This window comes from Manis javanica, chromosome 3 (genome assembly GCF_040802235.1).
Source record: "Manis javanica isolate MJ-LG chromosome 3, MJ_LKY, whole genome shotgun sequence".
In the NCBI taxonomy this organism is placed as follows: Eukaryota; Metazoa; Chordata; class Mammalia; order Pholidota; family Manidae; genus Manis; species Manis javanica.
The window spans coordinates 86,310,860-86,455,038 of record NC_133158.1 but is presented as its reverse complement, the minus strand read 5'-3'; the positions used below and the strand labels follow the sequence as shown (position 1 = coordinate 86,455,038).

The window sequence follows — 144,179 nt, the reverse complement described above, 5'->3', positions numbered from 1 at the left end:
GGTAAGATAATGTTTCTCATTAACAGAAACACAACCTCCTGACATTTCATGAAAAAAAGAAAAATCATATCCTTTCCATTTTTTTTTCTTCAAAATATCTATTGATTTATTTTACTAGTTATGGAATCTGTACATCCTCATACACTTACAGAAAATTTTCAGAATTTCTCTGACTCTAATAATAAAGAGTAGCTATTGAACTTAGAGAACTTAGAATATGCATTATTTTTCTTTAATTAAAAACATTTCAGATCTCAAAACTCAATTTGATATTTTAAGAGGTAGGAAAGCAAAGTAAGGGGAAGCTGACAAATTTCAGATGTGCTATGCTCCATAAATTTATTCTCTTTCCTAGGTTTGTAGTATATACAAATGTACATTAAATACTTTAATTCTGTAATAATACAATACTTTATAAATACTTATCTATAAAACAAATAATGGAGTTTGAAAAATTAAGTGGGTCAGATATTTTGGTATTTAAAAAGGTACTTGGTATTTGAAAAATTAAAGGGACAGAAATTTTAATGTGACTATTAAGTAAATAAACCATTTTTAAAAAGTACTTTTATATACAACTTTTAGTTTTGGAGCTCAATTTTGCATAGACATAATTCACAGAAGCAAGATTATGTCAACATTCTCTGCTTTTTCGAGTTAGACCACCAGGCTATATTTGCTCCATAGTAACCTAGCACTGAATCATCACATTGACATATCCCTAAAATTCAACTAAAAAATAATTACTGTGGGAAATGAGAAATTAAAATAAAACCAGGATGGGCTTTTGAAATGTGGTTAATTTGGGAAATACTATAATAAAATGAATAGACTAGTGGTTTATTTTTCCATATTATTACAAATTTTAGTTTTAAGTGCTTCTGAGTATCAGCTAGCCTCTAGATTTCCATATCATATTTTCTTGATTAACCATCAGATTTTCTTTCCCTACCATTTATAAAAGGCAGTATTAATCAGTGTGATTATTTAGAAATTTTTGACCAAATAACTGATTTATAAAGATAATGATGTGGACTACAGGAATATCTGATTGTCCTAAAGTATTTTCTTTTTTAAAAATTTTATTTAAAAAATATCCATGATCCTAAGACTTAAAACTAATTAAAGTGATAAGTATGGGTAAAATTGCATTATTTCCAGAATCTCTTGCCTGGCCTTAGTGTATCTCCATATCAATGGGTGGTTCCAAGGGGTGGAGAGTGGTAGGTAATCCATCAATTACAAGGGTGAGTGAGGGTTTATCTGGACCAGAGGGGTTGGGTGGGGCCTCTTCTTCTGCAGCCGGGTAGCAAGACACTGAAGAGCAGAAGTGGACTGCTTGTAAGAAATAAATGAGTTTCTCCCACTTTATTTCTTCCTCTGACGGATTTTGGTTTCAAAGGTATTTTGCCCTGGGATTTTCACCCTGGAGTTACACAAGAGACTAGCCTCATCTGCTCACTCTTGTTTCGAAAATCCTAATCCCCAGAGGTAACTACAGTTAATATTTTAGTGCCTACCTTTAAATTATTTTCTTAATTTTATTTAAAAAATATGTAAGTATACATACATTTTTCAAAAATGGAGTCATGTTAATAAATATAGTTAAACCATACTATACTCAACTCTTTCCTTATTGATATATAATTGGGGTTTTTTGATTTTTCCCACTACAAGCAGTAATTCTAGTACATATGTTTATATATGCCAGTGGGTTTCCTTTTTTTCTGTTTGCTTGTTTGTTTATATCAATTCCAAATATGTTGTACTTCTTTCCATAAAGTTTGTGAGAGGGCCCATTTCATTGGCACCCACATCATCCCTGTTTATCATTCTTCTTAATTTCCATCAATTTATATATATATATATATATATATATATATATATATATATATATAATACATATATTATATAGCTATGGTAATTTACAAAGTCTGCTATTGCACAAAGATAAATATGCAAATGAGACAGAGAATAGTATCCCATAGATCTTCACCACATGGTCACTTGATTTTGATAAAAAAAAATTCCAGTGATATGAGGAAAGTATGTTCTTTTAAATAAATGATACTAGCTTAATTAGAAATCTGTGTGAAAAATTGAATCATGATTTTTAAATCATATCACACACATAAAATTAATTCTTGATGTTATAATTAAATGTGAAAGGTAAACCGATAAAGCTTCTAGAGAAACATCCTGAAGTAACCCTAATCCTAATCCTAATCCTAATCCTAATCCTAATCCTAATCCTAATAACATTGACCTCAATGTAGGCAAGTATTTCTTAAACTTAAGACATAAAAAATACGAATCATAAAACATATGACAAATTAGACTTCATTAAAATGAAGGAGTTCTGCTTACCAAAATACACAAATTAGAATTAAAAAGGCAAGCCTTGGGCCACAAAATGAGAGGCAAATTTGTGGGTGTGTGTGTTTAGAAAAACGTGCAAAAGCTTGAACAAAATATTTGCAGTAGAGACCATCCAAATGGCCAGTAAACATAATATTAGATGTTTTAACACAGAGATTGACACTTTTCTGCTGTAAACGGCCAGCTGGTGAGTACTGTGGGCTGTATTAGGTTGAAAAATATCTGCCCTCAGCAACCCCATCAAAAGATGTCCATGTCAAATTTCTGGAATCTATGAATATTACCTTATGTAGAAAAATGGTCTTTTCAGATACAATTAAGAATTTTAAGATGCGATCACTCTGGATTATCCAGGTGAGTCTAAATAGAGTAAGTGTCCTTATAAGAAACACACGGAAGAGAACTGACACACCAGGAGAAGGCCATGCAAGGTTGAGGCAGAGTTTGAGTGTTGTAGCCAAGGCAGTTAACAAGTGCCGACCACTAAAAGCTAGAATGGACAAGGAAAGATTCTCCCCTCCAGCCTCTAGAGGGAATTCTGCTGTGTCAACATTTTGATTTCAAATTTCTGGCTTCCAGAACTATGAGAGAATGGATTTGTTCATTTAAGCCATTCAGTTGTAGTTTTTCATGACAGCCATAACATGGGCCTTACGGGTGCTGTCATAACTATTCAACTCTGTGTTTGTAGCATGAAACCAGTCATAGATAATAGCAAACTAATGTTTGTGTGCCTGTGTTCCAATAAAGTTTTATTTATGAGGGTTTGGAGAGACTGGAGCAAGGGAATTCTCATAGATTACTGGTGGGAATATGAATTGAAATGAGAATTTTGAATTTTGACAAATATATGGCAAATTGTTTGGCATTCCCTATGAATAAAAAATTCCCCTAGTATTAAATATAAATGTATACATATGTGCACCACAACACACATTCAATAGTGTTCATGGTAGCACTACATGTGATAGTTCCAAACTGGAGCAAAAGTTCATTAACAGCAGAATTGATCAATCAATAAATTATGGTATGTGTATAGACATACAGGGGCACACACATACACAATACAGTACTGTAAGGCAATGAAAATGAATAAATGCTGCTGCCTGTAGCAGTATGGATTGGATGATTCAGGCAAAAATAATATTGAGAGAAAACAGTTACAAAATAGTAAAAATTAGTAATGCATGTAGAAGAAAATGAAAGTTCCTGTGGCCAGGATTCCCATCTGACCATGGTTGACTTGCTCACTGCACACTGTTATTGATTCCACATAAAAGAACTCTGCCCAGTGCTCTGGGCTGCATGGCTGCAGGAGAGCAGAGGCTGAAGTGGTGGCAGCACCCAGGACAGAGACTAAGACGACTGTGCGGGCAGAGAGGCCCAGAGGCAGCGACCAGCTTGCTGCATGCAGACTCTCTCTGAGTGGTTGGAATTCTAGTAACTAGTGACTGACCTGCCACTATGGGAATAAAGTTGGGTATGAACCCTTTCACCCCAAGAACGTTCCACTGTTATTTTTTGGTCTCACTGAATCAAGAGTGAACTTGCTCAGGGCTGAAACCCATTGGCAAGAAATGCTGCATAATTTATGTTAAAAAATTTCAAAAACAGGTGAAATATTGATGGTGAAAAGAGTTGTAGTAGAAATTACTTTGGGAAGGCAGTGACTAGGAGGGGGACATGGGAGATGTCAAGTTCTATTCCTTGACCTGTCTGGCAGTTACCCAGCTGTGCTTGCTTTGTAAACATTTTTTGAAATGTATGATTTGTATTTCTTTCTGTATCTGTATTATGCTTTAACCAAACCTTTATATACTTTTGGAGTCTTTATAGTATGAGTTTTAATGTAAACTGGGCTAATAGTACTCTATCATGTAACAAACAAAAATCTTTAGTAAAGTTGAAATAGTGACACTTTCCGAATAGCATTTCCTTAGAACCCTGTAAAACTTTTATTGATAGGTCCAGATTTAAAAAATCATTCTGACTTGAGAATAACTTAAACTATGTAGTTAATATTGTTGTTTTTTAAGAGCTGTTTTGAACATTTCCAGTAGTTAATTTTCTCTCTCAAACAGTACTAATGATGAAAAATTAAAAATGCTTGCATAATTTTCTTAATTCACAGAGTTTTTAATTATGAAAAATTTATATTTAAAAATGTAAAATACTAGACAGAATTAATTATATAATAACTCTTTGGGACTAGCAAAGGTTAGAAAGGAAATATGGATTGTTGGCAATGGCCATCTATCGTTCTTAGTGCTATAGTTGAAAAGTGACTAGGATTGTAATATGATATTAACTTGTACAGCTCCCTTTATATCATATACACATGGTCAATTCACTACTCTAGTCATTCAGTTGAAACTTTCCCGAGGTATTGATATTTAGACTTTCTGAAGTCTTTCATAGCCATAAGCCACTTTATTTAATTCCTTCATCTTAGAAATGGGAATTCTACCACCTTCCTGACATCACAGTGACATGATGATTAATTAGTTAATGTTTGTAAAGTGCTTTGAGAATATAAAGTGCTAAATAAGTGTTAAGCACAGTTAAGTATTACAATCAATCAACATAATGTTTTATTTTACAGAATCTCATGTATTACTTCAACTGCAATGTACTAATTTAGTTAATGTGAGAGTTTTTGTGAAATTAGAAATATATGACAAAATTGGAAGATATTTTATAAATTATAAAGATACAGTAGAGTTTAGATAATACTGATTTATTTTAATCTGTATCTATTATTAATTTTCACTTTTAATAAGAAGGTAAAATTCCTCATCTCAACTTCCCATTTTAATTTTATGTATTAAAAATACTCATAAAATGATCTCTGATGGAGTTGCCTTAGCCATCCTCTATTCTGAATGCAGTACTTCATTTTCAAAAGTATTATTGATCTCTTTTTAAGAATATCTGAGGGCTGAAGTAACAATTTATCCTTGTATTTTCACAAAATCTAATAAATGGCAGTTTTGTAATATGGCTTTTAGGTAATATAAGACAACTGTTCTATCTAATAAGGTAGTCTAAGGGTGACTGAAAGCGGCTATAGTCCAGATATATTGACTGTAAGCCTACATGTATAGAATAATAAAGAAGGTAAGAAACATAAATTCTTTCTCATTTATTTAAATCCCAGAGGACATTCATGGTCTTTGTGTAGGAGCAAATAGTTAAATTAAGTTGATTTATCCATAGAAATGAGCAAGTGATAACGAAAATAATTCCTTATTATAGTAAATAAACTATTCTTAAAAAGTACCTGAAACAGATTAAGTACATGAAAATATATGGCCGTCTTTGTTGCAGCATATAATTTCACTTTTTTTGGAGGAAGGTTTCATGCATGTAGTGCAAATGAAAGAGCAAACACGGAGTTTATGTGCTCTGGACAGCTTTCTCTTGCCTTTGTAGACCTAAGGAAATTCCTTCTCTGTGTTGACATCAATACTTGTGTGAGAATTGAATTAGGTAACTGTCTTTGCAAAATCAAAGCACACTTAAAAGAAAACATACAGATCACAGAATCTTCCCTCATTCTGGGAAATCATTTTGCTGGTTTCTAAAGATCATTCAGTATAATCTTATGAGGGAGAACACTGAGCTTAAACACATTGCCTGCACTTGCCTGGGGCACGGGGCTGCAGAGCCACAGGTCAGAGTCAGAAGCGCTTGCCCTGGTCTCCTCCCCATGCACTTCGTGGGTGAGGGACAGGGCACATCTTTCGGTATTAGGTGGATGAGTCCTGAGGCAGTGTCTGGCTTCTTTGTCACTTTCTGTGTGTGTGACTTTAAGTACATCACTTCTCTGAATACCAGTTTTAGTTCCTTATAAAATAGAGAAATCATGCTGCTTTTCAGAATTATGTAAAGATTACAGATTATGTTCCCTGAGTACCCAGTGAGGAGCTTGACATAATTGAGGGCCAAATAATGTAACTAGCATATGGTCCCTTTACATATGTTATCTCTATTAGAAAATTTTGATTATTATAATAATTATATTAATATAGTATCTTATGCTCAACTCCTATCTACAATTATTCATTTAATTTCTCAACAACTGATTGGTTGTGTTTTATTTCTATTTTGCAAATGTAAAAGCTGAGACTTAGAGAGGGTAATGCATATGTGTGACACAATCAAGACTCCTGGATATTAAGTCACCAACCCAAAAAAGGCCACACAGTTTGTGCCCAGGGAGCTGGACCTCTGTCAAGCTGGCCCATCTTCCCTTCTGCACCTTAAACTATAGCTCTCTACCTGGATGACTTGTTAATTTTATCCTGTAGCAGGGATCCTAAACATAAACTGGAGAAAGCCCCCTAGAGAGTAAAGTATGAAAAAATGAGGGCAGAAAAATCAGGAAGAAATAAATGAGAGTCTCTTAGTCTTACTGCACTATCAGATGAGGGCAGTTAAGCTGCTATTCCCCTTTGCCACCATTTTGCCGACTAAAATAAATGCAGTGCAGTATCTGTTACTGCTGCAGCACTCATTTGTCACAGGTGAATGCCATTATGTCCTTCACTGTGGCAGTGACATTATCCACGGTTCCTTGGGGAACAAGAGTATATCACTTACAGGGCTTGGTGAGCTCATAAAGCTATTTATAATGTGTAACACAACCATTAATAGTTTGAATATTTACAACCATATTTAATAGCTATATATCACTGGTACAACAAAAAATACATGTAGAAAGAAAATGACTTCTTTCTCAAATTCAGAACTGATATCTTTGCCTTTAAATGCACTTGGGAGGAAAACTAGATTAGCATGCGCACAAAACGGGAAATGGACCCTCAGGAGAAAGGCGTCCTGGGATTTCTGTGACATATCTTTAGAGCAGTGTTACTTACCTGAACCGTGAATTATTTTGTTTGTGTTTTTACTTTTCTTACCATCCCAGGTAGCTCAGGTTGGCTTAGTTTATCTAAGAGACATCTCAAGTTAACCCACACAAAACTGGGCTTTTGACATCCCCAATCCCTCCCCACCACCCTCCAGCTCCACTTGGAATCTTTCCTTCCTAGTCAATGGCATGTTCTGTTCTTTCTTTGCTCAGGCCACAAACCTTCAAGTCATCCTCACTTTTGTCTTTTTCTCTCTCCTCTCTCTTTAGATCCTCTAATTAGAAACATGTTCATCAGCATAAAATATCTTATAGTTTCAGAAGGTTTGCAGGTGCTCTGAAGCTCCGAAATCTTATGGACTTTAGGTTAAGAACCCCTATCTAATGCTCCTTCCAGATGTGTAATGACATTATACTTTACAGTGGAAGGTTTTATTGTAAAGTGATACAAAGTAAAATATGATTCATTTTCCAAAAAATAAATATTGCTTCAGTAGTTGGTTCTTTTAATCAATAGGAAATCATATCTTAATTGGGGCTTCTCATTTCCTCTTTAAATATTGGTAGTAAGAAAGTCTGATGTGGAAAATCTGTCATGAAGGAGTTTAAGGATCAGATAAAGGACCTCAGGTTACCCTTACCAGATTCTAGAGAGCTTAAATATTTCCAATATGCCCAAAACACAGGGCTCTGAGGCTCATTAGGCTTAACATTAATTTAAAATGGCAATGAAGAAGTGCCATCTACCATGTATGCAAACAAGAAACTTGAATCTTTTTTGGAAAATTCACTGGGAACCTTATTCTTTCATAAGTTAATCAACAGCAGTCAAGTAAATTTTCATTATAAAATTAGAAATTGCAATGTTTTCATATAAACTTGTTGAGAGTGAAAAATTCCCACCTGAGATTCTTAGAAATTCTTGACCTTAAAATTATGACAATATCTGTTTATTGCCTTAGAATTCTGCTTATGTTAAGTTTTAAGAACTAATAAAAGACCTGGTTTTTACTTGGTTATATCTCTTTCCTTTCCTTTCATAACATTCTGATTTCTAATGAAATTATGTCTTGTATTTTAAGCCTTTAATTTTTATTGATTTATCAGTGAGAAAGTCAACTTTTAAATTAATGCTCCCAAATTTAAAGCAATAACTGAGACATTTCAATTTAAAATATTGACAATCAATGCTCTGAAACAGCAGGGATAAAATTTACTTGCTATGAACAGAACAAATTGAATTTAGACTCTTTTAGGTATACTCACATGTTCTTATACCAAGATTGGAAGTTCTAAAGATATTTTAGAAATAGCTTAATTTTAGAATATAACCACCATATTTAAGATTCTAATTTTAAGAGTTTATGGTAGGAGAAGTAGATTTTTAAATGTCCTATTGAGTTAGAAATTTTTAAGAAGGTAAAAAACCTACATGTCTTTATAAAATCATTTTGAAATATGAGTAGTAAAATCAGAATTTAGTGGTTTATAAAATAAGTGAAATGTATCTTGTTGAAAATGAAAGAAATATTCTACTTAAAATAACGTTAGTGTAAGCAGAGTCTATCACAGAATCAAACTTTTGAAAGTAGAAGGGACTTGACAATTTATTTCATTTTAAATGAGGTACAATAAAGAACTGTTACCTTGAAGAAAAGAATTCAGTCAAGAGCTCAGAGAGCAAGAAAAAAAGGCAGAGAGGAATTTACTGGGTTAGAATCAAAGTACACTCTTGAGACAGGAGACTGGATTTTCTGGAAACCAGAAGTAGCCCTGCTATTAGGGTTCAGCTGACTTTTATTTTTTAATATGACAGGAAGTCCTGCCCTGCACCTTAGGTCATTTGATTAACAGGTTGAATTACAGCTCTAGGTTATATTACTTTTTTCTCAGTGTGCAGGCAACTTATCTATAAGTACCTAAGTGAAGCCCATAGGGGGGCCAAAACCACAATGCTAATTAAATTTATATTTTATTTTAATGAGGTGGGTTACTTTTGGAAAAGATGTGCATGCCCTGTAATCAAGTCTTGGGCCTCTTGACAATCTAGGGGTCCTTGACTGGGACTTTTGATAAGCTAGGCATCCTTGACTGTGGAACTGGGAACTAGGGCTTAGGTTTTGGCCAGGGAGGGGTCTTCCTTGGTGATGGGCTGGTCCCTTTCTCCTGCTTGTCTCTAACTAACTGCCTACTCTAACAGCACTGTTTAGAAACACTCACAATTGGGATACAAAAATGCAAAAGTGCTTTTCATTATTAAGGGTACTAGGCACTATGAAGTGTAAAAGAAACTCATGATGCCATTCTACTGTGCTCATTATCTCTCAACACCAGCATGATAAATCCATATTTGCTACTATTCTCTTCTTCCGCACCACTGACATGACTCCTAACTGAAAAAGGCATACATCTGCTGAAACCAGGGATACTTCATAATGCATTCCTTAAAATAGTCACTTTCTATTTATCTGAGGTGGCTAATAGAGGACACTTGTTTACCATTCTCTCCTCATAGTACAACAGCCTCTGGATCATTAATGATCTTGTTTGGCTATGAATTATATCTTTTTTTTGTCAGAAAGATTTGACAATGTATTGCAGAATTTTTTCTCTGGGACTGTCCAATGTACTGCTGCTGAATATTCCAGCTTACACTGTAAATTGGTCTATATCTTTTGAACAAATCCAGTAACTCATTTTTTTGCATTTGTAAGGAATAGATGGTACAATATAACTAACAATTTATAGGGAGCCTAATTAATTATAAACAGTCCTAGAATTCTAAGTATAAGTAACCTAGCTCAGGAGACAAGAGCAACTAAGATTATTTTAAAAATATTAAAGACTAGGGTGCATTTAGATATATCTTTGGCACCCAGTGTACCAGTTTTCTCATGCCTGATGATGATGTAGATTTTTCCTTATTAATACTGATGTATTTTAAAATTTTCTCTAGAATCAATATTCTGTTAAAGAATCCAAGAATAAATAGCATGCATATCTTCATTGTAATATGATTTCCTTAACTTGATGCATAAAAGCACTTCAGTAACCAATGTTAAAGTCTTAAAATAGACTACATTATCTTCAACCATATTATCTATTCCCATGTCATAAAGTGATGAAGTTTCCACCAGAATACCAGGAAATATATAAAAAGAGTCAGTAAGTGGGATTGTTTTCCTAATGTCTTCTGGGAGAGATGCTAACTTTGATTCTGATTTTTTAATTTAACATAGTAAAATAAGAGAGGAAAAAATATATTTTAGTTGTCAAAATCATCTTAAGTTAGGACATACTATGTTAAATTTTCTCAGATTTCAAACACCCTATAAACATATAAAAGCACAGATGTTGCATTCCCACAAAAATTCATTCACTCACTGAACAAATATTTTGAATGTCTTCTATATGCTAGTTGTTCTAGGCTACAGCAATGAAAACCAAATCAAAACATTTCTTGCTGTGATAAGCAGCCTCTACAATGGCCCCTAGTGATCTCAGCTGCATGGTATTCTCTGTCTTGTGTAACCCCTTCTCTGAGTGCAGGACTTAATGATCCACTTTTAACAAACAGAATATGGCAGAAGTATTGGAATGTCATTCCTGAGATTAGAGTACAAGAAGATTGTGATTTCTTCAGACTCTCCTGTTCTGTCTCTTTCTCTCTGGGAGCCCTCACTCTGGGAAAAACAAGCAGCAATATTGTGAGCTGCACTATGGAGAAGAAGCCCATGTGACAAGGAACTGATGATCAATGACCGGTACGGTGATCACAGACAGCTAGGGCATGCCAACAGCCACCTGAGTGAATGTGGAAGTGCATCTTCTGAGACTTCCCAAATAGACTGAGCTTTGGAAGCAGATCCTTCCCCAGTTAGCCTTGAGCTGACTACAGCTCCTGCCAATAATGTGAATGCAGCCTCCTAAGACACCCTGAGTCAAAGGCACCCAGCTAAGTGGTGCCCAGATTCCAGACCTACAAAAACTGTAAGTTAATAAAGGTTTATTGTTTTCGGGGTAATTAGATACAGAACAATAGATAACTAATACCCCTGCCCTCATTGTTTATATTCAAATGTTTATATCTGATCTAAGGAGAAAACATGTTATGATGGGTATAAAAACTAATGTGAACAGTTCTAAAAAATTAAAGATAATGGTTCTAAAAAAAATTAAAGATAGAATTACCATATGACCCAATAATTTCACTTCCGGATATACACCTAAAAGAGTGGAAAATAGGGACTCCAACACCTATTTGTACCCCTGTCTTCATAGAAACATTATTCATAATAGCCAAAAGGTAGAAACAACCTAAGTGTGCATTTATGGGTGAATGGATAAACAAATGTGGTATACACCCACAATGGAATATTACTCAGCCTTAAAAAGGAAGAAAAATCTGACATATGCTACAACATAGAAGATAAGCTAAGTGAAATCATCATAGAAATATTATATGATTCCACTTAAATGAAGTATCTAAAGTAGTCAAACTTATGAGATAGGAAGTAGAACCTTAGTTGCCAGGGTCTTGAGAGAGGGGGAATGGAAATTATTGTTTAATAGGTATGAAGTTTCAGTTTGGGAAAATGATAAGAATTCTGGAAATGGGTGATACTGACAATTGCACAACAATATGAATGGACTTAATGTCACTGAACTGTACAGTTAAAATGGTAAATTGGATGTTATGTATATTTTACCATGGTAAAAGCAAAACAATATAAGGACAAATAAATGGCAAAAGAAAAGAATTAATGTACAGGAAAACCCTTCCTTGACTCCTGCACTTCCCCTGAGCTCAGACAATTGAGGGGACTGTGTGAGTAAATTTCAAAGTTGGGTATGTTATGAGTCCTCAAGATGTGATGTGAATGTTCTTGATGGTGATGGGAGATGTTGTTCATGCTCCTCCATCCCCAGAGAATTGTGAAGGGTGAATTGCTTGAATGTACAAGGAAATGATAAAATCACACGCAGTAGAAAAAGACAATAAAAACAAAAAGCAAAGCTTCTAAGACATGTGGACATTACAGAGTTCAGATGAGACAAAGTAAAAGGGAGCTACAGGGTGTATTGCCTGGGAAACATATGGCTAAGTCTTGATTGGTCACTGATGTGTGAGAATGTGGAAGCCCAGAGATTATTCAAATTTAAAATTCCCTTGAACCACACTCCCAGGGGAGCTTATGTGCATGGGATTTTCCGGGGTAGACCTATAATGGCACCTTATGTGAAGCTGAATCTATTCTATAATATAGCCAGTAAACAGACAGAATAGAAGGTAAGAATTTAGGGCCAGGCTGAGAGAATATATTCGGTCAGATAACATGTGGAGATATACACATTTTAAGGCCTTTGCTTTTACACCTACAGGTAAGATTTAGAGGATAAAGGTAACCCAAAGGGTAACAGCCTATCAGATGGAGACTCCGTCCTTTCTTCTCCTGTGTAGATAATCAGATTAATCCTACGTTAGGCAAGCTCAGGATGGTATTTCCCTTTATAAATCTAGGGATGAACATCTCTAAACCCTAAACCATTTTCTCAGATGCTAGGTTTTCAGTTTCTTCAACATCTGAATAAAGTGTGCAGAGTACTTAGTACAATCAGAAGGTTGTATCATGACTTATTTCTCAGGGTCTTTGGTGGTGAGCATAGCCTCTGGTGAATTCAAAACAATGTGATGACAGTAGAGGAAGAGACTCCTAACAGAGTGCTCACTGACAGTGCAGTGAAGGCTCAGGGACATTTGAAAGCAGAATAAAATAGATCACACTGTTTGGAGAAAATACAGAAGAAAAAAGGCAGAGTGGGAGTTCACAGTAGAAATGGGACTAAAGGCCAGGAGAAGCATTTTGCCGTCCCTGCCAGTGACCAGCCTTCTTTTAGCATTTGCACTGTACACTTGGGTGTTTATATCATCAAATACTGGCATTTCAATTATTAATCAATGTTTGACTTATAACATATCAGTATAATTGTGAAGTGAGGTAGATCATAAATTTGCTATCTTCATCCATTTACATGATTAGGTGTGTATAGGACACTGAAATTGATCACAGGGATATACAGATGATTAAGAGTAAATTTATTCCTCTCCAGACTAAAATCAAATGGAAAGAAATACACATTTGCCTTGCCCCATGAGCAGTACAATAATAGAGGTGTGGAAAGGGTGCAGAGAAGGTATACTTATGGGGGACAGAGAAGTCTTCCTAGGAAAGGTAAATATTTATAAAGGACAGAATTCAACTGAGTACATTTTTAAGATCTTACTGGTTTTATTCAGTGGTTCATGACTCTGCCCCATCCAATCTAGCAAATTGAAAGGCGTTTGGAAGAGCTGTCCAAGGTGAGAGACCTTTACAGAACAAAGTGGGCCGGAGCAAGGAAGGTCTGGGCACTTGCTGGTTGGTTAGAGCAGGGCTGTTCCTTTATACGGACTAAAGGGAGTAAATTGTGCTGAGTAGGTACCGGCTGATTGGTTGACCTTTCTTTTGTAGGAAAGTATAGCACAGAAATTTAGTTAAGTTTTGATGACTGATGTGGGTCTTAGGATAAGTGACTCTATCTTGGGCCTAATCTGGTTACTTTTACTTGTTAAGCAGTCTTGAAGAGGTTCTAGCTCATGAAGAAGCACAGAAACTTAGAGAGCATGAAGCAAGCAGGAAAATGTTTTAATACTGTGTGAGCCCTGGATATGGATAGGAGGAGTCTGAGATATGTCAGGAGAGGCACGCAGCCGACAGACACTGCTGGGTCCTGTGCATGCAGCCTTGTGTCCTCATTGGCAATGGAGGTGCTAATGATACTGAGGAGGAAGGTGATCAAATTTGTACTTGATGAAAAAGAGTTTTTCAGCTATAATTATAAATAGTATTATTGCATAAGTTATGTGGACCTTCTCCCTCCACTTTCTGTTTCTACCTCCACATTTTTTAAGGTCAATGATGATTACTCAGATGTAGCTAATTTCCACTCCCACCACAAACCCTGCCCACCCAAGCCCCGACCTGCTGACCTGTGAGACAGTAGAGGATTGTCATAGAAAGCTTAAACAAAACAGTTGATTTATTTGTAAAAAGTCATTTAATACTACTGTGATAGTTTTTAAAAATTCATATTTGGAGGTCTTTTTATCTGGAAGACAAAATTGATCATTAGCTTGTCTGAGTCCCTATATTTCCAAACCAGAGGAAAGTAAAAACTGCATTCTTTCTTTAGTTCCTTCAGAATTTTAAATTCTCCCTCTTTTTTTCTTTTATCTTCTTCCTTCCTGCCTCTCAAATATTATGTGTGCTATTTTTTTTCTTTCCGATGATTTTTGAAATATTATCAAATTAATGGGGATATGGTAAAAGTTTTATTTATTGAAAGGATAACCATGAAAGAAATATATGAATAATAATACTGAGAAAAATTATTTTCTTATTTTATTATGTCTTTTTAGATAACTTTCTTAAGTGTACCTTTAGGCAAATTAGTTTGGTTTCATTAATTGCATGCCATCTATTGAGTTATTGCAAAAATAAGATACTTTTATATAAAATGGAATGCAAGATACAACACTTTCTCTACCATGAAAGTTCTGAACTGCAAATGTAAAAGTAATATTATCACCAAGGTAAAAAAATAGCTTGAAATCTTATAATATATGAGGATGTGCTTCATGTTGAGCCTGAGAAAGATCAATTACAACTAAATATTATGAAATATTTGATAGGGTTTTCCATTCTTCTTAATTTGGAATTGATTCCCAGTTGTGGCTGGAAAATCAGTTTGAAGATAATAGTCAAGAAAATATTCCCTAAGATGCAGTGAAGAAATATATTGCTTAGTCAAGTAGCAATAGCAGGAGCAAAGTAATAAAGTCAATACAGATAAACAAAACTAAAATCCAGGGCATATCTGAATTGGTTTCAGACTGAAGTCTAAGTCTTATTTTTCATGAGAAAATATTTTCCTAGCTGGAAATTGTGAGTTAAGTGCAACTGTTGCTTTCTATGCCTTGCTATTATTCATTTGTTAGACAGTGGGTTTTTGGGTTGGTACTATGTGCTAGTTGCTAGCATAGGTGCCTTATAAAGCTAAAAATTCAATGGAGGGTGTAGACCAGAAAACAATAAGCCAGAAATGAGATAAAGACTGAGAATTTCCCATTATATCAAGCAATGAGGAGATAGCTCTGGTTGGAGCTGCATCCAGAGAGTGGTAGTCATTGTGTGGTTTGAGGAAAAATGGACAGATATTGGACACAGACTATACACATTTTTAAATAAGTGGCTCTGCATGCTGGAGGGAGATGGGGTGGTAGTTCCCTGAGGGCTTGCAGGGGCGGGGAAGAGATTTGTATTTCAAGATCACAGAGAGTTAAGCTTTTCAAATGCTGACCAGAGGGAATCAGCAGAGAAAGACAAGTTGAGATACTGGACAGTCTCAATATGCAATGACATACTGAATGAAGTGTTCATCACCAGTAAAACCCACAGGCTAGTAAAGTAGAGATTACATGCCATTTTTGAACTAAGAATAGATTGAACATACTATTGTCAACATTCAGAACAATCTCAACAGCAGACTGAATGTCCTGTTCTCCAGCGGAACCTTTGTGATTCTACTTGCAGGCAAGACCGGTTGATGCAGACAGGCCTTTCCTACCATCCTCCTCCTACCCAGCTTTTTAGGATGTGAAAGGGGGGGAGATAAAAATAACTGAAAAAAGGACTGTTTTGCCACAGACTTTACCTCCCTCTGCTTCTGCTGAAAAGGGTTTCATGACTGTTCTAAAATAATTACTTAAAAGAACAAAATCAAGAAACTGGATCAGGGCAATAGAGTTTTCTTGAGAACCTTCATATACTTCAACTGATTTTGGCAAATAAAAAAAGCCAGGTGGTATCCTTCTGGACTGATAACATTGGAGATTAATCTACTTTCCCGCTTGCATCCTGTTTTCCTTTTCCTTTTGTCCATTTAAGGAAGTATTTCTCTACTGCTGTCATTAAACCAGGGATGGGTAGAATGGAAAGGAGGCCGCAAGTCTGTCTGGATTTTGTTTTCTGGAAGCCCAAGTCTTGAGAAGAACTTGGAGGGATGATAGAGGAGTCAAAGGAAGGGGTTCACGGGTACAGACAAAACGTTCTGAACACATTGTATTGGAGAGTGGTGTTTGCCCTCTAGACTGGGAAGGTATCTCCGTGCTTTAGAAGTGTGGAGAAGTTGCTGAAGAAACCTCCGAGTCCTGAGATTAGCGACAACGAACCCCGGATCCAGCAGTACTGCTGGTGGGGCTGTGGATTTGAGGATACAGTGACTTGCTGGTGCTTCGGCAGGGGGTTCACGGGCCGCTTCCATAAAGTGGTGGCTTTCCTGTGGCTCCTATGCACGGCTGAGAAGCAGCAGAGCCATTAGATCTGGCTGGGTGATAGGCAGGAGCAATGGGCAGCTCAGCAGAAATCTGTGATAACTCCAGCCCTGTTTAGGTGCCTACACTGCCTCAAACGCCTTGGTCCTGAGCTATTTCAGTCACCAGTAGAATTCTGCTAGCTGTGATCTTACTGCTACAGAAAGGATTTTTATTCACACTTTGGTGAATTTCGAAGGACAAGAGGAAATGTAGATAGAAAGAAGTAGTGAATCAAAACTGTACAAATGCTGTTCTCCTAAAACCTTTGTTTATATTTAACCAGTATTTCATAAAAAAGTTTTTCACTTTGGACTCACTTTAACATAGATGTACGATTCATTATCACATAAGTTAACTCACACTCTCGACCAAATTTCTGGGCTGCTGCTGAACAAATGAGTCATCTAGCTTTTTTATAAAGAAGTTAAAAACTGAGAATGCCTGTATGTACCAAACTTGAAGAAAAAAAGGGATTAGTATTAAATTACCTTTTATTTCAGTTTTAAGGAAAAAGAACCTGGTGTACACTAAATGTTTTACAGATGCTTTCTCATTATTCTCATAGCAATCACATGAGAAACTGAGGTTTGAAAGGTAAGTATTTTCGAAAGGCAAGGTAACTAGGAAGCTGTACAGTTGGTGTTTGAATGCAGTCTTCTCTCTACTTCCTCTTTCCTTGTCTCTTGCCCTTTGTTCTACTGATGTTTCTACCTTCTTTCCACCATCATGATATTTATTTTTGACAAATACATGTGGTTTATAGATTCAAGGTAGTATCTTTTGTGTCTAAAGGAATAACTTTGTGCAGATATTCCAGTACTGTTACTCTGTACGAAACAAATTCAGAACATCTTTTTGGCAGTTGCCTTCAAAACTGGTTTATGAACCATGAGTGAAAAAGTTTTATTTCATGTCTCGGCACATCACACATGTCTAAAATCAACATTGGACTGGTCACTGACAATTGTGAAGTTTGGTACTGGTTAAGTAGTAGATAATTTAAAAAATTCTTGATGGATAAAAGATATATGTGTACTGACTTTAGAAAGAATGTGTTATGAGCTCTTAAGGCAATTAGAAATATGGCTTATGGTGTGAGATCATAGCCTTTTAGAACTGAAACAGATCTTTGCTCAACTTCCTTACTCAGCTTGAAGTTACTTTTAAGTGGTTTAAGTCTGGTTTAAACATAACATACAGATTATCACATTAGAAACACAAAGTTATTCAAGAAACTGTTCACCAAAAAGATTCATTTTCCATCGTTACACATTCTTAAGACATTTAATTCCAAGAAGGAGATTTAATGCCTACCACTAGGGCTAATGGAACAGTGAAGACAGATTTCTGCCTAATCCTCCTGAACCAAGGAAAGCTAATTTTTAAGGCTTCATATAAGAATGAAGATTAAGAATTTCATGAAATCCAGGTGGATAAACAGTTTCTTATATTATGTCCTTAAAAATTTATACCTTTTCTTAAATGTCTTTTGATTTTACTTTAAAATATAATTGAGGATGTGAAAATTCTGGATTTTGGTCATTATTTATGACTTTTATTTTTATAATGCAGAAATATTGCATATATTTTCCTTCCCTATAGCTGACTTAAATATCTATTTGTATTGTCTAACAGTTTTATAATGGGCAATCATTTCTAAAATTTTGAGAGTTGTTCATAATGAATTTCAATTTTTTTTATGACTAAGGACTTTTTACTGAATTCACATTAGGAAAAAAATATCTCAATACTATAAGTTGTCCAGTTTGATTAATCAGAAAGCAAGTAGCATGTACTTTTATTTAGAGGCATCAACTAAGTAATAATACTGAAATGTCTGTTATAGTATTTTTTATATCTGTAATATTCTATGTAATATTAATAGTTGCTTAGGAGATTATATCTGGCCTATTTTTAAAAAGATGCTCTTTAAAAAGGTGCTTAAGAAGGGCTTTTACACATGTTCGATTTTGTTTTCTGGAATATGTGATCATTAAAACCAAAGGTTCTTTTTTGCTGCATGTAAAAATTCATATTGTTGTGGAAATAGTAGTATTGATTTGCTGGGTAAAACCCATGTTACAACCAAAATTTGCTTGTGTTCTCTAAATAACCAAAAATTTACAAAAATTTTAAATATACTTCTCATAATATAGATTAAATAAAATTTTTGAACCTTGAATATCCCCATTAACATTTGAAATGAGATAAAATATTATCTAATATCCTTATATTTATTGTTGCCTGGAATTCATTATATATTTTTAAAGTTAATTAAAAGTATATTGTTGCATGGCTTATCTAATTTACCTAATGAAGGAAATATTCTTTAATAAGCCCTTTATATAGCCCATGAAATGACACATGGATTTTTAGTTTTTAATACCTTTTTTATCAAAACTTGCAAACTTTCTAAGGCAATGTTATTTTAAAATATGTTGATTAGTTGTTCTTATTTGAGTAGATTGCAGCTTTCTGAAGTCAGAAAATGTTCTTATTCATCCTGCTTTTCCTAGCACTTAACACAATTCTTAGGACTTGGTCTGTTTATTCAGCCTTTTGGAGTCTTTCTTTATGAAATATCTTTAGGATATATACATCTTCTTTAATATATTGTATTTATATTTTTCAAGTGGAAGCATATCTTTTAAGTTCCTAGTGTGGCTCTAATCATTAAAACTATATTAACAAATAACAAATAAATCAAGTTATTTATTGACTACACATTTGAAAATGAAATACAAGTTACAATATCTAAGAATTTTATCTACTTGGGGAGATATTTAGTAATGGCATTGCTTAGTAAAGATAAATTAGGCTAAAAATAATGAAGCCCTTGAAACTGAGGCATGAAATTTAAGCTTAGTGAGGCAGGCAATAGAATCCATTTTAGGTCTTAATCAAGGGTTCAAATATGATAAACTCAGGATTTAGAATAAATGAACGTCATTACACTGTAAGAAACCCAAGAAGAATGATAAGGTTGAAGACAGTGAGATGAACTGAGAGGCTTTTGCTGTAATTCAGGTGTGAGCTTTGTAGTGGAAAGGTGAATACAGATGTAATAGAAGACACTTAATAGGAAATAGTGACTGAGTAACAAAAATACTTCGAACAATTAAGGCATGAGGGAGAGGGGACTGGGAAATTTGATGACTGGTTTTAGTCTCATTAAATTTGAAATGGTAGTAGAGACTCAATGCATCCACATGGACACACACACACACGCGCGCACACACACACACACACATGGCTGCAGGCCATTTAGAAATGTGAATGACGATACACAGCTAAATATGTATTTTTTAGCATAATCAGCAATGAAGGAGTGGTTGAGGGGATGCTGGGGGAACATGCTGTGGGATTATGTAGACACAGAAGAACAGAGTCACACTGAACCCTGTAAATTGGAAATGAGAGGAGGAGATGCTTCCTGAGAATAAATAAGAGAAAGTCAAAGAAGAAAGAAGAGAACCAGATTAAAATAGGAGATGCAGAGGGTAGAGTTTCCAGAAAGGAGACAAAGCTGTAATGTACAGAAGTCTATTCCTGTCAGCTCAAGAGAGCAGATTGTTAAGTTATTAGTAACTTTATGAGTCAAATTTTAAACACAGCCACTTAAAAACCTTAGATTATATTAATTCCAAGGATATAAGTATATATTCCAAGTATATAAAACACTAAAAAACATTTAATAAACTTATTTTCCAACTATTTTACTACATTTTATTATTATCCATACTCCTTTATTTATATACATTATATATGTATGGTAGAAATACTATATATTGTTGGTCTGTTCTACTGTTCATCTCCTCCCAGCATGCAGTGATGTCACACATCAGTGTGGCAGTACTTACACCATAAAATGACAAGTGCTAAAATCTAGGCCTGGTTTATAGTCTGTTAATTATCTAGGCAATGATTGGCAAACTGGGCCAAATCCAGTCCATCGCTTATTTTTGTACCTATTTGGACTCCTTGTACATAGTTGGACTATTGTATATAGTCTAAGTCTGGAATACAGACATACCCACTTGTTCACATACTGTCTATGTCTGCTTTTGTGTTATAGTGGCAAAGAGGAGTAATTATAACACAAAGTATAAATATAGTCTAAAATATTTAATATCTAACCCTTTACAGAGTGAGTTTTCCTAATCCAGGTTAAGATGTAAGAAAATGATGGAGAACATGAGTGATGCAGATTAAATTAAAAAATGTGTTATATATACAGGTGTTATATTGAGAAGACCACACAAATTTGAGACAATATTCTTCCAGTATTTGAAAACTATTGTCTGACTAAGCAAAAATGTTGCTAACACCACTGACAAATGTGTGAAGTTCTGACATATGTCTCTATCTTGCCATTTTCATTGTACTCAGTAACATAAATAAAATCTCAACTAATATTCACATTGGAATTACACTCATTTGTCAATTTCAAATATAGGTTGGCTAATGGATACAAGAGTTGGGCAAAAATCAGCAGAAGCCTTCTGTGAACATCATTTGGCTATATGAAATTTTATTTCCTTTTCTTCCCCCTTGCTCTTATATGGAATTTGCAATGAAGAATATCATAAATTTTATTATTATTTTTAAGTTTTATGCTATTCACCTTTTAAGTTGGTAAGATTTACAGTAAAGTTATGAACGTACATACCTTCATTACTTCTCATCCAGAGAGCACGTTGGTAAGCATTTACCATCACAGCCCTGTAAATTTCAGTTTCAGAAGCAAGGAGTCTTAGAAGCAGATAAAAACAGAAAATACTCTTAATAAGTACTGATATATTTGTCATTCAAAAAGCTATGAATCAGTAAAAAAAATTCTCAGAGTAATTAACTGCATATTTTATTCTGTTGTCTTTTTCTCATTTAACAAATATTTAATTGATGGCCTGTTCCATAGTGAACAGTATGCCAAGTGAGGGATGAAATTTGAGGAATTAATTAATGGCACAGCTTGTCTTGTGGAGTTTATAATCTGATATAGACTGCAGGTGATAAAACAGTAAATACATAAACAAACAGATAATTAAAAAATTATAAACAGACTATAGAGTTAGTGAATAATAGAAATGAGGTGGAATTGACCTTGAGCAGGGCATCCAGGAAGGTCTCTCTCTGAAGAAGTGCTATTTTGGCTGAGGCAGAGCCTGTGCCTGGCAAAGGGAAAATCCTGTACAAATATCCTGAGGATTTAACTGTTTCAAAAAAAAAAACCTTACTCCTTGCAATAAAAAGGTAATCACTTTCAATTGCTTCATTAATTATAAAAGAAACTAAATTTTAAATATTACTTGGGATATAGGCAGTTACTTTCCTCTCGAAACCTCAAAGTTAATCATGTGTGGAAGTTAATTTCCTGTTTCCTTTTAAAGGGAGTGTAGAATTCTCTGTGTGTTTACATAGGACCTGCAAGGCTAAGAATTTATTCATTTAGATTTTGGCTTTATTTGATGCTGATGTGTTATGTCAGTTTATTTCTCAATACTTTGTCAAAGAGGATAATTCTTTTCTTCCTTCACTTATGTGTTCCTGAGTCTCTAAACCATACTTCTGCTTAGACAGGGAGGCATTCATACTCCTCCAATCTGAGTTTTTTCTTAATTCATCAGATCTCAGAGCTAGTATATGTTCTTTAGTTTCATGATATCATTGGGTAAATTCAGTATTACTGTGAAAATCTACCTTGTGAGAAAAGATTAATTGCATTTTCTCTTCTCTTATTCTTTTTGCTATGTGATTATTTCTTAACAAAAGGCTAAGGCAGGTATAATAAGTTCTCCAAGTGATAAGCATTAGAGTTAATAATTGTGACTGTTTTGAAGTTTGCCTGAAGTATCTTCCTTACCATCACATCCTCCCTTCTCTGCCTGACTTCATTCCCACATTTAAACAACTTTGGTTTTCTTTTTTGGACTGTGAAGCTCTTCATTGCAGTGCAGGCATCCTGAAATTAGTCACTAAATGTTTCACTGAAAGATTAGGGAAAAGAGGGGCAGCAAATCCTTCACTTTTAAATGCAAAACTCATTTCCTTTGCAAGAAAGAAGTATGCAGGGGGATAGGGATATTTATTATCCAGTTCCAAATCCACCCTCCCCACGTCACCTCCACTCCTCCAAGAGCTCTTCTGAGCTGTAGAGGTGAGAACAGGAGAGGAAGTAAGATAGTTAAACCTGCTTTGGCCTGGGCGCATACTCTGCTGCTGTTCCTTCCCCAAGGTTATTTCAAAACAGGGAGAGGTATTGACAAGACCCCCAAGATAAGTTTCGATATCCAAAAGTAGGCGGGGCTCGTTCTGGGATGTCAGCAGGCTCTATTCTTGAAGATACTCTCCGTATTGACAAGGGTGTGAGTCCTGAGAGCTTTTGAGTTATAGAATACAATAAAGTCTTGATAAAGACTTAGAGTTTTTGTGACTCCAGAGAAGCATGGGAAAACAGTTAAATTTTTGCAATGTTGGCTGAGAGAAAGAACCAGCGGTCTGAAGTGACCTCACAGTGTTGGCTGTTTGATGCTATTGCAGCCCTTGGAGTAACAATAGGTGCTCAGAGAATGGCAGTTGGAATAGGTGCAGAAACCTGAGGCCAGGATAGGCAAAAGCCATCTCAGCAGGTGACAATGTAGCATGGTCAGTAGCCAGAGGCCAGGCATGCCTTTCTGATCTCCTTTTCCTCTGTATAAGCCCCTGCAAATTAGGTACCAGGTTGAGGAGAAAGAAGAGGGAGGGAAATTTTGAAGAACTACATTTAAATCTGAAATGACGAAGGAGAGCAAAAAATGACTAAGATTCTATTTTCTACCATTTGGCAAGATGGGACTTACTCATTTACTCAACTCGGAGATAATGCAGATGCTGGAGTTTTCAGAAAAGGATTTTAAAGTGACTGTTTTAACTGTGCTTGCTCAGTGAGGTATGGAGAAGATGCTTAAAATGGGTGAAAATATAGAAAATCACAGCAGAAAAACAGCAAACATAAATAAAAGAATCCAGTGAAAATTCTAGAGCTAAAAAGCACTCTATCTGAATTAAAGAATTCCCTAGATGGGCTTAAGAGCAAAATAGAGATGGCAAAGGAAAGAGTCAGTGAACTTAAAGAAAGATCAGTAGAGTTATTCCATTCTGAAAAGGCAAAAAATAAAGATTAAGAAATATAAAGAGATTTAAGAATTTGTGAGCAATATCAAAAGGTCCAGCACAACTGTAATTGGAGTCCAGGAAAGAGGAAAAAGAGAATGGGCCAGAAAAAAATATTTGAAGAAAAAATGGTTGAAAATGTCTCCAATTTGGTAAAAGATACAATACTACAGATTCAAGTAGCTACACAAACCCAGGTCAAGGTAAATATAAGTCAAACTATGTATGGTCATATCATTATCAAACTTCTGAAAAATCAAAGGTAAAGAGAATATCTTGAAAGCACCAGAGAGAAACATGACTTACCAGAAAATAATGATTCACAAATCACAAGCTTCTAATCAGAAACCACAGATAACACAAGATGACAAAGCAATGTTTTTAAAGCTCAACATCAACTCATGGCACTGCATGAGATCATAAGGAAGTAGACAGAGAAGAGGGACCAAGAAATGAGGTAATGTGATGAGAGGCAGAAGGGAAGAGGAGTGGGAAGTGTCCTGAATATATACCAAGGAGGGAATGATCGACTATGTCAAATGCTGCTATTTTGACAAGGGCAAGAGAACTAATTGTTCTCTGATTAAACAATACGGATGTCAGTAATAATCTTGGCAGAAATAATTTTGATACAATAGTCGGTTTAAGACTTTGACTGGATTGGATTTATGAAAGAATAAGAGGAAAGGAATTGGATGTTGTAATTAAAGGCAACTCTTCCAAAGAGTTTTGCTGCCCAGGGAGGGAAACAATGGAGTAGCAGCTTATGTGGAGTTGGGGTCAAGACAAAGTTTTGTTTCATTTTGTTTTGTTAACATGTTAGTTAGGGTAGTCCAATAAAAAGTGAAACACAAGTGATAATTTGGATGAAAAAGGTTATCAGGTCTATAGAAGAAAAAAAAATAGCTGGTTTAATAAGAATAAAAACTCTATACGTAAGTATGTGACTTGAGTTCGCCTACCTCCTCTATCTTGGGCAAAGCTCTTTGCTCCCCAGGCTTTTCCATTTATAATTTGGTGATTTGTTAATGTAAATACTTAAAAAGTATGTCTACTTTTTATGTATAATTATATATAATTCTTTGATTTTATAGAGTGGCAACTATGATTTCTTTGTGTTTTTAATAGATGGACATTTCCAAATTATGAACAGTATATACTTCAAAAATTGGTTTTTAAACTGTTTTAAAACTCTGAATGTATTTTTCTAATCATATTGATGTTATATGAGGTAGTTTATCCTGACCAGTCCACAACATCCTGTAAAATGGCTAAATTGTAATGCTAGCTATTCAGACTTTTAATTCTATGGGGAAAACATTCTAATTAACAACCCAAGATTCTGGAACACAACTTCCATTATGAAGTGGGCCTGAAGGCAGGAGTGAAAACACAGCCTCCTAGTCACACTCCCAACCCTCCTCTTCCAGCAGTGAGGGGAGGACATCAGAGTTCTTATGGCACCAAGGATTCAAGCAATGGGGTGATGGAGATCTGGAACATTTATTTCCTCACCAGTGAAAATTAAATGAAGATCCTCCAGGAATCACTACAGCTGTAGTGATGAGAGGGAAGTTTCAGCAGCTAGACTGTGTTGGTAAGTTCTTGGCTACATGCTCCTATATATATGTTTGTGTGTGTGTTTGTGTGTGTGTGTGTGTGTGTGTGCATGCACTACAGGCTTTCTGTGCTATACAAGATTGTGTTTGTGTATGCATGTACACACACACATGTGTATGCATGTGTTCTGTTATTTCTATATATACTGAAGTTCTGGTAACCTGCAAACCAGCATCTAAAATATGTCAGTAAACTTTGTTCAGATCTTTGCTGATTTATGATCTTTAGTGATTAAGAGATAAATGTCCATTAAGTAAACTAAAAGCACATTTATGCCTACGTATATTTTCAAGTATGTTCAGGAAAACGCCATTTCCTCTGCATTCTGCACCTACCAGATCGTGCAATGATAATGATGTATGTGTTTAATACTGATGCTCAGGGTAGGGAAAAAGTGCTGAAGGAATTCTGAGTCACCCATAGTTAAATTATTTTCAGCATAGATTCATTACTCTGTAAATCTTTGAACAATGATAAACCATATAATTCTTGGGTAAAAGGAATCTTAAGCAGAGCAGCTCCCAATTATGGGGGTGAGAATTTATGGTTGTTTCCTTAAGTGGAGAGATACTTTATTTAGATCTGTTGGAATAAATTTTTGAAAACCTTTCTTCTTAATCTTCTGGATCATTACTTTAACTGTCTCCATTAACCATTTTTTCCCTATCTTGAAATATAAAGGTGATATTTTTAGATATACTTTGGACTTTAAGAATTTGAGGTGAACTCACCTATTTGTGAGGGCATTGAATGGTTTTCTTTTTTTTTGCTGGATGGAGTTTTTAAATCTCAAATGCATTAGGAGAGCACTTGTGTTCAAAAGGTTTAGAGTCATTGTAATTACAATACACTCAGAGTAAGAATTATAGCTAAGTAATTTTCTTGCTTCAAAAGAAATGGGTACACAGATGTATACTTTGAATATTTACACAGTCTTAATTGCCTGCCATGAGGTAGTATTTAGGAGCCTGATTAAATGGGTTGAGACACATCTATAGAAAAGAAACCTCTAAGAGGGAATGTACTTGTTAACCCTGTTTTTGAGATTGAATTTAAGGTTTATAGCATTCCCCAATTTTTAAAGAAGTTTCATGTGGTTTATGTACACATTGTTAGAAACTAACTGAATTGTTTACAAGTGATATATATACTGACTCACTGGCATTGTTTCTCAAATAATAGTTGCTATTCCAAATCTTCCTACTTTTAAAAAACTATACAGACATTTTTAAATGCCAAGGTTTCTTCTCTATAATCTTGTTCTTCTAAAATATCACTGGTGCTGTGATCAGGAGCTATTTGTTCAATCATGACCTGTGGAGCTTTCTTAACCTCTTATAAACTTAAGTGCCAATCACCAGGCTGGATATAATTACGTTTTGGTGATTTCTTTGAGCTTTGAAGGCTAATGGATAGCCTCAAGTATTTAAATAACTGCTTGAACTTCCTTAATTGATACAAACTGTCTGTAATAATTCCACTTCAGCTAGTATGCCACCTGAACAGCTTTATCTTAGGTTTATGTGCTTAACTGATAGCATTCAGTGGTACATGATATTTATATGAAAATTTGTCTTACTGACCCAATGGAATCAATGTTTGTAGTTGGGTTTTGCAAATTTAATATTTCATATCAAATTTTATTAGTTTTTGTAAACATACTAAAATTTATACAGCCAAATCATTTTTCTCATTTTTTCACAGTTCAGATGTATATGGACATATATTTACTTTTCACCTAAAATTATCCATGTTAAATTTATCAAAACTATACCAAATGATTTGATATCTAACTGTAATAAACAATTAGATAGTTTAATTTTCACTGAAGAGTTTTATTCATTTTTGTTATTAAAAGTAATCAAGATGTATTTGAGGAAAAATTGGATGCATAGATTATTTTCCTTCAAAAAAGTCACATCATAAAAGCTGTAGTAGATATTGACCTGAATAATGATATAGTATAAACTGCTATAATAGAAGTTGTGGAAGTAGAAATAATTATAAAAACAAACTTAGCTAGCTATTTATGAGAATGAATCCTTGCTGTACAATGTGCCTGCCATTTGCCATTAGGCAAGTTATGAAATTCCTATACAGCTGTTTCCTCATCTGTAAGATGGGGAGATAATTATGAAGAGTAGAGTAATTATTTCAAATACGCAGTATCTCTTGAGATTTCATGGACAGTCAGTGAGTGCTCCCTTATTATTGCTATCATTTTCACTGAAGAAATGTCTTATATTTTTTAGTTTGACTTGCTTATCACCAAAAATTATGACACAGATTTTGCTTTAGATGACCTTGAATTATTTAAAAAAACAAAAAGAGTCCTCAAAGTACTAAGATCTGACATCATTAATGTTGTTCTTCATAATATTTTAGAGAATCTACAGGCAATTCATTTTTCTGAAAAGTACTTGGCAAGGTACCATTTATTTAAATGTATACATTTTGGTATGTTTGAAAACAATGGTGATGCTCTATAATTAGTCATATATTGCAGATTTTTATTCATTGTATTCTGCTTCTTAATAAGTAGAGTATTATATAAAATTATATGTCATTAATTAGGTACTATTATATCCAAATCACCAAACTTAGATCATTCTCAGATTGTATAAATATGCTATTTGCTGTTAGTTTTGTTTGACAGCTTTTATTTGAAAAGATTTTTGTGGAGTATGTGTGTGTGTTCTGTGTGGTTTTTTTTTCTTCCTTTTTTTTAGTATTAACAACTAATATGCCATAGTAAATAATCTTTGAAACAAATCGTTGCTACAGTATTGTATATGTTTGAGGGTTCTGTATGACTGCTAAGAAATGCTTTAACATTGAGGAGCATATATACACTCAGAACTTTTTTCATTAAAAAGGAAGCAAAGTCATTGTACATGTCTTCCTCCATGATTGAAAAAAAAGGTAGGAGACAAAAGTTAAAAAAACCAAACAGATCTACACAATATATAACTGTCTCTTCTATATCCATAAATTCTTGGAAACAAGTTGATAATTTTGTTCTCCTGTAAAACTAGTCACATGGGGACTATGAACACTTGAAATTTGACTTCTGTGACTGAGAATTGGTTTAAAATTTTATTCACTATTTATTCACATTTACATTTAAATAGCCAAGTGGGGCTAGGGGATGTTTTATCAGACTGCCCAGTTCTAGAATCATGAGCAATTTTCACGTATGGTTATACCTGCTTTAGTTTGCTGCTGGCACTGCTTGGGTGCATATCCCTAAACCAGTCCACTCATCTTGTAGACATGGTCCATGCAGAAGATTCCAAAGAACTCATGGCCGAGTTGAGACTCAGGTCCCCAGAGACTGTGTCCCATTCTCAGACTCCCCAACAGAACTCAGTTTCTGATGTCCTTATGACAAGTGATAAACTTGGTAGATGGTGATAATGATATTCAACAACCACAATAATTAAAACTCTATGTCCCTTTCTGTGGTGTGCTGATAAGAAATGAGAAAAAAAGGAGACAGAATAAAGGGAACATTTTTATGACTAGTCTTTGCTGCTTATCTCCCCAGTGAGTCTGTTGACAGAAAGGGCCATATTCTTAATAAGAGCTACCACTGGACTTGGTTACAAATCACTAGTTGAGTTTGCTATGTGAGAGTCACTAATCTGAGTAACACAATCTCATTTTATGAAGAATGACATTGATATATAAATTATAGAGGACAGCTTTTCAAAATTATTTTTTGACAATAAAATACAGACTATTTTAATAATAGACTCACATTACAATGAAGTACACGGGGTCAGTGATTTGAAGATTAAAGGGCAATTGCACATAAATTACTAAACAAATGCCAAAAAACTGAGACAAGAATCTTTATGCCTTCTTTTCAGTTATATAAGTTATATATTATATATTATATTGTTATTGATATATATTATGTATTTCATTATATATTATAAGAATATAAGAAGCACATAGTGTGATGTGTGCTTTAAGGTTACTGTAGCTATGATAGAACACAGAAGAAACTGCCACATAGCTGCCTTCATTTTCCCAGTCTAGATTTTGCAATGGCCCTCTCGGGTCAGTCAAATGGTGTTCAGGCTTATTAATAGGATTTATTTACATGAGGACCTTCTGATCCCTGGCATTTCAATAGGAATAATTTGAGCAATATTTCTGCAGAATTAAACTTTTAAAATTTCATGACTTTTAATCCCAAGTGCTAGAGACTTTGTGGTAAAATTTTTCTGGTAGAAACTGTAATGAGACTCAAATTCTATTTAAAAGGTATTCTTAAAATGAGGTGTAGTGAGCTATTAACTATTATTAGGAGCTATGCATTTTATGTTAAAACTGTTTATAATATTCTGGAGCTACATAAAATAATTCCTGTCACCAACAAAATTTTGTTTGTGGCAAAGATAAATGCTCTGAGCTTTAAATGTTTATGTATTTTGAACTTGCCATGTAGGCATGTGCTTTTTATTTCCTTGAGACATCATTTTAAAATCCTCTGTTTGAATTTTTCTTCTCTAGGCTTTAGTAATAATTATAGGTTCATGTTAAGCAGCTCATCAAATCTCGGGCAGAAAACAACAGAAATAATACCAAAACAGATTCTGAATTCAGAAGAACCGAGCCCAAAACTGAATTCAAAGTTCATCACATTTATTTGGAACCTATATGATCCAAATTTGGTATCTACATAGATTTGATATACTAATTCCTTTCTTGAAATTCGACTCCTTTATATCTTTGTAGATAACCTGTGAATGTAAAACTGATACTCATTTAAACTTGCTATATCACCTCTTGCATTGGAAAGATCTCTGTTTAGAACTACAGGAAATAAGGGCAAGCATACACATTTCTCATAATAAATAAATGATGAAGACAGAGCTATCAGTACTATATTATAAATTATACAGTAAGTCTTAGGCTATTTAGTACCTTAAACACCTAGGAAATTTCACTAGTTGGTGGCAATTGGAAATGCATATTAATTGCATACTCCATCCCACATCTGAAATAAAAGGAGAATGTACGGAATTGATTAATTCTGGTTTCCTTTTGAATATCATATTTTAAATTCTTTTATGTTTCTTGAATCTTTCTAGCAGTGCTTAAGGATTTGGAAGATGTTGATTAAAGCATTTCCTCTGATTAATTGTATTTTGGCTTTCAACTGTTTTATTTTATTTTAAAATGAAGTGCACACACATTGTCTGGATTATATGAGCATCTGCTCTTCCCAGTCTGTGCAAATATTTATATAAATCTTACTGCCACCCTGTTCTCCAACTTCTCACCGCTTAGCTAATCCTGATTGCATCTCCTCATTAAGCCATCTTCAGGATATGGAAACATAAATAAAAGAGACTAACAGCCTACATTTCAGGGGTATTTGTGTGCATGGCTTGTCATTTAACTCATGTTATTAAATTCTCAAAATTCATTCTGGAATCACAGGGTTTCTTTTACCTCTGCCTACTTTCTTTATACATATGATTATTACTAACCTGAAAACTATTTTGAATGTACTGGCTAGACCCTTATTATAAGGATTTTCTATTTTTAAGCTAGATCCATGAAATGAATGTGACTGAGAATTTAGAATTTAGTAGGAGGTATAAAGGTAACCCATGATTGTTAAATATCTCTTACATTTGTTTTCCTTTTAACTATCCTTAGTATTTGTTCCTTCCTTTATTATTTATCTATTGGCTAAGAGACTATTTAAAAATAGTACTTCTCCACAGGGATGGATGCTAATATTTACTATAACGATCATCCTTCACCTAGGTTTCCTTAACTAATTATGGCTTTCATGTGGGAACAGTACTTTAATCTGGGGTCTTAGCTATATTTCATGCTTTGATACAGTGTGAGAGACATCTATTTGACTTCATTTTACAAATTGTCCTTTGACCATGTAGTTTCTGTAGACAGAATGATATTTTTTTTATAGTAAATTTCTAAGACTGAGAATTTCTGCTCTTGCAGCTTTATGTAATTATGTTCAAAGGGGCTTGAATTAAAATGGAACAGATGTGTCCATCTTTAATTATGGTGTAACAAATTGTGTTACTTTAAGCCTTTATTAAGTGAAACGCTCATCTTTATGTAATAATGGGTCAGACAGTTTCAAAATGATATCGGGGAATACAATGTATTGCCTATTCCACTTAGACTTCAAAAGGACTGTTAAAATTCAGAGGCTATGCACTAGAGCCAGAAGAAACTATGGAAAATATACCTATTTGTTTTTTCATTTCAAGTTAAATGAAAGCAATTATTAGAAGCAGATGATGAACCTTAATGCCATCTAAATAAAACAAAAGAGGCAACATTTGACTTGACAGATATAGCTAATGGGCAGTGGGAGTATTCAACTCTCTATTTTGAAAATTACCATTTCAGGGTTTTCTGAAAATGCTTTTGTGTTGTGTTGTGCAGACACTCTCTTATAAATGAATGTCCAGGAAAGGGCCCCACCCTTTCTGTGTCAGTAAAACAAAATCCTTTTTAGGACTAGCTAGCAGCTACTTAGAGAACCAAAAGTTAGCAAAAAGAACATGGAAAGGCACAAGTGCTATGGTGTGAGTCTAGTCCCAGTGTTTCCATTTCTGTCAGTACCACAATCCTTTTATTCTTCAGTACATCTTCAACTCCTTATTTTTTTTCCATTCCCATAACACAATCTGTCACCAATTATTTTTATTCCTGAATTTTTTTGAACTACACTCTCTACTCGATTATCATCACCACCCTAATCCAGCCTCCATTTCCCCATACCCAGATTATTGCAAGAGTTTTCTAATGCATTTTCTTGACCCTTTTTTCCCCTTTCATTCTTTTTTTCAACTCATAGCAAATCTAATGTAAAACTGGTAATTCTAGTATGATGTATCATTTCCTAAAATATTGTGATAGATATAAATTGCCTATTACACAAGGCCATACTTTTTGGTCTGGTCTTCAGGATCATCCATATCTCTCAGCATCTTCTTCTCACATCTCCTCAATAAAGCTAAAGAGAGGATCTTCTATTCTTAAAGTGTCTTCACTTTCAGTAACTAAACAGAGCTTCCTCCAGACAGGGTTGTTCATTGTATCTCAGCATAATACCTTTATTCTTATCTCCATGCTCTTTCTCCAGTCTGTCCTGGTGGCTTCCTCATTCAATACTTCACCTTTCTGGAAAGGCCACATTCTCTATGATGCTTTTTTTCTCTTTTTACTTTTCTCTGTCTCTGAGTTAACAATTTTGTTTTGACTCATACTCTAATTATTTCCTAAACTGGTTTTGAGTCTTCATAAAGATCTTAATCTCCTTGTTAAACAAGATCTTATTTACAGAATAACTTAACTGAAAGTATAAATTTGTTCATCAGTTGACATGCCTTCCTTGAGGGATTAGTTGCAAAGATTGTCTTTATGTTTACTAAGATGGGCAGGGGGCAGAAACATGAGATGGGTAAATGAGAAAATTTGGACAATGAATATTTTATTTTATTACAAAGTCCTTAAAATTGTTGGTTTTAAGGGAACAAATACCCTAATCCAAATATGAGAGAGAGAGAAAAAAAGAGTAAACTTCATAGAGCTGTGGTAAACACCAGATGTTGAAAGGGAATCTTACCAGACAAGTTATTCAGCTTTCATGTATAAGAGACATATTACAGCAAAGAACCAAAATAAACATTAAGGGGCCATAGAGGACATTAAGTGAGAATGAAGAGTTCTTGATTTAAAAACCGAAGACACACCCCAGGAGCCACGGTCAGCATGTTCCTTCACTGGCCAGAGCCACTGCCCTGGGTCCTTCTGCTCCCACAAGGATCTGCTCTCTGTCCTTTGCTTTAGCCTCCATTCCTTTAGGAGGTAAGCACACTCAGGTTTGCAGGATCCAACAAGGGGAATAAAGCTTAATTTTCTGGGCCACCCAGGGCATCAGCATAGCTGATGCAGTTTGATACTTTCTCCTGTTAATGCTCAGTACGGAGCTCTGGATTCACATCTAAGGACTAAGAGCACCTTTAGCGCTGATGAATTAGAAATAAGATAAGAACTACAATTGAGCTACTTATCTAATGCTGGAAAATGAAGAAATGTTGATTATTGGGGTCACTTGGCTCACTAAATGTATTTTTATGACTTCAATATATGCAGCATAGGGTTTATCTTATCCCTTAGTAACCAGTTTAAAGGAATATAAGTCCTATATTCCTTAAGAAGCATAGAGCAGAGTAAATAAAATAATATAGCAGAGTGGGATGCTACAAATGAATGACATCTTATTAGACAAGTATATCAGTTGTAGATCAAAGAATGAGATGCGAAGTAGACAGAGCTTCAGAGATGTTCATATTTTATCTTTTATTTTTCTAACATCTAAAATTATTACAACATTTACTGTAGAAAATTTGGACAGAGAGAAAAACACAAAACAGATAGTTACCCTTAATCTAATCCTATCACCTAGCAATAACCACAGTCAATATGTTGAACATCTTATCACCTAGCAATAACCACAGTCAATATGTTGAATATCTTAACTAGTGGTAGCTTTGTATAGGTAGACATTTTCCCATTATAAAATGATACCACATTATATGCTGTTTAATAGAAATGTTTTCATTAAACAATGTATAGACATTTCTTGCATCAAATAATATTATACTAAAACTTTTATGCCCATCATAAAGCAATACTAGATGTAAAATAGTTCCAGTTTGCCCTCTTAGAAGGCCAGTTTATTTAGTTACAAAGATTTATTTAAAATCACATGTTTTAGTAAATCCTAAATTTATTTTTTAAATGCTAATTTTTAGAAAGTGCACATTTCATGAAATGTCATTAAGTTTTTATTATTGGAGATATTCTTGTGAGTTACCAGCTTTATAGAACTCATCATCTGTACTTTTATGGCTGTTTATGATGCTAGTATAGGAAATTATATCCAAAGATGTAAGTATTTATATCCACAACATTAAGACTTAGTATTTTTGTCAATCTCCAAAATATAACCATTGATCATATTGCTTTTAAAAGTGACCTTGATTACCACAATAGCAACACTTGGAATTATGTGGTCAGACTCCAGACTTCTTTAATTCCATTTTTGTTACTGTTTCATGTTATTATATCCATATATATCAATAATGTTACATATTAACTCCCTATCTATGTAAATATATACACATATAACACTACAGTGATGAGGCAGCTTGGAGCTAATGTCATCTCCCAGCTCCTTCAATGCTATTCAAGACAAAGGAATTGAGAAAAGCACCTTTGAAAGACTGATTTTAAGCAAATCATTCTTTTTTGAAGGGGTCATTTTGGGGAAGAGAAGTTTATATTTGAGCATGGAGGTTACTATAGATAAAGTATGGTAGGGTAATGTGAAATATGTATTTGAGGTTTTTTGTTTTTTGTTTTTTTTTGTTATAACATTTAATAAAAGCTCCGCAATTAGACAATCAGAACTTTTTTTAAAAAAAGAACATTGAATCTGATTTTATAGATTATCTGACCTAATACTTCTGTTTTGTAGATTAAAGAAATAGTGGACCTAAGAGGATAAATGATCATCTGAAGTCCTACAGACAAGGAGGCTAAAAATTAGGCACTTCTCCTCGCAGATAGTTTATTGCTCTTTACACAATATTGAAAAGTAGACTTTTATATAAAATGAATTCATCCTAAACTTGTACCACGAATCTGTAAATACATGCAAAGAATCAGTTCTAATAAACTCTATTTCAGGATATTTTCCTTCAGTTTTCTCTTATGAAATCTTACACGACTTGTTTTCTAAAACAATGAGGATTAACTTTTATACCCCTACTCTTGATATATACTGTCCTTTATTATCTGGTGGACATTGCTTCTTCTTTATTTAGGGAAAATTACTTAGATGAACTAAAATTTTTTCCCCTAGTCTTTCAGTTCCACATATCTCTGGCTTTCACTCATTTATTCATTCAACAAATATACCTAGTGAGCCATCTGTTACTTTGAAACAAATATAAAAAGATAAAATTGGTGATTGCCACTAGGGCTATTCTCAGTATTTTAGTTCTCTCCTTCTAGGTATATATTATGATTAAATTGCATTTCTCCACTTCCTTGCCATTGGGTATGACTGTTACCTGCTTGTCACAATCTGTTTGTGCTCGACTGCAGGGCTCTGGTTTTCCTGCCATGGAAGCATATGTCAAGAGGGTATCTGTCCATCTGGCTCTCTGAGTGACCACAACAAATAGCTGTTCTCCTGGCCAACGCTGGACAAGTAAGATGAAGGTATTAAACTACTGAGATTTTAGGGGTTACCACAGCTTAATTTAGTCTATCCTGATGAATAGAGAGTCTTTGCTTTTAAGATCCTCTTTTTTTAGTGGAACAGAGATAATAATAAAGTATTCCAACTATAATTTTAGTTTTTATAAAAATATGCTTCTATCTATCTGATGGAATAAGAAATCAGGCTTAGTAGTCAGCACTGAGCTGAAATCTTAACTCCTCTTTTAGCCATATTTAACACTTTCTAAGTCTCACTGTCCGTGTTCTAGAACATGGGTAATAGTGCTTTCTGTCTCACAGTGTGGTGGTGATAATTAGATGAGCTATGTGATAAGCACTCAATGAAAGGAAGCTGCTATTATTATTATAAATATTGTTATTTTCTAGATCTGTTTTTGGTATAGAGGGGATGATGCTGGCCCCAAAAAGCTTCACGTAAGTGATGCTGAACAGAATCCTGTAAATTGGGGAGATGTAAACTGTGAAAGAGGCATTCAGACAGAGGCATCAGTGAGGAAATATGCATAGCTCATAGGTGAATGGTGAGAAGTGAAGCTGGAAAAATAGGCAAGAATTGAAGGGAAAAAAACCCTTCAGGAAGAAATGTGTGAGTAGAGTGTACTAATCATAATTGAAACCATGGATGAGTGTGACTTCACAAAGAGGGACCCCTTGATGTCAGCACTGAGAATGGGAGTCTAGGGCACTGGTAATCTTCAAAAGGCTTTATGAAGCAAAGTGTTCTTGGGGAAGAAAAAGAAGACAGATAGGAACCAGGAACCTTGGCTGTCATGGATACCAAAGTAGGGGAGAACGTGAGCAGGGGTTGATCAAAACTGTCGAACATGGCAGAAATGCAAAGTAAGGTATTCCTACTAGAATGTTCATTGTGATTCCATTGAATTTATTGATTGATTGGGCAAAGTTGTTATCTTAACCATAATGATTCTTCTGACTCATGAGCAAGTTATCTTTGTCCATTTCTTTAGACTTTTTAATAATTTGCTCAGTGTCATTTTGTTGTTTCACTGTACATTTCATATCTTTTGTCAGATTTATCCCTAAGAATTTCATTTGATGCTATTTTAAATGATTTCTAAAAAAAATTTAGTTTTCTATTTTTCACTGCTAGTATATAAATGTACAATTGATTTTTTCACATATTGATCTTGTATCGGCAATTTTGATAACTATTTTATCATTTAGCTGATGAGTAACTTTTTGGTAAAGTCCATCAGACTCTCTGTATAGACATAAAATCAACTGCAAATAAACAGGTTTCTTTATCATATGAATGCCTTTTTCATACAGATAAATACCATAGCTAAAACCTCCAGTACAACATTGAATAGATGTGATAAGATGGACATACTTATTTTTGTTACTGAATTTAAGAGGAAAACATTTAGTCTATTATGGATTTATATTAGCTGTGTTATTATTATTATTATTGATATTTGGTAGGTATCCTTTATTAAGGATGAGGGATTTCCTTTTTATTCCCTTCTATTCCTAGTGTGTTGTTTTCTTTTTTCAAAATTAGGAATGAATGTTAGATTTTTGTCAAAAGTGTTTGTTACCACTATTGAGATTATAATTGTTTTCATTTTGTTTTGTTAATAGGGTGAATACATTAATTTTGAAATGTTAAACCAACCCTGCTTTTTAAGGATTAACCCCTGTTTGGTTGCGATATATTATTTTTTATTGTATTTACACACACACACATATATATGATTCTATTTACTGAAATTTGTTTATAATTTTTCCATCTATGTTTTTGAGGAGTATTGGTCTTTATTATTTCCTTTAATTTTCTTTTTTGATCCATGGGTTATTTAAAAATGTGTTGTTATTTTTTAAATATTTGATGATTTCCAGAGATTGTCCTGTTACTGATTTGTCATTTAATATTATTGTGGTCAGAGAACATTTTTATGACTTGGATGCTATTGAATTTATTGAGACTTGTTTTATGGCCTAAACTTTGGTCTATCTTGGCAAATAGTCTGTTCTTGAGAAGCATATGTATTCTGATGTTGATAGAGTGTTTCATAAATACTCTTTGTTAAGTTTGAATACCAGATTGCTTGAAGTTGTTCCACAGCTAAGTGATGCTCTTTAATTTTTTTGTATTAGTTTTTCCTGTGTTTCATTATTAATAGTTTCTATTATGTTCTCATGTTTATTAATCTTTTCTTTTGCAATGGGTAATCTATCTCTAATTCTACTCTGGATTTTTCATCTCAGTCATTGTAGTTTTTATCTCTAGATCTTAGATCTGGGTCTTTTTTATCTCATGTCTCTACTTATTTTTGTAACATATTGAACACAGTTACAACCATTTTATTGTCTTTCTTGACAAATTCTAACACCTATGTTAGTTCTGGGTAAATTTCATTTTATTGATTATTCTCCTCATTGTGGGTCATGTTTTCCCTCTTGAAATCTTGGTAATCATCTTGGTAATCTCTGGGTGTCATATCTTGTCAATTTTACCTTTTTGAGTGCTGGATATCTTTTGTATTCCTATAAATATTCTTGAGCTTCATTCCAGGATATAGTTAAGTTACTTGGAAACAGTTGGATGCTTTCTGGTTCTTCAGTTTTCACTTGTTCGCTGGGGCCGGTTTGGGTTCAGCGTCGGGTTACTTTTTCCTCACCACTGAGGCAAGGCCTGTGTGAGTATCCATCCGATTACCTGTGAATGGTGAGCTTTCTGAGTCTGGGTGACAGAAGGAAGCGCTCTTCCTGACCCTTCATTAGTTCCCGGCTTGTTCCTGACAATTGCTCGCCTTGGCTTCGGGTTGTTTCCTTGTGTCGTGCACGGAGTTTCTCTGCTGAGTACTCGAGCGGGTCCTCCGCAGACCTCTGGGCCTCTGTTTCTGAGCAAGGCCATCCTCTCCGGTACTCGGTCCGGTGAACTCCTGTCTCCCTGTCCTCTCAGCTCTGGCTCCTCCCAGCTTCTCCTTCTCCAAGCCATGGCCTGAGAACTCTCTCAAGACAGTAAATTTAAGAAATTGGAGGGCTCACCTGATTTGATCCCCATCTCTCGTAGATTACAGTCACTTGTTCACTGGTGTCGTAACAAACACTTTCTTTGTATTTTGTCTGTGTTTTTGGAGGGGGACTGTGGTTGTTTCGGGTGGGATAGTAAATCTGGTTGTTGTTACTCCATCTTGGGTAGAATCAGAAGATATTTTGACTTGATTTATACTTAAATATTTAAAAGTATTGTGTGTGGGCCTCCATTTGTACTGTTGCCCTGGAATCAGCAGGATGTTATGGTGGATCTAGCAAACAGTGAGAAAGGAATATTAAGATATATGGGAAAGAGAGGGATAATTGATGTAATAACAAAGCCTCAAAGGGAAATAATTATTCTTAGAAATTTTACCGAAAGGAGGTAATATGGGATATTGAGGAATGTGGTTTATAGTATATGCTGTCAGTATTTAGAGGTATTGTTTGTTGGTGTGTAAAAAGCTTGCTGAACTGTAGCAATAGAACAATTGCTTTTGAAGATCCTACATTTTTGAAAGTTAACACCCAATTCATATTTTCCCATTGGTTTTTACCAGTCTTGTTGTAGAACAGAGCAGCCAGTTGGCTAAATTTATCTGTGTCTTAGGTGCAGAAAAGAAAATAATCAAGTACAAATTTCAGGCTGGATGTGAAAGAAATTAGGAAAAAATCACTTAGAAATAAATAGGTAAAAAAAAACACTAACATTTACTTAGCACCTACTATGATCCATACCTACACTATGCTAGATGCTCCAGATTATCTTATTTTACCCTCATAACAACTATATTAGGTGGACGTGGGTATTTGCTAGATTAAATATAATTCAAGTTTTTTTATAAGAGGAAATTGAGGCCTTATCTAAGTTTACACAGCTAGGAAGCAACTGATCCAGGATGTGGATCCAACTAGACTGATTTAAGAGCCCCCACACTTAACCACTGACTACATTGCTAACAAGGTTAAAATAGAAATGGGTTAAAATACATAAGAGAGCTGGAAGGATTGAAGGTGGTGGTCAGAAAGCAGGATGTTAGTGTTAAATATCAGAGACAGAGTTGCTTTGGGTAACGTTGATTCTAAGGTGGGTGGTAAAGCAGAGTTGAAGTCGATGTAATTAGAATTAAGGTAATTTAAGCACCTTTAGTCAGGGTTCTAGGTAATTCATGTTCACGGATAGTAAAATTACCCATGATCCTGGCTGAATATGAGGTGACGAGTAAAACTAATGACACTATACTTTTAATTTTGTCACAGTGGCTGGCTTTCTCTAGACCTTTTGGAAAATTCAAGAAGCTGAGGAACTCTAACATCAGACACCTTGTTTACCTGTTAGGAATGGTCCCCCGGTCCTCTGCCTGCCAGCAGCATGCAGTCTGGTAGACAGACTTGCTTTTCTAGTGCCCACTAGTTGTCATCACTCCTGAGTTCATATGGGTTTCAGTCATGAATCCCTCTCCTAAGGAGAGGTTTGATCTCATGGTGGCTTACTCTCTGTGCACTGACCCTCCTGGCCCCTTTGGTCAGTATTTCATCAGGGCCAGAGAGGAGCTCCAAGCTGAGCAGGAGTCGAGTCACCTGACGCTTCCTGCTGTAATAGGCAAATTCAGTAGAATGAGTAGCTAATGAAGGGCAAAGCTTTTGGAACCCCTGAGCTTGTTGCTGTTGCCTATCTGTCAGGCCAACTCATGGCACATCAGCTCTCCAGTATCATTTTAACTCACAGCATTATATAATGTTAACATAACATTTTACTATTACTATTATTTTAATAACAAACTCTTTTAAGAAACTTATTCTTTAGATAAATTCTTTGGTAAGGATAAAAGGAAAAGGAATGACAATGGCAGCCTAGGAAAGGAGACCATCACGGGTTTCGTGCTGGAACCCCCAGGATTCTCACCATAACATGAAAATCAGGCCGAAAGCAACTGCACTTGGCAAGATTCCTCTCCCTCTGATTTTGTTGAGTTCGTATTTCCTGCTTTGTAGCATTTGGTCCTCAGTAGAGGATTTTCAACTTCAATATTTTGAGGCTCCACAGATCCACAGACCTGTGCCAGGTTGTGGATTTCCATTTGTGGCCAGTTCCATGATCAAAGTGCTTCAGAGCACATCGGTGACAAGGCAGCATTGGCACCCCAGGGCAGTCACTCCGCAGAATGGTCAAGCCACAGTTATATGTGGGTGTCATGTTGTCGTCATGTCCTAGAGTGCATTATGAGGCGGGGAGGCATAAAATCAACCTATAAGGCAAATTAGGAAAGGTAAATTTGTTTTTCTGAAAGAGATTTGAAGTTTTCATGTCCACAAGCCTTTAAGTTTGATTTGTAAATGAGTCTGGAAGCTGAAAACAAAATGCTTTATTTCCCCCCCAGCAATAATTCTGTGTCTCTGCCACACTTATATTTTAATAAAGAATGAGTACATATAGTGCAATTTTAAGTGGAGTGTTAAAGTGATCATTCTTTTCTAGAATTAAAAAAGAGAAATAGGTAATGGTTATAATGAAGGGGGAGAAGGAGGGGAAAGGGGAGGGTGAAATGTGTAACTGGAGCTAATGCAAAGAGAAAGGGAAGGTTTCTTCAATAAGGGTGTACTTGATAATGTAAGTGAGTGTTCTTTTCAGAAACTGAGCATGTGTCTCAGCCTGGGCCCTTGTTATCCTCAAGAGAGCTTTCTGATGGATGGGAAGGAGTAGAAAAGGAAACCAAGGGGAAAGAGAAGAGCCAGACAGTAGCTGGGCATGCTGAAGCTTCATGTGTGGGAGCTGTGCTCAGAGTGAATCTTAATTGTGGAGGAGGCACCAGATATTCAAGGTTGAGGCAGAAGAAAGTGCCATTCGGGGACAGAGGCAGGGAGTGGGGAAAGGACACACTGATGATCGTGCTGTGCATAGTTGCTTAGCACAAACTGAGTCATTTTTCATGCATTATTGCCCTATAGTATTTGTAAGTAAGAGTCCCAAAGCTTTTAGACATAAAGGCAAGAAGTGCTAAGCGAACTCCACATTTCATACTTAATGTTTCTTTAAAAGTCAGAAACCTGTTTCAAAACTGGCCTTTACCTTTGTGGCAGGCAGTGCTTTGGAAAACAGATCCATAAGGCGGAAAAGGTCAAGGCAAACCCTTCATGCCACCAAGAGGCACACTTTCCTTTCTGTCACTCAGAAGTAGTTCTTCTGAGGCTGCTGAATATTAAAGTAATGAAGAATTTCTGTGTCATCTATATTATTTATTTTGTTCTCTGTGCATATGAGCCAATGCTAATTTGTAAAGGCTGGTTGAAAAAAACCTGATTTGGATAACATTTATAAAAATGCAAGTCTTTTGACTAATGGTAAGATGATAGTATTTGGTTCTTTTTCCAAGTAAACAGATTTGTTTCCAGAAATTTGAGTCATCGAAAAATGACTTTTAAACCCATTTTCAAGTGAAGAGGCTGTTCTATTGTTAAAATTCATATACAAATATTTTGGAGAGTACAAATCTCTAAGGAGTCGTAGAGAGCAAGAAACTATGAGATAAACAATATGGACTTAAGCTGATATTATTGACATTTTCCTTTTATCTGTAAACAGTTTTGTAATGTAAATTTGGAAGATTTATATTCTAATGAATGGGTTTCATCATTAAAACCATTTATGGCTAACTCGACTCATTTCTGCTATATTTCAATTAATAATGATTTGTTGAGGGGCTGTTAGCTGCCAAATCCTCCTCTTAGCCCTGAAGATACAGTAGTGAACAAGACAGTGTTTGCCTTCAAAGAGTTGACATACTTACTGGGAGAGGTAGATAATAAAAAGAAAAATATGCAAATGTAATATCAAATAGTGATAAATTGAAAGGACAAGATAAAATCAAGAAGTTGGTTAGATAGTGATAGAGAGGCTACTTCAGCAGGGCTGGATGGCCAACGGCTGTCTGAAGAGGTTGTACTGAATTGGGATCTGAATGATAAAAAGAAAGCAGGGAAATTATTTAAGATCTGGGGGAAAAGGACTTAAAAAAAAGTAATAATGATTGAAAAGGCCTGAAGGCATTTTTGTGGGATGGAAAAAGGCAAGTATGCTTTCTTTCACAAGAAAGAGAAAAAAGAAACCCAATAGCTTCACATGATCAGGACACTTTGACTCACATAGCTGGGAGTGCAAAGATCTGGTAGTTTTCAGGTTTGTTTGATTCTGTTGAGCAAATGGCATCTGTTGCCCTCTTTTATCAGGAGTGGAAGTTCAAACACTTTTCCCCATTGTATCTTAGCATTGCAGTCATCAAGAAAAACACAACGCAGTCCAGCACTAGACTGGATATAGAGTAGAGAGAGCAAGACCAGCTTCTGTAGTGTGTACCGGGCCCCCATGGCCAGTGGGTCCCTTCTGGCAGGTGATGCAGCCCAGCTGATCTGCATGTATCCATCTATTGCTGCAGGAAAAAGACTCGATCTCCTTTTTGCAGGGTGGCAGATCTTTTGGTAGGGAAGTGTTCCAGGCCCAGATGATCAATTCTGAACTAATCACTGGGGAGGGGAATGGAATTACCCTTAGGCAAATTAGGCTTACCTCTGGATATGGCTGGGGAGGTGGGAAACTGTATACATCCCACATTCCTGAGATAGGCAGCTTGCATGGAAGAAAGAAGAAAATGAAGAAAATCATAATTTATTTTAGAGGAGAAGGTGGAGCAAACAGGTAGCCTATTAATTATCTGTTACAGCTACTATGGCTATAGTAAGCAAGGAGAATAGTGGAAAGAAGTGAAGTCAATCATTTAGGCATTGGAAAGATTATGCAGTATGGTAGGATATGGAGTTTACATTCTACTCTAGTTCTAGAAAGCAATTTTTGGATTTTTAAGCTTGTGTGTATGTGTGTTTGTGTGAGATATGAGCTGATTTATGTGGTAAATTGACTACTAATGATAGTGTGGCAAGTTCATGTAATTCTTCCAGTAAAACAATTACAGGAACTGGAAAATAATCAGAAACTATAATTTGAAGATACTGGAAAATTACCAAAGGCAGGTAGAAACTTGAGAAGAGTTTACTACTGAAAGACTGCTACTGCGTCAGATAGAAAGTACAGTTTGTGGCTTTTTTTGAGAAACCTTAGCCTAAGTGGCTCAATTTCAGGGCATCCAAATCACTGGATATTTTTGGGAAAATTCTAGAAATAGGAGCACCACAAAAGAGCTGAAGAGAGCTAGAAGGCATACTCTCTCTTTCTGTCTTTCTCTCTATGCACACGCTGAGGAAAGGCCATGTGAGGACATAGTGAGAAGGAGGCTGTCTGGAAGGCAGAAAAAAAATCCTCATCAAACTTGAATTGGCCAGAACCTTGACCTTGACCTTCCAGTCTCCAGAATTTTGGGATCTGGTAAGAACTGCAAAATTAATTTCTGTTGTTTGAGCCATTCAATCCATGGTATTTTGTTATGGCAGTCCAAGCTACTAAATTCTATCATGGTAAGTTTGCAATAAAAGAATTACTAGCCATGGTACTAAACTTGACAGTGTATGTTCATATGCAGGAAATAATCCATCAGTACAAACCAATTGTAAGTAGGTCAAGATGTTTAATTAGTACAAACTTCAAAGCAGCTATTACACTCAATGAATCTAAGGAAAATACATTGAAGAAAGTATGTTATTAGTATGTAAACAGAGAATTTTAACAGAGAAATAGAAGCTAAAAGTAGGGCCAAATGGAAATTCTAAAGCTGACAATTATAAAATTATAATAACTAAAAATAAAAATTCCTTAGATGGCATTAAAAGCAGGCTGGAGGTAGCAAAAGAAACAGTTAACTTGAATATAGTTCAGTAGAACCCCAAATGGGAAAAATGAAAACAGATTCAAGAGAAATGAATAAACCTTCTAAAGAGGTCAGTGGAAAGTATCATTTGGTCTGACATACATGTGATGGGAGTTAAGTTGAGAAGAGCAGGACAGAAAAAATTATTTCTAGAAATGATAGAAAAATGCTTCTGAGATTTGAGGACAAATACAAACCTACACATACAGGAGGCTCAGTGACTCCAAATTGGAAAGTAAAGAAAAGCTACACCTACATACCTCATAGTTCACATGTTGCAAGTCAAAGATAGAAGAGAAAACCTTGAAGGCAGCAAGAGGAAAAGGATATATTATAAAAAGTATATATTGGGAACTGTTATACAATTATAAGCTGACTTCTTATCATAAATAATGGAGGCTAGGAGACATTAGAATGATATATTCAATGTGCTGAAAGAACAACCACAAAAAAGGTCAACCAAGATTTCTGTAGTCAGCTGATCCGTTCTTCAAAAATGAAAGACTTTTCAGTAGACAAAAATTGAGAGAATTGCCACTAAAGGAAGACCTACACCACTGAAGGAAGGTCTTCAAGTTGAAAAGTAATCAACTGTAAAGAAAAAAGTAAAGGGACTAGAAGTTGTAAATAACTGTAGGTACACAGATACATGTTTATAGTTTTCTTTTACTTCCTAATTTCTCTAAAACTTCTGTTAATGCATAAAGAAAATTTATAAACCATGTTGTTTCATTTGTAGCATATGATGTTCATGCAAAACAGCACCACACAGGATGGAGGGAGGGGGTGTTAGATGCGACTGTGTACTGCTACAAGTTTTCTATATGTCAGTAAAGAATATCAATATTTAAGTACACTGGAATAATTTAAAGTTTAGTGTTTTAATTCCTAGGGCAGCCATTTAAAAGTGTAAAAAAATTGCAGCTTTTATCTTTTAAATTGGGATAAGAGAAAAATTAAATCATATAATAAAAATTATTTAACAGAAAAAAGTGGGAAAAGGAACAGAAGAATAAAATACAAGGGAGACAAACCAAAGACTGATATTAAAATATCAGAAGTAGATCCAACCATTGTTATAATTACATTCAATGTAAATGAACTTAAATCAACGGAGATTGTCACAATGGATAAAAAGGCAAGGCCCTCATGTAATTTGACTATAAGAGATGGATTTTAAACATAAGTATGTTGAAAGTAAAATGATAGAAAAGGTATAGCATGCAGAGTTAAGTATATGAAAGCTGAGGTGTCTATAATAATACAAGATAAAATAGACTTAACACAAGGATTATTAGAGGTAGAGATTTCATAATGATAAAAGGTCAATATAGAGGAAGGTATAACAATTAAAAGTGTAAATGTATCTAATAGCAGACTTCTAAACTACATGAAGGAAAACTTTATAGAACTGCAAGGAATAATAGACAAATTAAAAGTTACAGTTGGAGATTCTACTGCTACTCAGTAATTGATAGAACAAGTTGACAGAATTTCTGTAAAGATAGAGAATAATTAAACAATACCCTAAGCTATTTTGACTTAATTGATATAACATATCCAACAATAAAAGAATACATTTCTTTTCAGAAGTATATGAAACATTTAGTAATACAGACCATATTCTGGTCAATAAAACACAGCACCAATACATTTAAAGGACATTTAAATGTCATACAAAGTATGTTCTCTGGCCATAATGGAAAAATTTGGAAATCAGTATCAAAGATATCTGGAAAGTCTCCGTCTGTTTAGAAATTAAGTAATACAGTTTTAAATTACCCATGGGTTAAGGAAGAAATAAAAGGAAATGAGAAAATATTTTGAAGTGAATGAAATTTAAAACATATCAAAATTTGTGGGATGCAACTAACCTGGTGTTTAGAAGGAAATATGAGAGTAGATGTTTTTCACACAAAAGAAGAAAGGATGAGAGTCAGTTATCTGTTTCTTAAGAGACTTGAGAGAAGTATATTTGAGGGTGAGGAAGTAATGAAGAGTTCTAGTTTGTATGTGTTGAGTTGGAGATGCTTCTGAGATACCCAAGTGGAGTTGGCAAGTGGGCGATTGATGGAACGGTCTTGTGTTCAGTGGAGAGATCCTGGATGAAGACTTGGATCTGGAAGTCAGCATTTAGCAAAATTTTACTGAATGAGGAACGGAATGAGATCATCTAGGCAATTAGTATAAATGGAGGAGTGAAGATTGTTACAGATGTATTGCTAAGGTCCATTAGTCAGAAAGAGATGTGAGGAAGAGAAGACAGCAAATGATGTGACTCTATTCAATATTCTTCATTTCTCTATATTTCTTCCTTAACTTTTTTTTCACAAACACTCAAAGTCACTCCTGCCACCCATATTCATACAATACACCATGTCTTCTTCACCTTGACTGTGCATCCTTTTCCCTATTTCTAATATTCGTGTTCTCCACAATCTGATGTCAGCCTTTTTTTTTTTGTCCATTGTATTTCTTCTCACTGTAGAATACATTAACTCAGTAAGTTTAGGTTCCTGCCTGTATTGTTCATTTCTGTATCACTAATTTCTAGAACAGTGTTTATCTGGAACATTGTAGGTGCTTGGCAAATATTTTTTTTGAATAAGTTAATGGATATTGAAGACTTTTGATCTTAGTTTTACCTAAAATGACTAATTTTAGTTTGACTTTTCTGTAAATCTCAACCTAACTTCTTCATCTTTCTTTTCTTCCCAAAGAGAAAGTTTTTCACTCTTTCCAAGGCTGACTTATTTTGATGTTTTCTTGATTCATTATTTCACTCACTTCAGGTTATATTCATATTCTGTCTTTACTTTTCAGTCACCCTATATGTTCATTAATTTTTGCCAGCTGACAGATATATTCAAAACAAAACCAAAAACTTTGTTCCTTCCATTTTCTCAAGTTAACATAGTGTCCCTCATTCTTTTTTTTTGGCTAAACTTACTGAAAGTACTAACATTTGACCTTCAAGTCAAGCTTGAGCACTGATTCTGATTCTGGCCTCTACCAAGCTTTTTATTCTAAGTTTACCAATAATTCCAGTTATTAAGCCCAGTGACTCCTCTCAGTTCCCATCCTCCTCATTCAGTTTGTTGCACTTAATACTGTTGTTTGTCTTTTCCTTTTTGTAAAACTTCTGTGCTTTGGTTTTCATCCACAGCTCTGAATTCTCTCAGTCACTTTCTCAGTTTCCTCATTTTACCTACAAAGAGATGTTCTTTAGGAATCCTTCCTCCACCCACTTGCCAATGGCACCCTCATTTAGTGTCATGGTTTTAATAATTAATAATGTGCTGATGATTATAAACTTGCAGTTTGATTTTTTTTTTTTTTTGCAGAGTACCAGATCCTTGTTTCCACTGCTTTTTGGATATCTCAACATGAAATCCTTGCCATAACCACGAAGTCAGTAGTTCTGAAATGAAACCCATCATCATTCTTCCTAGAGTCTGCTTCTCACTATGTATTGGTGCCCCTCTACTTAGGCTTGGGACTTTGGTATATTTCCTTTGACCTCTCTCTCTCCTTCATCTTCCCATTAGATTATTTATTAAGTCCTATTTATTCTAGCTCTCTATGTATCTATTAACTTATCTCCTTCTCTACATTTCCTATTGCTACTAGTTTGTTCAGGCACAGCACTACCTTTGGCCTTTGGATGGCTGAATCTTTATTCTAGCTGCTTTTTCCAGATTGCTTTGCCTCCCTTTCTCACCCATATTGCATTCTGTTATTGGGTTAACTTTACTAAAACATAGATCTAATAATGTTGCAAATTTCACTATTTATAATAGCAAAAACCTCTTGACTGTATGATAACTCTTACACAAATACTGCAACATAGATACTCAGTATTTCCACTTTTAATATCTTTCTCCAGAAGAGGAAACTGAAGCACAGAAAAAAACAATGTGCCCATGATCACACAGTCAGAAAGGATTAAAGTGCACATTTAATGATTTTAGCCAACATACTATGTACTGCCCTAGCCATTAAACCTGAAGACTTCATTATCTCCGTAGTGATCACCTGTGAATTTGATTCATTTCACTCTATCTTAATTGAAAAGAATCCAGTCTTGTCTTAAGCACTAATATCACTGATATAACAGATTTTATGTGCTAATAATATTTTTTCACATACTCATAAAATACATATAAAGCTGCTAAAATAAAAAACGCCATCAAATAATGCAATTAAAATACTTCAGGACATATGTATCTGCAAAACAAAGTTAAAATTGTTATGCTTTTACGCAAATGTTCTTTTTGCCATTTAGACTTATTAATGATGCAATTTTAATTTAAATATGTAATTATATTTCCCACTTATACACTTTATTCTCCCATCAGTAAAAATAAATACATGAATAAATGCAGTTCTTGCTTCCTATATGTACCCTATTCCTTCTGGTTTTTAAACTTTTTATGCTATTTCCTTATCTTTAATACTCTCTTAACTAATCTTCTAAATATGTCAAATTCTGTCCATTCTTTCCACTTATGAAGACTCAGTTAAGTGGTTTTAATGGATTCTTGCAGCTTGACAGGATATTTTTGTACTCTACACTGGTGTTTTCCAATGAGCCTCTTCACAATGTTGGAAGTGTACCTCAAATACTATAGCCATTAGCCACATGTGGCCAATGAGCACTTGAAATATGGTTAATGAGAATAAAGAATGAAATTTTTAGTTTTATGTACTTTTAATTAACTTAAATTTAAATAGCCATAGATGGGTAATGCTCCTATACTGGATAGTACAGCTCTATACTGTCAACTTAATGCATTGGTATTGCTGAGTGACCAATTCATTTGACAAATGTATATTACAGTACCATCACTGTATTACCTTACTGTTTATAGTTTCCTGGAAGGATCTGTATTTTATTATTCTTGTGTGTATTCTAATGTATCCAGCACATTTCTTTGTGTGTAAGTCCACAATAAGAATTAGTTAGGTAACTAAATGAATGACCATCTGTTTACTTTGTTTAATTGTGTTAGTAATGTCAAAAGCTGCTCCATAATTTAATTTCTTCAAGATAATGAAGGTAAAATAAATGCTTATTAATAAATAACTTGCCTCCATCTTTGCAAGTGCCTATATGATTCTTTAAGGTAAATTCCTTTCATTTCATTAGTTCATCCTTATTTTGCCTGACATTACTAGAAGTAAACATCTATTTTGTTAACAAGCTCAATTCCGAGGTTGACCAGATGGCAAAGCCCCAGATTTACTATCGTTCAGTCAACAAACCTGAACATGGTTGCCCAGATTCACTATGTTTCTAATCAGCATTTTGCACATGGAAAGCTTCCCACGTGGCTCAGAGCTCTGTGACACTCATTTCTTTCTAATGCAACTGCCTGCTTCTCCCTCTGCTGGTTTCAGAATAAACGCCTTGTCAAAAAAAGAATTAGATTTTGACAGCTTTTTTCCTATGGTTAATTGAGGTGATAGATATACTTGACATTTATCTAAGAACATAATAGAAGATAAAGACATATTTTCTACATGCATTCTCTGTTTTAGAGGAGGTCACTTTCTCGGGTCCTTTTAATATGCCTGTGCAATTAATAGTAGTGATAATTCTGCCTCATATCACAACGTCTTTAAAGTTTTTCTTTCAAATTGACAGATAAACTTTTCTTTTTGTAAGATTTGAATTATTTGAATCTCTTCAAGTTCATCCTCCACGTCCATCCCCTTCAGTCCTGTAAATTAATCGTAGTTGAAAAATACAAAAGATAGTGTGCAAACCTACTCGGAGAAAATAGGGAAAGAGGATTATATTTGAGATTATCTTAATTGTTGTCCCTACATTTGTGAAGGCAATTCCTGGCATTGTTATGCTGACAGTAATAACATTTGAAAGTTTTTTTGTTCATTTAAAAAAGTTCCTCAGCATACAGTTGTATTTGTTTTTGTTGATAGAAATGCAGACTATCATTTTTGTTTTTCAGGGAAATTTGTTCTACTATTTATTTTTTTAGTATGCCAAGATTAGCTCATGTAGATATCTACTAATCTTCTGTAGTGATTCTCATCATCCAATTTAATGTTATATATTCACTTATTATAGCTAGTATTTAAATGTTACATTTATAGTATTTCACTTAAGTTTGTAAAGCATTTAAATAAAACTAAAATATGTTAATTTATATTTAGGATATTTGTGAAAGGGTTTATGAGAGCAGATGCTTTTGAAATTTAATGAAATTCTTTACTATAAATATGAGGGCTGATATTAGTATTTATTGAGAGAAGAATTAATACAAATAAGTGGAAGATTAGGAAAAAAGGAAAGCAAAATAATTTTTAAGTTAGAAAATGTAAACAAGTCTATTCAGGCTAAACTACAAGCACAGATATTAGGTCAAGGCAACTAAAATAGTAATGCTAAAAACAAGTTTACATGTAAGAGACAAAAGAATTAGTCAAAAGGAATATTAGATTATGTTAATAAATACTAGTGGCTTACAAGAAGGACCTGGAAGCAAGGGCTTCCACTACATATTAACTCTTAAATATTACATTTAATTTTTACATCACTTGTTAAGATCATTAAGGACAATAGCACTATTTGAAAACTATTTAAATAGTACTATTAAAAACTAAAATTATTTTAGGAAAATATTATTTCTAAATAGCACTATTTAAAAAATAAAGCTCTCAAGTTATATTTTTGTTGACTGGCAATGGCCATGTGAAAGGGAGCAAAGTAGATTGACACTTATAAGGTTGATTCAGAATTAAGGCAAGAAAGGAAGATAATAGCTATAAGAAATAGAAGAAAAATAAATCAGAGCTTTGTGCCAGGCAAAGAAAATGAATGATATAGACTCACTATATAAAGTTGTTAAGAGGCACAGGATTCACAGATTTATTTTTATTCCTTTCACATGTTGAGCTATTAAGAATTAATGTGTTCCTGCTAGTGTTTAATTTATTCCTGCCAAGGAGCTTTGATATTAGAAAGTCTGAGCTTAAAGTATCTCCTTTATAGATGTGTAAACAGAGTGTCAGTCAAAGTAGATATTAAAGACGATCCCCTTGGAGGAGGTTACTTAAAATGCCAGGCTCCCGCTCATCTCAGGCGGAGACCAAAAGCCCCTAAACAAGGAAAAGACAGCTCAGGGGCGCTGAATGTGTGCCGACGTCGGACGAGGAGCCGGCCACTGTCCCGAGGTGAGGATGTGGCCGAGCTTTGTCCACCAAGGCTCCCTCTCTCAAATATCCCCGGTCAGAAAATGTGGTCCCTGAGAGAAAAGTTGTCTCAGTTGGCAAATGAATACCTGAGACCTTTTCAAAGGGAAGAGGTCAATAAATATCTGAAATATATTTCCTGGGACCTCCTAGTATCCAAACCAGATAGAATGACTCCTAATGGTCCTGGCCAAGGCCCAGTGGCAGGGAAGGGTAATGAGACCCATGAAAGAAAATTTCCTACATGAAAGGGATAGTGTGGACTGTTTTTTTAGATGGTATACAAGGCACCAGCAATTTTGTTGTCGTTATGGAAGGGGTGAGGCCTTGCTGGTTAGGATATAGCATGGAGCTGGGTCAGAAAGTCCCTTGTAAGCTCAGCCTTGGTACTGTTATGTGAGGAACAGTGGCTGGAATATATGAGTGACTCCTCGAAGGGGTGTATCCATGAAGAACCCTGTGGCTCTCTCGGCAGAGTAAACATTCTCAAGATTGGGCAAAAGTAACCTTTTGCAGTAACACAATTTTAAAAATTGAAACAATGGCAATTATGGAAGGACCAAATGTGAGACTCCCATAAGGCCTGATTGCAGAAGAGGGTTGACTTCCACTCTTTGGGTTCAGTGTTTAGCGTTCCTGAGCAGTTAAGGAAGAAATAGGTTGTAATTGGAAGAAATTAGATTTCCTTCTGGTAAGGCATATAAAGACCCAAACAATGACTTAGAGAAGTAAAAAGAGATCTAATTATCAGGATACTTCATGTTCAGATATAATGATGGAAATAACTATTATTCAATTAATTAGAATGAAAAAAGTAACCAGTAGCAGCCAAGGATTGCCTGTGAGTGCCTGCCCATCCTTTCTGAGAAGAGAAGTCACAGGCAGTTCCTTTACTCTGGTCCTCCTCTTTGTTTCTCTTCCTACCTGCTTCTTCACCCAGTTTTCTTTTCTAGCTTTGTATCCTAACAAGAGAGGGTCTAACATTTTCAGTTAGGCACTATTCCATATAGAAATGTTCCATTGGATTCAGTTCTTGGGCTACACCATCTGAGACTTAGCTTCTCACATGGAAGAAGGCTGCCTTTGAGATAGAACTGACCTTTGATACAAGCCTCTGCAGTTTGGATATCAGTTTTTTTGAGAAATAGGAAAGTAACTTGGTCCCCATGGATTTGTGATTGAGAGATTCAGAAGGGTGATACTATTACAGTCCTACCAGGCTAGGCAGCTATTGCCAATTGATGGGGGTTCTTTAAGTCTTCTAGAGACCCTAAGCACTGAAAAGATTGCAGTGCTTCATCTGTAAAATATCTATTCAAAAGTTCAAAACAGTCCTGATTTTTCCTATCAAGCATTTTTTTCCTTAGTATTTTCTGCTATTTCTTCTCCTGTGGCATCTATATTGCAGGAACCCTTGGAAGCTTCTTAGTGTGTTTATTGACAAAATCTTTTGTACATTCTGAACAAATATGAACCTGTAGTTGGGTAGGAGAGGGCCTTGGGCTCCCCTGTGAAGACTTGAAGGTGAAAGTGTCAGAAGAAACAAATCATGGACTTACCAATGCTCTGATCAACTTTGTCCTTGTAATGAAGTACCCCTGACCTTTGAATATTCATATCCAAGAGGTTTGATATCAGTCTTATTTATTTATTTTTTAATGGATTCTATTGCTGATTGTGTTCACTTGTGCTCAATGCAAACCTAACCTTTCATTTTACATTATTGTTTTACTATATGTTTCTAGTTTGTATTAGTGAGCTGTTTGCATGAGACACTGGGTTAGGTCTAGAAGCCAGTTTCTGCATCACACTTCCCATGAACGAACTCTGTGGCATAGCATGACAGCTTACCTTTGTGGACCCAAAATTAGTCTCAAGTGTTTCTGGCTTTTCTTCCTTCTCCCTCCTTCTCTTCCTTTTTCACATTTGGAGATGAAAAATAGAGGTCCTATAGATATCTTCTTGGCCTATCCATTTATTCTTAGATTCAAAGGACACTAAATTAAACTTGTTGACATAGAGAACAAAAGATGAGAAGTTATGTAGTATTGTAGAAAGAATATAGGCTCGGAGCTGGACAGATGTAGTCTCTAATTGAAGATCTATCCTTCACTACTTATGAAATCTTGGCCAAATTCTTACCTTTCTGAGGTCACAGGTTTTATTTGTGAAGTGTTGATGACAATGCATACTTCAGTGTTGCACTAAAGGAGGTGATATAGATATAATATCCGCACAATGTTTGGTGCACAGTCAGTTCTCCATTATACTTAGCATCCCTTTCAGATGGACACTTAAGGAGCCACTTTATGCCTAAGTGGTATTTCTTGTGCTTGGTTGTTCATAGGCTAGATCCTGAGAGTTACTCATCATTTTGAATGACCCATGGAAACCTGCTTATTCTCATGCTATTGCTTTGCATGTCAAGCTTTGTTAATTTTTTTAATTCTGCAGATACTGGTGCAGTAATAGTAGACAACAACTTTCCCAAATTAGCCTCTATGTGATAGCTCATATTTATTATTTTGTTTTGTTCAGAAATATTTGTCAGAGTGGCTATTTTGTGTAAGGCTCTTTTACAGACTGGAAATACCATGTTAAATATGATAGATAAAGTCCCTTCTTTTATGAAAATTACATTCTAGTAGCTTGAGATGGGCAACAAAACAGGAAACAAATACGTAAACAAGTGATTACAGATTGTGAGAAATGATAAGGAACTGGTATATTCAATTAATGTAGCAAGAAGCAGAAGGAGTAACCATGTCAAGAGCCAGGGGAAGAGAACTGCAAGCTATGGGACTAGCAAATGAAAGACTCTGAGGCTGGAAGGAACTTGGCAGGAATGGAGAGAGTAAAAAAAGCCAGTGTGGCTGTTGCATGGTGAGATGTAATAGAAGGGTGGAGTGATACAGATTGAGATAACAATAATCTGACAGAAGTCATTTTTGTTCCCCCCTCAAAGAGCAACAGGAACTCCAAGGAAATGATATGGTTCAACTTAAATTTTAAAAGTGAATCTTTTCTGTAACTATGGAAAATGGCCTATAGTGAGATCAAAATGAAAGTAGAGAGACCAGAGATCTGCAGGTGTTCAGATTGTACTGGTGGGATCACCCTTCTTCCTGGGACCGTGTCCCAGAGGAAATGAGGAATGAAGCCAGCAGATGAGAGTACGGAGCAACCAGCAAAGCTTTAATGAGGAGTGAAAAGGAAAGACAAAGATTCCTGGTGACTGGGATGCCATTAGGGCTGTAGTGTCTAGGGTTTATTAGTACAAAAATGGAGAAAATTACATGATTGGCTGTGGCCAAGCTAGAATCAAAAGAAAAAACACTCCTTCTTTTTCTCAGGCTGAATTTTCCAGATATCCAGGATGTGGCTTCTTATTTACTGTGAAGCCTTGACCATGACTGTAACTTACCAGGGCTTTGAGCTCTAACCACCTCCATCTCACTAATACCTGCCTCAAGATCGGAGATGCTGATGGTTTAACCAGGATGGAGATGATAGAAATGGAGAAATAGACACATTAAGATATATTTAGGAGGTGGATTGAAATAACAGGGTGATAGACTGGATGAAGGCAATGGGAGAAATAGAAAAATAAAGCCACACTTACAAGGAAATAAGAAGATGGTGCATCAGTTTCTGAGATGCCAAAGATTTGAGGAGAAGAGCTTCACAAGAAGTGGGAGCAAAAGTTCTTCCTTAGATGAGAGATATTGGAGGAGCCTAGCTTAAGCCATCTAAGTTGGAGGTACAAAATGGGTAATTGGATATAGCAATTCCGAATGTAGGCAGTTAGAAATAGGATTTTGAACTGGCGAGAGGTTTTATATGAAAATTCAGATGTGGAAATAGCATAAAGATACTTCATACTATAAGATCATCTTGGGAGAAAGTATAAGATGAAGAGAAAAGATGATTCCCAATAATGACCTGATACCATCCAATAATTTCACACTGTTTACAAGAGGAATAGCTAGCAAAGAAGATGAAGCTTTAAGAGGTACTGGTGAGGCAGGAGGGAAACTCTGAGTGTGTGGTGATCTAGAAGCCAAGAGAAGAAAATGATTCAAGCAGAGGCTGGTAAGGCTATCTTTAATGTCACTGAGCCATCATGTAAGAATAGAATTGAGATTCAGTTGAATTTTGGAAATGTGTAGGTCTGGTGACCTTGCAAGGAGAATGTCAGTTATGTTGGGCAGCTAAGAACCATACTAAAATAAATTAGAGAGTAATTGAAATACATGGAACTGGAGATGGCAGTAGTAAATGACTCATTAGATGAGTTAAAAAAATGAGCTAAAAATGAGATGGTACCTGGAAAAGGATGTGGGGGTCAAGGAAATTTGTTTTTTAAATATGGATGCTTCTAGGATACATTTATGGGCTTATTGTGAATACTTTAAAAGAGAAGGAAATTGGTACAGCAGGCTAGGGGGATACAACTAATGGAGTAAAGACCTTGAGCAGATGAGAGCAGTTGGAATCTGTAGCTCTTACTGGCTTGACTGTAAGTAGTCACAGACATGACTGACATGGCCATATTCCATTCTAACAACAATAGAAGATATAGAAGATAGCTGTATAAGATGATGATTTTTGTAGCTATGAAGGTGGGAGAATGAGGGACTTAATGCTCATGGTTTCTAGATTATTAATAAAATATGAGATCATTTAATAAAAATGGAAGAGGAGAGTGTATGGGTTTGTTTGAGGGCATTGGAAAAAGTGTGAAATGAGAGAGAGTAGGAAAATAGGTTTACTTGGGAAATGCAGTAAGACTGAGAATAATACGGAAAATTCAACTTGGGTTGAAACTTGTGAATGGAGGATAATAGCAGTCCATTTGTGAAATATTTTTGTAGCTATATTCAGTTTCTTATATGGGAAGCACAGAGAAAGCAGATAGCTTGGCTAAGTCAGGTTTGAGGGTTGGTCAAGCAAGTATGACACAGGGAGGACAAAAGAATTGAGGTCACTATTAGGGAGTGATTATAATGACCAATCATGCATTCTAACTAGATTAAGAGAGTGTGAAGATGGAAAGTGGGAAAGAATGAAATAATGGAATCAAGAAAAATTGGTGGGGTTTATCATATACAGGTGGACGTTGCAGTCAGGGTACAACTTTAAGTGAAACAAGAAAAAGATGTGATGGTCAGCTAATGGAATGCTAGAACGGAGATTCTTAATGAAGTCCAGGGTCTGACCCTGTGTATGGGTGGCTGAGGTGAAGGAAAGGAGAAGGTGGTTAAAGATAAGGAAGTTAAGGGTCTGAGAGGTGAGTTGCTAGGCGGCCCATCCACGTGGCTAATGATGTCACCAATAATAAAGTGAGACAGTGAGATGGATGGAGGATCCGGGATGGAAATGCGGTGAAACCGAAACTAAAATCTTCAACCAGTAGATAGTGGGTGAGAAGTCACATGGTACAAAAGTGAGCAAGGATCCTGGAAACACTGTTCTCAATCAGTCATTTTATAATTCTGTTTTTGATTTCAGCATGCAACAGTCACTCTCCTTTAAATGTAATTGGCTGCAAACACATGTTTTTACTATCTGCCTTACACTTATGTGTTTACATATTTGCATCCCACTGTAGAGACTGGATGTAGCTCCCATCATTCCCATTATCTCTTAAAACAATATTTTCCATGGATGTGCATTGTAATTTTGTGGGTAGCCCATCATTGCTACACAATTTATAGGATGATATTAGTATGCAAATTTTATTTATTTTTCCTTTCTCCCACCTGTAACACTGCTTTGTAATATCCATAAGCCTTATTATAATCCTCCTTTCAAGTTTGGCTTCTTAATTAACTCTTTCCTACTTATTTCAGCATAGTACTGATCCTTTTTTTTCCCTGAAGGAGGTTGTATTATTAGACTCCCTCTTTTTGCCATTCTTATTTTAGGCTCCAACAATTCCCATTACTACTTCACTGATTACTTGTTTGTTCCATATATATTCTTGATTAAATCACACACACAAACACATACTTTTAGGGTCTTACATGAAAGAATGGTCTGTTTAGTATCTATTAAAAGTGTAACTCTTCTAGTCATATTTGGTGCTAGGCCAATTATGTTAATTAGAGTATATTGAGCAAAGTACATATTTCCAGTCTCTGCACATATATTATTCATTTTGATCAAGCTTCAATATATAAAAGCTTTTTGCAAAATGTAGTGTCAAAATGTTAGAGTCTGGTCAGAATCTTGGCAGATTAAGTCAATTAAAAAGGTCAAAATAATGGTCCTCTTTTTTACAGGAAGTGTAAATGTACAGAATTTATTATCTAATTAAATGCAAGTCTGTAATTTAGTATTAGGATAGAGAATGTAAATGCATCCAAATCAGGAAATGGAAAAAGTTGGTTCATTAATAGTCATCAGATATAAGACTGGCTGTCCAGTGTGTTGCCTTCTTATTCATTTGTTCTGGAAAACCTTCTTTTGTGACCCCATTTAGATATAAACATCTCTAGTTAGCCAAGTTGTCTTCATCATTAATTTTTGGTTGATGAAATATCTGACAAATTAAGATTGTCTTGTTTAGTTCTGAAAGAAGTCTTCTGTGGAGGGGACATATAAGAATATTTCTTCCTCTGCCAAGTTTAATACCAAAAAATAGTATTGATTGATTCATCTGTTTAATAATAAATATTAATTACCTATAGTCTCCCTTGCACTGTTCTAGGGGCTAAGCATACATATCAGTGAACAAAATAAACCAAAACACAGATTAAAAAACCTGTGCAGATTAGCTTACATTATAGTGAGGAGGGGATAGATAATAAAATAAGTAAATTATATGGTATAGTAAGTGGTAATTAGTATTCCAACAGAATAGAAAGAAAGCACCAAATGGCAATTGGGAATACCAGGGAAAAGACACAACTTAAAATAGGGTGCTCAGGAGGGGCTCACTGAGAAGGGAACATTTGATTAAAAACAACATGGATCTGAGAAGATGAAGACTATGCTCATTTGGAGAAAGATTGTTTCCGGAGGAGGAACAGCAAAAGTAAAGGCCTTAAGGTTGGAACTTGTCTGACTGTGCTTGAGAAGCAGCCCGAAAGCCGGTGTGGCTGGAGCCGAGTAAGGGAGGATGAGATCGGGAGGCAATGCCAGATCATGGAGGGTCGTACAAGTCATTGTAAGAACTTTGATTTTCGACTGGTCGAGACAGGAAGTTAGTGAGCAGAGAAATAAGATGATCTGACGTAAGTTTTAAAAGAGTCTTCTGTGTTGAGAGCAGACTGTAGAGAGCGCACAGGTAAATACAGGGAGAGCAGTTAGCATATATTGAAATAACGGAGGTAGGAGATTACAGTGGTTTTTTACCAATTTGTTGGGGGTAAGGATGTGAGGCGTACTTGGATTCTGGATGCATTTTAAAGACAGAGTCAACAGTAGAAATCTACAGCAAAATGAATTGGAGTACATGGTGGTAAAAACAGGAAGACCCAAAAAACCTATATTTAAAACAAATTTAAGGAAGCATTATTTTTTCTGAGTTGAAGAGGTGGTCCATAAAAGCACTAACTGGTTTCAGTCCATTGGAAAGAAACCATGCTAGAATAATTCTTTCTTTGTACCTGTCAGTGTTCTGGGGGAAAGTAAAAACAGTTTGTCTGAATCAGAGAATAGGTTCAGTTCTGAAAGTAGATAGGATTTTAAGGCCTCTCCTTCCACCCCATAGATATAAGAACAATAAGAACCTAAATTTAGGAGTGGAAAAACCTGTGTGCCAGTGGAGGGTAGGGTGATGCATTTGGATAAGGGTAAGTTCAAAGTTTTTATAACCGATCTTGACGGGATGCACCTGACTGGAGCCAAATGAGGGTGGCAAATAGGGATGAAGAACAAAGGGCTGTCTTACAGCAACTTACATCACATGGAGCATATATGGACCAATACTAAGGAATAAACACCATGGCATGAGAATTTGAAGGTAAAAGCTATATCCAAGCCCAGAAAGTGGCTAGTGCTGGAACATCTCCTGTCTCAATGGCCCTAACCTAGCACTGTGGCACATATTGGGAGAAAATGATTATATGAATAGGAAATAAAAGAGTTGGTCATGTAACATTGTAACACTTCATTAAGCTCTACACCAATGCCACACCCAATGACTGTCTTCTCAGAGGGACATACCGGCTATAAAAGTTTGATGAAATAAAAATAAAACCAAAGAATTAATAAAAAACATGTAGACATTTCTTAATGACACTTTACTTTTCTAGTTAAGAGTTGTATACTTTGGAGATAAATCAACTCTGTCAGGTTGTGGAGGCACTAATTTCATGAAGAATTAACTGAGTAGTTTTTGAGCAGCCTGAAAAAATTAGTGCAGGATTACACGTATCTAATTTGTTTTTTACCATAAGTTATTTTAAGGTCTAGGGACATCTGAGTTTATGTATCATATATTTTGATAAATATACATTGTAATATACTGAGAAAATCTGTCAATACATTAAGCATAACATTAACAATGTTATTTTATTATTTTATTACTTCTGATAATGTAAACAATTTTAAAAATCAATTGGTGTTATTTAAGATAAAGTCTTACATGATGATTAAAAATTTGGGTCCTGGAATCAGATTGTTCATTCCCAGCTATCATTTTCTGTTGGCAGCCGCGCTCAGAAAATAGTGCCCAATGCAGGGCAGCCGGAAGGCCCCGAACTTCCTAATGACAAATCATCCCACACCACTAAACTACATGCTAATTGCGCCTTGGCATAAGGACCAATGAGACCCACCAAATGGTTATGCTAATAAGGCATATGGAGCCGCACCAACCAGGTCAGAGCATGAGAACTATATAAGCAAGCCTCTCCTTCCCCTCTGGGTCCTGCCCAACTCATTTGTTTCACAAAGAGCTGAAGAATAAAGCTTTCTGCAGAAGAATCCTGCTGTTGTTGCATGCTGTTCTTGCCGGCGAGGACAGGGCACGCGACAAGTGGTGCCGAAACCCGGGAACCAGAACATCACCGGCACAGGAGGACCCTTCAGACATCTGGAGAGGATTCAGAACTGCATGTCAGAAGAAAGCCCGGAGGGGTAAGTTCCGAGAGGCCCCTGCTTTTTAGGATGATGGTTGATGGTTCTCTGTAAATAAGGAGGCACCATGGAGAATGCACCGTCATTAGTCACGGCGCTGCAGACAGCTCTCAAAGAGCGAAACTTGAAGGTCTCCAGCAAAGTCTTAGGATCTTTTGTGAAGGAGATAGACCGTGTGGCCCCCTGGTTCATTTGTTCAGGGTCCCTCTCAATCCCGAGCTGGGACAAACTGGGGAAAGATCTTGATAGAGAGGAGGAGGAGGGTAGCCTGAGGGGAGGCACCAGGCCCCTCTGGAAACTGATTAGAGCTTGTCTGCAAGATGAGAGATGTGAAAAGGTAATAAAAGAAGGTCAGAGAGCATTGACAGATATCCAAGAGAGCATGTCAGAAACGGAACGGGAAACAGAGAGCGCGCGTGGCCGAAAAAAGGCCACAAAAACGAAGGTAAAGAAACCTCAGAGTGAGGGAGAAAGCCCGCCTAGGGCAAAAGTGAAAGAGCCCCGAGAAGCGAGTGACGATCGCCTCGGAGAAAATAGTAAATACCCCTGGAAAGAGTTGAGGGACCTCCAACTCTCCAATAGGGAATCTGAGGAGGAATTAACGTCCGCAGAGGAAGGGGAAGAAAATAAAACCGCAGAGTGTAGAAGTAAGGGAACCAGCAAAGTTGAAAAGCGGACCAAGGAAAAAATGAAAGCAGGGTGTCCCCCGACGCCCGTTGCCCCGCCACCTTACGTGAGTGGCGCACTCTCCTTTTGCCACCCAGATACTCTTCAGGCAATTAGACAAATGTTTCCTGTATTTGAGGATAATGGCGTACGCTCTCACCAGCCCCTGAGCCATAAACAAGTTAAGGAGTTAGCGGAATCTGTTCGGGCTTATGGAGTCAGTGCTAACTATACCATAGCACAAGTTGAGAGATTAACAGAGACAGCCATGACACCCGCAGACTGGCAATATGTAACTAAAGCATGCCTTTCTAGTATGGGGCAATACATAGAATGGAAGGCATTGTGGCATGATATCAGCATGACCCAGGCACGCGCAAACGCGGCCGAAGGACAGCCTGCATGGTCATATGATATGCTGACGGGCCAAGGACAGTGGGTAGCTGACCAGACCGCCTTCCCCTTACAGGTATACGCACAAATAAACACGTGCGCCGCCAAGGCATGGAAAGCCCTCACCAACAAAGGAGAAGTATCAGGCAATTTGACAAAAATTATTCAGGGGCTGAGCGAGCCATTTTCTGACTTTGTCGCTCGTATGATGGAGGCCGCAGGCAGAATATTTGGAGATCAGGAACAAGCAATGCCCCTAGTGGAGCAATTAGTATTTGAACAATGTACCAAGGAATGCAGACAGGCGATAACACCCTGGAAACAAAAAGGGATACATGCCTGGTTGAAAGCCTGTAGAGAAATAGGAGGGCCACTCACCAATGCAGGCCTAGCCGCGGCCATATTACAGAGCCACAAACAAGCCAGGATCACTAACAGAAGTATCAAATGCTTTCAATGCGGGAAATTAGGACATATAAAGAGAGAGTGTAGGAGCCCAGCTTCAGAACAAACAACCCAAAAGACCCCTGGGTTGTGCCCTAAGTGTAAGAAAGGCAGGCATTGGGCTAATGAGTGCCGGTCTATTAAAGATATAGAAGGGAAACCCTTAGAGTTGCCAAAAAACGCCCAGAGGGGCCCCCGTCACCAGGGCCCGCAAATATATGGGGCAACCAGCACGCAAGTGTCATTCGGGAACAACCAGGCCCCCCAAGGAGAGCCACTTCAAGTTCCGTGGGATTGGACATCCGTGCCACCACCAGAATAGTGTTGACTCCACAGATGGGAGTTCAGCCTATCCCTTCAGACTTTAAAGGCCCCCTACCACCAAATACCATTGGGTTACTCCTAGGGCGCTCTTCTGCTGCATTGAAAGGCCTGGTAGTTCATCCCGGAGTTATAGATCAAGATTATGAAGGACAGGTAAAAATCATGTGTTCGGCTCCCAGAGGAATCTATCCTATATCCCCAGGAGACCGCATAACCCAGCTCTTAGTTTTACCTAGTCTCCACGCCAATTATCCTGCTACCAACACGGAGAGGGGAGAAAGGGGCTTCGGCTCCTCTGACTGGGATTCAGCCTTCATAGTATTAGATTTAGCAGACAGACCAAAATTAACTCTTCAAATAGAGGGAAAGAGCTTTGAGGGAATCCTAGACACTGGAGCAGATAAAAGTATTATCTCTGCAACCTGGTGGCCCTCCAAGTGGCCTGTGACCCAATCCTCACATTCATTACAAGGTTTAGGATATGAATCAAGCCCTTCAATTAGTGCCAAACCATTGAAATGGCGAGCCCCTGAAGGACAAGAGGGTACAGTCACCCCTTATGTACTCCCTCTACCGGTCAATTTATGGGGGAGGGATGTCATGAGAGACTTAGGCCTCAAACTCATTAATGAATACTCCACCCCCGCCCAAGGCATGATGATGGACATGGGATACATCCCTGGCAAGGGGCTGGGGAAACACCAACAGGGACACATAGAGCCCATCCTGCCCAAAGTAAAGAATGACCGTCACGGCCTGGGTTTTTCATAGGGGCCATTGAAGATGCCATGCCCATACCTTGGCTCACAGAGGAGGCCGTATGGGTTCCTCAGTGGCCCCTATCCTCTGAAAAATTAGAAGCAGCTCATTGCTTAGTGCAAGAGCAGCTCCAAGTGGGACACCTAGAACCCTCTGTGTCCCCATGGAACACACCCATATTTGTAATCAGGAAAAAGTCAGGATCATGGAGGTTGCTTCATGATCTGAGAGCAGTAAATGCTCAAATGAGAATGCTTGGACCCGTACAACGGGGACTGCCACTCCTCTCTGCCTTACCCAAAGAATGGAAAGTGCTCATAATAGATATTAAAGATTGTTTCTTTTCTATACCTCTAAGCTCCAAGGACAGGGAAAGATTTGCTTTTACTTTGCCAGCTATTAACCATGAACAACCCGATGCCAGATTTCAGTGGAAGGTCCTCCCTCAAGGAATGGCAAATAGCCCCACCATATGTCAACTGTACGTTCAGCGAGCGCTAGACCCAATTCGTAAGACCTATCCCACGCTAAAGATCATCCATTACATGGATGACATCCTTCTTTGCTCCCCACAACCAGCGGAAATAGAAGAAGCATATATAGATCTCACTAGATCCCTAGAAAATTGGAGACTGAATATAGCAAGCGAGAAGGTCCAAAAATCTAGTGTTAGCAAATTCCTAGGAGCAACCATTTACACAGATGTAATTTGCCCCCAAAAGCTTGAGATAAGACATAATCAATTGCGAAATTTGAATGACTTCCAAAAACTCCTAGGGGATATTAATTGGTTGCGCCCATACTTAAAGATACCCACCACTGAATTGACTCCACTATTTAAAACCCTAGAAGGAGACCCACAACTAACGTCACCGCGCTCCCTCACACCTGAGGCATTACAAGCCATTCGCAAAGTAGAACAGGCTTTGATGACAGCACAATTAAATAGAGTGCAATCGAATGAACCCTTTGAGTTGTGTGTCCTTCCCACCCCAGAGCTGCCAACAGCAGTCTTATGGCAGCACGGCCCACTGATCTGGATTCATCCCCAAGCCTCTCAGGCTAGGACAATAGAGTACTATCTAGCAGCCGTGGCCAAACTTGCTTTGAGAGGAGTAAAAACCTCCATGACACATTTCGGAGAGGCTCCAGCTAAAATTATAACCCCGTACAGCGTAGAACAGATACAAGTATTATGTGCTATGAACGATGATTGGGCCATACTTGCTTACAGTTTCTCAGGAACCTTTGATAATCATTTCCCTAAACATCCCCTCATCAACTTCGCCAAAAATCATCTCCTAGTATTTCCTCGGGTCACTAGCCTAACCCCGCTGCCTCATGGAAAAACAGTTTACACGGACGGGTCTAAGACAGGCACAGGTGCCTATGTCCATGATGGCAAAGTTGTGACAAAAGGCTACACGCCTGACACTCCACAAATAGTGGAATGTCGCATAGTCTTAGAGGTCCTACAAATCTTTCCTGAACCTTTAAATATTGTGTCTGACTCCTGTTATGTAGTTAATGCAGTCAAATCTCTAGAAGTGGCCGGGCTAATTAAAGCGTCCAGCCCAGTAGCCACTTTGTTCAAACAGATACAATCAGCACTACTTCATAGGCAATCTCCTTTGTATATAACTCATATCAGAGCACATTCAGGCCTTCCCGGGCCTATGACCCAAGGCAACCACCTGGCAGACCTCGCAACCAGAAGCATAGCCTTTCCCCTGCTAGACCCTGTCACCACAGCTTCAAAATTCCACACACAGTTTCATGTCACTGCCGAAACGCTGCGCAGGCGGTTTAGCATAACCAGGGCCGAAGCTAGGAACATTGTCCTTAGCTGCCAACACTGCTGCAGCTTCCTTCCCGCACCTCATGTGGGGATCAACCCCAGAGGTATTAGGCCTTTACAAGTTTGGCAAATGGATGTGACGCATATTTCGTCTTTTGGGAAACTGAAATATGTACATGTATCCGTGGATACTTGTTCAGGAGTCATCTTTGCCTCCCCATTGTCAGGAGAGAAAGCTTCCCATGTCATCCAGCACTGCCTTGAAGCTTGGAGCGCATGGGGGTTACCGCAGATTCTGAAAACAGACAATGGCCCAGCCTATACCTCTACAAAATTTGCTCAATTTTGTCATCACATGGGGATAAAACATATCACTGGCCTTCCCTACAACCCACAGGGTCAAGGGATTGTGGAACGCGCGAACCGCACGCTCAAATCCTATTTACTTAAACAAAAAGGGGGAATTGAAGATATACCCCCCCACACCAAAAACTGCCATAGCCCTAGCACTTTTCACTATAAATTTTTTGAATCTGGATGCTCAAGGCCATACAGCAGCGGATCGCCATAATCAGTGGCCAAAAGACCCACAAGAACTAGTAAAATGGAAGGACGTGTTATCTAACCAATGGAAGGGCCCGGATCCAATCATAATCAGATCCAGGGGAGCTGTGTGTGTTTTCCCCCAGGGTGAAGAAAATCCCTTCTGGATCCCGGAGCGCCTAACGAGGAAAGTCCTAAACAAAGGAGATGACTTCGCTGTACCTCCTGACCCTGCTCCTGACACTGGAGACCCCGACTCAGGGAGTATTGAGATGGGGAATCCTGTCTGCCTTTCCTAAGCCTATGCCTGTCCATTTCAATGCAGCCGTTTTTCCCCGCTTTTTCACCACCAACTCTAGTATGAACTTGCCCTACCTAGTTAAAGACACCCTAGTAGCTCCCCTGGGAGAAAACCGATCCTTCGTAACTAATGGGTCATTATGCTTCACCACTCAGAATCTAGCTGGCTGTATCTCCCTGAAACGGAGGAAATACGGATGGTTCAGTGACATAATTCTAGAGGCCAGTAGCCTCCCCGTTATGTCAGCTAAATTTGAAGGGCCTAATAAGGAAGGGAGCCCGTCCTATAAGAACATGACTATCCACCAGATGGTTCTCTGGATCAATGGCACATTTGTACACTCTCCCAGGAACAATTCCACCGACAGGCCTCGTCAACCCAAATATGCCTCCCATTGTGTGGGCGACTATGAGAGAGAGCTGTGGCCCTGGACTGACTGTCAGTCAACTGTAGTAACGTGGGCAACTGAGAGGCAGGAGTTTACCATCTCCCCAGATATGGAGGGACGGCCAGCCAATGAGGCTTGGTGGCCAGTAAAGGTGCTCGAAGGCGAGTTTCGTCAGCAGCTGAGCATGAACCCCTTCCATAAATGGATGCTGTGTGGAGTCAATGGCTCGTGTACCGACCTCTCCCCCTTTTCCGCCCTCCAGGGTGGGGGAATCGGTGTAAAAAATATCACCTTTTGGTGGGAGAATAACCACATGCGCGCACACTGGAACATGATCATGACCCATAACAACGAGAACTACACGTGTTCAGCAAAATCAGGTCCAGAGTCACCTAATTCCCTTTTTCCACCTTCTCCAGTATGCGTATACCCCCCATTTCTGTTTATCTTATCCAATAGTAGCTTTGACTCCTGCTCCAATGAAACCTGCTTTCTGTCTCAGTGTTGGGATGCGCGTAACTTTACCAATGCTTTGGTAGTCCGTATCCCCCGTTGGGTCCCTGTTCCCGTAGACGCCCCTAACACCATGACTCTGTTTCGAGAAAGGCGCGATTTCGGTGTTACAGCCGCCATAGTGCTCCTGATCTCCGCGACCGTGGTCGCAGCCACCGCCGCTGGTATAGGTTTAGACACCTCCATCAAATTGGCTACAGAGCTCAATAACCTTGCAGCCTCAGTAGCTTCTGCCCTGGACCAACAGTCCACACTTGATGGCAAACTGAAAGGAGGAATAATGATCCTCAATCAACGCATAGATCTCGTGGAGGAACAAATGGAGGTGCTCTGGCAAATGGCCCAATTGGGATGTGAGCGGAAATATCGTGCCCTCTGCATCACTAGCATTCAATATAAAAATTTTACACGGGCAGCTAATCTGTCACGAGACCTGTCCCAGTATCTTTCAGGAAACTGGTCCCAAGACTTCGATGGGACACTAGAAGAGCTGCGGCGAGAAATTATCCACATCAACTCCACCCGTCTAGATATCTCCGTAGCGGAAGGACTCTCTTCCTGGTTCCTCAGAGCTCTCTCCCACGTCAAGGAGTGGGCGGGCATGGCTGGGATGGGCGTGTTCCTGCTTGGAGGTCTCATGCTCTTACTCTGGTTGTTATGCAGACTCCGCAACCAACATAAGCAGGACAAGGTGATCCTTGCTCAAGCCCTAATGGCGATAGACGTTGGCGCCTCTCCCCAAGTGTGGCTCAACATGCTTAAGAAGGAAGCTCGGCTTTAGCTTGAGGTAGCTCTTGCACCCTGAGCCCATGTGGCACTGCACCAGGCCCGAGTACCTCAATGCTTAATCACAGCTTTCTTTAAGAAGCTCATGGTGCAAGAGGGTTGAGAAAAAGGGTCCAAACCCTTTGTACCAAGCGGTCCCAACGCCAGCCAGAGGATGCGAGGCAAAGCACTGCAAGAGGTCTTGGACCCCTCTGAGAGGCATGCCTGACTGCATAGGGGTAGATGCCCAGAACCCCTCTCCAAAAAGGGGGCATCAGGAAGTATGATGGAGGTCAGGCCTCTGTCTCCGCCTCTGCTGGCAAGTTCCGCCTTGAGCTTCTGTTAGACAAAAAAGGGGGAGATGTTGGCAGCCGCGCTCAGAAAATAGCGCCCCATGCAGGGCAGCCGGAAGGCCCCGAACTTCCTAATGACAAATCATCCCACACCACTAAACTACATGCTAATTGCGCCTTGGCATAAGGACCAATGAGACCCACCAAATGGTTATGCTAATAAGGCATATGGAGCCGCACCAACCAGGTCAGAGCATGAGAACTATATAAGCAAGCCTCTCCTTCCCCTCTGGGTCCTGCCCAACTCATTTGTTTCACAAAGAGCTGAAGAATAAAGCTTTCTGCAGAAGAATCCTGCTGTTGTTGCATGCTGTTCTTGCCGGCGAGGACAGGGCACGTGACAATTTTCTAGCTTTGTGATTGGGACAAACTACTTATCCTTTACATGCCCAGTTTCCTCATAGGCAAAATGAGGATAATACTAAAAAGGCATTTACAGGACAAGTCTATAGCTATCTTCCTCTCTATCTAGATCAATAGATAAATCTATTAATCTATAGATATAAAGATAAACATACATAAATACCTTATTAGTATCTAGTGCATAATAAGAAATTTTTAAATGTTAGCTATTACTAGTCTTGGCAGTAATATTTCCAACTATGAAGTTTAGAGCTTTGCACTGTTGAATTGTACTACTCACTTATTTATTCATGCAACAAATATGATACACTTACTATGTATTGCACAATGTGCTAGGCTCTGGCTTATAGCTGTGATCCAAATGGGCATGATGCTTGTACTCGGATGTTACAGTACAGAGCATACATATTTAAAATATTGAAGAAGCAAATGCAAACTTGAAAAATGAAATGAATAGGTCCTTAAAAGTATAACATATAACAGGAAAAATATAACATCTACAGGATGTATAACATGTAACAGGACATATAACAAAAAGAGGACAAATGTAGGCTGGAATAGTTTTTTGTTGTTGCTCTTAAAATTATACTTAAGACTGTATGATTATGTAGAAAATACCCACGTGAAGAAGACTATCCAGGGGATAAGGAATATTCTATGCAGAGGGACTAGCAGGGGCCGACAAACAGAGGCAAGATTTGTTTGAGAAACTCACAAATCCATCGTCATTGGAGCAGAAGCAATAAAGGGGGACTTTTATTGATGAGGTTGTAGAAGTGGGAAAGGATGAAACTGCAGTCTTGTAAGTCATGATAGAGTTCTGTGGCTTCACCCTAGAAGCCATGGGAAGTCATTGTAATGATTTACGGCAAGAGTAACATGATCATATGTGCATTAAGAAAAGATTATCTGGAATTAGATAATGAGGTGGAGGAAGGCAGCTGTGAGTGGCTTCAGTGGCAGAAGGCCATTGCAGTAGTTCATTCCAGAGATGGTGGCTTGATGTTAGTTTAAATAGAGAAAAATGGATAGAACCAAAAAAATCTCTTAGGATGCATAACCAAGTTTGTCGTTATTTGGATATATGGGAAGGAGTGACAAAGAGATAATAGCCAAGAATTAACTCCAGATGTGTAGATGGATCATCTGAGAAAACTGGGGTGCCATTTATAAAAATAAGTAAATAGAAAAGAGCAGATGGTGCAGGGCAGGCTAGGGGAATAGAGGACGCAATTGCTTCAAACCATGAACTGTGAATGTGTTAATATCAAGTAGGTAGTTAGGTATATGGCTCAGAACTCAGGAGAAAATTTTTGATTGATGATAGCTAAGTTGTTATACCCCAAAAGAACAATTAAAACCCAATGGAAAGAATGTCCCTAGGGATAGAGGATAGGGTGTGAAGAGAAGGAGGTTAGGTAGGAAAAATCTTGAGGAATTCATTGACAGAAAATGAAGAAGGAACAAAGAAAAATTAGGAGAAATGGAGATAGTAGAAAAAACAGAAGACTGTGGGGACCTGAAAATGTAGGAAAGAGAGAGTTCCAAAGGGGAGGAAGCAGCCTACAGTCCAACTTCTTCCAAAGAGCTAAGCAAGGTTAGAACAAACACACACCCATTGAACTTTGGAACAGGGAAGACATCAGTGACTTTTATGAAAGCAGTCTCGGTGGATCTGTGGAAGTTGAAACCATAGTGGAATGGGCTGGACACTAAAAATGGGATGAGGAAATGGAGGAAAGTGCAGTCAATGCATTGCATCATTCTGGATGGAGAGAGGAGAGAGTATACTAGCTGATTAGTGTGTCAAGGAAAGATGCTTTTGTTTTATTTTATATATTTTTAAGGATGGGACAATATGAGCATTCTTAAAATTAAACTGGAAGGAGGTTAATTACAGGTGTTGTACAGTTGAGAGGTAGGTAATTAATAGTACAGGGTTCAGAGGAGAGAGAAAAAACTGGAATCTAGAGACTAAACAAGAAGATTGGCCTTGGAAAGGAGGAAGGACATGCTTTCCTTGGTGTGAGGGGAAAGGGGAAAGGCTGGTTGTAGCTGTGCACTGATTGCATCTTCAGTGGTGAACACTGGAGAAAATCTCTCACATACCTGAAGAGGATATGAGGGAAGATAGAGGTTTTAGTTTCAAGCCGATTAGAGGTTTAGTGTAGTCATTATGAGGAATGCAGAAGAAAGAAGTTTAGGTAAATTAAGAGTCAGGGTTATTTATGAAAGCCCAACTGCAGAATATTAAATTTTTTATATCAACCTTTGAAAATGATGCTCCTATGCCTAGATTATAGCATGGAGAATGTGCACAGTAGATTCACTTGGGATTAGGGTTCACTTGCTTTATCTTGGAGTTATGATAAAATAAAATCGTAGGCACTCTGCCCTTTCCGAGTCTAGTGGAGGAGACAGACATTGATGAAAAGTCACACAATGAATGCAGTCTTAAAGAGGAGTGTCTAGTTCTTTAGGGCATATAATGAGGCAGTTTGACCTTGCCAGCAGGGTAGGGGAAGGTTTCCTGTGGAAATGCAAGGGAGCTGAAGTCTTAGGGATGAAGACAAGAACTGATTAGGTGAGGAAGGTAGAGGAGAAGAGGGGAGAAGAGGGGTCAAACCAGCAGAAAGAACATGAGCATAGACCCTGTGGTGGGAGGAAGCACGGTGAGGATGCACTGAGGGATAGTCATGGAAGATGGCACGTAGGAGAGAGCAAGGACAAGCATGATGTTAGACTGAGCATGAGGGATGTCTTGGTGGCTAGATCATGACCTCGAAGTCATGTTTGTCTTTATCCTGAATGGTTTTAGGCAGGAACATAACATTATTATGATTACATTTTGAAAAGGTCAATGTGTCTGCTGTGTGTATAATGGATTGGAAGGGAGCAATAGCAGAAGTAGAGAAAACAGCTAAGTAGATATTACAGTAGTCTGAGATGATGGCTTGGAATAGGGTGTATACTGGAAATGGAAAGAAGTGAATACATTCAGGAGATAATTCAGAGAAAAACAACTAAGAGTTAATGATGGACTGGGTATGGCAGGTTGGGGGGAGGGGTCAAGGATGGTATCAATGTATCAGATATATGGCAGTGACATTTTTAAGTCAAGTAAAAGGAGGTGTGAAACAGATAGTTGATAAATATGCTTGAAGCTCAGAAAAGAAGTCTAGGTAGTATAGAAACATTTATATCCCAAAGGAGTAAAGCTTTTAAATGAAGTCCCATGTGCAGATAAAATTACCTAGGTAAGGATCATGCAACGAAAAGAAAGAGGATCACTCTCAATTCCTGTGTTTGTTCTTTCTAATTCAAATACAGTTGAGTTTTAAGTGTATCAAGATTATCCTGTTCATCTTGTTCTTTAGTCCCCTGAAATTTCCAATTTTGTCATTTTTTTCTCCTTTTACTTATATTTTGTTTTATGTTTGTAATAATTTACTTATGATCTTAGACTTACACCTTTATCAATCTTTTGTTTTATCAAGTTCTATAAAATAATAATAACTAGAATAGTGATAGAGGATCATTTCTCAAAATATTAATTCCTCATGTGACACCACAGAATTGACAATAACAGGAGTTTATCAAACAAACCTTTGGTTGGGCATATTTATTTTGTAGGTGATCAATAGAAATATAAAATATGAACAGACTGGGGAATAAAAATTGAGAATCAAGTAGAGTTTGTTATAGAATTTACATTCATAAAATATTGCAACTATCAGTAGATATGAGTATTGTGGAAAAGTACCTTTTGATTATTATTATTATTGTTATTAGGCTATCTAAATTTTTTTGCCTATTTATTTTTTGCAAAATACCACCACTGTTTGAGACATCTCAACTCCAAATAGTACCTGTTTCATTAGTGAATGTGAAAAGTAGGAAGTAGAATGATAACATATAAATTGTTCATTCTCCTTTAAGATGCCACCTATTATTTTATTTATTCATAAAGCAATCCTTAATCTGGGAGCTGAGCCAGTAAATTGATTTCATTTTCATGATTTATAACAGTTTTTTTGGATAAGAACCGTTGTTATAACTTAGTAAAATTGGATAGCTCTTTCCTGACAACCTACAGGAAAAAATGTGATTTCCTATAATAAAACACTGAACTACATCCAATTCAGAGAAATATGCTGAATTCATAAACAGAAAATTAAATCCTCTAATGTAGAATGAATATAGATATTATGGCCAGTGGAACTGTTCTTAAACTTGAGCTGCTATTACTTATGCAAAATGTCCAAGGAAGATGAATGGCCCATTGTTGAACCCATTGAACAAAAAGCTTTGATTTCCAACAGTGATTTTAATCAAGACTCATTATATAACTTAGAATAAGATGCTTAAAAATTCAGTGCTTCCATTTCATCATCAGTGAACTAGGAAGAAAATATACTTTTCTTTGTCCTTGAACTCTTAAAGTTATAAAAAATAACAAGGCTAGAGTACTGTACTAATATAAATGCAAAGTCCTCATAATTTAAAAATACTTGAAATCCAAACACCAGTTAGATAAACTAATCCTAAAGTAAATTAGGAGTATGCAGGAATTAAACATTTTTAAATGCCATATATATCAAAATATACATTTTCCCAATGCAACGCCTTCCACCCAGGTAGGCTTACTGATAAGCATAGAGGAAGGTGACATGTTAAATGTGAAGAGAAACCATAGAAACCATTTCCAAAACCCAGGAGGATTCATTTAATGATTACAAATTGGAAGCTAATCTGGTCTTGAAGTCTGGAGGTACGAGGAATCATATACTGATTTATCTAAAACCAGGAGCCACTATCTGGGGAGAGATAATTCCTTATTTGGAGTTGTTTTTCACTGTTATTCCATGATGGCAGGGGACAGCGCAGTGCTCACAGTCCCTCATCTGAGGAAGGCGTGATACTAAGAGAGAAATGCACTCATTCATTTATTTAAATGTTTAAAGAAGAAATAGAAACTGTCCTAGGTTTGAAGGATGCAAATATGTATTAGACACACCAGAGAGTTCAGTATCTGTCAGAGAAGAAAGACATAGATGTAAAAGTATAATAAAATGTTAACTTGATAGGACATCAATGTTGAAATATGTGGTGGTTTGAATTAAGTCATCTTAGAGGGATGCATTCCCCCCATATTGCTTAAGGACTGAAATCATTTTTTAAATACTTTTGGAATAATTCTGTTACTGTGAATTCTGTTACAGAAGATTTTACCACTTCATCTTTGGGCCCAAATAGCTGTCTTGGGCTTTCTTGTGAACATTTTTAGAAGATAATTTATTGATTTTTAACATTTGGAAAAAATGACAACAACAACCTAAAAAGTGTATTTTCACCAATGCAAAGGATTTCCAGGAGTGAATATTCAGGGTGGGTTGAGAAAAATGGAGTAACCCGGTCTACCTACTCACTCTGCTCCAGTGTCTAAAGCTAGGACACACTTAAACAGAGTGATGAGAGTCTAATTTTTATGTCAGTCTTTCATTCAGCCTTTTGCTTATTCATTTGCTAAATGTTCATTAAATGCTTCCTATATGCAGGTAATGCACTGGACATTGGGCCAACAATGATGAAAAAAAGTGGTTCTTCCTGGTAGATAAAATAATATGATAGGCACAAAGGCCTGGGACTGAAGTCCAGCTTCCCATTTCTTCATAAATTAAAGACAGTGAGGCCCAGGGTACTAATCCATCCTGAATTGCCACCCCAATTACAGTCAGAAATGTTGGAAAGGAAGAGAGAATGGACAGTCAGGTCCTGTGCAAGGTCTCTTGTTCTACTGTGCTTTCCAGTGAGGGAATTACAAAGGTGAGCTCAGAAAGGTAATGAGCCAAAGAACAGGTCTTGCCTTTAGGCATAGAACCCACCTAGATTGGTAAAATAAGGCACATAAACTATGAAAGAGTACACGGTGAAATTAATGATTGAAAAATGAAATAAAGGGAAAAGTATAAATCATTATCATATAATAGAAACACCAAAAAATGCAACATATAATAAATATAATATCTTAGAATAGAAAGATAATTTTGTTCTTGTATAAAATAAATGAGGGATTACAAATTAGTGGTTCAATAATAAATGTTAGAGAAATTTTGGGTGAGAAACCCATTTAAGCTGACATAATTGATGCTTCTAAGAAGTGTTATGATATGGGCCTAGACAGGCGAGTTACTCCATTCTGTATTTAACAAATATTTGCTAAACATCTACTGTCTGGCAGCAATGAGACTCCTGGACTCCACTATAAAATGGGAGGTTAAATATGTGACCTTTTTAGTCTGAACCACTTACTGCATGCTATGATTCTGTGGGTAAAGCGGTAACTTTGTTAGGTGGCAGGAATAGAAGACAATTGTCATAGGCAGAATAATGGTCCCCAAAGATGTTCACATGCTGATTCTGGAACCCCTGAGTGTGTCACAGTACATGGCAAAAGGGACTTTGCAGATGTCATTAAGGACCTCGAGATTATCCTTGATTATTCTGGCGAATTCAGTCTGATTATGTGGGTCCTTAAAGTTGGAGAAGCTACCTTTCCTAGGTGAAAGAGGATATATGGCTATGGAAGAATGGTCATAAAACTGTAATAGTGCTGGCTTTGAAGGTAGCAGGAAGAGGCCACAAACTAAGAACATGAATAGGCTCTAGAAACTGGAAAAGGGACACAGCCTAGGTGACACCTTGATTTTAGCCCAGTGATACCTGTATTGGACTTCTAACCCACAGAACTGGAAAATAAGATATTTGTGTTGTTCTGAGCCACTGAGTTTTGTGGTAATTTGTTGTATCAGCAATAGGAAACTAACATACAAGTGTTCTTGTAAAAATTACAGTAGACCCATTATGCAAGGGGAGAAAAATATAATGTGTTTTTGATAAACAGAGGTAGGAAATTGGTAGAAATTTAGTAGAGGTGTAGAGTGCGTGTAGGTAAATAATACAAGATAAAGTAGTACAAATGGGTTGGGTAAAGTTATTGAATGCCTTGAGATTTAGAAAAAGTTTCATTGATTTATTTTTTATGTGATGAAAAATAATAGGAAGTTATCAAAAGTTGTTGAGAAATATATGAGTTAAATTAAAAGGAGAAAGAAAAGGCAAAGTATTTAATACCAGTGCTACTTGCTTTTTAATAAAAAACAAATCATGTAAGTGAAATAGTCTTATAAAATTAATAATATAGTATGCCTATTTAAAGAACTATATTCTCATTATTTCACTAGAGCTTAAATCCTCTGTAATTTTTAAAATAAGGTTAACTCCAGCAAACTGTCATTATTTAAATAAAATCACAGCCATATGCATATGTAACCCTCACAATTACTTGAATATTAACAATAACAATGTAACAGAAACTCAGTAGTTAATAGCCCTTAGTTCCTGGAGTTCTTGCTGGTGGATAGCACTTTCCTGAAATTTTCATTCAATTAGAAAAGACCTACTTTCTAGGAACTAACTTCAGGAACCAAGATACTTTCTGTAGAAAATTTTATTCAGAACAGGTTTTGACATTACTGTAATGGAAATATAAATGACTGGATAAAGTCTCCCTTTTAGGAGAAAGATAGGTTTATTAGGATTGTCAAACTCCAAATGAAGAGTTAATGAAATCCTTAAATTCTGCTGTTGTGTTAATGAAAAGACTCAAATGTAGTCTCGGTAGGAGGAAAGTTGTAATCTTCACTATGTTTAAGAAGTGGCTAACCAGTCCAAGTTCACAACTGAGTATATTTAAATAGGCATGTATTAAGAAAAAAAAGGTCAAACAGGAGGAAAAGGAAAAGGAGATGGGGGAGAGGAAGAAGAAAACAGGATTTCTAACCATGCTATGTTTCATAAAATTATAAATTAACTAAAAGGTCTGATTTCTGGTTAAGTGAGCTCTTGTTAAGAGTCTAGGTCATCTTGGCCATGAGGGAAATGGGATGCGTACACCTCTTCCTCTGCTTCGGAGGGCGAGGGAACCCACTGTTTCACTCATCATTCTTTGGGCGACTCCTTGTAATGTCACACAGGGCAACACTGCTAATAGAGAAATTTGGTAAGCTACTTCAAGTCCATAACCTACTAATTCACTACTTAAAATATATTCATTTGGCAGTTTATTTCCACTTTGGTTTTTAAGTAAATCTAAACAACACTATTTGATTTCACATTCAACAGAAAAATAAATATTTAAAAAATTCTGACAGTATCATGTGCTGGTGAGAATATGGAATAAAGGGAACCCTTATAAGTTGGCAGTGTATGTATAAATCGGTGCAACAACTTTTAAGAACAATTTGGCAATGTCTAGTTGAGTTGATCACAGTCCAGCATTCCACTTCTAAGTGCAGTATTTACTTCAGAAAAACTCTTACTTATATGAACAAGAAAATATTCACAAGGATATTCAATGTGACATTGTTTATAGTGAAAAAAACCTAAAAAATAAGCTAAATATCCATTATTAGAAGTGGATGACCATATATACAACAGTCACAAAGAATAAAGTAAACAGAAATGTTAAGAGAAAAAGTCACTCTTAAGAATTCATACAATATGACACCTGTTATTTAAAATTTTGAAACACATAAAAATATGTTCTGTGTAGACACACACACATATTATATATTTGTATATAAAAAGTTTGAAAACATGAATGGAAAGGATACACTTCAATTCCAGAATGGTGATCATGCCAGGGGGATGGCCTGAAATAGAATGAATTATGTTGCACAAAATGGACTTTGATTAAATCTTTACTGTTTTATGCCTTTCTACAATTATCCAAAGACAATTTATGATAGTTTACTAAATCTGCGAGGTGAGTACATGGTATTTGTTAATTACTTTTCTGTATTTTCAAATATAAACCAATAAAGGAATAAAGGACCATATTTAATTATTTTACCATATGTGCTAATTATGTCATGCATAATCTGGTAGTGGTTTTAATTTGGGTTGTTTTGTGTGGTTCCATTAATCCTGTTTCAGCCTTGAGCCATATTTTTCATTTCAGTGGTCTGGCCTATATTCCTCCCAGATTGTGTGCTTTTAGCACAGAGGTCTTTCTAATATTGTCATTCATTTGATATCCATTTGCAGAGTTACTTCTGCAGAGTTGCAGAAGGATTTTCTAAGTATCTATAGAACTATGCTCTGCAATATTTCTACTAGCTTTCCTCCAAGATTAAATTGAATGCCCCAAGTATGATTCATTAAGAACAAACTCTGGAAAAATAAAGTCACCACTGAAAATGTAACTTTATTCTGTATTGGCTTATCTGATTGATGAAGATAAATATGTGCCGTTTCTGAGAAAAAGACTAGCTTGTCATTGGAGATGATCTTACTCATTGATACCAAGAGATTATAATGGGTGTGACATTGTGCTTTCTTCTTTATCCTTGGGAGAGTGGCTTTGACCCTTAGCTTGCTTCCTTACCATCTTTCACAATAAATCATCAGCCCATCATGGATAGCCATTCAGAAAGCAATAATAATAGTTAACATTTAAAGAGCTTTCATGACTTGCAGTGCTGTGATCAGCACTTTACACAGATTATCTCATATTTTAATGACCTATGAGGAAGAAGCTCTTATTATTTACCTTTTATAGATAGGTGCAGGAACTGAGGCTTAGATGGGCCAATGAAATCTCAAAGCAAAAACTCTAGGCCAATGAGAGCATAATCCTAAATTAAACTGTAAGCAAAAAATATTTCATTCTCAATTTGGTAAATATCTTAGCAAAGGAAGTCTGTCTTTTGATTGGCAAAGAAATCTGGAAAGCAGTTTTGAGTGATGCTTGCTGGTGGAAGGAAAAGGAGAGCTATGGATATGTGGTGGGCCAAGAACACATGGAGACATCCAGCGAAGGGAAACAGCTTCTCTTGTTCTTCTCTTCCTGATAATATTGGGAGAGAAGCCCCACATACTTCGTATATATTTCTCTTCTTTGTTTTCTGTGTAGCTTGAGGGTTGCTGTGAAAGAAACCAAATCCTAAGTAACCAGAAGGGAGACAAAGCAGTATCAGAAGGGAAGTGATGATGAGGGATAGGTTTAGGGTATGTGTGGCATCTGTACGGGGCAGTGCTGGGATAGATGCATGTGGTCGACTGTTCAGGAAGGGTTTGGGGTTGGTACTGGACAGAGGCAGCACAGGCATGCAGTGGAATGCTAGGACAGTGAGGTGAGTCAACACCAAGGGAAATGCTGGCAGAGTCTCCTGTGCCAAGGAAGGAAAGGGAGAGGATTTTGGATGAAGGGAAAAGATTTTGTAGACTGGGAGAATATGGAAATTCTCAGTATCCACATGAAGCTTACATGCATAATACTGCACACATATTACAGTGGTGCATCCAATCTAACTTTCTCTCCCAGGCCCAGTTGGAACAGGTTTATATAAAAAAAGGATTTATTTTTTTCTTTAAACTTTGATCTGTTTGTACCCATCATACCCTCAACCTTCTCTCTTGGCTTCAAGTTCCCTCTTCCTAATTCCTCTTCTTTTTCTCTCATTCCAGAAGTAGATTTTACAGTCTATTAATGATCCAGTACAATTTTTCTCATTCTACACTGTTCTGCTGCTTGCACCGAGTAAATACATTTTGGCTCCTAATTCTCAAATTGAGGTCTTTTTCTCTTTCAGCTCTTTCCCTTTTGTTTCTTCCTTTGTTCACACTTCACCCTCTTGCCTTAATTTACTCTTTTATTTGCTCTTCCCACTCTGCTCCCTATCCAGGGAGACTGACCTGCATGGGCAATAAATGTATCAAGAGGTCCTTTTACCCTCTAGTGAGCATACTGCAAGGAGTCTGCTGCAAGAGATCAGAGGGTGGACAGAGAGGTCAGTGTGTTCAGATCCCTGCTTCCCTCCCTGCACGATCAGCTCACGTTGGCTTGCTGCTTGACTACAGGTCAGGGGTCTTGGTGAAGTAGCTGCCACAGAAGACTGTCTCTTTGGCTCCCAGGGATCATGTGCTCTTCCTCAGAGGAGGTTAGGCTGGAATAGTAATAGATCAACTTTTTCTAGCCCTGGACTCTGGCAATATCTCTTGTGATATCCTTACACCCTGCCCATACCTTAGTAAATAGCTCATTTATTAGACCCTCTTCCAATTATCCCAGTTTGAGTGTGTCATCTATTTCCTATTGGGACTTTGATAGAACCAACCATCTTAAGGCACTTTTCTTTATTTCACACTTTCCTGATTTAGTAGGTCCTAGGTGCCTATTTATCTCTCTTGTAATTATTGCCTTGTTTTAATCTTTATTCCATTACGGAGTTTGTAGAGTAAAAATATTTCAATATTAAAAGCCTGAACGGTCTTGCCAGAAGCTGCTGTGTGTCCATAGAGTAAAAATATTTCAGTATTAAAAACCTGAATGGTCTTGGCATCTGCTATGTGACCATAAGCAGATCACTTGTTTCCTCTAAACCTCAGTTTTTTTTATTGTTCTTCTTGAAAATTAGAGTTAAATCAAATGATTTCTAGGATTGTTTTCTGGCTTTAAGACTTCACAGTTTCATGAAATAAGCAATATATAATTTTTTAACCTCATTGATTGCCCAACTCTAGTCTATGCTTTATTGTGACTTCAAATGAGGACTATTTCTTTATGAAAAAAATCATTGCCAATTACATGTAAAAAATTTAAATAGGAGAAGATAAACCCGAATAAGTTTAAGGTATAAAAATGCCCATATAAAAATGAAATAAGTGGCTATTATGATTATGTAGCTTTGAATTTGAAATTTAACTAGCAAAATTCTATCCAAAACTAAAAGCAAAAGAAGAAAGTTAAGTGCAGGAAGTTACTTATTTAATGCACAGTGATTATATGTACTTTGCACCTTAAGATTCACTGAATACAATTTACTTATTTTCAGCATGGGATATGGGAAGAGCAGCTGCTTAAAATGTTATCTATAAAAGGTAGCTGCTATTGAACTTTTCCATTTCATTTCCTCTTATCTCTTTAGAACTGAAGAGAGAATTTTTTGAAATGAGTAACATTCTAAAAGCAGGTAAGTGGCAAGAGGCACTCTACATTGATAGTCTGATCTCAGGAAATATATTGTCCATATTTTATCTGGAGGATATAAGATTGAATAATTTTGAGACTTTTTTTTTTGACCATTGTTTCACTGGGCTTGATATTAAAACACCAAATGATACTGGTACTGATAATGTGATACTAGTACAATACTGGCATTTCCAAATCAAAGTGTGCATCTTAAGCTGGAAGGTGTTTTCTTTCAAAGAACTCAAGCAAATACACCTGTGTTATTAGAATTCTTTATTTTTGATAGCTCCTAAAAAGAACAAAATGTATGTAGTGTTTAATATTTAAATTCCATACTTGAGGCAGACCCATGCCGCCATGCAATTGGCCACAGAACTCAGTTTCTGTCACGGAATTTGCCCTGTGGAGATCACCGCGCAGCTCCGCTCTCATGTGGCTGACAGAAAGGCGAGGGGGAGTATCGCGTTTGCTTTGCTTTGGCTCTGGCTTAGGAAAATTGCTCAGGCAGTTGCTCTGTGTAGCATGTAATGCTTTTAGTTCCTATCCCACTGCTAATAGCCTCCCACCCCCAAGCAGACCACAAAGAGGATGGAAGAAAGAAAAACTACTACTTGTACTAACCATATTGGCCCATGTGTCATTAGAGATTGTTAGCTTTTCAATCCTATGTCCTCTGACTGTGTGGATTCGAGGACATCGGCGGGGAATCACTTACCCAATGTTGAGCCAGGTATTCCCAACATTGTGGCAATATTCCTTTTCTAATTCAAAGAGATTGCAGGTTTCAGAAAGAAAGTGAAAATTTCATAAAAGGTCGAAAATGGAGGGGAGGTTCTGAATTCATATTGATGCATTTTATATCACTTATTGTGCTGAATGTATGAATACATGTATTTTACATTTTTTAAGTATTGATACAAAACAAGATTCTGTTGCTAGATTCAAACCAGCAGAAGGAGGATCTGACACTGAAATCCGATCAGCTTCATGGTGGTGTATGCAGTGTTGACAGTAATCTCTTTCCATCTTTGACACTATAGTCACTGCATCTGATGGAGATCAGTGTGTCCCATCTACCCACAATGCAGGTGGTGGCACAGGTGGCCAGGCAGGCTGAGAACACAAACTTTCTTATGGTATAGAGCTTCTTTCACAAGCAAAACTTTATTTGCTGCGAAGATGATACCCTTTGGAAGGGATTCAAGAAAAGACCATGGAGTAGATTTATTTTTATATATAATGGATTAATTTAAAAATATACATTACAGTAGTACATTCAGTAGAACAGAAAACGAAAGCAATTCATTCACCAGTATTAAATTTACTTCTTAATGGGAAATTGCTACGAGATAAGTTATAGAAAAAATGTCTTGTCTACTTAGGTAGTTTTTACATTGAATGAGAGAGATACATGTTTTCTCTTAAGGAAATACAGTCAGTAAATGGAGGTTTGCTTATTTTTATTGTTCACCACAAGTCTGAGAATGCCCATTTAGCTTCTAATGGCTTGTTTTCCTGAACTCAATAATGAAGTTCATTTTCCTTGTCTATCTGACCAATTTGTTGGTATTTTTTTCTCAGACTTGACCTTATGGAAAAATTAATCCCTCAAGACTGTGGCGATGGAACAAAAGTGTAAAGACTTTCTAACTAAATCAGCCAATTAATCTTAGATAGTATAACAAATATACTTTGAATTTACCTTGATAATCAGAACCAAACAGTGCGTGAATAGGCCCTCAAAGCTATTATTACGTAAAGAAGAGCACCCTATTCAGTTTATGTTACATGAAATAAAGCACTCTGTTAATGTTCCTTACAAGGGAGACAGTCCAAATTCTCATCTCCCCAATGGTTGCTGTCCTAAGAAGGGTCACTGAGATCTGGGAGTTGCCTCTATCCCATACCAGACACCTCTATTCCATCATTAAATGGTGTCAAACTATAGATCTCAAAGATTTGAGCACCTAACAAGTTAACTGGAGGACTCCCTTCTGTTTTAATGTTTTGGTGAATTCATTACCAGGATCAGTTTTCTATAGCAAATATATACATTTATCAGAACCATCGACCCCTAAAGCAGATTCATAATAAATCAGCCATGACCATTACTGCCAACTGAGACCACTGGAAAGGGGTCCTGAAATAGTGTAATTAGTTGCCATTATGTGACTGCAAGCCTGCAATTTTCCTACTGACTCTGACCCACTGCTTTGCTTAAGTAAGTATTTGAACACAAACTCATGGTAATTGATCCCCTTCTGTGTCAAGTGTCTTCATAACTTTAAAAATTAAAGATGCAGAGTGTCTCAAGTGGTTTGGGTAGCCAATTTTATTCCAATTTTATTGTCACAGTAGGTCCATAATATGCATGGAGTGCCCTTTATGATTAGCCATGCCTCAGCAGTTATCCACTGTATCTCCATATTTGCCTGTCTTTCCCTCTGTTACTCCTCTTCTTCCTGTCCAGGCTTCCTTAACTTTCTGAGAAAAATGGAAGAGGCTGCTTATCGAAGTTGCCTAGCTATTCAGTTAGTTGCCCAGAAGCAGGATTGGCTAAGCCAACGTGGTCTTTCCTACTAAATGAACTGTCTCCATTACACATGAAAATGATTTATTTCTATCACTTCAAAGATTGGACAGTTATGTGTGGGTGGCAAGGTACAAATGAAAACTTTGCTTGGAACATTAAAATATATTTTCTGAATTCTTTCAGTACCAAGTTATAGAAAGTGAGTGTTTTGTGTTGGTCTCAGCCTATCAATAGCTTAGGTATTGGCTGCGAATGCCTGGGGCCCTCATTAGGGCCTGTACTATTTGTGGCAGGCCCCCTCAGATGCTTCCCTGTCCTGAGTCGATGTGGTGGCTGGACCAGGTTTATGGCTTGTGATTCTTATTATTGCAAGACATGCCTCAGCAGCAACCATCCGGGAACTTTGAAGAAAAAAACAAACAAACAGCAAGGTTTATGACTCAAAAATCCTGGAGGGTACACAGCATAACTGCAGTCACACAGTGAAGTCACGGGGAGCAAGAGAGAGCTCTCTGGTCTGGTGCTCTGCCTTTATGGGGGTCCATGGTGGGATTCCTCCAGTTTCTCAGGTTGGCTCTTCATTGATGAATTTAAAAGAATAAGGACAAGAATGAAAGCATGGGAAGGGAAAAGCATGGGAAGGGTCACTCCAGGGGCCAGTTATCTAGCTCACTGAAGGCTTTCTGAAGGGGGAGCTTGAAGGGTGGGGCAGCCTGGCTCCCTGGCTCAGTGTTCGCTGGCAGTCTGATTCTTTGCGATGGGAGCCTTTGAGGTAGGTGCCCTGGCAGTCAAAAGCGCTTACATCACAATCAAAAAACCTACTTGTCAGGCACTTACACTAGTGAGGGAAACAGAAAACAAAGAAAAGCTCATTTATCAATGTGAAGTGACAAAAATTATTCTCAGGGCACACTGTGACACACATGCCCAATACTATACCCAAGTTAAATGTAATTTAAAGACCACATTATTCAGTGACAAGCATTTTGTTTCATTGTCTTCAGGTTCTTTTTTTCATATATCTGTATTCATTCTGTTTCCTAGTCAAGTCAGTGGTCTTGTCTTTAATTATATATTAGGATGTATATTATTCATTTTATTGGTCACTTATCAGATGAAACAATAAAACTCAAACTGTCCTTTACCACAGGAACAGTTATAAAAGCAATGATAATATGCAACTTTCTGATGCAGGTTAACAGTACAGCAGGGTGCCATATTTTTAGCTGCTCTTGGGCTATTGCAAGAGTCTGAATTAGGATGTTGTATATGTCACAAAAGGCTTTCACCCAACAGTAGTTGAGAAATCTTATTTGAACTAAGCCAATAAATCAAACTCCAAAGTCTTCAATAGAAAGAATCCAAATTTTCTCACAAGATGACTAAGCACATTTGGGTGCTCATTTTATTTCACAGGAAAATGTGGTACATTGATCTCAAAAAGAACGCTCTCTGAATGAAATAGTGAAAACTGCATTGGCACAGTAATCTTAATCAAATTTCAAAGTTTAAAATGTCCTAGAGATAACTCACCACCTCATATTTCCAAAATTGCGACTGTTTTCTTTTATATAGCGATTTATTTTCCCATGGTTATAAATGGAAAGGGTCTGTTCCTTTGTAGCACATGTGGAAGTCAATTGAGGCACATGAAAATAGGACCCATACTTGAGATCACTGGGAGTGATCAACACATATTTAAACACAATTATTTAAAAATTAGAAACATTTGTGGTATAGTAAAAGGTATGTGGAAAATAAGTCTTTGTTGCCTTATATTATTCACTACAAATTTCTTTACATATGCAATAGAGTCTTACATTAGAGTCTTAGATTGTTAAATTAGTAAATTAGGTAACTTTTTACCATAATTAGCATGAACTTTGTCTCTTTATTCACACTAATGTAGAAAACATCAAAGAAAGAGGTCAGATTGAAAATGTGTTTTATAGATATGGTTTTTTGGGGGCTCAGAACAAATTTCAGCTCTCTCCCAGTTTTGAAGTAAACTGAAGTCATCTTCTTTTTGCAATTCTAGGTATTCTATAAATCTACAAGTGACATGAAATTTACTACATATTCTAGTATGTCTGCCTATCTATCATCTATCATCATTTCTACTTTGTCTTTTCCCTTAAATTATTAAGTTCTTATAAGCCTGGACTATGAGTTTCATTAAGCTTAGTATATAGTAAGTATGAAAGAGATTCTACATACTAAAGAGATTCACTAAATTGAGTCTCTGCTCATCCACTAAACAGATGGATTCTCTAATTTGTCCTGTCTGATACTGTGTCAGCTAACCCCAAGTAACCATTGAGAGCCTGAAATGTGGATTGTGTGACTGAAGAACTCAATTTTTAATTTTATTTAATTTCAAAACTGATACTTGATTCACTAGGAAAAGTTCTAAGTTTGTTTGGAACTTGGGTAGGTGAATCTACTTTTTCAACTGTAGATTTATTAATTTAAATATATGCTGAGTATTGCTAATGAGTCTTTAGTGTCTAAAATGAGGTATTTGTAAGTCTAAAATGCACTTTAGATTTCAAAGGCTTAGTATTAAAAGAATTTCAGATCTATTTGGCTTTTATTTAGTGATTCATGAATCGGGAAGCATCAGGTCTAGAAATTAGAGGGGAGCTTCACAGAGTGTACAAACTGAGAAGGTTTTATAGACCAAAGTGGGCAGGGATAAGGAAGTTCTACTTGGCATTTGCTGATTGGTTAACACAGGGTTACTTTCCTTACATGGAGCAAGGGGAGTTTGTGAAGTTCATCAGGTAACGTGTACTGAGTAGGCAAGTGCTGACTGGTTTTGGCCCAGACCTGACTTTTCTGGGAGAGCACATCAGTAGAAACTTTTAGTTGAGTTTTTATTTGCTGACATGGGACTTAGCATGAGTGACTCCAACTTGGGCCTAGTCTAGACCCTTAATATGAAAAAGAATGTAAAAAATTTCAAATTTCATATTGGTTGAATGTTGAGATGATGGTGCTTTGGAAAGATTGGGTTAAGTAAAATATTAAGATCATTTTCACATGTATCTCTTTCATTTTTTTAATGTGATGACTGGAAAGTTTGAATTTATATGTGCAGCTTAGATATATTTGTATTTGATAGCACTGTTAGAAGACTACCTCAAGAAAAAGGGTAATAATATGTCCTATATATAAAAATAAATTTGAAATGAGTTGAAGAGTTTAGTGTGAAAAAATAAGTCATGAACAATTAGATGATATATATGTATATATATATTTTATCTTTGTGTGGGTATTGATTTTATTAGAATTAAGAAAAAGAAGTAAGTAAAATATTGATCTCTTTGTATAAAATTTTTGGTGTATTTATTTTAAGAATCCATTAGGCATAAATTAAAGAATAAATTCAGTATGTTGTGGAGGCAATTCTTACCTTCAATAGGGAAGATAGTTCTCCTGCTCATTCCCCAGACAGGAATGGCATTAAGATCATCCTTCTGAACTCTTATTTCTTTTTTACAGAAGGAAATGGCTCACCTCATTCTTATGATGAGAACAAATATCATTGCCCATCTTATAACCTGATCATTGTCTTTATCTTTCTCTCCTTGGAGGAATACATTGTCTTCCTTTCTGTTTTATGATGAATTTGAGTTATTGGAAAATATTTGAGTATGTTTAGAACAATTTGGGCATACAATTCTGCTTTTTCAATTGTAAGTTTATGAAATCTATATGGCTGAAAATAGGGATAGAAGTACATGGTTTGACATTTTTAAGTTACCCAGTGTATGATGGATGGATTAAATTGGTGCATTTCAAAGGTAGAAGTGGGTATTCCTATTTTGGCTTTTGGTTCAAGCTATATATGTTTTTTTAAGTTTTAAATTTTAATTGATTTTTTAATATATATATTTATAAATTTAAGGATAGAAGGTATTGATTTGATATATTTATATATTGTAATATGATTACTACCATAGGGTAGCTAATACCTCTATCATATCACATAATTATCATTTCTTTTTTGTGATGAGAACCTTATAAATCTAGTCTCTTAGAAGCTCTCAAGTTCTTTTTTAATCTAATTTTTCAGGACCTTTTGGTAATAAAACTGATAGTGTATTAATCCCAATTTGTCTTGTATAACTTCAATTTAATTTAATTTAGTAGGCATTGACTTGTGATTTGATATGTTGGGAAGTATGCCTAATCTCCTATATATGCTCTTGTCAGATATGTTTGACCTAAATCTAATGATGAGAAAACAGTCAGATAGACATCTGGAAAGTGGGATGTTCTGTAGGTTGATTGACCTAGACCCTTTGAGGAGTCAATATTACAAAGGACCTAGGAAGGGGTGCATATAGTTCTTACAGAGTGAGGGGACTAAAGAGATATAATAGTCAAGTACTGTGAACCACTGGAACCTGAAAAAATATTTTGAGGATAATTGAGAACATTTTGTGTGTGGATATAGGATAACAATGTTGTTGAATTTTTTAGGTGTGATAATGATGGTGTGGTTTCATAAGAAATAATAGGAGATGCATGTTCTTGGGAGATGCATGCTGAAGTACTTAGGGGTGAAATGTAATGATATCTGCAATTGACGTTGGGAGGTTTGATCGAAGGTGTGTGTGTGTGTGTGTGTGTGTGTGTGTGTGTCTGTATAGATAGATATCAAGTATGGAAGGCTGTTAATAGTTTTTCTGTGCTGCCTTTTTAAGCTTTCAGCAGATTTAACATTTTTCAAAATAAAAATTGATCCACAGGCATTGTGACATAGGAGATAAGAAATGTGATTAATTAATAATCTTAAACCCCCTCCATAGAAATGATGGATATTTGCAATATACATGATAATAGTTAATAAAACTAACATGTAAGGAAATTTTAAGATGAATAAGAAAAAGATAACTTCTTTATAGAAAAATGGCTAAGAAACATAAATGGATTATCAACAGAAGAATAAAGATAAATGCCAATAGACTTTCTAAATTGTTTGTTATTGATGATCAAAGGCAGGAACTTACATACAAAACCAAGGTGGAAATTTTGCCTCTCATTTAATAAAATATTTAAATTATAAATATTAAGACAGTCCAAGGAAACAGTTCCTCTCAGACTGCTAGTAAAAGTACAGTATCTTGAGGAAACTATTTGTAAATTTGTATTGAGAAACATAACCTAAGAAAGTCAGAAATATCAGAAAAAAAATGTACATAGATTTTTAAAAGCAGGATTTTTAAAAGCAGAATATTCTAGATTCTGCATCTGTTTTCCTCATATTTAGATGAGAAAATATTTAAAATGCCAGCATCTTGGTGGAGTTGCAGGTATTCAAAGAAATATTAACTGTAAAACTAAGAAGATTAAGTGAGATGATGATTGTGTAGTAAATGGCACTTAGCACAGAATTCAAATAGAAATGACCAATGCAGACCCAGTTAAGTGATTATATAAATATACTACGTAATTTCTATGCAACAGGATATAATAGATTCATTAAAAACAGTGTTCAACGATTTCGAGCTGATATTTTAAAAGAAAAAGTCAGGTTTACCTTCCAAAAGTGTTTAGTAGAATCTTAATTTTATTAAAAATACATCAATACTTAAATTTATACTCATGTAAAAGCATAGAAGGCATGTAACAAAATACTAACAGTAGTTAGATGGTAGGATTATGGATAATGTTCATTTTTCTCCCTAAATATCTCAAAATTTTTAATTTACTTATATAAAAATATCCCACAACAGCATTACAACATTCTTCTCTGAAAATGGAATATGGTTTCCCTTTCCCAGTCTAGATTAGAAAGAAAAAATTGATAACGAACATGAATTCAAGGTACTGATACAGCAGGAGTTCAGTATCACATGAGGGTATTTCTCTGTCCTTAAGAAGGAGGACTCTGTACAGTGCACACAATGAGAGTAGTGTCATATTTGATTAGTCAGAGATTGGTGTGGCAGAATCACATGGGCTTGGGTAAAAACTGATTCCAATGTTCATCAAGGTATGATTTGGAGAAGTTTTTTGGCACCTCTTTGAATTTCCATTTCTCCCACTTGTAACCTGAGAATATTACCTAAATAAGGGTACTGTGATCTTTAAACAAAAGAGGGGAGGTAGTGGGAAAGGTAGTGAGAAACCAACCTTTGTTCAATATCCACTAATTTACATACAGAATCTCCTTTAATCCTCATAGACCAGTGTGGTGCTCTTGGGTATAATTCTGTGCAAAGTTTAAGAGATTCATGAATGTGTAGAACTTGCTTCACAAGCGTTAATGCCAGATCCTGGAGGTATTAAGTCTTCTTTATCCCTACAACCCAAAGTGAACCATTTTGGCAGGTGTGACAACCTGAGTATAACTTTGTCCCATTAGACCTTAAGCTCCATTGAAATATTTTAACATGAATCTATGCCAAAATTTAGAAACACAGAAGCCGATTAGCCTCATTGCTCTCTAGAAGGCTTGGATGAAATAGGGTGATAAAGGCTTCAGCCAGCCTCAGAGGAAGGGAAATCAGTGGGATTCAACAAAATGACACTTGTGTTTGCACTTGTTTATAGCTTTTATATCTTCCTAGTCAATCAGATTGTTCTGTGTAGATTCACAGGCCTGAGTTCAGCACATTGCTGTGATAAAGGGACCCAATAGCATTTTCAGGCCTCAGAAAAACAGATCAAGATAGCATTAAAATTAAGAGAGCAAGATCAGTAATACATTGTTATAGCTTTGAGCTGGGGTGGAAATCATACTTCTACAATGTCTCTGCTCCCAAGACACTTGCTATACCGTATCACTGAATCAGGGGCAGTTATCACCGCTAATGTATCTACTCTTTGTCAGCAGCTTCTGCGCACAGAGGGAATGATGCTCAGTGTAAGGCAACATAACTATAAATCCTAACTCATTAATTTACTTTTCTTCAAGGAAAGTTCTTGCAATTCAAATTTCTTGATAAAGAAACTTTTTATCATTCAAAATCAAAGCAGTGTTTTTTGTTTAATTTCCAAATTAGAGAGGATTTCTAAACTTTTTAATTGCCCATGCTAACAGTGTAAGGGCTCATACGGAGTAGTATGGTGTGAAAATAATTTGGAGCACCATGAGCGTCTCCCTGTATTCTTCCCAGTTTATTGCATTATTAAATATTACATAAATTATTCAATATCCTTTATATCAAACAAATATTTTTTTTCTTGCTAACAGGATCAAAAGTAAGTGGAATTACTTTGGATTGTTAGGCATAGATTATTTAAATATTTTTTCTTTTTTTAACTAAAAAAGGCCTACCCTGAATTTATATACTTACTGATTGAGTCACAGGGGAAAATGTGATGGCAGAAAACTAGGGAGGCAATTTAGTTTATTTGCACAATAAATGACCACATTTGTTGGTATTTAAGGTTTGTTTTCTTACTGCCCCTGCACACTGAGATAAAGATTCAAGCATGTACTTTCTTCTTGGTTATCTGGCCTGAAAGAAGGTTGCCTGGGAGCTGGAAGGGGAGGCATATAAAAACCCTAATATTTAATTACCTTTCCTGGGTTTCAGAAGGTAATCTGTTGTTTAGAGAAATAAGAGTGCTTCTGCCTGGGCTGGTGCTTAGCTGTGTTTGAGAATGAATGTCTGACACTCCTTCCATGCATTAGGGAGCAAGTGGAGAGCTTACCAGCTTTATATCACCTCCTACTTGAAGCTCTGTTATTTTCAAAGTTGGTGAACTCCTAGATCCGTCATACTAATAATCAACTACAAGTATAACAGGCTTGCTAAACAAGGGGCCCCACTTTCCAGTCAGATATCGTTGTTCCTTTTATTTTCTGTTGATTTTAAATTTGCCTCCATGTAACTGCCACTCATTGATCCTGGCTTTTCTACCTGAAGCAAGATAAAAAATGCCTTTTTGTTCTCCTTTATAGTTCTTGTCTATGTGATATTTTGTATTATCCAAGGAGGCCCTTATTAGAGCATGTGATATGTTGACTTGTACTTCAGAAACAATTATGTATTTGCACATCCATATTATTAGGCTAGAGTATATGAAATTCTTACAGATCAAGGACTAGCTCTATGTGAGACCTAAAAGAAAATGTGTGAAATACTTTTAAATTTATAGTATTGAATCATAGCATCTTTGTGATACCATAAAGAACTTGGGGATTGGTGAAATAGTATATATTCAAAAAAATATGAGAAACTGAGATGGTAGTATATTTTGCAGTTGTAGTTGTTAAGGCAGTCTCTTGACCAAACTGAATAAGAAAATACATCTTTAGGGCATTAGAATTCTTATGAAATCAGAATTTATTGGTATTTCCTTTGAAATGTGTGAAAGGGTACACGTCACTGGGGTGGTAAGAGGTGTTTTGATGAAAGCTGGTGGAATATTTCCTGAGAATTTCATTTGAAAAGGAGAAAGGCCATAGTCCAGTTAACACATTGCAGGCATTTCATTCTAAAACACTGTGCACACGAGTGACTTTAATAATTAGGGCTGTCATTATGCTTCTGATGACAACTTCCAAATGTCTACAGGGAACTGAAGGTCCGCGCGCGTGTGTGTATGTGTGTGTGCGTGTGTGTGTGCGTGAGTGTGTACATTTTTTTTTGAGAGGGCATCTCATATTTATTGATCAAATGGTTGTTAACAACAGTAAAATTCTGTATAGAGGACTCAGTGCACAATCATTAATCAACCCCAAGCCTAACTCTCAACAGTCTCCAATCTTCTGAAGCATAACGAACAAGTTCTTACATGGTGAACAAGTTCTTACATAGTGAATAAGTTCTTACATGGTGAACAAATTCTTACATAGTGAATAAGTTCTTACATGGTAAACAGTGCAAGGGCCGTCATATCACAGAAACTTTCAGTTTTGATCACGCATCATGAACTATAAACAATCAAGTCAGATATGATTATTTATTTGATTTTTATACTTGATTTATATGTGAATCCCACATTTCTCCCTTATTTTTTTTTAAATAAAATGCTGAAGTGGTACGTAGATGCAAGATAAAGGTAGAAAACATAGTTTAGTGCTGTAAGAGGGCAAATGTAGATGATCAGGTGTGTGCCTATAGACTAAGTAATTCAAGCTAGACAAGGGCAACAAAACATCCACGGATGCAGAAGATTTCTCTCAAAACAGTGGGGGTGAGGTTCTAAGCCTCACCTCTGTTGATCCCCAATTTCTCTACTAATGGCCCCCCTGCGACTGTGCCTGTCTTAGGTTGTTCCTCCCTTGAGGAATCTTACCCGTCTCTCGCTAGTGTGTACATTTTTTAACTTTATCCTCTACTCTTCAGCATCATTTCGTCTGGCATAAAATCAGATATTACTAGTTACAATTAGCCTTAGTCAGCGAGGGCAGATGCAGGAGGAAAGAGAAATAAATTTCTAAGATAAATGTTATTTGAAATAAGGCATTTGGTTCATTATTATTGTGTCTTTGCGCTTTAAAATGTTTTCTCTTGAATATGGAGAAAATGTAATGACAGGACTATTACAAATCCCAGTAATAAAAGAAGCATCAACAAAAATATTTTGCTTTAAGTGTTAAGTCAGTCCTTTTAAAGTCTTGTATATTCCTTTCAGAGCAATGGAAAGGATGCTCTGTGGTCTAGAATGCTCTACAAGGGTTATGCAGAATCAAGGAAGAGGGAAAAACCAATTCGTTGCCACTTAATGGTCTTACTGAATTGAATCCCCTGGGAAGATATTTTTAAAATAGTGATCATATGCTAGTCCCTCCCAGAGAAATTCTGATTTTATTAGTCTGAAATGGGACTTGGACATTGGTATTTTGTTGTATCTTCCATAGTGATGCTAATGTGTAGCCAGGTATTGGAGCAACTAGTCCACTTTAGGACATTACAAACATAAAACATACTTGGCAGTTTCCAAAATTGAAGTAGGCATTGTCATGGAGATATATCTGTCTCTAACTAGTTGTGGTACTTCATTCAGTTCCAAAAACTATGGTTGTTGATTAATAAATGGTTAGCTTAATACTATACCCATTTATCTTATGTCTGGCTGTGGGTAAAATTGCAATATTTCCAGAATCTCTCTCCTGGCTTTAGTCCATCTCCATATCAATAGGTGATTACAAGGGGGAGCCAGGGCATATCTGGACTGGAGAGGATGGATGAGGTCCCTTTTTGCAGCCAGGTTGTGAGACACTGGCGAGCAGAAATAGATGACTGCTTGTAAGCAATTAGTGAGTTTCTCCCAGTTTGTTTCTCCTCTGACTGATTTCTGTGTCAAAGGTAATTTGCCCAGGCTGGGAACATATTTTCTCCCAGTTACACTGGCTATCACTTCCCAATAAGACTGAATGGATAAATCTGTCTTGCCTCTGCTACCACTCTGCTGTTCCCACACCCAAGGCAGGCATTTCTAATTGTCCTTGGTAGCCAGTTAGCCTCAGTGACGCATCATCTTCTTTCTCAAGACAGCATTTAAGGCAGCCATGACTCAGGGGTCAGAGTTGTCATGTGATATGAAATCTATATACCATTTTTGCACAATAGTTAAAGCACTAGGCATTTTCTCAAAAAAAGTTTGAAATGAGATTTATGAAAGTTATGTTTTCTTTGATTACAGTATGTATAATAATAATAAGCTGTATTTTCATTATTATGAAACAAATGAGGATAAATGTTCATAAAATTCTATAGCAAAAAAGTGTTTAATCAGGCATAGGTTCTTCCATGAGGATGACATAAAATAGTTTAGAGGGAGAGGGAAGTGCAAAATTCTCTGGAAGCAAGGCCGATGTCTAAGTTATATTCAGTCTTTGGGAATGTATGTTACTTGGGTTCTGATCTGTGAGTGTGAGTATATGACAGACAGGAAAGGATGAATTAAGAATACAACATGAGTTGTAGAGGTCAATGAAACAAATATTTCTCTGTTCCTGTCTGAAATGATCTCTCATTGATTTATATAGTCTCCAACTGATGTAATAGGAGTTGGGGAAAGTACAACAATCATATGCAAAACATTTGACATAAAGATTAAGATATTTCAAATAAAAATTATTAAAATGCAAAGATTCAAATATTAGGAAATATATTTAAAGAAAACATGGAGGGGAAAATCGTGCAGAATTTGGTTAGAACTAATCTCATTTATCAATTTTTTTTCCCTTGTCCCAGAGGAGAGATGTCTTAGCTCCTTTTTTTTTTACTTTTTTACTTAATACCAGGTCTACCTAGTGTGCATATTTATTTCTGTGTAACTTGTACCCTTAATCAGTGAGCAAAGCCCTTTTTTATTATTTTACTGGAAGTCATTGTGTCTGTGTTCTGGTTCCTTCTAGCGTGAAGATGCATATGTAGGGAACCTCATGATTAATGGTCTGCTGCATCCCACAGGGAAGCACTGCCTCTATACACAGCAACAGTTGTCTGGCTACAATTAAAGTTTCTCTTTAGTTTTGTTCATTTTATTTCATATTTTCAGTACTTTAAAAATTATTTTTAATTTACAGAAAGACAGCACTTCCCTCCTTCCATCAAGAAATTGAATTCCACCAACATATCACAACTCCTAAAAGCCATCTGGATTTGCCTGTAATAGTGTTGTAAGCTTACTTATAAGGACAACTTTTATCAGGAACTAGCCTAGAAACTCTTCTTCAAAAGGTCTGTATATTTTTCTTGGAAAAAACATAACTATTATTTCAAGAGAATCTAAAGCATAGCATAGCAGCGCTGACAATCCATGTGCCTTTTAATTATTCAATTAGCAAAATACTGTCTTCTGCATATGACAGGGTGAGTTTATCAGTTTTTTAGAGTTTTTCATTAATATTTATTTGTATGTTTGAGTATATGTCTTTGCATATATTTTTTTTCTACGTTGTTCTCTATGGGTTAATTTTTGAAATATTTATGAGAGACTATCTTTATACCCATCTAATTGTATCTGTATGTTTGACCTTCCTGGTTCTTGCAGTTGGCAGAACACTCCTTTCTCCCTTTGACCTCCTATATATTCATCTATGTAACTTTATTCTGTTCCCTTTTTCTCATTTCATTCTCATTTTTCGTTCTTCTTTTCACTTGTGTATCTTAATTTGTCTGACTAAAAATGCTTTTAATTTCTGTCCTTAAATATAGATGTTTGGGTTGGTTTATGTTTCTTTTAAATGCAGACAAACAAACATCTAGCCAATTTTCTGCTCCTCTCTTGCAAGACAATGACATTAAAAAAAAATGAAGTATTGTTGATGTACAATCTTATATTGCTTTCAAATGTACAGCACAGTGGTTCAACAGTTACCCATATTATTAAATCCTCACCCCCTCTAGTGCGGTTACTTATCTATCAATGTAGAAAGATTTTACAGAATCATTGACTATATTCTGCAAGAGAAGACAATGACAATTTAATTACCCTTTCTTTTGCAGCTTTAATGAGATTTTTCTTACTAAGAGACAAAAAAGATTTTTTCACATCCATGATCTAGAATGTCTTACAAAAACACCAAACCAAGCCAAAACAAAAACACAAATACAACCTTGGGATTAAATAGTTAAAAATATTCTTAATTTAACTACTATGTCAGAAAGATCAATGTAGGTATCTTTCCAGAAAAACAAACAATTGTTAATCTCATGTAAATGAATTTTAGATATTTTTCCATATCTCAGAAACATTAAATACTTGGTTCACTGTTTTTTCTTTTATTTTCTATCCTTCTGTTAGTGAATGAATGTAGGCAATAAAAGCATCCTAGCAAGCTAACAGCCCCTGGAGAGTCTTGCAGGTAATACATTTGAAAAGTTAGCAGCTCTGTCCTACGTTCCTTTCAAAGTACAAGCTTTGACAAATAACCTGTATTAGGCATTTCTTCAATAAGTAACATTTAAAATGATTTGGATCCATTTGAAGATAAATTCAAAAACAAATTTTGTTATAAAAACAATACAACTGAACTTCCACCTACCTTTGAATTTCTAGGGCAGTTATATAAATTTTTGGATTTAGTTTTAAATAGAACTAGATGGTCAGTTTAGACAGTAAACTTCAAGAGGGCAGGGCATCATGTCTGTCTATTTTACTGCTTTATTATCTGGCGTCTAGTAGTTAATATCTCATACATGATTGAATAATATAATAAATAATTATTTTAAATTAATATAACTATAATTATGCAAGTATTTATAATAATAAAATATAAAATAAAACAATAAAATAATAAAATAATTTATAATATAGAATATATAAATATATAATCATAAAATACAATATAATAATTATTTCCAACATTTAGAAAGCAATTTTCTCTTTGATCTTCAATATAAACAACCATAGAAGAATCTTAGAAATTAGGTAACTACCTCAAGTCTAAAATTAGTGGTCCAGAATAATCTGGGGGTAATATCTTGGTTTTATAGTTTGTAGTCATATATAATTAACTGTGCCTTTACCTTTTCTGACAGAATAGACTTACCATTAATTTAGAAAAATTGTCAAGTAAGCATGTTTATTTTCATTCTCTCAGTAGGAAACAAAGTGCTTTGACAAATTGTGAGGAGCCCTAGTGAGCAGTGTTTCTTTTTTTTCCCCTCACCTCCTTAAGGTTGCTTTTGCAGAAAAGAGTTCTATTGCTGTTAAAAACATTTACGTTTTTCTTATAATTTTTTCTCTTGACTTCTTTTGTGCTACAAATAGGAATGAGATTTCACAATAATGTTTCTTGTTTTGCTTTTGTGGAAAAATGATTACTAAACAAGAAAGTATTTATTTTGAGATAATTCACTCAACTCATTCTCCCAACATGTGAAGACGTTTGATGAGTCTCTGAAATTCTCTCGCATTGAACACATGCAAGTGTGCAACTCACACTGCCCCAGTTTAGTATTTTCTTACTATGTGTTATGTCTAGATTTCTGGTTTTCTGCCCCAAGATGAGCAACCCTAACAAAACTGTTGAAACAAAAATAGATTAATGAACACCAGTGTCTATTAATTTTTTAATTCATTGTCCCATGTAGTATACATATGGTGATATTCACAGGAAATGTAAACATAAAAACATGATTGATGTTTGTACAGGCAGAATATGGACAGTGATTCTCTGTATTAATGATCAGGAGAAACAGACTGATGGACCCCTTTGTCTCCTTCCTGTTGTTTTGGCCTCTTACAAATAGAGGAAGATTACGGTTATTAGAAGTTTCCTTTATCTTCATTGCACAAACTTTGGAGGTTATGTGGCCAATCAGGCAATGATGCTTGGCAGCAAGGTGTAGATGAAATGGACCCGGGTGGCAGAACAGGTCCTAGTGGCACAAGAGAATACCATTGTGTACACGAGGAAGCTGAGGCATATGAAGAAAACCCTACCAAGTTTCCATGCACTCTCTCTTATACCTTGCACTCTGTTTCCTCTTCCCCAGATATGTTATTTTACATGTCACTGTTTGAAAAAGGGAGAGTTTACCTAAAGGATGGAATTTTTGCCCCCAGAAATATAGAAAGATATTAACTTCTTAATGGGATATTTCTCTCAAATGAGTTTTAATCATACCACCATCTTGGTATGTAATCAAGATTGTTTTCAATTTTTCTCCTTTTATTTTTCATTTTCTCCTATTCCTACTTCCTCTTCATTCTTGTCCCTCACTCTCCTGGATAACTTTAACTGTTCTTACTATAGTCTGACTCGTCATGGATACACTTGTAGATTATAGTGGATGACTGGGTCCTGGAAATACTGTCTTGCTTTGGGATATCATAGTGCATAAGGGATGCATAAGCTCATGTAGAAAATATTTATTACTTTAGAGTATTTATGTTCTCAGTTTTGTGAGATAGCATCCTTGAAGGTAGTACTGAAATAATTTTATATGTCCGTTTGATCCCTCTTCTCTGAACATGTTCAAAGAAAAAGTGTTAGAATAATCCATCTTTGAGGTAGTGAGGGAACTAGCTCAGCTGTGGCTGCTGAATGAGGAGCCCAGTTCACTGTGCGGTCAAAGACACCCACTTCTTTATAACAGAGAAGAAAAAAACGTGGAGGAGAAAATCTCTTTCTATAGACTTTGGCTTGAATTTTTCAATAGGAAATAAGGATGTGATTTTTGCTTTGTTTTGTTTTGTTTTTTTCCCTAGGGACCGCGTTAAGCTTATAGATCAATTGGAGGGAATTGCCATCTTGAAAACATTGAGTCTTTCAATCCATGAATGTGAAATGTGCCTTGATTAATTTTGATCTTTCATCTTTCTATCAATGTTTTGTACTTCTCAGTGTACAGCACTTACTCATTTACTGAGGAATTGATTTCTACGTGTTTTATTCTTTTGATGCCACTGCCAATGGAATTGTCTCTTAATTTCATTTTCTCATATTTCTCTGATAGAATAGAGAAATAAAATTGATTTTTATATTGATTTTATATCTGTGTCCTTGCCAGTTTGTTTATTAGTTCTATTTTTTTGTGTAGGGCTTTTATATGCAAGATTATATCTTTGGTGAATAAGAGAGTTTTGCTTCTTCTCTTATAATCTGGATGCCATTTTTTTTTTAGTTTGCTTGTGCATTTACAACACTGGCTTGATCCTTCAGTGTTGGAGATTTATTTATTTATTTATTAAGGTATCATAGATATATAATCTTATGAAGGTTTTACATGAGCAACATTATGGTTACAACATTCATGTATATTATCAGGTACCCCCACACACCCCATTGCAGTCACTATCCATCAGCGTAGTAAGATGCTTTAGAGTCATTACTTGTCTTCTCTGTGCTATACTGCCTTCCCCATAAGCCACCTATACTATGTGTGCTACTTATAATGTTCCTTAATCCCCTTCTCCTGCCCTCCCCAACCATCCTCTCCAACCCCTTCCCTTTGGTAACTGTTAGTTCTGTCTTAGAGTCTGTGAGTCTGTTGTTTTGTTGCTTCAGTTTTGTTTCATTGTTATACTCCACAAATGAGTGAAATCATTTGGTATTTGCCTTTCTCCACCTGGCTTATTTCACTGAGCATAATATCCTCTAACTCCCTCCATGTTGCTGCAAATGGTAGGATTTGTTTTCTTCTTATGGCTGAATAATATTCTGTTGGATATACATACCACATCTTCTTTATCCATTCACCTATTGATGGACACTTAGGTTGCTTCCATATCTTGGCTATTGTAAATAGTGCTGCAGTAAACATAGGGGTGTATATGTCTTTTTGAATCAAGGATCTTGTTTTCTTTAGGTAATGGAATTCCTGGGTCCAATGGTATTTCTATTTTTATTTTTTTGAGGAAACTCCATATTGCTTTCCACAATGGTTGAACTAATTTACATTCCCACCAACAGTGTAGGAGGGTTCCCCTTTCTCTGCATCCTCACCAGCATTTGTTGTTCCTTGTCTTTTGGATGTTGGCTAATCTAACTGGTATCAGGTGATACATCATTGTGGTTTTAATTTGCATTTCCCTGCTGATTAACAAGGTGGAGCATCTTTTCATGTGCCTGTTGGTCATCTGAATTTCTTCTTTGCAGATGTGTCTGTTCATATCCTCTGCCCTTTTTTTTTAATAGGGTTATTTGCTTTTTGGTTGTTGAGGCATGTGAGCTCTTTATATATTTTGGATGTTAACCCCTTGATGGATATGTCATTTACGAATATATTCTTCCATACTGTATGATGCCTTTTTGTTCTGCTGATGGTATCCTTTGTTTTATAGAAGCTTTTTAATTTGAAGTAGTCCTATTTGTTCATTTTTGCTTTTGTTTCCCTTGCCCAAGGAGATGTGTTCAGGGAAAAATTGTTCATGTTTATATTCAAGAGATTTTTGCCTATGTTTATTTTAAGAGATTTATGGTTTCAGAACTTACATTCAGTCCTTTGACCATCCTGAGTTTATTTTTGTATATGGAGTTAGACAATAATCCAGTTTCATTCTCTTACATGTAGCCATCCACTTTTGTCAACACCAGTTGTTGATGAGGCTGGCATTTTCTCTTTGTATATCTATGGCTCTTTGTCATATATTAATTGTCCATATATGTGTGGGTTTATATCTGGGCTCTCTGTTCTGTTACATTGCTCTATGGGTCTGTTCTTGCATCAGTACCAAATTGTGTTGATTACTGTGGTTTTGTAGTAGAGCTTGAAGTTGGGGAGCGTAATTCCCCCTGCTTTATTATTCTCAGCTTTGGCTATTTAGGGTCTTCAGTGGTTCCATATGAATTTTAGAACTATTTGTTCAGGTTTGTTGAAGAATGTTGCTGGTATTTTCATAGGAATTGCATTGAATCTATACATCACTTTAGACAGGATGATCATTTTGACAGTATTAATTCTTCCTATACATGAGCATCAGATGTATTTCCATTTATTGGACTCTTCTTTAATTTATCTTGTAAGCGTCTTGTAGTTTTCAAAGTACAGGTTTTTCACCTCCTTGGTTAGGTTTATTCCTAGGTATTTTATTCTTTTAGATGCAATTGTAAATAGAATTGTTTTCCTGATTTTTTTTCCTGATAGTTCATCATTAGTATAATAGGAAAGCAACATATTTCTGTGTGTGAATTTTGTATCCTGCAACTTTGATGAATTCAGTTATTAGTTCTAGTAGTTTTGGGGTTGATTCTTTAGGGTTTTTATGTAGAATATCATGTCATCTGCAAACAGTGACAGTTTAACTTCTTCCTTACCAACCTGGATGCCTTTTATTTCTTGTGTTGTCTGATTGCGGTAGCTAGGACCTCCAGTACTATGTTGAATAAAAGTGGTGAGAGTGGGCATCCTTGTCTTGCTCCTGATATTAGAGGAAAAGCTTTCATCTTTTCACTGCTATGTATGATGTTGGCTGTGGTTTGTCATATATGGCCTTTATTATGTTGAGGTACTTGCCCTCTATACCCACTTTGTTGAGAGTTTTTATCATGAATGGATGTTGAGATGGTCACGTTATTGTCCTTTTTATTGATGTGTTGTATGATATTGATGGATTTTCAAATAGTGTACCATCGTTGCAAAGCTGGAATAAATTCCACTTGATCATGATGGATGATCTTTTGGATGTGTTTTTGAATTTGATTTGCTAATATTTTGTTGAGTATTTTTACATCTATGTTCATCAGGGATATTAGTCTGTAATTTTCTTTTTTTGTGGTGTCTTTGCCTGGTTTTGGTGTTAGAGTGATGCTGGCCTCATAGAATGAGTTTGGAAGTACTCCCTCCTCTTCTACTTTTTGGAAAACTTTAAGGAGGATGGGTATTATGTCTTCACTAAATGATAAAATTCAATGGTGAAGCCATCTGGTCCAGAGCTTTTGTTCTTAGGTAGTTTTTTGATTACCAATTCATTTTCATTGCTCATAATTGGTCTGTTCAGATTTTCTATTTCTTCCTAGGTTAGTCTTGGAAGGTTGAATTTTTCTGGAAAGTTGTCTGTTTCTTCTAGGTCATCCAATTTGTTAGCTATCATTTTTCATATTATTCTCTATAATTCTTTGTATTTCTTTGGTGTCTGCAGTGATTTTTCTTTCTCATTTCTGACTCTGTTTATGTGTGTACACACTCTTTTTCTCTCAATAAGTCTGGCTAGGGGGTTTTCTGTTTTGTTTATTTTCTCAAATAACCAGTTCCTGCTTTCATTGATTCTCTCTATTGTTTTAGTCTTCTCAGTTTTATTTATTTCTGCTCTGATCTCTATTATATCCCTCCTTCTACTGACTTTGGGCCTCATTTGTTCTTCTTTTTATAGCTTCATTTATTGTGAGTTTAGACTGTTCAGTTGGGATAATTCTTCTTTCTTTTGATAGGCCTGTATTGCAGTATACTTTCCTCTTCAAACTGCCTTTGTTCTTTCTCACAGTTTTTGGGGTGTTGAGTTGCTGTTTCCATTTGCCTCCATACATCGCTTGATCTCTATTTCTATTTGGTCATTGATACATTGATTATTTAGGAGGACATTGTTAAGCCTACTTGTGTTTGTGGGCTTTCTTGTTTTCCTTGCATAATTTATTTCTAGTGTCATACCTTTGTGGTCTGAGAAGCTGATTGACACAATTTCAATCCTGCTGAATTTACTGAGGCTCTTTTTGTGGCCTAGTATGTGATCTAATCTGGAAAGTGTTCATGTGCACTTGAGAAGAATGTGTATCCTGCAGCTTTTGGATGGAGTGATCTGTAGACGTCTGTTAGGTCCATCTGTTCTAATGTTTTGTTCAGTGCCTCTGTCTCCTTGCTTTTTTTTCTGTCTGGATGATCTGTCCTTTGGAATGAGAGGTGTGTTGAAATATCCTAAGATGAATACATTGCATTATTTCCCCATTTAATTCTGTTAGTATTTGTTTTACATATTTTGGTTCTCCTATATTGCATGCATAGATATTTATAATGGTTATATTCTCTTGTTAGACTGACCCCTTTATCATTATGTAGTGTCTCTTGTTAGTTTCTTTGTTTTGAAATCTATTTTGTCTGATACAACTACTGCATCTTCTGCTTTTTTCTCCCTATTATTTGCATAAAATATCTTTTTCTATCCCTTCACTTAGTTTTTGCATGTCTTTGGGTTTGAAGTGAATCTCTTGTAGGCAGCATATAGGTGGGTCTTGTTTTTTATCCATTCTGTAATTCTTTGTCTTTTGATTGGTGCATTCAGTCCATTTACATTTTGGGTGATTATCATTAGATACATACTTAAGACCATTGCAGGCTTTAGATACATTGTTACCAAATGTTCAAGAGCAGCTTCTTTACTATCTAACAGTTTAACTTAAGTAAATTATTATGCTATTTCAAACAATCTAAAGGTTTTTTTTTCTCCCTTCTTTTTCTTCCTCCTCTGCTCTTCATATGTTAGGTGTCGTATTTTGTACTCTTTGTCAATCCCTTGACTGAATTTGTGGGTAGTTGATTTAATTTTGAACTTGCTCAGTAATTAATTGGTCTACTTCCTTTACTTTGGTTTTGTTTTCTCTGGTGACAGCTATTTAGACTTAGGAGCACTTCTATCTAGAGCAGTCTTTCCAAAATACACTGTAGAGAGTTTGTGAGAGGTATATTCCCTCAAGTTTTGCTTATGTGGAAATTGTTTAATCCCTCCTTCAAATTTAAATGATAATTCTGCCGGGTAGAGTATTCTTGGTTTGAGGCCCATCTGTTTCATTGCATTAAATATGTCATGCCACTCCCTTCTGGCCTGTAAAGTTTCTCCTGAGAAGTCTGATGACAGCCTAATTTGTTTTCCTTTGTATGTGATCTTTTTTTTCCCTCTCTGGCTGCTTTTAATACTCTGTCCTTCTCCTTGATCTTTGCCATTTTAATGATTATGTCCTGATGTCGTCTTCCTTGGGTCCCTTGTGTTGGGAGATCTGTGGGCTTCCATGGCCTGAGAGACTCCTTCCCCAGATTGGGAAGTTTTCAGCAATTACCTCCTCAATGACACTTTCTATCCCTTTTTCTCTCTCTTTTTCTTCTGGTACCCCTATAATGTGAATATTTTTCCATTTGGATTGGTCACACAGTTCTCTCAATATTCTTTCTCTCTTAGAGATCCTTTTATCTCTCTGTGCCTCAGCTTCTTTGTATTCTTCTTCTCTAGTTTCCATTCCATTTACCATCTCTTCTACTACATCTAATCTGCTTTTAAATCCCTCCATTGTATGTTTCCTTTCAGATATGGAATTTCTTAATGATTGAATCTCCATCTTAAATTCATTCCTGAGATCTTGAATATTTTTCAAGTTCTGCTGTACAGTGATTGTGACTTCAATGTCTGGTATAACATGACCTTGTACAAGTGTATACTATGCTTCTTCTGGAGGCGTCTGAGGTAACTCAAATAGGGCATTGTAGTTGAGGAACACAGTTTTTTAGAAAATTTACAATTTTAACTAGTGATTAGTGCTTTAAAGAATAAAAATATAAATATATTGGTATGTCAGAACATCACTGGGAGAACTTCTATAATTTCTTTAATATCCTTTTCCAAAGTATGCAACGTTCTATGATTGGATTTTACATGAACAGATACCTGCATCTTTAAAAATCACTCATCAAGTGTTGATGTCTGTATTTTAACTCTTCAAAGAAGGAAGGTGAATTCAGGAATATACAGTTATTGGAACATGACTTCCCATATTTAGTGTATGAAAAGTAATAATTCCAGTTTATATTTATACCTTTATGAGTTACTTACTTACTTTTGCTTTAGCAAAACATTTTTTGCATGTGAAAATCCTGTAACATAAACTTAAAAAAGTGTAACAATGCAACATTTTAAGGAACATATTACAAAAGAGGTGTAAATTGAGAAAAATTTTTCCAGCTTATGAATGAGTCTAAAGATGTAGACACAAATGCAGATTTAATGTTTTCAAATTGTAACAATAAGTTTAAAGAGATATACAACTTCTTATGAAATATGTGTATGTAAAGGAAAATCATTAATGTTTCATTTCAGAGATGATACTCTAATAATTTCTAAAATTACTCAACCAAATAGTTTAAAATATTTTGTATTTAATAAAGAAAAATTATGTATCACACAATGAAAAATCACATTTTCTGGAGAGTAGCAACAACTATATTAAAACATACATGGGAAAATTATTTATATTTCAAAATACATCATAAATACAACATTGTTTAAATAAGATGTAATTAGTCCTGTGTAACATTTAACATTCTGAAAAATCTGTTTCTCTCTCTTTTTTTGCATTAAGATGAATTAAAAGCAAACCAAGATATACTCTTTTGTCTTTAAATGTATTGATTTTTCTAAACCTTTTTGTTAATAAAAATAAATATTTGTAATTAACATGTTATGCTTTGATCCTCTGAATTCTAATTTTAGATACTCATATCACCAGTATCATATCCTAGGTATAAATTAATATTGACTTTTTTCCATGAACTCAGTTTTCTTGTCCATGCTATAATATATACAAACTTGACACTAGAAAATATCTTCTCTCTACAATAATGCTACCTGAGTTAAATAGTCTAAGTGACCAGCAATAAAGTTGCTACATTGCTCCGAGATAGTACTAATGCTAGTGCCAGCAGCAGTACTAGTAGAGGGAGTACTAGGAGAAGTAATGTAATAAGTATTGCATAACACTTCTGGTTTTTGCAACCTATTAACATATACCTTATCTCATTTAATATTCAAATCAATATAGTCTGTATTTTACAGATGACTGTTTTGAAACAAAAAGTTTACTTTTCCACCAAGATTACTTGATAGAATTCTAACCTAAGTTTCTGACCTCCAGACTTGCATTCCCTTTATTATGCTACATGCTGTTATGTGGTGGTAGGCAAGATTAAGTAGTCTTGATTTTATCTAATGAAGCTGTAAGCATTTTTACTCAAGAAGTTGAAATCTTGAGAAGTAAGCAATGCATTCACTAAACATTAATTTGTTGAATGCACATACTGTGTGGGCAATTTGCTCCTTGTTGTATAGGAACCAAGAATATATGAGCTAAAGTTTCATAATAAACATTCTAAATATTTTCTCAAACAGGATCTACTTTTAAGGGAAAGTAATATTTCTTCAGAAAAAAAATAAAGTAAAAAGAAAAAAAGAAACATTAAGAAATTCCTAAAATATTGTTTCTTGATATTTTTGTAAACCTGAGAAAACCATGAATATTGAAAAAATTTTTGAACTAAGATCACTGTATATTTGTTAGACATCATAGATGTTCTAAATGTTGCCCTAGTGGGCAGAATCAAAATGACTTACTAAATGTTCAATTCAAGTGTCTGCGTAAGTAGTAGGAATAGTTAATGCTCCATAGCCTTGCTATATAATATGTGGTCCAGAGACCAACAGTGTCAATAGCAACTGATATTTACATAAAAATGCAGATTCTTAGCCACTCTGACTTGGCTTTTATTAACTTGAGTCTAGGGCAGAGAATTATCATTTGCAAACCTCAAAATCATCTATAAGGTCTATAGGTATTAAAATGCAATTGCTGAAGAGTCTAGCTAAATAGTTGGCTCTTTGAACAAGACTATGTTTTCTATCCCTTTTCATTTCAGATGGGACAGCCTCGGTTAAAACATGTCCTTTTCTAGTTTTTACTTAAGGTTTCAAGAAATTCATCAAACTGTAGAGCTTGATATTCTAAAAAGACGTCTAAATTCTTGCCTTTATAGGTGCATTTTCTAAGATCTTCTCTACAAGAGGTGGTAGGTTGGCATCTTCATATGCTACTATTTTAAATGCCCAACTAATATTTTTATGAAGAACAGAAGGATCACTCACTGCTAAGCCCTGCACCTTCTAACTAGTGCTAACTATTCCTGTAAGAGAGACTTGAGAGAATATTGCATCTACAGGACAAACGAAGACTGCCATATACATACACATGTATATGTTTCATGTATAACAAGATAGTACTCCTCACGATTAAAATGGCAGTTGTTGAAGAGTCTCATTCAGTAGAAGGGCTAGGATAAAAAATCTATTAGTAACCCAGAAGATAAATGGACAAATGTGAGAAAATTTACCAGTACACGGAGGAGAGAAAATGATACATAAAATAAAAGGAGAACAGGTCAAAGACATGGAGGCCAGATATGGAGGACCCAATAGTAGGCTAGTAAGAATTTCAGAAGGTGAAAATAAAGCCAATAGAAAGACTAAACATATGAGAAATGTTCCAAATTTTAGAAGAGCCAGTCTAACACAAAGGAACAACTCTACAAACTATGTAACGATGATTCAGAATGATGAGGGAAACAACCTCATACACGTACACATTGTCCTCCTTCCTTGCTGCCATGCCTATAGCTTAGCCACATAATAGTGATATTTCAGACTTCTTTCTGATAGTTTATTCAAGAATTAAAGGAACCCAAAAAGAAAGTGCTTTTTTTTTTCTAAATAGGGAAATGACTTTGCTTAAAAATGTATTTAAACTTCATTTAAGCAATATTGAGTGGTAGGAGATAATGAAGCTAGGATTTCACAGTTTTAGGAAAATTATTTGAAGATGCACTTTACCAAAACAATTTAAGAAAACTAAATTACTGAACTTAAAGAATTAGTGGAGATTATCCAGGTATGTAATATATAAAATTTCAAGGTAACAGCAAATGCAGCAAACATATGAATTTGTTCCTCTCATAGTATGAAGTTTGAGGTTTTTGAGTAAAGTTAGGAATCTTTGCACAAATTATATGACTAAATTCCAGAATTTCTGGTGAATTATAGGTGTGTATCTTCTAATAACAAAAAGAAAATCATTTGGAAATTCTGGGAAAGGTAAAGCTCTAAAGATATTCCAAGAATGAAGCAAGTAAATATGTGGCATGCTTTTAGAAAAATAAAGCAGTTATTAATTAAATAACATTAAACCATTAATGTTAAGCAATATTGCTTAACTATAATAATATATATTAATTATAACCACATAATTATGAAGTAATTAATTAAATTTTGTATCAATTAGATGATTTCAGAGAGAGAATACCTATTGTAACTTAGGTAAAATATCTTTGGATTTATAATAGATCAAAGCTACAGCCATTTCCCCATGATGTGGTGTCTTTTTCTCTAACAGCATCCCCTTTTTATAGAATATTTTAATTATATTACAATATTTACCTTTCAGCTTCTCTAAAATATTAGAATTTTATTAAAAATAGTTAATTTTTTATTAGACAATTGAGAAGCATTCTAATTTTTCATGAAATACTTAACTCTCTTATATTTGTAGAAGAATTAAACTATGCCCATTTACGAAGTATATACCTTCAAATAAATCACACCCTAGTGACCCTAACCATTTGGTTATTTCACAGTTTTTAAATTTGAAAGAAGGCTTTAAGAGAGGATTTTTATTAATAAGAAAATATTAATCTAAAATTTACTAATTTAATTTCACATTTCAGTTGATCTGTTTAACTAAAAATTAATTTAATTACATTTATAATAATACAGGCAGAAATAGAAAATATAAAATCTATCATCTATCTGAAATTTATTGCATAGAGTAGAATACAAATTTTCAAAATACATACAAGCTCATTTTGAGAAAAAATAGTAAAAGTAAGACATAAACTATATTAAAATCTTACCACTAAGAGGTAATTGCTATTTAATTTTTCATGAATTTCCTTTGTACTACAGCATAATCTGTAAGAAGGGAAAACTGAATTCTCCAAGCTAAAGTTAGAGCAGGTAAAGACAAAGAAATAGGAGCCTTGGAAGGAGGAAAAACACCAGAAAATTCCAAGTTTCTACCAACCATCTTCTCTTAACCTGTCTCTTCCTGAAAAGAGGACAATTAGGGTTTCTGTGAAAACCAGTTGTAATGCAGAAGTGGGTTACTGGTGATGGCCTTCAACCAAAGCTACTTTTACAGTCCCTCCATTCAAAACAGAGACTTTGGGAGAGAAGACACTTACCACTTTCTAAGTGAATAGAGTTGAATGTTCCCAATATTGTTAAGTATTCATTCTTCCTCTGTCTAGCCAAGTGCCACCACCTATTTTGTCCTTGTCTCCATGGGATAGAAATTGAACATATGAGCCTGTTTTGGTAATTCCAGCTCTCTTCACAGAAATTCATTCAGAAATGGACAAGCTCTTCGATTCTGACCAATAAGATGAGAGATGAAGTTCACTGGGGGTCTGTGGGAGAATTTAATGATTCTTAAGAGACACAAGAAAAAAATGTAAATGGTCTCTTGATTGAATATTTCCATGTATGTCCAGATTAGCATAATATAAAATCATCTGGCTACCAAACTGAGGATAAGCTAACCCAGGAAGGAAAGCAGAGCCATGTCAGAGGTCTACAGAAAAATGCAATCAGAGGTTACCTTCACTCAGAATCTACTATTCCTCTGGGTTTAATACTATATGAAATATTCCCTTGTTTTTTAATCAGGAAAATTGGAGTTCCTGGTACTTGCAGCTTTAAAAATATTCTAACAGCATTCTCAAGACACATATAATACTATATAGACGCAGCCCAAACTTCATTGTCATGTGGCAAGGATTTGTAGTAACTTAATGTGGATGGTCTCTTAACCAAATGGCTAAATGAGAAAATATAGTTCTTAAAACTTAAAATCTAAATCAGCAGAACATCTTGAAACTTATGATTAATGGAAAACTTTTTGAGATAAAATTTAGGGTGTACATTATGTATATATAGGGAAAGGTGGAAAGAAAGAGAAAAAGGAAAGGAGAATAGAAAGGAAGAGAAAGAAAGGAAATGAAAGAGAAAAGAAGGAAGTTATATTTAGTGCACAATGTTCCTTAAAATCTGAACCACTTTATCCAAACGAGCAAGGTGGAACACATTATATTTAAACCTTGTAAACACTTTATATAATATGCATTACCAGATGCCAAATATCTTGTGAATTTTAAGTGGTAACATTTGGAAGAATGGAAGATTAATCAGTTATTCTGCACTGAAATGATGGATTAAATGAAAATTTAAAAAGTCAAGACAGTTAAAGGAGATTCCAAAACAGAGAAACCGAGTGACATACTACCAAGATAATTTTAGGATTCAGAGAAGCTGATACAAATTGAAAAAAAGGGTAGAAATGAGCTTTTTTTTTCCCCTTGAAAAGCATCTTTTGATCCTGAAAGGCACTTCTGGCCACATTTCACTGTCAAACTGATGGTTGAGTTATATCATCCTAATAGGATGGCTTTTTCATTAAACATAACCTTTTCATGAAATTTAAACAAAATCTAAATTTAATTATAAAATACAAAAGTCTACAAACTTCTAAAAGAAAAGAAATACTGCATAAGTTCATAATTAAAATAATTAAAACAACATTGGGCTGTTTGAAGCTGATGAGCTATATCTCCTGCAAATGCTATCTGATTATGCAGGAAGGAAGAAAATCCTCATATGGTCCTGATAGCACATGGAATTTTGGTGGGTCTTTTAGTTTGTTAGATGCAATAGTTACCTATTATTGAAACAACAAGAAAAAAACAACAATTAGAAATAATGGTATACTATGGTTATACTGAAAGTCTTACAACTTCATTAAATGGTCAGTATTTAAAATTTTGGGGCAAATCTGTTTGTTATTGTGTATATGTGTGTGTTTACAGACATATAATAGAAAAATGTCTGTAACACTGTCTTCCAGGGAAAATTTGTCATAGGATGGGATGAAGTCCAGTATGTTTGAAAGTGAAAGTCAAATTGGTCTTTATTTATTTGAAATCTATTTAATTCAATAAATACACTATTAGAGCAAAAAGTGGTGCCTTTTTATTAGGCCATAACTACTCTCTTTCAAAAATTTAAATAAATGCCGTGTTTATTTTTTTCTCACTCATTTAATTTTCCATTTTTCCATTTGGTGTCTAAGTAATATAATGTTAATGATACTAGCATCTATGCCTACTTTCTGTCTATCTGTTCTAAGATCATAGCCTGCTTTGATGATACTAAGAATTTATTTTATTGGAGGGCCATTAACAGAGAACAAATTCAAATCCCATTAATGGTCTTGCTCAATTAGTGGCAGATGTTTCAGAATTCATGGCATACTGCCCTCAGTTAAATGGAAGCTACTATATTTCAAGTTCAACTGGAGTTTAGCAGGAACTAGAAACTGTGCAAAACCTTCATGATTATGGCCATGAAGGGACCCTTCAATTATACTGTTCCTCAAACACCTTTAATCTGATTCCATATTGTATACATGCTATATATTACATTATAAAAATATAAATTAGCTATTTTTTTCTAAGTCAAAATAATATCAGAAACCCTGAAATGTTTTAAGAATCTTGGGATAAAAACAAAATCAAATGCAATTACTGTTATAAAAAATTATTTATTTTTCATCTATCTCAGACCAGTATTTAAAATGGGTTACCATCATTATTCACATCTTTAATAATACCAATTTGAATAACATTTAACCTTTATTGAGTCCTTACTATTTTCTAGGTCCTGAACTAAATAGGTTTCATTTCACATATCCTTATAACAATACCCAAGTCCTTGTTAATGCTTCCTAGATTACAGAGGAGGGATCTGGAAAGAAATTGAGAAAGTCTAAGAAAATTGTTCAAAACACTCAATAAATAATAGATAGCATTTCAAACCTAGACCTAATTCCCAAATCCATGTTCCCACTGATTCTGGCATAGCATTTCCCTCTCTATTTCATAGCTAGTTGCTTGCAACAACTTTCTAAAATAATTACTACTGTAAATCTAGAAACTACTGTGAGATTATCACAAAAATGTATCACAAAAAAATTCAACTGCTCTGAAATGCTTACTATCTTCCCACTCACTACTGGGGTACCTGAAATGATCATTCATACGTTCACATTCGTCTTTGAATAATTGCCCCCAAACTCTTGTCTCACCACTCCCATAGATGTCATCTCTTCTTCAACTGCCTCAACTATTTCACATTCCCTGAGCAAATTCATGCTTTTCCCTCTGCCCTGACTCCCTCTCCAGCATTCTGGCCTTTGAAATTGTGCCTCCTTAAGGCTTTTCCCAAATATGGCATTTCTCCCCTGAAATCATTTCTAATCTCTATTCATCCTTCATCCCTCAACCATCCCACAGTTTTTATAATCTCTGTGTCCCAGTTTTCTCTGATTTTCTGTCCACTGGCCTGTTGATTCCAGTCTTACTCCATGTCTGTTACTTGATTAATGTGATGTTTGGTCAATCAGTTGAGTAAAGAAACCTCAGAACTGTGCCCCATATGTTGCTATGTTGATTTCTTTCTTGTAGAACTTATTTTCAGGTCTATATTGTAAAGACCTATTTTATTTATTATAAATACCTATTTATTTTTAGGTCTATATTATATTTGGTAGCACACATTCCTCTAATAGTTTCTACATTTTTTTGCAAGTTGGCTTGATTTTACTTACTTTTAAAAATCAGAGAAGAGTTTGCATTACCAATAATAGAACAGGGACTAGAATTCAGTGCTTTAAAAATTTTCTCTTAGGGAGATGGGGAGAAAAAGTTTTAAACTGTAGACTGATTAGTTACATTAACTAGGGTGACCTTATGATTTATTTTCCAAACTGAGACGGATAACAGGATAACTATAATTCAACCAGGACAGTCTTGGGAAATATTGGTACCATTAACTAGCTGGATGATCTTAAACAAGTCATTTAAAATCCTCGGGACTCAGTCTCCTCATCCACAGATAACAAATTGAACTAAACATTTGAGATTTGACTCAAATTTGTGAAAGCCATAAAATATTTCATATGCTATAAAATATACAGTGGTATTGAAAATTTGTTTTATTTTCTTTTAAATGCTTTACTGTATATTTTGGATTTTGAATTTTGGATTCTGGATTCAGGGTTATGTGAATACAGGAAATTGTAGTGGCAAAGAACTCTTCTGGAAAATGATAAAATTTAGAAAATGATTACCTGAAATTAAGGATGAGATCTCTTTTCTATTAACTGTTAAAGAGTTCAGAAGCAATAAAAATTGAGTGGTTAGTAGCACAACATAGCCTATTATAAAATAAACAGATATTGAATACAATCTTCAAGTTCCAAAGAGTTGCTGTGCAGGAGAGGCTTTGGAAATGTATAGAATTCTGGTAGGTAAGATATGGGGATTGCTCCTGGGAATAGTGCATGGAAGTGGATATGAGAAAAGGGTTTATGATTGCTTGGGCAAGTGTTTTAGATCTTTCTGGCTAATCAACTTTAAGGGTACTAGAAATATGTTTTCTTTAATGTGTTTCATTTAAATCAAATATTAGTATTGATTTAATTTTGATTTTTTTGTTTCATGTGGAAACTAAAGTCTCCTCCATCCTACCAAAGTGACTTTAGAGGTGTGTGGTCTGTTTTCATACTGTGTACTCTAATGTCTAGAAGTTACTTGCATTTCTGAATTATCTCAGCCTCTTTATGTAGCATTTTTATACAGTCATCCTGTTACCTCATCCCAAATGCCAGGAAATAGCCTGACCAGATGCAGATAAAAATATTACACTCTGTTTTAATGCCATTATTTGAATTTCAAAAAAGAGGAAATGATCCTTAATTGTAGATTCAATTGTTATTTGCAGGTGCAAAAGGGAACTTTGGCTGCCTCATTTAATAACCTGTTCCAAGAGTTCAAAGGTGAATTAAAAGGATAGTACAATTTAATATATGCTTGATTTAACTAGGTGTTGCCTAGAGAACTTTATGAGCCCTTCAGGGAAAGAACAGGACATTATATTAGGAAAAGAAACTTCTATTAGCTAATCACACAGCATCAGAGAGGTGTAAACCTGTTTTTTAAGATATCCTTGCTTATCTCTTGCCAAGAAAATGATTAAATTTGTTGCCATTCATAGTTTGCATTTGGAAGACTTAATATGTCTGATACTTGCCTACTCCACATTTCTACTCAAATAATTTAGCTTCTGCAGAGGGATATTGTATTACTGTGGGAAAGGAAAACAAAAGAAATGTGGGGACTAAATGGAATATGTTTCTTGATTTCTACATTAACTGCTTTTGAGGTTATTTCTTCTTTCATCTGTTGTACCAGAAAAAAAGCAACAAAAAAGTTATGTAGTGCATTTCTATGATTGATTATATGCTGGGTTAAATCCTTAAACAGTAGAATTATTTTCTTCAGTTTCAGATTCTTCAGTTTCAATAGCCTGATGTTTTGTTGAAAATTCCTATACATTTAAAAAATCTGATATGAATTAGAAGAAATCTTTTAGATTGGAGCACACAAAATTTTTCTCCTTAGGTAAACAGAATTGTGTTATACTTAATATGAAATTATCATGCTACATCTAGATACAATCATTTGATATGGATATAAGGTCTTTCTTTTTCATTCATTGTGAACTGTCTATACATGGACTTTAAATTTTATCTAAATGCATGCTTCAGCTGCACCAATCAGAATGAAATATTGGTTTGAAGCTTTGTTTTCAAAGGAGTTTTCTACAACCAAAGTTTGGCTTCTTGTTATCTTCATAAAATGTAGCAGAGATCTCAGTTTAAAAAAGACCATCTTAAAAACAGAAACAAGGCTTACGCAAACTTAAAACAAATTCTTGAGGTTCTAATAAAAAAATCTATAGTTCTTAGGAAACTTTAAAAATTAAATAGCTAGACATTAATGCCAACAACAGAATTGGAAGGCACAAATCTATATATCTCTTGTACGCTTGCTATGCTCAATTAAGATACATGTATCTCCTATATATGGGATACACATAGGCACACACATTCACACACAAATCAAGTCCTGTTAATTTCTTTTTGCCATCTAAAATCTTTATTGAGTATTCACACACGTATTGCAATATTTAATTTCCTTCTAATTACATAACTAAGGGAAACCATAATAGGTTCCCATGAACATGAACACCCACACGTAACTTGACTGTAAAGGGTTATGCAATGTTATCTACATAATTCGGATTTCTACTATATAGTGAGACAGTGGCAATTATTTAAGAATACTATGAATGACAATTTATTGATCATATATGACTTTCTAGACATTTTACCAAGCACTTTAGCTATAATTTTACATTTATTCCTCATAACAAACATACGAGATAAACACTATTATCTTCATTTTACAGATGAGGAAATAGTCTTACAGTACTTAAATAATCTCCCCCAGGTCATAGAGCTAGAAAACAGGAGTTGCGGCTATAATTTTTGTTTATTTGACCTAGATATTTAAAAAATACCTTATCAAAAGTAATAAAATTCTTTTAACCCTGTTGCACAATTTCTTTCTGATTACATTGAGTTCTTATAAAGTCTTATAATTTTTCTTATTACACAGAAATTTAAGTATGAGCAATAATTATATATTATAATTAATTAAAAATTAGATATTCTCACTGCAATTTTTCAAAATATAATTAAACTTCATACTTCTAGTCCAGTTTTATAACCAATCCTTCAGTTGGTACAAAAATAGAAATAAATGTTGTCTGTTTGCTTTTTAACGATAATGCTAAAATACAAATTGTATACTTAAGGGAAATCAAGCCTAAGCAAGTTGTGGAAATAACACAGAAGCATAATTTTCCTAATATAATGATTTTAATGCTTTTTTTCTTACACATATTCCATGCTCTGATTAGTTATGTGATTTAATAATATTATTTCCAGTATGAGTGGGTTTGTAAACATATTGTTTATATTAAATGTCTGGTGTTTGGCACTGCTGTTGAAAATAAACATCTGGATTTTACCTCCAATACTTTAAACTGTTGACATAGCAATTTTTGATAGCACTGTAAGTGAGGAGCATATAAAAACAATGAGCTTGATATGAAATAGAAAAAGGGTGTAGGAGTAGGAGTTAGGAAAAAGGAGTGCAAATTGAGAAAAGAGGTGCATAGATCTGGGTCAGAGAGAAAAGGTCAGGAAGATGAAGAGAAAAGTCTTGAAAGGTATGGAGAGGATGACTAGAAACAGATGCTTGCAGCAGTCAGGGGAGAGGCAGCGGGAGGGGAGCGTGGTTCTGGAGGGTATTTATCCTTTAAAGATAGAGACACCAAAACTAAATGCCTTTCTATATCCAAAGAAAAAGACCAAAAAGGATATTTCTTATTCACCTTTGAAGTCAAATTTAGTATGTGTGGACCCTAGTCATCATTCTTCACAAAATGGTTAATATTAATATCTACTGAAAAGGGTTGTTTTAGAGCAGTAAGAAAGTTCATGCATATAGTAAGGACTGAGTCAATGACATCTATTATTATTACGATCATAATTATTTTGATACTACTTTATTTGCCATTCCCCAGTTTTCTATGAATAGAAATATTTGGGAAGTAGAGACCCAGAAAAATAGTGAAGGAGTAATGTATCATTAATTGATTTGAGAGAGTTGTGATAACAAAGGCCTAGATAGAGTTTTTCATTTTTCGTTCATACTTTGTAATGTTTTAGGAAAAATGTACAGCAAAACCCTTTTTTGTTATATCACAGATAATGCTTTCAAAGAAAATATTGCAGGATTGGTTCTTATAGGAAGACTTTAAAATTTGCACATTTTGAAACAGAAAATATTAACTAGGTAAATAAATAACCAAAAGGTGATTTATTTTGTTTGCAATTAGTTTTTTTCCCCCTGGGATTAGTTGAAGAAGTACTGGAAAAGAACAACACTGGAGTTCAGACAAAAATCTTTTAATCATAAAATCAAAGGGCTGAGAATAATTACATTAATCTTTTAAATGGAAGATCTTTTTAAAAGTGATCTAAATTAGTGAAAATTTAGGTGAGGACATTAATAGTAGTTGATTTCAAAAAGTCCTATAAGCTTATTTTTGAATAAGCAAAAGGTTATGAAGTGCCTATATGCAGCATATGACAGAGTACTAAAATGTTATCTATCATCATGACAATATTTTGAGTTGTCATGATGAGAGAATACTTCTATTTGAAAAGGAAGACAAATACTGCTAGCTATTTGCCAATATTATATTTTAAAATATATTATTTCATTCTTATCTTAAAATGATTAGCATTAGACTATTATCAAATACACAAAGACATAGAAATATTATGTATATGTATTAACTAGTTTAATGCATTTGCAACAAAATCTGCATTACTGAAATCTAATCATTTTATATTGAGACAGCAAAAGGAGTATTCTGTTAAGTTAGAAACACAATCAAACAAAATAAAGGCAGTATGTAACTTACCAAATTATCCCCTGGAGGGTATGTTCTTGAATTTGCATAAGCAAAATATCTTGAATTAGACATGCAATATAATCAACAGGTCTCTTAATGTGTCATGGTTTTCCATAAAGTTCTTCCCTTTGTTTGCACAGCTGCTTTCTGGAGACCTGTAGATCACATTTCCCTTACATTATTGTCACTGCTGTTTTAAACCTTGTGACCACTTCCAGGAAGAAAGCTGCTCGCACAAATGTTTGATCTTAAGAACACTTGATCCACTGTTTCATTATCATTGATAGTTTCAATTTTCATATAGTCAAGATGTTTGGATTATTCAGTATACTGTAAAATTGTGACATGATTAAAAATAAGAAATGTTTACACAAATTTTAGCCCAGAGACTATAGTATAGCAATTTTTCAACATGTAGTTCCATTCAACCTTTTTGTTAGAAATATGTTATGAGGCATTTGATTACATTGATTTATTGGCTTTCAAGAGGTTCCTCAAATCTTAATCTCAAAGGCTATATTGACTCCAAAATAAAATTGATAGGCCAGTAATGACTGAACTTAATACCAAATTACATGATTAATTTTAAAGGCTATATCAAAAACACAGTGAGGTCAGTAAACATTGTATTAGCAGCAAGCAGCTAATTTGCAAGACACTGTGCTACTTGGTTCCCACCTAGGGATTTTATAGTCTCTTTCTATGTTCACCTTAATGGTCTCACTTCTCTAGTTGACTGTTTACTTTGTTTATCAGTTACTCCCAGGAAAAGATATGTACTTCTTAGAACTATATACAGGGCCCTTCACCCAACCTCATCTTTCTAAGCAGCATCACCTACCCCTCCTCTTCCAGTGTCCCATGTTACTGCGACAAGCTAATTTCTCACCGTCTCTGAATGTTTCAGATTCATGCTTTTGTGCCTTTTCATAAAATGACCTGCCTGAGTTTCAATGGTGATGTTTCAAAAATCCAGTTCATTTGCCTCTTCCTCTTTGAAGCCTTGCTGGACTTCCCATCTGACAGAGAAGTTTGCACATCTCAGAACAGCATGACTGTGAGAGAGTGAAACTGTTTTGATTTGACAGCACACACACACACATACACTCATACACTCTTCTGTTACTTGAAAATAATATGGAAAGCACTTCAAAGCCTTTTCATTTGTGTTTTTATGTTGAACACGTTGATGGTCATTATAATTAATCAAACTGATACTATCAGACATCACTTTCTATTTACTTTGGTGTCTGACACTTTATGGATTTGTTGTACTAGCTTCATTGGAAATCTTGCTCATATCTTTAATAAAATGGTCATATAGGGCGGATCATAGCCAATCTCTCAGGTATGATGATTTTTTTAAGGCAAATGATCTAGGGAAAATATTTGCAGTACTTATGACAAAAGTAGACATCATATAAAAAGTATCTACACTCAATAACAAAAAGATGAACACAGTTATTGAAACGTGGGTAAATAAAATGACCAAGGACTAAACAAGAAGAGAAATACAGGTAGCCAAAATTTAGCTGATATTCAACATATGAATATCAAAACAAGTGGTCATAGGGTGGAGGCCAAGCAAAGAGATAAATATTTAAAATATCCTAGAGCCAGAGTTTGCTAGATAGCCAAAGAGCAATTGTCTATTACTGATGGGAATGCAATTTTTCCTTTTCTTTTTTAAAATTTACTGGAGAAGAAAAATTTAGCAATGTATTTAAAGTCTTAAGATATTAAATTTTATTCTAAAATTTTAATTCTAAAAAGTAATCTAAAAGAAGCAGATATATACAAAAAATGTTAGGATAATGATCCTCAAAGCCTTGCTTTCAATTATATTTGAGGAGAATATTTAATGACATCAAAACATTCATGTTATTTCAGCTAAATAAATGAAAAAAGAAAATGATTAATATCTCATTTATATAAAAATACAGATACATAGAAACACTGGAATGATATACACACACAATAACTCTGGGTGATGAGATAATGGATGATTTTCATTTCCTTGATTACATCCTTTATTTTCTGTTTTCTACAATAAATATATATTACATTTACTATTAGAGTATTTAAATAGTATATAAGTAGTTTGTCACCCAGTTTAGCTTTTCCTGTCTTTGCTAGGACAAAAACAAATACAATTTTATTTTAAGGAGTTGTATTACCATACAGCTCTATTAGAAGAGTTATTTTCTTGACTAAGTAAATACCTAAATAAAAAAATGCATAATTAGTTTGCTTTCTAAAAATAAAATTTAATTTTAGACATACAGAAGAAGAAAAATTGTACTTGAAGTCATCTTAAAATATCATCTGCATCAATATGCACATTTTTTGTATTTTCAATATTTTGTAGTGTTTTAGTCAAGTATATGGTAGAGAAGACTGGAAAATTGTTGGAATTTGATAGGAATAATGTTAATTAGATAGGACAGAATTTGTTTTCCTGAGCATCACAGCATTTGGACCTTCTTTCATATTTATGGTACTGAGATCCCAGGTCTTACACCTCAAGAAAACCTGCATCCTATACAAAGTGGAACAAAGGGGTTTTTGTTTGAAGATACACTTGTAATAGTATATGTATATGTGTTATCTATATCTTTTTATCTTTATCTTTATCTACATCTAAACCAGCTAATGTTAACATAGGTAATCCCCAGATCCCAGATGGCCTATCAAGAGGTAAATCTTGTAAATCCCATAGTTTCTCCCAAAGTATATATGGGATGCCTTCTGTCTAAAACATTTAGGCAAGAAAGTGTATGCTATGGCAGAGAATTTGAAGGAGCTGAAAAGTGAACCCCTACGGGGTCTAATGCTTTTGTCTAATATTATTAAGGTTCTTCTCTCCCCTGATTCCCCTCACAGACAGATACAGTAAACTCCAGCTTTTGCCACTTTCAGGTATTTTTCTACAGATAGAGAACCTGCAGTTTGTATGTAAATTTAGAATCTTTGCTGCAAGCTTGACACTGTGCCTGGCAAACCAAATGACATGAAATAATTCTCACTATTTATAGGTTAGGGGAATGAGTGGGAAAGATAGCAGTTATGATTTGTTTATGATTTAACAGAGGTACATATACATTTTCTTTATGCATGTTTCTGCAACAGTGGCCTCTCTGCTCCTTTGGTGGGTAGTGTTCAGATATTGACAAACTATATATTTTCTAAAAGTGCCTCCAAAAGAGAATTTCCTATTTTGGGCTTACCTCCTCTTTCCTTCTTCCATCCCTCCCTACCTTCCTTCATCTAATGACATGATAGATTATGGTTAGCGGGGAAGAAACTTTTTATATTTCTTTGGAGGACTTATTTCATTTTAACCTCCTGACTTACTCTGCTTCAAAAAGTGGACAACGCCGAAATTTTCCATTGCTGAACCAATCCTCCTGTCTCTGGGCCACAATGGATGCTATCAGTTTTCCTCATTGGTTCTTCTTTTTCTTCCCCGACAATATACTGGACTGTTTCTCTGTTCTAACATCAACCAGATTTCCCTCAATGATGACCTTTTCCAACTGTGCTTAACTCTACACAGCCAAGTTCTTTAAAGTCAGGTTAATTATATTGTCTACACTTCACACTCGTTCCTTTTTTGGAATTGTCCTCTCAAATAACCGTCCTCTCAAAATGTTCTCATTAGTGAACTTAATGACTTTTTCTCAGTCACTGTTCTTGAAATCTCCTCACACATTGAGTTTATGGAATGCCTCTTAAAAAAATATTTCCTAGACTTCCAAAATGTCCTTTCATATTTGATTATCTTATTGCTCCTATATTGTATCCTTCATTGGTCTTCCCACCTCTCCCTCTTCCTTCCTAATTGTAAGTTATCCAGACATTCTAATATATTAGACTCTGCAATCTTTCCTTTTATTGCTGTTTGTGTTTCAGTTCCTGAAGTCATCTTTATTCCTCATTTCCTGAACATTTTCTCCTTTATTTTACTACTTGTGGCCTGTTTTGTTTTATATCTGTGCCTGGTTTTCTATCCCTTCCTTAGATGTTTATCGCATATGTACTAATAATCTTTACATTTTTATATCTATCATAATTGGCTGTAAAATAGTTCATTGAATTGAATTCCCTATTATTCTGTCTCCTGTGCCTTTGACATTTCAGAAAACTATCTTTGTGGCCCCAAAGTACTCTGGGATATATTCTAAAAAGTGATAGCAACAGCGGGCTCTTGTGGGAAGGAAAGAATGAATGCTAGCAATTTGATTCACACCATTCCAAGTTCCAACTCTTTGCCTTTATTCTCCAATCTCACAGATTTGGATTTGTTTTAGAGTTGCTGCATGCTATGCCTTTGTGATTAGGGGGTCAAGGGACAGACATGACACTTTTATTCTGTTCAGATATAGAAGCTTGATATTTTAAAGTTGTTTCTGAGGAAATTTTCTGAAGTTAAAACAATACTACAGAAGCATGAAAATTAATGGATTTTTACAGAGCATATTATTCTGTAGCCTTGTTGAACATACCCAGTATATCTAAAGTAGCTAAACTAGGCTGACTCAACTCTTTACACACCCAGCCCATGGTTCCTGTTCTTGTCTGGGAGGGGAGGACTGAGAGAATAGACAGTGTTGAATACATCTGCATGGTGTTGCTGTTTGGATTCTGGATGGATTCCTGCAGACCTCATGGGTAAGTTTGCTTCAAGCTCATTCCACAAACAGGTCCTTGCATTTGCAGGACAAACTGATTGCAGGTGAAAAATGGTAAAATTTGCTCAAAGCCCTTATTTCAAACAGAGAATTGTAGAGCTCTTTCCGGAAATAGTAGCCCAGGAACTATACTTACCGTTCCATGCATTAGAGCATTGTCCTCTCAGGATTCCTTTCCCTCAACAGGGAGTGAAAGCAGCATATAGCCTACAAGACTGTATAGCATGAAAGTAGCTTAAGTTCTATCTCTGACAGTCATTGGACTAGCAAGTCATTGGACTAGCAAGTTTCCATGAAACTTCTATTAGTGAGAGGTGCTTTTACAATCAGGAATATGTATACATTAGTGTGCATGTGTGTGTATGTATGATAGAAAGGCTTCAGAGAAGGTAGTTTTGAAGTGTAAATCTGAGGAGATAGTCTCATGCATTTATTTTTGAGAAAAGATGAGACCTGAATGTCTGAGCTCAGCAAGGTAGAAATGTCAGTCCTCATGCCAAGTAATTATGTCAGGCTAGAGCTAATGCTTGGAGAGCAGAGGTTTCTTCTGAGGTCTCCTGTTCACCTGAGCCAGTGCATCTTATGTAGTTAGCTCCCAAAAGAGGATTATTTTCTTAGAGTGATTAGTTTTCACTCTAATTTTGGTGCATTAAGAATTGACTTCCAAGAATTTCTCTAAATTTAAATCTCTTGAACTGCAAAAGTATTAATATGGGCCTAAGAGTGTTTTGGATGTTGAGAGTTTGACATGTGGAAGTCAGTTTGGTTGTTAGAAAATTTAAGTATACAAGAATACTGAATAGTTTTATAAACTCATAAATGTCAAACCAATCTTAACCAATTTTCAAGTCATCTGTGCATTTATATTCTTGTCTGGGTTTCCTGGAAGCCTGTATCTTTGATTCCTTTTGAACTTGGAACATGTACCTGTATCTAGTTGGATGGTTTATCGAGAACACAGAGCATTTGCCTCATTGTGCTATCTTTATTCAGGAGGTCTTACACTGAAATAGTAAATGAGGTAGGTTTCTGAGACTGTTTTATATCAGTTTTTTGTTTGTTTGTTTGTTTATCATTTTGTAATCATTTTGTTCCCAAACTCTTAATTGCAGATGGGATTCCTGAAATTACCGCTAGTAGTATTCCATTATCTGGAACTATTGCAATTTACTGATACATCCACTTGCTTATTGGGTTATTTCCAGTTTTGGACTATTAAACTAAAGCTTTAACAAACATATTTCTCTAAGTCTTTGTATGGGCATAAGTTTTCTCTTGTCTTGAGTAAATACTAGGAGTGGAATGGCTGGATCGTATGATACATATATATATATATAGCTTTTTAAGAAATGGTCAAACTATTTTTAAAACTTCCTGATTTTCAGTTCCCATCAGCAGTGTATGAGAGTTCCATTTCCTCTACATTCTTGTTTTCACTTAGTATGATCAACTTTTAAAATTTTAGCCATTCTAATAGGTATTTAGTTGTACCTAACAAGGTTTCAATTTGCATCTCATAATGACTAATGTTGTGAGCATCTCTTTATGTGCCTATTTCCTGTTCATATGTCATCTTTGGAGAGCTGTCCAAATATTTTGCCCATTTTTTTCTTATTGGATCTCTTGCTTTGCTATTGAGTTTTGAGAATTCTCTCTCTATACTTTTCATAACAAGCCCTTTATGAGATGTACACTTTGCAGATATTTTCTCTGTTTATGATTTATCTTTTCAATGTCTTAATAGTATCTAGAAGAAAGAAGTTTTTAATTATGGCATATTTCAATTGATTCATTTGTTCTTTTATTGATTGTGTTTTTGGTGTCACATCCAAAACTCTATGTTCAAAATCAAGAGTCACAAAGATTTTCCCCTATATTTTCCTCCAGAACTTTAATAGTTTTAGGCTTTATGTTAGATCTGTTATCCCATTATATATTGATTTTTGCATATAATTTGAAAGATGGATCAAACTTTTTTTGCAGGTATATATCCAGTTATTACAGCAACATTTGAAAGGATTATTCTCCACTGAATTGCTGTGGCAATTAAAAAAAAAACGAGAAAAACAGCTGTCCATAAACGTGTGGATTTCTGAACTTCCTATTTTGTTCTGTTGATCTATTTGTCTATCCATATTCCAATATAGACTTGTTACTTCTCGTAAGTCTTGAAATGGGGTAATGTTGACTTTAAAACTTTCTTCTTTTTCAGAGTTGTTATGTCCATTCTAGCTTCAGTGCATTTTAACTCTTCACCCAGCTTTTCATGATGTTAACATCTCACATAATACATGGCATATTTACCAAAACAAATACATTAATATCGGTACAATACTATTAACTGAACTAAAGATTTTAATAGACTTTCAGCAATTTTTCCATTAATATATTTTGGCTGATCCAGGATTCAATTCAGGACACCATGTGGGATTTAGTCATTATGCTTAGATTTTTCCAATCTGTGACAGATTCTCTCTCTACTTGTTTTTTATGACTTTGACACCTTTTGAAGAGTACTGGTGAAATATTTTGTAGGATTATCCTCAATTTGGGCATGTTTGGTGTTTTCTCAGGATAATATTGGGTTCATGGATTTGGGGGAAGTGTATTACCCTTTTTACATATTTTTGGATTTGACTTGCTAAAACTTTATTTGGAATTTTTCATCTGTATGAAGAATATTAGCTTATATATTTTTAAAAAATCTAATAATGTGTTTGATGCTGGCATCAGAGTACCACTTGATTCATAAGAGGACTTTAATTTTCTAGAATAGTATGTACAGAATTAGTATTATCTCTTTCTTAAAAGTTTGGTAGAATATACCAGTGAAGCTGTCAAGTTTTGGTGATTTCTTTGTGGTGAGGTTTTAAACTCAAATTCAATTTACTTAATAGATATAGGGATCTTCAGGTTTTCTGTTCTTGAATGAGCTTTGGCAATTTGTGTCTTTCAAGAAAAATGTTTTCTTTTAAGAGTTTTATGGTTTCATAACTATGTTAAGCTTTGATACATTCTGAGTTTGCTTTTGTGTATGGAGTTAGACAATAATCCAGTTTCATTCTCTTACATGTAGCTGTCCAGTTTTCCTGACACCAGTTGTTGAAGAGGCTTTCTTTTCCCCATTGTATATTCATGGTTCCTTCATCAAATATTAATTTACCATATATGCATGTGTTTATATCTGGGCTCTCTATCTGTTCCACTGATCTATGGGTCTGTTTTTGTGCCAGTACCAAGTTTTTCTGATTACTGTAGCGTTGTAGTACAGCTTGAAGTCAGGGAATGTAATTTCCCCAGCTTTATTCTTCTTTCTCAGTATTGCATAGGCAAAAATCTCTTGAATAAGAGCATAAACAATTTTTTCCTAGACACATCTCCTTGGGCAAAGGAAAGAAAATAAAAAATGAACAAGTGGGTCTACATCAAGCTAAAATGCTCCCATACAGCAAAAGATACCATCAGCAGAACAAAAAGGCAACCTACAGTATGGGAGAAAATATTTGTAAATGACTCATTTTATAAAGGGTTTACATCCAAAATATATAAAGAACTCATACACCTTAACAGCCCTTAAATAACCCAATTAAAAAATGGACAGGGGACCTGAACAGACTCTTCTCCAGAGAATTAATACAAATGGCCAAATGTTTCACACCACTAATTAACAGGGAAATGAAAATTAAAACCACACAATGAAATATCACCTCACACCAGTTAGAATGTCCAATATCCAGAAGGAACAACAAATGCTGGTGAAGATGTGGAGGAATAGGAATCCTCCCACACTGTTGGTGGGAATGTAAGTTAGTGCAACCAATGTGGAAAGTAGTATGAAGTTCCTCAAAAAACTAGAAATTGAAATACCATTTGACCCAGTAATTCCACTTCTAGGAATTTACCTGAAGAAACAAAAATCCCTGATTCAAAAAAATGTATGTACCCCTATGTTTATTGCCATGCTATTTGCAATAGCCAAGATATAGAAGCAACCTAAGTGTTCATCAACATATGAATAGATAAAGAAGATGTGGTACATATACACAATGGAATATTATTTACCCATAAGAAGAAAACAAATCCTACCATTTGCAACAACATGGATGGAGCCAGAGGGTATTATGCTCAGTGAAATAAGCCAGGCTGAGAAAGACAAATACCATATGATTTAACTTACTTGGAATATGAAACAAAGCAAAACAGAAGGAACAAAACAGCAGTAGACTCAGAGACACTGAGAAGTGAATAGTGGCTACCAAGGGGAAAGGGTTGGGATGGGTGGTGGGGGAAGGGTCAGGGGGATAATGGTGCACCATAATTTGCAATCACACAATATAAGTAGGTCACTAGGATGATAGTACAGCATGAAAAATATAGTCAGTGATTCTGTAACATCTTTCTATGTTGATAGTAACTGCACTAGAGGGAGTAAGGACTTAATAATATGTGTAACTGTTGAACCACTGTGTTGTATATTTGAAACCAGCATAAGACTGTATCAGTGACACTTTAATACAAAAAAAAGGAAGAATGTCCCTTTTATCTGAGTTATCTAATATATTGACATAGTAATATTCATACAATTACCTTATTATTCTTCTCAGCATCTGTAGTAATGTCACCTCTCTCATTCCAAATATTTGTAATTGATGTTTTCTCTTTTTTTCCTAATATGTCTGGTTGAATATTTTCAATTTTATTGATTTCAAAGATCCAACTTTTGGTATCCTTGCTTTTCTGAGTTTTATTTTATTGATTTATCTTCTAATTTCTATTATTTTCTTTTTTCTAGTTAATTTTGGGGTTTGGTGTGTTCCTCTTTTTCTAAGTGATTAAGGTTCAAGCTAATGTCATTGATTTGAGAACTTTCCTCTTTCCTAATATAGTCATTTAATGCTATGGGTATCTTCCCTCCTGAGTTCTGCTTTAGCAATATCCCACACATCTTTATATATTGTGTTCTCATTTTCATTTCCTGCAAAAGAATTCATAATTTTCTTCCTGTCTTCTTGTCTATTATAATAATATAATTAAAATATATTATTTAATTCTAGTATTTGTTCATGTTTCACAGATATTTGTTACTGATTTATCATTTAATTTTACTGCCAAATCCAAGAACACAGTATATATAATTCAAATCCTTATAAATTTATTGAGATTTGTTGTGTGATATGTAAAATTTTGGTGACTGTTTCATGTGCATTTGAAAAGAATATTTTGGAGTAGAGGGTTCTATGCATATCGATTAGGTCAAATTAGTTGATAGTGTTTTTCAAATCTTGTGTACCCTTAGTTATTTTCTGCTTGTTCCTATTAACTAATGAAAAAGTTAATTTCTGATTTTTTTAAATTAAAAATATGTTTTGAAAAAGGAAATAGAATGAAGGAGCAAGGAGCATCTATGGATCGGGAAGGAAGTGAAAGATACAAAAAAACTAGGCATAGCAAACTGTTGCTTTTTAAAATTACTAGGCATTTGTATTTCTTTTCTGTAAAGCTTCCAAATAACTGCTCATTTTTGTAATAGGATGCTTGTACTTTTTATTGTCTTGTTAGAGCTAATTACACATGGAATATTTATGGCCACTATATATCTGGTTAATTGTTGATATTTAAGAAAATTCTTGATCCATATGTAATAACTTAACAGTGATTTTATTGAACTTTCTGAATTTTAACATATAACTGATTTTAATAGGTTTTCAATAGTCTAAATTGGGTTTTCAGTCATATACAATGCCTAGAGATCATTTAATCTCTTTCTTTTCAATACTTATATCCCTATTTTTTGCTTTTTTAATTTAGTACATTGGCCAGATCTTCTTAAACAACATTAAATTGTAGTAGTGATAGTAGATTTATTACCTACTGGTTTATTATCAGCCTATTATGGGATTAGCTAATATTTCTATACCAACTGAATTATTTAATTTTGCTTTGAGATTGTTATTTGTTTTCACTAAGTAACTAGGTTTTTCTTTGTAGTTTGCTGAGTTTTATGAGGAATGGGCTGGATTTTATCAAATAACATTTTTGAACATCTGTTAATATTTGTGAATTATGAACATGACAAATTATGTTTACTAATAATCATTACATTGTATAAGATCAAGTTAGTGATAGTCAATAATTATTTTATTATAATCTTAATTTTTTAAGGAATTTTGCACATGAAATGTGACATTTTAATATTTTCCCCTTAATTTTAAACCATTTTAATGTTTTAATATCAGAATTATGCACAGCAGTTTCATAGAACAGATTTAGAATATTTCTAGATTTATCACATTCTGAAAAAGTTCATATAACTTTATTTCTTAATTGAAAGTTTGAAAGAACTCAACTCTAGAGAGAATTTGGGTACAGAGACTATTTGTGAGTTAATTCTTTCTTAAGGGGTATTCATTTTCATCCACAGTTACAGCTTCACTCCAATTTCCACCACTTCCTGAGTTATCTTTAGCATTTGTATGCCTTAACAAAACATACTTTTTGAAATGGAAGGGACATTTGCTGAGTAAGTCTGAAAGTGGAAAAAATTCAGAAATGTTATTTTTTCTGGTTTGTGTCTTAAATAGATTCCTGTTGGTTCCATTTGTTTTGAGTTCCTTTATTCCTCTCTGCACGACAGGAGGATTTCCACATTGTGCTCGATTTGGGGTGGGTATTTTTTGTTTTTTTCCAAGTTTTCACTGCATCTGTGTGCCAGATCTTGGTTCATCCTTTAACGTTTCACCTTTCCGTGCAATTTGGTTTCAGATGTGTCTTTTCAAATTAGCATCAAGTTAGGTACTTTTGAAGTCAGAAACATACAAAAGTCCACTTAGCGTAAGTGTTTAAACTCAATTATCACAAAGTGAAATCACCCACAGAGTCATTAGCCAGGTCAAGAAACAATATTATCACCATCCCAGAAGTTTTGTGCTCGCTCCTGATTTCTACATCCCCAAATGTATTTTCTCTTTAGTATTAACCACCACTGTTATTATGACCTCATTTTGAACTTTCACATGTAAAATTTCTAAGTATTTTTTGTGCATATAATTCTTTTCATTTAAAATTTTGTATGTGAGATTGGTTCATGTAGCTACATGGTGCTAGATTTTCTGTTAACTTTTGTTGTTTGATATTTCATTGAATGAATATATCACCACTATTTATATAGTCTGCTATTGATTGAAACTATTATGAATTATGCTCCAATGAATATCATAGTACCTGTATTTTGATAAAAATATTGATTCATTGCATGCCTGTTGAAGTGTACCTAGGAGTGAAACATTTTATATATATATATATATATATGTCATATAATATAAAATGCACTAATTAATCTACATACTCACCAATTCTTGGTTTTGTCTGTTTTTACTCTATTTTATTTTAGTCACATTCTGATAATGTGCAGTAGATCTCTCTGTGGCTTAAATAAGTGCTTCACTGGTTTGCAATGAGGCTGAGGCTGAGCTTTTTTTCATAGATGCATTAATATTTGTATATGCTCATATGTGAGGTGCTTATTCGGTTGTTTTGCCCATCATTCTAATTGTATTGTTTGTCTTTTTCTTTGCACATGCAGGTGCTATGAGGGGGTATGATATATTTATGATAATATCCATGTCCACATTTTTTCAGATAAATATAAGTTTTCTTCAGATTTTTTGATTTGCCTATTCTCTTTCTAAATGTGGTATCTTTTAATGATTGTGGGTTCTTGATTTTAATTGATAAATTTTTAATAGTTATTGCTTTTTATGTTGTGTGTCAGAAGTCTGTGCGTAACTCAAGGTCATGAAATTATTCTATACTATCTTTTAGAAGTTTATTAGGGTGCCACACCACAAACAGTAGAATATGGCATTTCCTTATTTAGGGAACTGGATGTCAAATCATACCACACAAAATCCAGCAATCACAAGTACCTCAGTATTCATTACTCATGCAGACATAAGTGAAACAAAGGAAATCTCTGGGTGAGCAGCAGCTGTTCTCATCAGCAAGAGTTTGCTCTTGAATGTCTAGCAGAGCAGAAGGAAGAGAGTGAATGAGGTCATGGGGAATGTATAGATATATAGGAAAGATACACACACACACACCTATATAGAGGTTTATGTAACACATGAGTCTAGATGAAATGTGCCTATAGTATAAATTGGAATAGTAAAATTGGATAGAAAAAGGTGAAATAAGATATAGAAGAGAGGTCACATCAACGTTTTGGTGTCTAAATGGTTTTGGAGGGTGAAGGTGAGGATGATTTCAAAGATTCTGAATTTGATGCCTAGGCTATGGTAAATGAGATAGAAAATATAGGAAAAGATTTCTCTAGAAGGGCAAATTACTGAGTTTTGATGCGTTTTGTGTTTGAATTGTCTTTGGGACTTATGGGTAGAGAAGTCTAATGATTAGTTGGAAATATATTTTGAAGCTACAGAGAAAACCAGAACTAGAGACAAAAAAGAGATAGGAAGTCATTGGTATATAAATAGTATTGTTGGTACTTGAAGAAGTCCATTAAGAATGACTCAAGACTGAAAACAAGTGAACTAAGGCACCAGTGAGATAGATTTTAAAATAAATGTAAGTATATGAAAAGACATCTTGTCAAAAGGGAAAACTTTCTGGTAATAATAGAATTGATAGTAAATTAACTGGGTAAGTTGGCATCTATGAGGAATACATCTGTCCATCAGAAATTGTATTGGCAACTCATAGAAGCATAGAATCATGAAACCAAATTTTGACAACTTTCATTCTTCAAGGGCCTTAAGGCTGATGACTTAAGTGGCAGACCCCAGGGTCTGTGCAATCATGTAGTGTTTTGTCCTATCATGTACCTCAGCCCTAAGATCGGAAGGACAAACCCATGACCATGAAAACTCCCTAACACGGAGTGTGTGACAGTCTGCGCTTTCCTTTGAGAAACAGTATATCTGCCTTTTCTGAGTGGTAGTTGCTTGCATTGCTTTGGCCAGTTACAAGGTTCTGTGTTTTATGTAGTTTCTGTAGTTCATCTTTAAATCCTAAATATAACTAATGTGATTACTTAGGAATAAAATGAAAAGAGAAGAAACCAGTGATACAATACTGAGAATTGCACTGAGGTGAGAGCAAAAGAAAATAATTCAATTAAGTCCTGGAGAGAAATGAGAGAATGAATGTAGAGAATCAGAGGAAACATAAAAAATGACATGAATAAAGATGGTAGTTTTATAAGGTAGCAGTCAATGGTTTCACAAGCTGCAATGGTGATAAATAAGAAAAAGATTCAAAGTTTGAATTGATTTTTTACTAGAATTCATGGGCTTCTGGAAGTAAGCTAAAAGGTGCAGATGATAGGTAACAGAATCTAAATTGAAAACATTTCAGAACTTCCATTTCACTTTTCTCTAAGATTCTCTTATTTCATGCAAAAAACATCACAGTTCTTTTACTAAATTATTAAAGAAATAGCTAAATAACTATTACCTTTTACTGGGCATCTGTTATATCCTGGGCACAGATATATACAGATATAGATAGACACACATATGTACACATATATGTATGTGTGTGTATATATATGTATTCATGTATATATGCATACATACAGACTTCATTGTGGTCATTATATATATATTTATGCATGCTTGTATATATTATCTTATTTAGTTCTCAGCCCAATTAATTAAATATTCATCTGTTTTACAGAAGGGAAACTGGGGTCTAGAAAGTTTAATTCAAGAATTACATGCAGAGTAAGTGCTTAGGAATTAACATAAATCCCATCCTCTAGTCACTACAACACATTGAGGAAATTAACACCCCTATCAGGATTTTTGAATTCTCTTCACTATTTTGTTAACAGGCATATATCCTCAAGAAGAAAAAACTTTAGGAAACTAAAGAGAAGACAGAGGATAATCTCAAATGGTGATAAGTTTTTTCATCCTAATCTATACCTCAGTTTTGAGATACTCGATAATATTTGGGAATTAAGAGAGCAGTTATAAGATAAAAGTTAGGAACTACCAAGTACTATTTATTTAAAAGTATCTGTTGTCCATGGAATCCAGCTGAAGGACTGTTTCTAAAATAATCCACAAGCCAACTGCTTTCAAAAAGACCTCTACCACTAGCACAAGATGGTGCAATTAGCATATTATGATCAACACTTTGTGCCATTAGAACACTCTTACCAACTGGCCACCACCAATTTCTGTGCTATCCCACAGTAATCACCTTGTGGTACGTCCAGTAAGCTCTAAGCAGAAGGTGCAAAACTGCTCAGTTTTGCCCTCTGCCAAGTCTCAGGACACAATTTCACAGGGCTTCTTTAACAGGGTTCTGAAATCACCCATCTCCCACTCCAAACGTCAGGATGGATCTTCACTAGACCTCCACCAGAGAACTTCATTGTGGCCTACTTGGAGAGCCCTGAGCTCACATTTGCTCCAGTTTAAATCTCAGACATCATCCTCTTTACTGGAGTCCAATCAAACAGCTCTGAGCTCACAATTACCCCTCTCCAAGCCTACCATTTCATCTTCCCTAGGCCTTTGCTGGACATGACCCTCTCTGAAGTCTAATCAAAGAGTCTCAAGTTCATCATTATCCTCCTTTAAACATCAAGAAATATTTTCCCTAGACACTCTCTGGTCATCCATCTTTGGGACCTAATCAAAGAGTCTTTAATTCAACATTACCTCAATCCAAGCCTCAGAAAATGTCTTCATCGGACCGCCTTTGGACATTTTTATTAGAGCGCAGTCAAAGATCTGTGAGCTCACCAACACTCAGCTCCGCACCTCGAACAAATAGCTCACTTCAGCCATCAGCTTTGGTGAAGCCCAATCAGGTGGCTTGGACCTCACTGTTACCTCCCTCCAGACCTCAGACACCTGTATTCAGCTCTAATTACAGTGTTCTGAGCTTACCATTGTCCCACTCAACACCAAGGGAATCACCTTTACCACATTCTTCCCATCAGACTCAGAGTTTGCCATTCTTCCAGCCCAAATCTCACACAGTGCTTACACCTGATAGTGCCATCAGGAACCTGAGCTCACCAGTTTGCTACTCCAAGTTTCATAACACTGTTTTACCAAATGACAAACGCAGAGCCACACATTTGCCTTTACCTCCTTCCAAACCAAATGTCTCAGATCAGTCATTCTCAAGCTGCAAACACTGCCTCAGGAACATAGCTGCTTCAACACTGGGCTCCAGACTCCGGAGTAAAAGCGGCTTTGATCTTTGTGCAAAGACAAAATAAAATTAAGAAATTTCATGGACTTTAGATTACATTTATCCCTGCATTGTTAAAGGTGGAACTGTCGCTGATGATGTTGTAAATAAAATTGTCAATTCTCTCTCCAAGACCAGAATCCAGAGGGATCTGCGCAGGCAGATTCTCTTTCAAAGGATGAGGGGAAGGCCAAATCCTCGTCCTGGTCCCCGCCTTTCATCAAGTTATGTGGTCTGTTTAGCATGTGACTCCTGCATAAAATCTCAGTGTAACCATCTTGCAGGAAGGGAAGATCCTTGCAGGGCAACGCTGTTTGTCATACCAACACCTCAGCCCAGTTCTGAGGGGGAAGTCAAGGTGAAGTTAGGCCTCATCCTTTCCCTGCCAGAGACTTCCCTCTCGTCTTCTCTCTCATTCCCTGTGAAAGAAAATCAGCCTGATGCAGCCCCTGGAAACAACCTTGAAGGAATGGAGAAAACATCACAATTCTTCCCTGCATCTGAAACCGGTATCACCCAGCGGCTTATTATGAAGAAAAAATGCCTGACGGCAGCCCCTGAAAACAGAGCTGTAAGCGAACAGCCCCAAGCCGTTGACTGGCTGCTTTGTGTTAAGAAAAGTAATAATTCTCAGCCACAGTCCCTGCTTTCAGACTCCTCCTCCTCCTCCTCCTCCTCTTCCTCGTCTTCCTCGTCTTCGCTGTCCATCACACCCTCCTCACACCCTCCTCTCAAAGCCTCCACGGCATCTACCCCTTCAGGGTGTGTGTTCACTAAGGTGCTCAGTTACCACCGGTTGCCTCCAGGGGTCTCCTGGCTTGACTTTATATGTAATAAAAACTACCAGCTGTTTCCTGGGAAACCACATCAAAGTCAATCACCACCTTCCCAGACAAGGCCCACAGGGAAGGGGTCAAAGGGGCCAACAGGTACTGCTCAAATTATTCCAGGCAAAGCCTCAAATTGAGAGAAATTTTGATTAAATTAACCTTTTGTTTCTTTGTCAGCAATTGTCCTCTTAGTATTGGAGATGAGAGTTTGATTTCCTACTATGCTTATTAAAGTTATTAACAATAACTATGTTTGACTATATTTTAGGTGATGCAGCACCCATTTAAGGGGAAATGAGACTGTGATATCCTAGAAGCCAAAACTGAATGCCATGTTATTAACCAAATGCTGGGCTTATGGTAGCCACCATATAAATCATTTTAAATGAATTAATCATAATTGGCTGTAGACCAATAGCACTGTTCTTGCCCTGAATAGTATCTAGCTCATTGTTATTCTCTTCCTCATAACACATGATAATGATAGTATCTGAAGGCCGGTTACTGCTAATCTGCTTCCCTATCTCTATAGAAAATTCAGATTATGTTCAATAGATAAGAATATGTATAGAGGGGAATCTTTTCAGTTGTGTGTTCTTAGGGAAAATTATTTTATGCTAAGATCCCATACTCTGAAATCCATGGTTTATTCAAGCTTAGTTAAGAAATCTCAGTAGAGAATAACTAACTGGTACGGATAATCCTACCTCATGCCAACTGTGTCTCTAAGTTACGAACTCTGAAGTCACCTGTCATCACTTTTGCAATACAACTAAAATGGGTTAATAAAAATGTTTAAAAAATATTTTTGCTCCCCTGGGTTTATTGGTAGTGGGAGGGGAAGGAAGTTGTCTTACCTGCTTACCTTAAGTAATTATCTCTATCGCCAAAGGCTAGAATTTGTTTCTGTTGCATACGTTGATGGTCACAATTCTGCTTCTCCACCTACATCTTTCTGATCACCAGACTTCATGCTAGACATTTCCAATTGGAACATTACATGGCATTTCAAACTCAACACAGCCAAACCAGAACTTACTATCTGTACATTTAGAATCCTTTGTCTCCTGTGTTTTCATTGGATATACCACCGTCCATCGTGGAGTCATGTTGAACTGTTTTCCTCATTGCCTGCCCCTTTCCAAGTCCCTGACTGCTCTGGCTGTACTATCTCTAGAATCCAGCCTTTTCTCTCTAATCCTACTGCCACTCTCCTAGTTGTGGCCACAGCCATTTGTCACCTGAATTACTGCAATAACTCCTAAACATGCACTTTAACGTTGGAATGCATTTCTGAGACACAGATTTGATAATGACACCCCACTGCTTGCAATCTTTTCATCATTGCCCATTGTTGTCTGGGGAAAGTCTAACTTCTTTTTATGATTACATTGTGATAACCTCTGAAAACTGATTTCTTCTTCTTTTCCAGTCTCCTTGGTTGCTTACATCTCACTAATTTATTAACAATGTATAGAATGTGCCAAGGCCTTTCTTATACCTACACTTTTAAATCAACAATTCTGTTGTTCAGAAAAATCTTCCCATCTATACATTTTTATTCTACAGGGCTCTGTTTTGTCTTGACATGTTTTCAGAAGCCTTTTCCTGATTCACTTCTAAGGGGGCTTATTGGCCTTCCTATTCCACAAAGCTCATTCTTTCCATGGCTCTCCACCACATTATAAAGCAATCATTTTTGTCTGTCTTCACTCACTGTATTGAAAATGCCTTGTTCACAATTTCACTTGATTTTTTTTTAAACCTAGTCCTTGGAGTAAAATGTATGCCCTAAAATAGTGTTGATACTGAGTTAATGTTGTTGAAGCTCTTCATTTTTTTAAATTTTCTGAAATAAGTAATTGTCCGTCAGTCTGCTTCTTACCTGTAAGAATAGTACTGAATTGTTTTTTGTCCTGTTGAGGACATATATGAAAATATTACTGATGACAGCAGTCATCCTTGTCTTATTTCTTATGTTAACAGTGTTTCTAGCATTTCAGTATTGAATATGATGTTGGCTGATAGTTGATCAGTGATTAAGAGGAAGAACTTATGCATGTGATAATTTGTTCAAGGCTTTCTACATCCTCTTTAGAAAACCCTTGACATGGGCTTTGTTCATCCTGAATTTCTTGTTTGGTGACACACATCACTTTTGCAATTACTTGTTTAATAGGTTCTCTACTAGACTAAACTTCTTAAGAGGAAGCCCTGTGTCGATCTTGTTTGCCACTAGCTCCTCAGGACTTGGTGGCGCCTGTCACCTACCAAGTATTCAATAAACATCTGTGGGATTAAATTAAATGGGGGTGGGGGTTCTGCTGATTTTTATTTATTGATGTGTAATTAACATGTTTACATTTCCATCTTTGAGCTTGTTTTCTAAACTTCGTGCCTCATTGTAGTTTCTTTTCACTTCTTTTTTTTTACTTTGATGTAGTTGCTTTTAACTTCTCCATTGTATTAATAGTTATTTGTCTTGCTCTTAACTATAATACTGTCTGCTTTCAATATTTTTAAAGAAGACTTCTTTAACCAATATTTTCTAATTTTTAAATTTGAAAATAAAGCCACATGAAACTTATTGGAAAAACTGCATGAGCAATGAATATCTCTCCATTTTTCTAGCTTCTATTGAGATACCAATAGAATTTCAAAATAGAGAACAACATGTGTCACAACAGAAAGGTCAAGAAATTTCTGCCAGATCTTCTAGAAATAAGACCAGTTTTAAAAAAGACAGAAGGGCTCAAAATTCACTACATTTAAAGAAAGAGATCATCTGAAAAGTAATAGGAAAAGATGTTAATTCTATTTTCCTCAGATGAAAGGGCTGGACAAGAGAACACAGTACTTGACAATTATGAGGTAGAAAGTGGATCCTGTGAGTTGTCACATTTTGATCAACCCAATAAGCATTATGTTTCTTTGTAATAATGGCTGTTTGAAAAAAACCCTAGATGTTCATTTACAGAAGTGTTTAAGTACACTATAATCTACTACATGTGATGTTTTTTCTAGAGAAAAAAATATTACTAATATTGAACCTACATTTATTTGAGAGTAGAGCTACTACCTTCTTTAGGAAAATATCTTGTTGAGGACTCTTGACCATGGACAGTGATCCTGAGCATGTGTTTTAGGAAGAAAGTGAAACAAAGAGATGATAGCTAAACTACTACTGTATTTAAATTTCAAAGAGGAACTTTTCAATGACAGTCAGTGAAAATAAAGATTTAAGTGAAAATATATTTGATTATAAGACAGATCACATGCAATTTATGTATGACTCCATCTTGTAAAACATTGGGACTATACATATACACATATTTTTATGTGTGTGTATGCATTTGTGCAAAATCTATTTCATATATGTGAGAAAGATGGAGTGACTAGAAGAAAACACTAAAATGTTGAATAAAGGTGTTTGTTATGGGGAATAGTTATAACAGAGTGTTAAGTAAATGCATAGTTTTTTTCTTTTTATGTATTTTCCAAATATTCAATAAGTATAAATTCCTTTTATAATCAACAGTTTATAACAAATGCTTTAAAAATGGCAAGTGAGACTTGTTTTTATTTTAAATGAAGTATATAGCAAAAAAAATACTTTGCTGTTCTTCCCCTTTCCATTTATTAGTATCATCTGTGACTTTACAAGTTCACAGAAAATATGTATTTTTATGAGATGCATACTTTCTTCAGGACAATGCACTTCTGTTAAGTTTTAAAGTCTATTAAAAAATTCCATATTCCTACCTCAATATTCATTGTTCAGCTTTTCACACTATTCATTTATTTATGTGTGTGTTTGTTTACTTTTAGTTGTGAAATATTTCAAACTATAGAGAAAAAAGACAGTATCTTGAATAAAGTCTTTATACCATCACTCAGTTTTATCAGCTCTTATTCTTTGGTTGAATTTACTTCATGTGTTAAAGATATAAAACATTACAGATACAAGTGCTAACCTCCATGTATATAACCACACAGGATCCCAGTCCTGTCATACACTCCCCAGAAGTAACCACTATAGTGAATTTGCTTTAAGTCATTTGTCTATTTTTTATAAATTTACAATGTTTATGGAGCCATAACATTTGTTCTTTTGGATGTTTCAAAACTCTGTATATATTTTATCATAATGTATTTAACATTTTGAAATGTGTGTGTGTTTTTTGATCTGGAATATGTTTCTAAGATTTATGCTTGTAAATATAGATAGGCCATTTCACTTACACACACACATATACACACACACACATTCCCATGCATGTATATTATATAATTTCATAGTGTGAATTTATTATAATTTATTCAGTTTTTGGTTGAATAATTTACACTTTTTATTATTACACATATTACACATATTACACATTGATATTCTTTAAAAATGTTTTGAGGTATAACTGACATATAACTACATTAATGACAGGTGTACAACATGATTTAATATTTGTACATATTTTGAAATCATCACCATAATAATTGTAATTAATATCTGTCCCGATATAGAATTACAAAGTTTTTTTTCTTGTGATGAGGGCTTTTAAGGTATCCTCTTATCAACTTTCCAATATGCAATATATAGTATTATTAACTAAAATCACCAGGCACATTCTTTTTCACGTTCTATTTTGCACATACGTGGGAAGTTCTAAGTGATGCTATGAAACATTTTATCTGTGGGTTAGCAGCATCATTGTTACCTAGTCTCTTAGAAATACAGAATCTCATGCCATCTCAAATATACTGAATGACAACCTGAATTTTATAAGATTGTCAGGTAAGCTTTATCCACATTAAGTTTAAGAAACACTGATTTAGAGTGTATAACTTAGAGTGGAATCGAGGACTGCAACAGTGTTGTTCAATAAAAATATAATTTTAAAATTTCTTGTAGCCACCATAGAAAGTAAAAATAAATACGTAAAATTAATTTTACTGATAAATTTTATTTAGTACTCAATGTGTAATAAAAGTTTTCCATTTCAACATGTAGTTAAGACTTGTTCTCAGTGAGGGTTGATTTTACCCTCAGGATATTTGGCAAAGTCTGCAGACATTTTCGATTGTCAAAGTGGGGAGTTGTTTTAGGAGTTCCAGGTGAGAACAAGGTAGAGGCCAGGGATGGTGCTGAATGTCATACAGTGCAGAGGATAGGCCCCGACAAAGAATTACCCAGTCTAAAATGTTAATAGTGTCAAGGTTGAGAGACCTAAGTTATATAATTGATATCAGTGCGATTTTTTTTTTTTGGCTCTAAGTCTTCAAAATCTGTTGAATTTAACACTTAGAGCACTGACTAGCTACATGGAACAGTATAGAGCTATCATGTGAAGGCATTTTAAAATTTACTGGATATTGCCAAATTGCTCCTCAAAATATTTCAACTCATATACACACCCACAAACAGTGTATGAGAGGCCCCACTGCTTTGTAGTCTTGCCAGCACTAGATAATTTTCAGACTTTTAAATTCTTGGCTTATACTAATAATATGGTTCATATTAATAAGATGACCTCCTTGTACTGTATTTTTAATTTTCACCTCTTTTTGGTAGTTACCTTCACATCTCTTCATGTTTTTTAACCTTCTGGGCTTCCTCTTCTATGACTTGCCTTTTGTAAGCTTTGCTCATCATTCTATTGAGTACTCAATTTTTTATTAATTCATAGAAATTCTTTATAGGTGTATCCCAAGCATATGCTAGTTGTCTGGGCTTGATATTAAATCATGTTTGCACTACTTGGTCATCATATGTAATTATACCCCACTAAATTTGGTCTCCTAAAACTGACTTATAATTACACACTTATGTCCAAAAGTATTTTAGAAATAAATGAGGACCAACCAAGCAAGAACAAGCAGAGACTATTTATTTATTCAGAGCTGCTTTAGCAAGGGAGGCAGCCCCCATTACATTCATTTGGCAGGAAGTCAAAGGCAGGCAGAGGAGTGGGAATGCTTTACAGTGGAACCAAAGTGAAGGCTCCACGTTCACCCTGAGTGGAGGCTGCTGGCCTGGGGAAGCTGTAGGCAGAGCAACTGGAAGAGGAGCATCCTATGTGGTTAGTCAGGGTGCACATTTGGCTTTCTTTGATTGATCCTAAATTGGAAGTGGGGGCAAAAATTAGGGAAGCTGTCACTTACTAATCATTTCCTGACCATTTGGGCCAATTGTTATAGGTGTTATTGTTCAGCTTCCTGGATTGATACTAGAAAGAGAGGTATGATCTCCTGTAAGTCTGAAATATAGATGGTAGGCTTGCTTCCTGGACTGTTTCCTGAAAACGGGGAGCTGGTTTCCTGGGCTGCTTGTTGTAGGGTATAGGTTAGAGTGCTTTGTTTATACATGGTTATTGTTTGCATATTCATCTCTCAGTTTGATGTGTCTATACTTTCTTATACTGCTCTGGACACTTTTGCTACAAAATTATAAATGAATAGATTTTCTAGGTTTAATTCTCTTAAGCACTTTGTTCCCCATATTTTGATAGGTAGTGCTTTTATGTTTGGTTCTTCTGTTGCTCTTAGAAATATCCAGATGGATTTTCGTGGCAATTAGCAATTTTGATTACTCTAATATTTGATGTTTTGTGGCTCAATTTTCTCTTGCTGAAATCTTGTTGAATCTTTTTCTTTGTCATCTTAATTTTAAAATGTTGCCAGGAAGTGCCTTTGGAATATGGCATACTTTTTCAATATGTATACCCAGTATTCTTTAATTTGAATATTTTTCTGCCATAACTTCGAAATTTTCTTTGTTTAATCTGTTGTGGTATCTTCTTTATGACCACTAATTAATTATGTGTTGGATTTCTGTTATGTTTTTAATATATTCTCCTCACTTCATCATTATTCCCTTTCTTTGAATTTTGGAAAATCATCTCAAGTTGTTTTTCACACCAATAATTCTGTGTTATCATTTATGTTCCTGACTGTCTCCTCTGGTCTGCCTTTATAGTTTTTAGCTTCCTGGCATTACTTTAAAAAATCAGTATCACTAAGCTATATTTCTTGATGGGTTTGCATTTTTAGATTGGTGGTTTTTTCTTTCATATACTTTATAGAGTATTTACAGAATCATTGAAAAATCTCCTTTAACACTTTCAAACATGGAATATTTAAGATTTATGGCAATTTGATATGTCATAAAATATCACCATCCTCATAGGCATTGCTAGCATACATAGCTTTCCTTCCTCTAAACCCTGTCCTGGAGAAACTCGATGCTCCAGCACCCAGAGCACTGTACATTTCTGGCTCCATTCTTTTTTTCTTTCTATTTCTCTTTAAGAACAGAAGCTCCTTTCCTGTCTGCTTCTCTTTTTATTATTCCTCTTCTATCATAGTAGTTTTCTACTGTGTTTGTATTTGGTAGCCAAAATGCTTTAAGCATATAAAATTATAGCCAAATACATTAGTGGATCATCTGTCATTTTTTTCTAGTTGACAGATACCTTGCGTCTCAGAATTGGGACAAATATGGAAGGAGGTTTTTAAGGAGTCTACTTATCTTTTAGTCATTCATTCATCAGATATTCCTTTTAAGTGCTGAGGGGAAAGATTTGAAGAAGTTTGCTGAGATTCACGATCCATTTATTCCTCTTGGGGAAGGATATCTCCTTCCAAACCCATATAGAAAATGTCAGGTGACTCAATCTAATCTCTATCAAATGGAGTTTCCATTAAGTAGATGAATGGCATTTGCTATCAGGAATAGTCCTTATTTGTAGAATGCCTTTAGCAAAATATCCCTGGTTAATTTTGACTTAAAATAATTAATATATGAATTTATGGTGCATGACTCACTAGAGAATGTCAAATAAGCTAAACAACTTTCTAGGTATAAAATGGTGATATTTCATAACTTAAATGTTCCTCACTGTGTATGAATTGTTACTAGTGATAGTGGTCTGACTTTCTACAAGTCTGACATATAAATAGCAGTTACCTTACAAAATATCTCTTGCAAACCTCATGTGTTATTTTTCTAGAACAGAGAGCATATGGTCCATGCAGAAAGAAGAATATAGGAGCTTCCTAAAATGTCCAGATCCTCTCTCTATCTGTCTATGCCTTTGATTACCTGCATTTTTAAAATCTTTAGGTGAACTTTGGTACTAGGTAAGGTCTCTAATAGTTTAAATATGACCTGACAATCTGTTCCTTTGTGTGAGCTCAAGTCCCTATTATCGGCTAGGCTCTGATTTGATGTTGCAAAGACAGTTGATGCAGAAAACTAGTTGATGTAAAGTGATATGACGTATCTGTTGATACAGCACAAAAATATCAAAACTTTAACAATACATTTAACTTTTTTTTCCTTCTGGCCCTCCCATAAAGAATAGCATGAAAGCAGCCTTAGAAAATATGTAAATAAATAGATGTGTGTGTGTGTGTGTGTTTCAATAAAACTTTTATTTTACACAAACACGTGACAGACCAAATTTGTCCCCTTGTCTATAGTGACCCTGTTCTTGATAATGTGATTTGAGAAAGCTTCTCTGACAAGTGACATTTGTCTTTGAGGAAAAGACAGGATATATAATAAGGAAAATCCTTGCTAGATCTTTTTCCCCTATTTTACGATATGCTCTCTATTTTATGATAGTTCAGCCTTAGTTTAAGTGTCAAATTTTATCTTAAGTAACTTTAAAGGAAATTTGAGACGATGAACCAGTGGAGATTAAAAGGTGATTAAAAGGTAATTTTTTCCTTAAGTGTGTTCCTTTTAACTTATAAATGGTTATGAAACTTATTTCATGGATTTTAAAAATGATATTTTGCCTATGTTCAGCTTAATATAGGTTAAACAAATGAAGCACTAAGGGAACAGATGTAGAGTTGGGTGCTTGGAAGTTCAGGAAAGAAACGGAGGAGAGCATTGCGTGAGAGTGGATGGTGCAGGGCGGGCTGGAGGATAAGACTGTCGCAGTCTCCGTCCCTGATTAGTGTTTTCACCTAAGTCTTGCTTCTTGCCAGCTGGATTGGCTTTCTACAAAACCAGTTTTCAAGTGACAGAATTTCATTGCAATAAAGTGCTGTTTTCCTTCTTCTCCTTCTATTCCTATTTCTTTTCTTTCTTCTAATATGGAACAACCTATATCAATTCTTTGCCAAATAGATGCTTTAGGAAAAAAAACCTAGTAGCACTGCTTTAAATTTCTATTATTGGCTTCTTCCTTTTTCTGGAAAATTCATTAATTTGTCTTTTGTTATAATTCAGTGTCAAGTTGTACTTCTTTTCCAGTCCCTTCCCAACAACCACAGCCCCTCCCACCAGCCCCAACACCCAAAAACCATCAGTGAATTGGTGAATTTCCTATGCAAGACAGTGAATGTGGTTTTCACATTAACAACTATATAGAATCCTTGGCAAGTAATTTAGCTTTTATTAATTGACATGTCTTTATTTTTTTATTTTTTTACAATTTTTTAAGTTATCATTGATATACACTCTTACAAAAGTTTCACATGAAACACAATGTGGTTACTACATTCACCCTTATCATCAAGTCCCCCACATACCCCACTGAAGTCACTGTCCATCAGTGTAGTAAGATGCCAGAGTCACTACTTGTCTTCTTCATGCTACAGTCTTCTCCATGAACACCTGCCATACCATGTATACTAATCATAGTACCCCTCAATCCTCTTCTCCTTCCCTCCCCCACCCTTCCCCTTTGGTAACTGCTAGTCCCTTCCTGGAGTCTGTGAGTCTGCTGCTATTTTGTTCCTTCAGTTTTGCTTCATCGTTATACTTCACAAATGAGGGAAATCATTTGGTATTTGTCTTTCTCCACTTGGCTTATTTCACTGAGCATAATACCCTCTAGCTCCATCCACATTGTTGCAAATGGTTAATCTACATTTCTGTGTCGGTAAAATAAGAAGTTAAAGTGTATGTTTCATAGAATTCTTTCATGTTCTTACATATAATGTTCTTAAATCCAAAAATACAGCTAAATCTAACTATTCCCCCTTAATACATTGTACATGACTTCCTTTTTTCATGCTTTTGTTCATAGGATTCTGAACACCTGTAATAAATAATTTCTAATATATCATATTGATTGCTCCTGTGTACATTTAATAAGAGCCATGTGAACTATTTTTTTGCATTATTTAAATTAATGAAATGTGAAGTGCTGAAAAAAATGAATGAAGATGGAACCAGGCTCCTTCCTCTTTCATTCATTTACATAACATCCATTGTCCTTTTTATACAAGTCACTCCCCAGGGAAACTGCAATCTCTGAAACATCATATAAAGCTTTCTGTGCCTTAAACTCTCTTTAGAAAAAAAGAAATGGAACAGTATCATATCATCTCCTTCTAAATGTTTCCCTATCAGTTTGAAAAAATAAAACATCACTGTGGCATTCAGGGATAGTAATCGTGTGCTCCCTCCTCTCAGACTCAGGCTCTGCCACTAGCTGCAAAGTTTTGGCAAGGTACTTAGTGATTATGGGAATCTGTTCCCTCAACAAAGAGGGATGATATGTGGTGAGCATCTGGCACACAGTAACCCTGAAATAAACAGTATAATTTCTACCTTTTTTATTATTTTATTGACAAAAATTTTTGATCATTATGTATCCACTGTGTGCTTTAATAATCATTACAGTTTGGTAACATAACATTTCTGAAGCTTTAGGTTAGTAATGGCCTGAGTTCCATTTTCAAAACATAAGTACAATATG

The 144,179-nt window shown here is 35.5% G+C and overlaps 1 protein-coding gene across 1 annotated transcript; it reads left to right on the top strand.

Moving 5' to 3' along the window:
• Positions 1-27,822: 27,822 nt before the first annotated feature.
• Positions 27,823-134,243, top strand: CSNK2A2IP (casein kinase 2 subunit alpha' interacting protein). Its single transcript, XM_017643504.3, is given in 8 exon segments — positions 27,823-27,867; positions 35,616-35,732; positions 94,549-94,702; positions 127,990-128,071; positions 131,102-131,148; positions 131,259-131,606; positions 131,608-132,054; positions 132,056-134,243. Coding segments are annotated over 3 exon segments (2,067 nt in total). The 5' UTR covers positions 27,823-27,867; positions 35,616-35,732; positions 94,549-94,702; positions 127,990-128,071; positions 131,102-131,148; positions 131,259-131,535; the 3' UTR covers positions 133,605-134,243.
• Positions 134,244-144,179: the final 9,936 nt, after the last annotated feature.